The sequence below is a fragment of the Rousettus aegyptiacus genome, unplaced genomic scaffold (genome assembly GCF_014176215.1).
Source record: "Rousettus aegyptiacus isolate mRouAeg1 unplaced genomic scaffold, mRouAeg1.p scaffold_m13_p_1, whole genome shotgun sequence".
Taxonomy (NCBI): domain Eukaryota; kingdom Metazoa; phylum Chordata; class Mammalia; order Chiroptera; family Pteropodidae; genus Rousettus; species Rousettus aegyptiacus.
The window spans coordinates 173,956,445-174,100,623 of record NW_023416284.1 but is presented as its reverse complement, the minus strand read 5'-3'; the positions used below and the strand labels follow the sequence as shown (position 1 = coordinate 174,100,623).

Here is a 144,179-nt window from a genome sequence, read left to right as displayed (position 1 = left end):
ACCAGCTTTAAAGCACACTTCATTCCTAGCCTCAGCCACTCTAAAAGTTGCTACATATCATGGGCTTTTCAGATCACTTGCAAATAATTTAGACTCTAGAGATTACATTTGAGATAAAGGTATCTGAAAACAATCATCTGAGACCCCATCCAAGGGCTTCATTTCTACTAATCTCATCACAATAAACCAACCATCAGTCAGTAACTACCTACTGAGCCATTCCAACATCCCTGTTGCAAATTCCAAAACGAGGGTCCCTCCCAGAATGTGATTCCAAAGTTCCAGCACCTCCGTTCAAGGTGATACTTACAAAATTGTGCTCCTGTTGCCACCGATGTCTGTCAGCATTCTAGCAATGTTGCTTTCTTGTATTCTACCTTACATGAAAATTTTGAAAACGGTATAATTAAATGACAGTAAAATTAAAATGTATAGCATATGCCACAGATATAGAGGTTTTGATTTAGGAATGAGATGGAATGACTAGAAATGAGAATTCCCTACCATTTTCTAAGGACTCGGGGTAAATTCTGGCATAGAATAAGAAAACCCCGTCGTGATTGGAGTAGGACTCATACACGAGCCAATCAATCAATCCGCCAGCGCCCCCATCATCGCCTGGAATATAAACGCATTCACTTATCTAAAATTATTCAGGAACCCTCGCTTATCGAAAAAATTTTTTGAAATTTTACATAAACAGTCTAAATAATATTCCTTGTAAAAAAAATGTCTTACTGAAAGAATTTGAGACAGCTTACAGATCAAGATAAGTACAAAGATAAAACAAGATATTAAATATGGGGAGGAAAAAAAGGCCAGATCGTACCGAAAGTGATACACATTCAGCAAGTCCCCAGAGTAAGGCAGCCTGATGCCCCTTAGTGAAAATACTGGGCTGCAAGTTTTTTTTTTTTTTTATCTGCTCAAACAAATAGAACAATCTACAAAAAAAAAAAAAATGTACAAATTAATTTCTTTCTAGAGCTAGGGCTGTACACATTCATCACGTCCTATAAAAAGATACCTGTGACACAAGTTCAAAAGGACAGAGGGCCTCCGCCCCAAAGACAACCATAGCCAGCCAAGTTGCCGAGTGTTCCAGAGGTTTTCTGTGGTAATGTAAGCACAAAATGAGCAAGTTCCCCTCCCCCCACCCCCTTTCCTCTCTATTTTAGTTGGGCGGTATTTGCAGCCACTGAATCTCAGTTAATTTGCAGGTGTCAAACACCGGGTGCTGTCTTCCCTAGAACTGGGTCTAGAGTCCAAGGCCCTCCCACAGTGCATGCAGGGTGGGGTCCAGTCAGAGGCTGGATCATTGGTCCAGCATCTGGTCGCCCTAGGTCACCTCTGATCCTTCCCTCATTTTGCCCACATGGGACCAAATGGTTGGCTGGACCCAGCAGACTCCTTCTGCGGCTCCCCGGCCTTGCTGTGAAGCTGAGTGAGACCTGGCCTGCCCAGACGCCCCTAGGGGCTCACTTGCTCCCACCCCGGGGCTCTGCACAGAAATCAGGCACTTCTAGGCAGAACGCTCCACACATCATCCTGCCCTTTCCCTCATCGCCGGTCCTTCCTCGGCCCCAAGGAATCCTTTTCCAGTTGGAGGGAAGGAGACTCCATTTAAAACTGCAACCCCAAACGTTTTTAAACTTTTAAACCTCTTTCCCTGCTTGATTTTAGCACTCGTCGGTATCTGACATTGTTATCAGTCTCTCCCCCCTTTACAAATTCTGTGAGGGCAAGAAATGTTTCTCTGTTTTGTTGGCTGTTTTTTATTTGGGACCCCTGGAAGAGTTCCTGGTTCACCGAAGGTGCAGATGGGGAAAGGTGACTACATTATTGCATTAGAAAGGGTTAAAAACAAACAACAGCTCCATATCTGTCCTACCTCTGCTGTCTCAGGTGCCCCTCCCCTGCAGAAAGCAGGGGAGAGGAAGGAGAGAGGAGGCTGTATAGCTTTCTGCTCCTCTGGACACTTGAAACGGGAAAAGAAATCATTTGACCATGAGGGAGTCCTTAAAGCAGGCTGCGCCCAGCAGGGAGTTTCTGCTCTTTGCAATCTCAGAGAACAGCTGGAGAATGAAGCATCAGGTGGGTTCTTATAGGCAGGTCTGGGTTTGGCCATCGTCAGCTTATCCATGACAGGAACTGACCATTACGGGGCCATAAGGTTTAAAAGAAAATAAACATACACCTGTGTCCCAAGCAGCCTCTGGGCAGATCTGCCACACGCAGTGACCCGAACTGAGAAAAGAGGCAGCTGCAGACCCCCAGCAAAGTGGCTTCAAGAATGAGAGTTTTTTCTTCAATAGAATCAGACCGAGTAAGGACAGAGCATTAACGATGACAGGAAGGAAGTTGAACTCTTTTACCAATACCTTCCTTTCAGGGGAAAAAGGGAGATGTGAATAGGTATTATTTTCTTAATTTTTAAATGCAATCAAGAAAGCATTTATAAGGACAGAGACAAATCGGTCGTGTGAATATATCTTAATAAACCTGGGGATAACCCAGACATTGCAAGAGAAGCCTCGTCAGGTGGAACTCAATTAAGGGGAGAAAGTGGTGACCTTGAAACCTCTGCCAGGACCCCCTTCTCTGATGCAATGGGTAGTTCCACGGCCACTTGGAGCTTCCTGCCCTTGCAGCCACATCCCCTGGACTTTAATCAGGAAGCTGGCAAAATACAACAGAAAAACCCAGGAGATTTGGAAAAGGAATCATCCGTCAGCTGCTGGTCATGCCCGCTGCTATAGGGTCAGAAAAGGGGGAAAGTCAGCCCTCCAGGACAATGTAAGGACACCCCGCTTGTCCCAGAACTTGTGAGCAGGAGGTCTCAAATGCCAGCTTTGATTTTTGTTCAAAGTACAGCTCTTTCTTTTTATCCTTCTCAGCTGGCTTTATCGGGACCAAACTCTACGAGGCTTGTTACATAAGGCGCATAGCCAGCGACAGCCAACACGTATTGCTGGGCCCGCCTATCCATTTATTGGCAGGGGGAAGTGTCTGGGTGGCCAACATTAACACATCTTTTATCTGTGTGTCTCTGACACTGTGCCTGACCCACAGTAGTGCCAATTTGTGGGTGTTTAATGAATTAATTAATGGATTAACACTGAAGACTAGATTGCCTAAAGAAATGTGGCGGGAGTTAACAGAGCCAGGCTTCTGACAGCCGAGGCTGAGCAAGCAGGGCGAACGACCCTCCTGAGACAGAATCGGAGAAACACGCATGGAGAAATGGAACGTAAGTTTGTTCTCCTCCTCAGTCTTGTCCAGAGCGGTTCGTACACAGCAGTGTCCCATAGGAGACACAACCAACTAACCTGACAGAAGAGCCTGTGTTTCCAATGGCCTGGGTCACTTCAGCTGATTCCCTCAATTCAAAGTAAACAGAAGAAGACAGTTTTTCTGTCCTGACAACAGAGCCTTCTGTGGTGGCAGCCACATTTAAAAATTTTGCTTCCGTCTATGGCCATGCCACCCTGAACAAGCCGGATCCTGTCTGATCTCGGAAGCTAAGCAGGGTCGGGCCTGGTTAGTACTCCGATGGGAGACCACCTAGGAAGACCAGGTGCTGCAGGCGTAAAAAATAAAAAATAAGAGATTGTAAGCTGACAAGGTCCTGCAATCTGTGAGGTCAACCAAGGGTTGCCGCGCCTAAAATAGTAAAATAAAATAAATAATTTGCTTCCGTATTTTAAATAATGTGAATGCATCCGAAGGGCTCGTGATGAAGAGGAAAACTTTTGCAAATGATCCGGAAATACGAAGCCCTGCGTGTCCCGCTGCTGGCCAATTGGCACGACATTTTCAGTGTGTTTGCCTAACCCGAAAGTGCTCTGCGGCCATGTGTTCGGGACTACTCCTCAATTTTGTCACCAGTCACTGTGTGGAAGCGGCTGAGGACACTGAGGCAGATACCCTCCAAGCAGCGGAAATTGTATTATGCTGCAAAAGCACAGACTTTGCAATGCAAAATACTATTGTACTTTGTACTATAGTACATAGTATAATGCAACATTGGAGTATTCAGAATGTTTTACTCGTAGTAGACATAGAAAGATGGGTTTGATACTCTTCTTAAAGGTCTGAAATATAGTGCAGAAAAAGAAACAGAACTATCTTAAGCATTTACCCCCCAAAAAAGGATTTGATAAAGAATCGAAAGTACAACTTTCCGTTCGGTACCTCAAAAAGTATTAGAGACAGACGAAGAAAACATTGCAAAAGTTAATATCACTTTATTCTTAAAGCATTATTTATACTTTAATAATTGCACGAGGCAATCATTCTTTTTAAAACATGAGATTTTTCTCTACACATGTCACTTTGCAATCTTTCCCATCAAACAGATTCATCCCCAAAGATACGCTGGCCGATTCTGGGCATTATGGGGTAGATCACCCCAGACCATCATTTGACCATCATTTGACGTGTTTACCAGGTGCCAGGCCCAGCGGTCAGTTTTGAAGGGATAACCGTTGGCAAGGCAAGTTTATTCATCTCCGAGGAATAAAGAAGTGAGCAAGCGTCCGGGGCAGTGCAGTGAAAAGCGCTACGGGGCAAGGACCAGGGAGCTGCGTGCGACAGAGGGTCAGCGCTCAGAGGAGGCAGCCTGGGAGGTGAGACCGAGACCAGAATAAACAGGCCACGGAGACCAGAATAAACAGGCCACGGGAACAGCCGAGAGCAAAGCAAAGCAAACCTGCTAGAAGCAGCCGCAGCCTCAAAGGCTCGTGGAGGGTCAGCCTGCAGCAGGGAGAGAGTGCCCGGTCAGGGAGGAAGCTGGGAGGTTGCTCAGGAGGGAGTCTGAGTGCATTCTAGAAGGATGGGCTACTGCGGACAGATTGCAGCAAGGAGGTAACAGGACTGACCGGCAGTTTTTGAAGGCGATGTTCTTGAGCGTGGTGGCGGCTGCACAGAGCTACCCGTGACATGCGCGCGCACATGCACTCACGGGAGAGCTTGTAAAACTGATGAAATGGACTCAGCGCCTTGCTCGAAAGTCCACTTCCCATTTTGCTATGTCGCCATTGGGGAAAACCAGGTGATGGGTACATGGCATCTCCCTGTACATCATGCTTTGTAATTTCCCATGAATTATCATTTCAAAGTTAAAAAGTTAAAAAAAGAACAATCATTCCGGCTCCAGTGTGGGGCACGGATGGGAAGCTTTGTGGTAAATATGGCAAGAGCTGGTGGGCCTTGGGACAGAAGAGACAGTAGAAGGATTTGAAATGTATTTTAGAAGTAGAGCAAACAGGATCTTTCAGATTAGATGTTGCTGGGGCCAGAAATGGAGGTGAAGGTAGACCATGGATAACTCAGAAGTTTTCAGCTTCAGCAACTGGTGATGGTGATATTCCTTTTGGGGGGGGGGGGACTCCTTGGGGACAAAAGTTCCAACTGGCTGTCACTTCAAGATAATAAACCTAAATAAACATCTTGGAAACAATGTGTCAATCTTGGGGCAAAAAAATGAAAGTAGATTTTAGATAATCCAAAAGGTGAAGAAACTGGAGGCTCTAGTCAAGGTTTTGTTATGGATTGTATGACCCTGGACAAGTCCTTTCATTTCCTCAGAGTCTCAGGTTTCCATCTACAAAAATCGGGCTAAACAGAAGATCTCTGAAATTCTGGCTTTAAAATTCTGTGAAACATGAGTCATTAACATTAAAGTTGGGTGACTTTTTTTTTATGTCTTTACTAATTTTAGGCATGCAAAGTAGTGCAAGAGTGGGTGTTTTCTCTAGACACCAATTCTCAGGACACGGATTGCTTTTAATTTTGTGCCTGTGTCAATTTTGCATTCCAGAAACGGCCCCCAGTTGGCGCCTAGTCCTAGACAACTCAGCACCTTGGCAAGAGATCGCAACCAATGGGTGGGTGGTAATTAAACAACACACCATGCTCCCAGGAGCGTGCTCTCCTGTCTCACGTGAGCCGTCCAAGCTGTACGTGGTCTGCACCAGGATCCGCGGAGGGACGTGGAGGAGCTGCTGCCGACAGGGCCGAAACCACATCTGGGGTCGATGGATGTAACAAGTGTTCCTTCGCTGCACAGCCTGGCCCACGGCCGGGGCGCGCTGCTGCATTCAGCCCTCGGCTGCTGCAATCACGCCACGTTCCCTCCTTCCTGACGTAAACCATGGGCAGGGTCGTCACTGGAGGCTGCATTTTGAGTCTGATTTGATGGCTACCCTGCATTCGTCACACTGCAGGTGTTGCCTATCCCTGTGACTCTCTCGTAAAGCACAGGGAAAGTGGGGAGAGGTCACGACCTCCGGGAGGGCCCCAGCCTGGCCTCATCCGTACAAAAGCCTCACGGAAATCAAAACAGACATTAATTGAGGGCCTACTAGGTGGCAGGCATGTGCCAAGGGATCAGGGAGCAGCTGCTACTTCAGGGGTCCCTGTGGAGGCCACTTGTCCTAGACAGAGAGACAGCCAGAGAAACTTGGGCCTGGGGGCCCCTTTCCCACCGAGCAAACCACTTTCAGACACATAATTCGATTTTCCAGGTGAAGTCTCCAACAGATATCAACAGTCAACACGGGGTAGGCGGCGTCACTCTCTCGTCTAGTAGATAGAAAATCGGAGTATGGGGAAGAACAAAGCCAGGATTCTTACAGTCCAAACACATGGAAGTTCCCGCTCATTATCGCCAATGTTTGTTTAGATATTTTCCATAGTAAACACTTGCTTTATGTCTGGCACAAAAACCTTATTTCAGCTAGTCCTCACAGCAGTCCTATGACAGAGGTAACATTATTACCCCCAGAAGGAAATGAGAGTTGAAATAACCCGCCCACAGCTCAGAGGCAGCAGAGTGAATGGGCATCTGGCTCTAGGGCCCACGGCTAAACCACGACGCAGCATGGCCACTCTCCCACAGAGCCAATGAGCTGTGGAGAGTCAGCCCTCCACCTCCGACTGCAGCCCGGTGGTTTTCTCAAGCCTGGAGGTGGGTGGGACGCAATGCCGATGCCCATCAGAGCTTCAGTGTTGCCTGGACACGTGAAAACCTAAGCAGCTTATTGGGCTGCCCTGCGGAGCTAAGCTGCAGAAACAGTGTTCCACTGGGCGAGGGCCACTGGATGTGTCACACAAGCCACCAGATGCTGCGTGTTCAACTGTATAAGTGCTTTGTAGCCAGCAAGCTACGGAGGGCACCAGGCTTGCCTCTAACCCTCATTTCCGGCCTCAAATGACAAGGTTTTAGTTAAATCCAGAGATGGCCCAGCATAAGAGCTCAAAAACAGGGGGACACTCACATCGTCATTTGCAGTCCCCACTGTTTGCTGCTCACAGCATCATCTCCTACCAGATATGGCAGGGAAGCCAGTAAGGAGGAATTCGTCCCAAAAGTCCTCTCACATAATGCAGCTCTGATCAACGAAGCAATTGGCCCACATCAGGAAAGATTAAAGAAATTGTGGGTGAAGTTGTTTCCTTTAAACAAACATCTGTGACATTCAAATATTTAACTTAACCTAAAGTCTAGGGTCATTTACTTCTCAGAGGTTTTATTCCCCAAGCAACCTGGACATGGTGACGGTTTGTTTTCCCAGAACTGGTCGTGGGCACCCACCCTGAGTCTGTTTCACCTGCAGCATGAGCCAGGGGTCCAGAGGCACCAGGCTCCCCTCCTGGTGCAGGGGTCTCCGCCATGTGTCCTTTAAGTAAAGCCCCGGAGGCTGGGAGACACTGGCCAACAGTAGGCCTTGGCTACAGGTAACGGATTTGGCCAGTGTCCGTGAGGCCAGGGTGGGGGATGTGCCTCTGGTCAGTAGCTTATCACCTTGACAATGGCGAGCGCCCTCTTCCTCTGGATTTCACTCCCTGACTGGGTCCCTGAAAGGCTGGCACTCCCCTGGCCCGCGCCCTGATTTTTAAAGCAAGAAAGGAGAGAAAGAGACAATGTCTCCAGAGCAACTTCCTGCCATGATCCGATGAAACCATCAAAGTTTCTATTTACGACCAGACCATTGTTCAAAATACCGACTACCTAGAATTATGAACACGCACGCATTCTGCCTCGCCTCCACCAATGCTTTCTTCTAGGCATTAATGCCACCCCGCATTCCTTATTATTTATGTAATTAGTACATTATACAAATAATGTTATTTAGGAGTAGGACTTGGTACTCATGTCACGTTGCCTAGGTGCTCATATCACAGGCTTTCCCCAGTCCTTGTTGAACTAATGAATGGATTAGTTAATAGACAAACATCAAGTTGACCATAAAGTAGCTCAGAGTTCACCACCGGTTGGGCACCAAGGAGCTGTTTTGTTCTCTCTGGCCTCTCCTGTGGACTGAATTGTGTCCTCTGACCCCACAGCCAAATTCATACATTGAAACCCTAACCCCCAATGGGGCTATATTTGGAGATGGGTCTCTAAGCAGGTAATTAAGGTTAAATGAGGCCATAAGGGGGGATCCTGATCTAATACGATTAGTGCCCTTATAAGAAGATACCAGAAGCTCTCTCTCCCTCTCTCCCTCTACCTCCTTCCCTCTCCTGGCCTTCCAAGCCCCATGGAAGGACACAATGAAATGGCAGCTGCCTACAAGCCAGGAAGAGGGTCCTCGCCCAGAGCAAACCATGCTGGGACTCTGATCTCAGACTTCCAGCCTTCAGAATTGAGACAAATACATGTCAGCCGTTGAAGGCACTCAGCCTGCAGTACGAAGTCTGAGTAAGACGATCCCCTCCCCATCCGCCTCCTCCCTGGCCCCTTCCGTTTCCGCTTTTAGTACTGGGCCCTGCCCTGGGGTCCTGGCTCTCTGTCTCTTGGCATCAACCTAGAGAGGTCTAAGAAGCTGACTGCCACGGACAGAAGAGGCCTGAGTTCCTTACGTGAAACATCTGTCACGTTTCACCATGACTTTAATGTGTTATTCTTCCTACAGAGCCTGGTGTTTTCCTTCCCTAAAACCATGCAAATTCACAGTGAAGAAGAGGATTATCAGCGAGAAGATGAGAAGACACCAGGCTGCCACACAGGAATCGAACCCACTCCGGGTGCAAGAAAGGAGGACATCATCTGAAGGACACACGTGTGTGAGAGGAGGGAAAACAGGATCTTGTCCAGACCTCACGGGAATCCTGGAAAAGCTGACTCACCTACCACCTGGCCGCAGGGACAAACGGCACCACTGGGCAGCCAGCCTCGCAGAGAGTGGACCTCAGTCCGGGAGGTGGAGGAGGCTGTCCTGGTGGCTGGCAGACCCCACCTCGGAGTGAGCCGCCCTGTCTGTCCTCCTTGCCTTCTGCTCTCTCATCTCTGCAGCTCGACTGTGGCCCCTCCTGGTGCACGTCTGCACGTCTTATCAGCTGAACCTACCACTGACTCTGTGACTTTTACCCGTTTCACCAATGCCAATTCCAGAGAGAGAGAGAAACAGAGAGAGAGAGAGAGAGAGAGAGAGAGAGAGAGAGACTGATTTCAATCACTTTGCTCCTCTTGGGTAAGGCTTTAATGCCGAGCCCCTTCACAAACCGACAGCACAGACTATGTGCCCTTGAAGCAGGAGTCCTCGCCAAGTCCACTTATCTTAAAGGAGTGGCATTGGTGGGGGCTGGGGACAGGGGAGGTTCTCGTGGTGCCCAGGAGCACAGCTAAGGCGCACAGGGTGAGTGATCAGTTTCCCTAGAAAGAGGCTGAGTACGGCCAGCATGCTGGGACCCTGGCCTTTCCGGTGTCAAGGAAGCATCTGGGGGAAAGTAACTTGGAAGGTCACTGCTGCCGAGAGGGAGCTGCGGGCCCTGAAGACAAACCGCCTATCTCATAGTTTCACTTTGGTCCCGATCTACATGACATGGAAACTTACCCAAACGGCACCATCTTCCCCTCACCACTATTTACACCTTCACTACGTGGATGTGAAATATTCATAAGTAGTGAGTAAACAGAATTTTTTGACTTCTGGAGATATCCATTTTGAAAAACAGCCAAAGCCTGAAGGTCAGTGTGCAAAACGGATGTGGCCCAGAAATACCGACAGCCAGATCTCCATCCTCTTCCCTGAAAACACAACACGATGAGTGTCATTAAGAGAAACCTAGAGTGTACTCTCCCTTTTAAGAAAGTACTTTTGCTTCCAATAAACTTGAACTGTTACTTCATCTTCCTCTCCTCCCAAAAAAAAAGACAATAGGGTTGATCTGACCGGAAAGCACTTCAAGTTCTAAAAACTGTTTCAAAAAAGAACTTTATGAGAACCACCCAGGCTAGGCCTCACATGGGTCACCCTTTCCTCCCTCTCAGTCTGCAGGTGCTCTGAGATGTGAGGTGACGTCTCCCAATAGAACAAAGGGAGCTAATAGCATCACCCACGACAAGCACCAGGGACTGCCAGGGATTTAAAACTACAAGCATTCTCTCCCCAAGTCAGTAATCCCCCATTTGTCTGCAGTTTGCTGAGGTTGAGTCTGTCTCAGCTTTACTTATGTCCATTTGAAAGATTTTCAGATGTTGTATTTAACATAAGCAACTTGCCCTTCATCAACAAAAGGGAAGAGAGCTGGCTTGTCTCCAGTCATTTCTTAAAAAAAAAAAAAAAAAAAAATTAAACGGACACAAATATCTTTTAAGACCTCCCAGAAATGAGCTCTTACAGTCCCTGATGTTGAACAAAATTGCTAAAGATGCAGAAGTCAATAGGATGTGGGCAGAATCTACTCTCATATCAACACCCACCCATTCACTATGAACATGCCCTTGGCCATGGGTGGAGAGAGCTTGAGACATGGCCGCTGATCTCGGGGGGCATCATGATACCAGGGGTACGGGTACTATCAGTCCACTCTAGCTTAGCACCTGCTCTAGGTCAGTGCCCTGCATACGTTGCCCCTGCTTCTTGCAACAATCTTCTAAGGATTAGCAAAAACTACAGGGCGATCACTTTACGCTTTGATATCCTTAGGCAGGGAAACCCAGGAACCACCAGTTCACCCTCCCTCCCTGGCATCTTTCCTTCTCTGCTCTCCTCACACTCCAACCCTTGGTTTTAGATGAAAATCACCACCCACATCCATTGGCCCTGGATGAGCAGATTTTAATTCCTGAGAATGCATTACTCATTTGCCCAAAGAAGATCATTCTCCAGAAATCCTTTTAAATTAATGAGGAATTAAGGCTTCCAATCTCATAAACACTATTTACTTTACTCCAAACACTCTTGCAGGATTTAAAAATTAACACATTTTTTATGGAGCTATAATCAACGTGTTCATGCTATTTTGATTCTAGGGTGGTTTTTTTTTTTTTTTTAACTTACATTATTTCAAATACCGTATCCATATTAATCAACATTTTCACACAGCATCTTATTAACTATCTCACTTGCCATTATGTTCGAGTACCACAGTTTGCTAAGTTGACAAAATATCCTTGAAAGTATATTTTCAGCACCCTGCATGGCAGCAGATGCCATCTGCACTGACCTGATGCCCACCCAGCCGGGGAAGAAACCCTGACACTTCATTTCTCTACCACAGTAGCTGCCACAAATCTTTTTACAGTAGCCGCCTTCAGCCAAAGATTCCAGATTGCTCCTGGAGAACGGGGGAGGGATGTTAATTTCCACTCCCGTCTTTCAACCGTCTCTTTCTGTTAGAAGCTCCGTTTAAGCAATTTTATCACTGGAAAAAGGAAGTCAGGCTTCTTGTTGGTGTTTTATTTTTAAAGCCACCCACGTCTTTTTTTGTGGTAAATGTCATATCAAAACAGATGTGGGATCTATTTAGTTCCCATGATGCCATTCGTGTAGATGGATGGGATCCCAGCACTCTTAGCATGGCCCGGAGGAGACCACCACCAAGACCCAGGCACTTGTAACTGCATCTACTCACTCCAGACCTAGAATCCAAAGTCCTCGGGAGAAGCCAGGAGGCGCCGTATGAAAGTGAAGACGGCAGGCACATCGGAAAAAGGTGACCGCAAGAAACTTCCACTGACACTTGTAGTATGCCGGACCCTGGGCGTGCAAACGTACCCATGCAGAGTTCAGGTGTTCACTATCTGAGGCAGGGACAACTGCACCTAAAGCAAGCAGTGGAGAACGCTGTGACGGCGGCGTTCACTACGTGTGAAGGGAATTGCAGCCTCCGCCTCGCCCCTCTCCTGTCATCTTGATATCTGAGGGCGCGCTGCTTTCCAGTCCGCACACAGGCAGTGCGCGGAGGTGACCCCACCCTCCATCCCCCGGCTCCCAGGAGGCAGGGAAGCCGGAGTAGCTTATGCTAATCATTATTTCTCCTGATCGTGTTTGGCCTTAGTGATTGGTTCAGGGATTAGACACTTGACCCAAACAGCCAATAGGAAAGTTGCAGGGGCTTCTGGGAAGGAGAGCTCGCGTTCCGTTTGGAAATGACAGAGGGTGGATGTGACAGCAGGAGCTGCTCGCAGCCATGTCATGTCCACCTGTGAATGGAGCCAAAATCAGAGAGAAACTCGGGTGGTGTCACATCACAGGACCCCCAAATCCAGCAAGGTCTCGGGCCCGACTTACTACTGGACCTTTCGATTACATGAGTCAATAAATTATCTTTATCAGCTAAGCCTGCTCGATTCGAATTTTCTCTTGCTTACAACGCAATACTTGAACTCGATTGTTGTTCGGCAGGCAAACGGCTACTTATAATATGTCATGATAGGTGCCACCCCCACAAAAATAAACGCCCAGCAAAAGAAATAATTAGCTCTGACTCAGAGGGGAAGTTGTCTCCTATGCCAGAGGCAAGAAGAGTTTCCTAATACAATACTCCCCGCCAAGTGCCTTCACTAGAACAGGTTTAGCCATTTCATACACAAAAAAGCTCCCACCAGAAAAGACATTCCTTGCCTGAGGTCTCAGAGCTATATGTCAAAGTTGGAACCAGAATGCAGCCTTAATTTTTAAAATGATTTCCTTAATTTTAATCTAACAAGGCTTCTAAAAAAAAATTATTGTACATTCAAAAAGTGGCTTGTTATTTTCAAGTTATTATTGTGGCCATTATTATTATCACATTCATTTGTTAAGCCATAAATCAAGCTTTTCTCTTTATCTGGGCTCGTCTTTTTTGTTAATTCACAGATGGGGGTGCTTGGTGACATTTTGTGTAAAAGTATCATCTTGGGAGCAAAGCTCCAGGTTTCATAGAATCCCACCCCAGAGCAGGCAGCGCTACCATTAGGCTTTTATGTTTGAAGAAGTAGGCAATTTCAAGGCTCCATATCTCAGTGTGGTAAGGATAGATGTTCCTACAGAGTCGTGAGGCTGTAAATAGAAGGATAGTGCCGGTCCCAGAATTCACCTTTGAAAAAATAGCACACTTAGAGCAGGAAGGCGTGAGCTTGAGGCAGTGGAATATTCTCCCTTATCTCTGAGTAGGCGAGGTTACCTGAAAAACTGATCAATCACCAGTGCCCAGTAAACATTCATCATGTTTCTTTTGGATATAGTTTTACAAGAAGAAGGAGCAAGAGAGGAGGAGGAGGAAGCAATCCTAGGAACAGCATTTTCTATGTCACAGGAGATGGGATAAAAATGATGAGGGAAAACAATGGAGGGACCCAGGTTTTTAAAAAGACTTCAATAAAAAAGTGCAAGTTAGGATTAAGAAAAGTAAGTGAAGGGTAGCAGAATATGCTACCTTAAAATGTGATGGTAGAAAATAAATAAAATAAATAAAATAAAATATGATGAAGGAGTTCAGGACATGTCACCTCAAAATATACTACTTTGGCATACTGATTATGTTCAACAGAAGGCACTTGAAAAGCAGCAATGCAGGGAGGAGCTTTCACTGAACTCTCCTTATCTGCCTAAAGACAGGGCCTCCAAAAGGAGCTCAGTTCTCACCAGTCCCTTCCAGGAGTTTCACCACCCAGGAAAGACTGACTCATCTCAGGAAAGGAAACGAGAAGTGTACAACACAGCCAGACAGACTTAATCAAAAACTCTCATAACTCTCATTTATTTTCCTAAGGGCCCATTCATTCATTTTTCCTAAAAATCACTGTCCCCTAAGAAGCCTACTATCTCTATTTAGATCGTATTTAATTCTAAATTCTAAGCCACCTTGGCAGGATTACTCATTTTCCCTGGGTATCTCCCATGTGTATGTAAGGTGTATGTGTTAGTAAACTTCTGTTTGTGTTTTTCTTGTTATTCTGTCTTTTCTCACAGGGGTCTCAGGCAAGAACTCAGGAGGGTAGAGAGAAAATTATTTTTCTTCTGCTACATAAGAATGGGTGCAGATGGTGTATTAGAGTTCTCCAGAGAAACAGAATCAATAGGTTATATATAGGAATATATGAAGATATTTATCATAAATGGCCCACATGGTTATGAGGGCCAAGTAGTCAGAACCCCTACGATCTGCTGTCTGTGAGGTGGAGAACCAGGAAATCCGGTGCTATAGTTCAGTCTGGGTTCAAAGGCCCAAAAACCAGAAGCTCCCATATCCAAGAGCAGAAGAAGGTCATCATAGCTCAAGAAGAGAGAATTTGCTCTTTCTCTGCCTTTTTCCTTCATTGGGACCCCCAAAAATTGGATAATGCCCATCCACATTGGTGAGAGTGGAGCTCTTTACTCCTCTACTAAACCAAATGCAAATCTCTTCCAGAAACACCCAGAAATCATGTCTTATCAGTTATCTGAGCATGTATCTTAGCCACACTGACACATAAAATTTACATTACACACAGCCTGGAGACAGTCGATCTAGGCTGAGTGAAAAACACATACCTCTCCCTAATAATGAGTTCATACCCACTGGCTTCAAAATTTTCTTTAAGTAAGAAAGTTTTTCAATCAACAGATGAAGAGTAGAGAGTTTTTAGAAGAAATTTGATGGTCCAAAGGCCCCATGTGGTAATCAAATAAGAGTGCTCACGAAGGCTCAGCAGCCCAGCCCTGACTGCATCTCCCCTGAATGGACATCTGGAGATGGGAGGTAACCAAACCGTCTCCCACCTCTGTGATCTTGAAATTGAATGTCCAAGCCACAGACCACAGGAGAGCCACTCAGAGGCTAAGAATCCGAGCCACTGAATACCTCAGATGGCATCTTCGGGGTGAATCCCCAGTGATCTACAGTTTCCTAAAAAGAAAAAGAAGCTATGAATTCATTCATAAAGTCCATGCAAAAATAGCTGAGCCTTTAGAAGGAGAGTTATATTTTCTAAGGTTCCATGTCACTGACCATGTGAGGAGAATGCTAACGGTACATGCGACACAGAAGACAGAAGGCCTTTCCCAGAAGCCCTCAGCCTCACTGGGGCCAGTGCCGTCCCTTGAAGAGCCTTGTTTTCTGGTTCCATTTCTGTAGGTGCCAGCTTCTGTGATGAAGGAAGTTAACTCTGTCCATGTGCCTTTAGATGGAAACTGGCTACGTACCTTTAAACATCTTCTCTTTGGTTAGCCACAGAATTGGGAGTTTTATGCCACAGACTTCCATCAGGTTCTGAATAAGGAATTAACCCGCTTCTGTGCTAAGCTGTGTAAACAAGCAAATAGAAGGGAGACACGGTTATGATTTTTAAAACTCTTTTAAAAGTCATCATTCCCCCCTTATTCTTGGCATTCAGAATACAGATGAAATTGTCAAAAATGATAACTAGACGGCAACCCCTTGCATTAACGGTGGTCACAGCAGACTCTAATTCCATTGCTCTGATGTGGCTCCAAGAATGTGTGTCTTATGAGCGTTCCAGGAGACTCTATGCAGGCAGCAGAGGACCTATTCTTTGAGGAAAACTCACCCACAATGACCCCTGGGAGAGAATGTTAGCAAGTAAGAGAGACCCAAGTGGCTAAGGAAAAAAACAAGTCAGCAGCTGCCTGACCCCTTATCCTCTTAAAGGTGACAGTTTCTTAGTGACTAAAGATTGGTTAAAAACAAACAAAATGACTTCAGTTACATGAGATAATGTATTTTGTTTCCTTAGCCATTTTAGAGTAAGAGTCCCCCATCTTTTCACTACAAAGTATTACTTTTATTATCTTTTTAATGTAAGTAATAGTGATACAGAGTTTCTGATCAGTATGACATAACCAGTACTTTCAAGTAACCTGAGAGAATTCAGGCCCAAAGCAAAGAACCTTGATTTCGGTTCCGGCTCCGAGGTTGTAAACTCTTGCTAACTGGCAGGGGATAGATAAATAAGCCTCTGGGGCTGTGAACCCAACAGGACAAGAGTCATAACCAATTCCAGCTGATATGGTCTTAGTGTTGGGGAGACAATAGGAAGTGGTGAGGTCTGTGGCAAAGAAGGCTGTTGCTGCCTTGCTCTGGCCCACGATTATCACACAGGAACGGGGGCCTCTACTGAGGTGTCTGCTTGGACTTCTCCCAAATGTACTTTGATTAACAAATCACTCCTGCTTGCTACTTTCTGTTGTTGTGGTGCATTCAAATCTGAGACCCACGGAGCCAACTGAGATTCATTATGAGCCTTTAGTAGCCAGCGGCCGGCGACTGACTCTCTCCACCACACAGGGTCAGAGAATCGGCCGCGAGTTTCTGGTGGAGGTAGGTTATAAAGCCTAAACCTGCATCCTGGTAGGCTTTTGATCAAGCAAGCAAGCAGATTACAAAAAGCAGAAGATGGCTGTTAGCTTTTAGCACAAAGATATCTGCTTCTGGGGAACTTTTAAATCGCAGATCAGACAGGGCCTTATAGGCAGTTTCCTTATCTGCATCCTGGTGGCCGTCAGTTCTCTTCCTGGGGGGCTGGTGCCTGAAGATATCACTTCCTATCACGCCCCTGTAACTGGCTTACTGGAAAATTTTCCACTCTTACACTGTCTGCTCTGTCATTCTTCTCTGAAAGTCGATCTCCATGCAAACATTTTGTGGGTGAATCCAAGGACCAAGCCCCCGACTCGCACAACGTAGACACCTCATTGCTGGTAGGGTTTCCCGTGTGAAGCTGTGGCCGTTGAAGCATTGAGCTCTGCTTCTAAGCAGTGGAGGATTGACTGGCATAAACTGGGGGGGTTTGGCACCTCTGAGGACAAAGATCAAAAAAGATCAAAGGTCAAAAAGATCAAAGCCCGCCGCAATAGGTTTATTGCAAGTGAGAGTGTGAGTTTCACTCTGACATAGGAAAAGCCGTCAGGAATCAGGCTGTTAGGAAATGTAGCAGACCACATTTACTAGGTGACAGTTTCTGTCCCATTAGACAGCTAGGGCTCTGTGAAATTTAGCATGTTGCTTTGCTGTTGTTGACCAATAATATCCCAATGGTGCAAGATGCTCAGCACAGTTTCCGGCAGCATGGCCTGGTATCAAGGATGAGTGTGAGAGAGGAAACAACAGGGCATGTGAGGCTTGCTGGGCCCATGAAACGAGCAGAGCCGGGGCTTAATAAGCAGGTGTCTGAGCTGGTGCTGGTGGTGGCAGGTCATCTGGAGGCCTGTGGGGGCCACCTTTCCCCTTTGCTGTACCATCTGTGTGATACGTATCAACAACATGGCTCAGAGAGATCCAGGCTGTTTCTGGAAGATTCCTTTCACAGTGAATTTCGGCTTAAACAATTAAAAATAGATAACTCTTTCTAGCATAAGTTAAACCAGACTGATTAAATAAATGTCAAAGATTCCCAGAATAAGATACCCTACGGAAAGGGAGAGCAAACTTTGGTCCACAGGCTGGCAACCTGTTTTTGTAATTAAAGTTTTATTGGAACGTGCTACAGCCACTTACAAATTATCTACGGCTACTTTCAAATTATCTACGGCTACTTTCAAATTATCTACGGCTACTTACAAATTATCTATGGCTGCAAAGGAAGAACAATTTTGAAAGACAGAAAGGCCCACAAAGCCTGAGATACTTACTATCTGGCCTTTTTCGAAAATATTCTGGCCCCTGCCCCAGAAAAATGGTCCCTGGGCCAGCTTTTTTCAATATTTCCAAAATCTAATGGGACTTTGTGCATTTACTGCCGATAGGGCCACAGCAGTCTCTGTATCAAACTGGAGGTCCAGAATTCAAAACAGCCTGCAGATGTGCATTCTCAGGTCAGATGGTCGTGTTTTACACACATAACCAACATTTTCAAAACAGGATTTCACTAATAAGTGTCTGATTTTGGCTACACCTGAAAAACTGGTCCATCTGGCCACCCCGAGTCCCCATTCCTTGCTCTCTTTCTGTCCCTTCTACCTCAAACAGAGAAATTTTCTGCTCCTGCCCGACGATGGGAAGTCACGCGCCTGAGCCGGGGGAATTTGGAGGGTAAGCACATGCCCAGTTACCTAATTTTGCCCGTACCAGTCGAGGGCCCCTGGAGTAAGGTCATATAATGGTCATTTGCTGTTAACTGCCCAGGGGAAGCGTGGCGGGGGTATGGGAGCATAGGGGGAGGGGGATGGGGAAGGTGCCAGTCACTGCCACATTTTTTGGTCTGCCTATCTGGCGTCCGACCTTGGAGGAGTAAGGGAAGCTCCACTAGCTGCCAGACCCCTGGTTGTATATTTTCTTTTGCTGAGGTGGTCTTGAGGCCTTGTTAATCCCTCACTGTCCCTCTCCCTCGGGCTCATGTCCACCTATCTGCCTACCCTGTCGGAAAAGCGGAATAAATTATTTAGCCAAAGGGGCTATGGATGCTCACAGTCGTTTTCTCAGAGACAGCAGCTGGGTGGAAGACTAAATCAGAACCACACATTCAAAGAGTGTCTCCGTAACCATCTTGCAATGGATGTCAGCTTGAGGGCGAGAAGCAAAGTGCGGCCAGAATCTGGGGGCAAATGCCAGCATCTAAAGCCCCCGTCGCCCTGCAGACACACCCAAAGGGCCCATCGGCCTGGAGCTGCATAGATTGGCTTCTTTTTCTCTTTGTCAAACTACCCAAGGCCTCGACACATGAACAACAGAGGAAAGCAAGAGCTGCTGTGAGTGACTTCTTAAGTGCTTGGTTCTATACAGCCTCCGTTCTCCCAGCTCGGCCTGTAAAAAGCAAGCCGCTCATTCATATGATGCTCTCTCGAGACTGGTTTGGCACGAATACGTCTTAATGCATTTCTGAAAAGCTGACAGTAATACGTTGGTGACGCCTGTCAACTCAGCCTCACCGGGGAAGTAGCCTGGAGCCCCCGCACCCATGCGGGGCTTTGAAGACTTAAGGAAGTGAAAACGTGGGTTCTCCTGGCAGCAGCAGTGATCTGAGGTTGCCCACGGGGATGGAGGAACGTAATGGGTGCCCTGACCCTGCAGGTTGCAGGAATCGAGTGTCTAGAAATCTGGGACAGCTGCACAAAGTCACTGCATGCCCCGAGCCAAAGGCACAAACCATTTATTCCTTCAGAAGGATTTGTCAGTGTTAGTAGACTTCGACTGTGTTGCATGTCACAGTGTGAATAAGGCTGGGGGTGTCACGGGACAAGTGGAGGGAGAGCCATTACGAGCCTGAACAATCCTTTTCCATCTCCTTGCCCTCAGGTCTGCCGATAAAAGGGTGCTTCCAGCCACAGAGCAGCTCAGAGCTGCATTTTCCCAGGGTAATTGAAATAAGGCAGCCCATTGTCTTCTAAAACCTTGCAGGAATCTCTCTAGTAATATAATGAAAAGAGTCTCAGGCCTATGGGGCAGAAAATAGAAGGCCCAGTAGCAGATTTGCTACTCAGCTCAGTGGCCTCCAGATATCAGTTAACCTCCTCCTAGAACCTCAGTTTCTTTCTTACGTATAAGATGGTGTGTTGAATGAGAGTCCTCCTTCAATTAGTTCCCCACTAGGAATACGTCTGCTAACGTTTGGGGGCCGGTGCTAGTATGTTAATGTTACTTCAGAGAACACGGCTGCATGTCTTGTACATAAACGCTAGAATATGCTGCAGTTCATAGGAAATGAAATGCAGCCATTTAATCCTGCCCTTTTGCTCGTGAGTAGTTTTCACTCACCTCTCTTTCCGGCAGCGACTTACACCTGGTTCATCCCCTACTCCATCCCATAGTTTGCTGTGAGTGGTAGAGAAGGAGGTCATTGTCAAGCTCTTATCTCTGGTGCTGAACACATTTCATCCTACTCAACACCCTCTCCATCAAATTGCCAAACCTCTTGCCCAGGGTGTGTGCTCCTACTTTGAAATGAGACCTTTCTGTGCCCAGGAAGACAGCGGCTCCATAACAATGCTCTTTAGGACTCTCTAACCTTAATTTATCTTATCTTCCCTCTCGGTTGAACTGCCTGCATTGTTCCCTGCTCCTTCCCTGGACCAGTTCACCAGCGACTTTCCTCTTTGCTTAGATCCACCATGCTGAGCCCTCCACTGGCTCCTTGACAAGAACTTTGGCTTAGAAAGCTTTCTTTCAGTATCAAAGTCCTATTATTGCTGCCTCTTGCCAACAGTCACAGGAGGGAGCCATCTTGCAATCAGATGCTCAGCCCCAAGCAAACCCAGGCCAACGTCTTTCTGTAACCTCATGAGAGACTCTGAGCCAGAACTACCCAGTTAAATCAGTCTTAGATCCCTGACCCACCGGAACTATAGGAGATAAGAAAGGTTTGTTGCGTTAAGACATTTAGTATTAGGATAATTTGTTACTTAGCAATAAAAAACCTATATATTAGTGAAATTTTTAAGAGACTAGATCTTGGGGTGGCTCCATAGTGTAGTGGTTAGCACATCTGCTTTACATGCAGAAGGTCCTGGGTTCATGCCCCAGGTGGAGCCATGGACCATACACCCATGCGCCAGGCCCCGCCCCCTGGGGAAGCCCGGCTGGCGACCAGCCCTGGCTCAGCCCAGGGCTGGAATCTCTCCCAGGAATGTGTGGGAGGAGAGCCCCACCTTCAGGGATCCAGTTCTTAAAGGGGAAATAACAACATCCATAGATAAGGGGTGGAAGGGGGAGGAATTAAAGAGGGGGGCGGGAAAAAAGACAAGATCTTGGCTCTTGCCTGTTGCCTAAGAATATTATTGATAATACTAATTCTTTCAGCAGGGTATGAAACATTTCCATTAGGCAGATGGCCAGATACTCAGAGTGTGAGCCAGAAAGGATTTGGGGTGGGGTGGAATAGTAAAGTTGGTGCTCTTTTCTGTAAGGCTAAACGTCATAGCCATGGTCTAGTGAGTCTTTCCGAGAAGCTGGCAGACCACCAAAGGTGCTGATAGGCTCCTGCTCTCCCCCCCCACCTCGTACTTCCCCCTGTCCTTACCGCTCCTCACACCACCAGCTGAAGACCAATCATATTGCAACAGGTACCCTTTGCCTGCCCCCCTTTGTTCTTGCTGTATAAATATGCTTGTTATCCGAAAATAAAATTTGAGGCTTGATCAGAACACTGTCTTGCCTCCGCTCCTTTTTCTCCGCCCGTTTTTCTTTACAGGCTGGGTCTTCCTCGCCCCCACGAATAACAAGTCCCGCGGGTCGGGACAAGTGGCACCCAACGTGGGGCTCGAGGCACAGACCCTCGCCGAGACGGACCCCTGGATAGACCCCTGACGCCCGGGCCCCCCATTACTTTGAAGTTTGAGGACTGCTTTCACCGCTCATGAGAGTTTCTCGTCCTTGGTAAGTACCCCCTCGTCCGTCTCCGAGAAATGGGCCACAAATTGTCAAAGGAAGCGGTCTTTATAAGAGATCTTAAGGAATCCCTTAGAGAAAGAGGAGTTCGAGTTAAGAAAAAAGGATCTTGTAGAGTTTTTTATATTTGTTGATGAGGTTTGTCCATGGTTCATAGTCAACGGGCCAGAAATACACTGCAAAAAATGGCAGAAGGTAGGGAGAGATCTAAATGATAAATTACATCGAGAGGGACCTGATGCCGTCCCTGCTACTGTTTTTTCGTATTGGGGACTTATTAGAGACATAGTAGAGGCAGCGTCAGATGACCCAGATAAACAACAACTATTGTCGGTTGCTGAGTACTGCCTCCGGCCTTTACCTCGGGCGACTTCAGTCGCCTCCATCCCCGCTGAAAAACCCCCCTCTAAGTCTCCCTCGGTGATAATAAACATGACCGATCATTCACCGATCACCCCCACGGGTTGTTTGTACCCCCCTCTCCCCAAAGAACACCCCCCTTCGGAGGCCCAAATGACACTTCCTATGATTGCTAAAGATCCGGGGGATACTCCCCTGGACCCCGGAGATGCAGCCATCTTAGAGGATGAGGCTGCACGACATCATAACCCAGACTGGCCTTCAGCGCCCCTACAGAGGCCCCCTCCATATGTCTCCCAGTCCTGTACCCTCGCCCTCCTGCCCCCTATGCTTTCACCCTCTACGCTCTCTGAAGCTGAAAAGAGGCTCTCAACTCAGATAATAAAGGTAAAACAAATTTTAAAAATGTCCGCTGAGCTAACTTCCCTACAAGCTACCCTTCAAAATACAGTCTTTGACCCTCCCTCAAAACCTTCTAAAAAGATAACTAATAAAACACCCAAAAGTAAAAATTTAACCTTTCCCGTCCTTACTCGGTCCACTCGCGCTAGTCCTCCCCCTACTTCCACCTCAGAGGCCACCTCAGAAGCCCCCGCTACGGACTCAGAGGACGACAATGAAAATGCCCAAGAAAACGAAAGTGAGGATGAGGAACAGCCCGCCCCTACTACTAAACACAGGGAATTTCATAAGTTACAGTTTAAAAATTTAAAAGAACTAAACATGGCTGTTAAAACATATGGGCCTAATGCTCCTTACACCCTGTCCGTTTTAGAAACCCTGTCTCGTGGTGGTCAACTTCTCCCTAGTGAATGGTTCCGCATTGTTCAGGCCGTGCTTACCCGTGGACAGTTTCTAACATGGAGGGCAGACTTTTTAGAATGCTGCCAGTCCACGGCGGTCATTAATTTAAGAGACCCCTGTTCCCCCTCTGCAACTTGGACCTTTGAAAAACTTGCCGGACAGGGAAAATATACAGCTGAAGCTAAACAAAGGCGCTTCCCATCTGCCCTCTTGTCACAAACTACAAGTGCTGCCCTTGGCGCTTGGCGAGCACTTCCCATCACAGGAGCAGCCACCACCCCATTAACAAAAATTATTCAAGGACCCCAAGAAGATTATAGTGAGTTTGTCAGCAGACTTTTAGAGGCAGCTGAGAGAACGCTGGGAGGTGAGGCATCCAATGATAGATTAGTCAAACAATTGGCCTATGAAAATGCTAACGCCTCTTGTCCAGCAGTTCTCCGCGGTAAAACTAGAGATAAAACCCTTGATGAGATGCTCCGTATGTGTCGCAATGTAGATCCATTTACATCTAAAATGTCTCAGGCTATGCACCTTGCCTTGGACCCGCTTACATCCAAAGTGTCCCAGGCTGTACATCTTGCCGTAGGGGCTGCCATTCAGACTACCCCCCAACCCAAAATTCTTAAGACAGACAACGGCCCTGGCTATAGTAGCACTGGCTTTAAACAGTTTTGTGCCCAGTTAGGCATCAAACATATCACAGGTACCCCCTATAATCCCCAGGGACAAGGTATTGTTGAAAGAGCACATCAAACTCTTAAAAATATGCTCTTTAAATTACAGTCTGGGGGAGAAGTCATATACAATAAAACAGGTAACTCTAAAACACTGTTAAATCATGCATTGTTTGTCCTAAATTTTTTAACGTTAGATGCCACAGGCAAGTCTGCTGCCGACCGCCTTTGGCATCCGTCTACAGCTACTGATTATGCACAGGCCATGTGGAGAGACCCCCTCTCCAACAAATGGCAAGGCCCTGACCCCATCCTCATCTGGGGAAAAGGACATGCTTGCGTCTATGACACCCAAGCACAAAATGCTAGATGGCTTCCGGACCGATTAATCAAACTTTATAACCTACCCAGGGATCCAAAACCCTGAGAATCCTGTTCACCATGTGTTCTTTTGCAGAAAGTTACCGGAGGATCACAAGAAAAAATATGAACTGCCGCGATTGGTCCCCCGCCACTCTTGTCCTTGCCGTAGCTTCCTCCTCATCCTGAATCTGACCCTGCTTTGTGTCGACCCAGCAATCCCCCTCAAATGCAGGTTGGCCCTGCTACTAGGTAATTTAACCTTTTTAGGGGTCTGCACACTCTGCACCTGCATTTAACCAGGTCAATCACACCCAACAGAAAGAGGTACTTCCTAGTCCCAAAAGCCTACAAGCCTTTCACAGTCTTAACGATATGTTCCTACTTTTACTTTGTATACTGCTGCCCTCGAATTTAGCCCATCAAATATTTAATTACACCTGGCAGATTATTAATGAAGCAGGCGATGTCGCCTTTTCTGCCTCCTCACTGGCGGCTACCACACCTTGGAATTCACTCACCCCAGACCTCTGTCGCCTAGCCGCAGGGGCGTCCCCAGGTTGGGGACTGCCAGATACATACCTTCCCCTCTCTGAGGCGCCCCAAGCTCCTAGTGCTAATGACCAATTTTATGCCCCTGCGGGATGTAATTCAGCCCTAAGGAGAACTCGCCTTAGGGAGTCCGACTTTTATGTCTGTCCAGGTGGACACAGAGATAGGGCCCTTAATTACAGGTGTGGCTATAAAGAATCCTTTTTCTGTGCCTCTTGGGGCTGTGAGACTACAGGTGACGCCTACTGGCATCCTAGCTCCACTTGGGATTATATTTTTATAAAAAAAGGATGGCATAACTCTAAACGTAATGACACCTCCACAGTTACAACAGAATGCCAAAAAAGTCATCAGACAAAAGGATGGTGCACCCCTCTTATTATTACATTTACTGAGGCCGGAAAAAAGGCCCCCCTTGAAGGATGGTTGAGAGGGCACGAATGGGGTCTACGGATTCACGTGAGTGGGACGGACTCGGGCCTCACGTTTAAGGTTAGGCTAACCAAAAAAAATACCCAATACGGAAAATAAAATTATCCTAGGGCAGAATAAAGCCCTGTATCCTGCTCCCCCTCGTCCCCGAAGTTCTCCCATACCCACTTATAATAGTTACAGCTCTCCTTTTACCCAACACACTCCATTCCAAGCCTTCCTACCCCCTGCCGGGCCTTCCACGGATAGCACCCTAATGTCTTTAGCAAATGCCACAGCCTTATCTCTTACAAATTCATCTTATGAAACCTGTTGGATTTGTTTTTCACCTGTCCCCCCTTTTTATGAGGGCATCGCAATTATAACTCAAGAAATCATTTATACTAATGACTCGGGCCTCACGCGCTGGATAGGCCTTCCCCAGGCACAGGTCTCTCCTGGGCAAACGCTATCTCAGTTGTCTGGAATTGGCGTTTGTGTTCATGGCTCCGACTTGCTCCTCCCCCCTGAACTAAGTCCTATTTGTAATTCCTCTCTTGCACCTAATACTTCCTATCAATTCATGGTAGCCCCTAATGGAACCTATTTTGCTTGCTCATTTGGAATAACACCCTTATCGTCCCTCTGTTATTAACGCAAAATCATGAATATTGTGTGGTAGTTATGCTAGTACTCCGAATCTCTATTCGTCCCCCCACAGACTTAATTCCTTTTTATTCTATTCCCCGCGCTCAAAAAGAGAACCTGTAACAGCAATCACCCTTGCTGTCCTTCTTGGCCTGGGAGCCACCGGTGCAGGGACAAGTATAGCCTCTATTGTATCCACAAGACAACAATTATTTACTCTTAGTCTGGCAATAGATAAAGATATCCAGGCCTTACAAGAAGGTCTCAACAACCTGAAAGAGTCTCTGGTGTCCCTCTCAGAAGTAGTATTACAAAATCGCAGAGGCCTTGACCTTTTATTCCTTAAGGATGGGGGACTGTGTGCCGCCCTTAAAGAGGAGTGCTGTTTTTATAAAGACAGGACAGGATTAGTCCAAGACAGCATAGACAAAGTCAAAAAAAGCTTAGAAGCCAGACAGAAACAGAGAGAAAAGGATGAATCTTGGTACAAAAACTGGTTCTCTACCTCTCCTTTGTTTTCCACCTTACTACCCAGTTTGTTAGGGCCCCTGGTTGGCTTGCTGCTTCTTTTAACCTTTGGGCCCTGGGCTTTCAGACGCATAACAGATCTTGTTGAAAAACAAGTAGACGCTTTGCTGCAAAAATCTCTCACAGTTTACTATCACCGCCTTAACGTCGAAGAGCCCCCTGAAGACCCCAGCACCGCCCTCCACTTTTCCACCCTCATTGAAGATATTCACAAACCTTGGTATTCCAGACTCGGGTGGCGATAAAACGCTCCCTCCCTACGGGGAACGACATAAGAGACAGAGGAATGTCTACCTTCACCTTTTGATAGACCAAGGGAAGGTATGGGCATCGAGATGGGTGCAGATGCAAAGCTACTGCAAGGGAAGACCCCCATCAGAGGGTCCCCTCTGTTTTTCCCTGAGAACATACCTGGTTTGCATAGAGGTTGGTATCTAAACCACCATTTAAAACCGGCTCTGCCTCTCCTCCCCAAAAGATACCAAGAGCCAACAATAGATGGGCGTATATAGCCCACGGGAGGAACCAGGTCAATGTTCCCCCATTCGGTTAAGGCCCACCTTTCTAAAATAGAAAGGGAGGAGATGTTGGGAGCTGCGCCCTTGGTCTCTCAAGCCCTCAGACTGAGAACCAAACCCATGATAAACAAGTCTTTCCGAGAAGCTGGCTGACCACCAAAGGTGCTGATAGGCTCCTGCTCTCCCCCCTACCTCGTACTTCCCCCTGTCCTTACCGCTCCTCACACCACCAGCTGAAGACCAATCATATTGCAACAGGTACCCTTTGCCTGCCCCCCTTTGTTCTTGCTGTATAAATATGCTTGTTATCCGAAAATAAAATTTGAGGCTTGATCAGAACACTGTCTTGCCTCCGCTCCTTTTTCTCCGCCCGTTTTTCTTTACAGGCTGGGTCTTCCTCGCCCCCACGAATAACAAGTCCCGCGGGTCGGGACAGTCTAGCACCCCAGCCAAGGCCCCGACAAATGCATTCTTGCTCTTAAGGTGCCAATTTCTGATAACACCTATTGACAATTTCTGGCCCAGACATTTGCAATTCATATGAAAACTTCGTCTAAGACAGCAGCCCCAGCCCTACACCATCCCTTCAAGGATCACAGAGATGCTTCTTGGCCTCCCTGCCTTCTGTCCAGTAAGCAGATCAAAATGTGGATTAAACAGAGAAAAGAAAACCACGGTCATATCAAAATGTGCTTTCTCACAGCATGTCGGGGGAACACTCAGCAATTACTCTCCTTCAGGATGTCCGTGAAAAAAAAGAAACAAAAAATGTTCACACTACACTAAAGTGTGAATTGTTATGCATTATGACAGAAGGGGTCAAGAAAGGCGACAGCAAAAGCAATATTCAGCGTGAGTGAAGAGATTTTTTCCGAGCATGGGGTGTGACATTCTGGATATGACAGCTGAAGGTCCTGTTTGATCACCGTTATCCCGTCCCCGTTGGCTGCTGGGCCCAGGGCTCTATTCCAAAAAGCACGGAGCATGCCATGTTGCCACTGGCATCCAGAGGGACTGGGGGAAGAGACATTCCGCCGCAAACCCGCAAACCGTGTTTTCCAGTGCTTCCGAGGAACTGCAAAACTAAGGGAGGAAGAGAGAGACAGAGACAGAGACAGGGAGAGACAGGGAGAAACAGAGAGAGACAGAGAGAGACAGAGAGACAGAGGAGAGAGAAGAGAGAAGAGAGAAAGAGAGAGACAGACAGAGGGAGAGAGAGACAGAGAGACAGACTCAGAGAGACAGAGAGAGAAAGAGAGGAGAGAGAGAAGAGAGGGAGAGAAACAGCTTAATAACTGGCAACATAAAGTTAACGCTTTCAAATTATTTTAAATCTCCTGCAGGGCCCGGGAGACCGGAGGGCTACCAGTACAAATTGTCTAACTTGGGGATCGGAAGGGGGTCTGGGTGATCTATATTATACAAATATGTTCTTTCTGGCCCTGAGGAAGACATTTTTTAAAAGAGCCTCAGGCTTGCTCGCAAAACTGATTCGGTAAACAGATCTGCCCTCACGCCAAAAGGGGGAGAGCAAGCAAAAGTAGAGAAATGGTGAAGTCATAAGAACCTGAAAAGTAAAAAATATATCAATTGATTTAAAAAATAGAATTTTGAGAAGTCGATCAGCTGGCGAATCATTACCCTGTGTTTTCCGCATCCATGTATGTATGTTCCTGTCTGTACTCGCTTGGCTGTACAAAGTACAAGGGCTAAGACGGGCTGGTTTCAGGGAACGCCTGGCTATGCACATGCCCTCTGGCAGCAGGACAGTCCCCATAGCGCCCTCCGACTCCACGCTCTGCCCACCTCTGCCCTGCGCCCAAGCTGCTCCTCGACCCTGGGCCACCCTCCGCCTCCTGCTTATCCACTGTGCCAGGGGCCACCCCTTCTCCAAGTCCCGGCGCCGCCCCCAGCACCTGCCCCTCACAGAGTCACAGCCGCGCTCTGTGTCATTGCTGGTGCGCACATCTGTGTCCTCTCCAGACCCAAGAACTAGCACGGCGCAGGCAGTTTTTCTGGTTGAGGCCAGCTTGGCTGGCTGGCCAAATGGGGTCTGGTGGCCTCTCCTTCACGTCTGGGGCCTCGGCCAAGATGGCTGAGATAATCGAGATACCTGGAATGAATGAGACCTCTCATCCTTCAGATCAGTTCGGCTTTGTTCATGGGTGATGGAAGTTTCCAGCAAAGAGACAGGGCAAGATCCAATATGCAAGCACTTTTCCACCCTCTTCTCGTGTCGCGTTTGTTATTGTCCCATTGGCCAAACAAGTCACATGATTACACCTAGACTCACTAATAAGGAACCATCCAGGGGTATTAAAAGCTGGGGCCACTCAGTGACAGGCTACCCCAGAAGGAATTATGTCTCTTGTTTCCATATCTCAGTTGGCCCTCAAAAATCTCCATAATGAATGAATACAGCTGTTTCTCAACTTACAATGGGGTTATGTCTGGATAAATCCATCATAAGTTGAAAATACCGTAAGTCAAAAATGCGCCTCACCTACCTTAAAGATGCTCAGAACACTTATATTAGTTACAGTTAGGCAATTACTCTGAATTTGATTTTAGGGTAACTGCCTGCTTCTTCTCGCCAGAAGCAGGACACAGATGGACGCTGTGTAGACATGATGGGATGTGCAAACAGAAAACACAATGTCCACAAATGCTGGCAGCGCAGTCCCCTGTAGAGCATCAGTCGAGAGTGTCAGTCGGCGGCTTACTCTCATGACCGCGTGGCTGGCTGGGAGCTGCAGCTTGCTGCCCCTGCCCAGTGTCACCAGATGGCACCGTCCCGCATATCACTAGCCCAAGAAAAGATCAAAATTCAAAGTATAGTTCCTACAAAATGCGTGTCTCTTTCACATTATCCTAAAGTAGAAAAACCATTAAATAGAACCGCTGTAAGTCAGGGACAGTCTGTAAAACTAATTATGCTGTAACGGGGATAAACATGGCTAATTATTGTGATAAAATAATCGTGTTTAATTTATGATTAATGAAATCTTTGAGATCAGATCAGATATGTTATAGATGCACTTAGGAGGAGGTGAATAAAATTAATGAGAAAAATAGAACTCAGGTTGGACCCGAAGGGCGGATACAGTGTAGAGGTAAAGGGAGAGGTGGAGGTAGAGGTAGAGGTAGAGGGAAGTGAACCTGGACAGGTGAGGCACCGTGCAGGCCCTGAGGAAGGCATGTCGATGATAATCGATAACACTGCGTTGTATAATTGAAATGTGCAAAGCGAGTAGAACTTAAGTGTTCTCATCTCCCAGAAAAGGTGAATGTGTGAGGTGATGAGTGTGTTAATTAACTTGATGGGGGGAAATCCCTTCATAATATTTGTATATCGAATCATTACATTGTACATTTTAAATATATAACAGTTTGATTTGTCAACCACAATGAACCTTTAAAAATAAAATACAGAAATATCAAGATAGGTATTTTAGTCTTTATTTGAGACCCAGATATATTCTAGTAATATCGCCTCTAAGTGCGTAATCACTTGCTTGATCACATTTGTACCTGCTATATCTCCCTGCACATTTAGAAACGATGCTGCTAGTTCGGTAGTAGGTGAATAAGACTAGACAGCGGCCTTCCATGTAGTTAATACTTTCTCTTTTTCTCTGGAGAAGCAGATGAGTGCTCTGAGGTAATGTTAAAGGATCGACTTTTAGTTTTTATAAAGAAATGAGTTAGTTCTTTATAAACTTCAGCTTTCATCAACTTAGACTTGATACTGTCAGCCAGTTGAAGAAAATACCAGAGAAGCAGGCTTGCAGGCTTTACAGAAGTCACCGTCACAAAAGTGTTCTTGAAGATTGAGACTCGGAATGACCAGAGAGAACTTTAGAAAAGCCATTTATTTTCAAATCTGGCAAAATGCCCAACTACCAGCACCACCACCATGCCAGAAGAAAACAACCCACCAGTGGAGCACACTTTCGGTTTTTATCAGAGGGTGTGTTTTCCTGTTTTGCAAGCTGTTTACTGAATAACGTTTCTCCTTTACCCCCCCCCCCACACACACACACCCCAAAAGAAAGAAAGAAAAGAAAGGAAAGAGAGAAAGAGAACAGAAGAAAAAAAGAAAATGAAAAAAAGGGAAAGAAAAGGAAAGGAAAGAAAAAAAAGAAAAAAGACAAGACAAGACAAGACAAGAAAAGAAAGAAAAGTAAAGAAAGGGACAGGGAGAGGAGCGGAGAGGAAAGAAAAAGATAAGAAAAGAAGAAAAAAAAGGAAAAGATAAAAGAAAAGCAAAGAAAAGAAAGGAAAAAGAAAACCATGTATCAGATCCTCATCAGAATGAACCAAGATCAGGATCTGGATCAGTTGCCTGTGGCTAGCCTCCGGCTCTGCCTGGGCATTCCAGGATGCAGGGTCCTGGTATGAAGCTGGTCCATTCTGGGGAGAAAGTAAATGGCATCTTTGCTTCTACTCTAGGTTCATTTAGGACAGACATTTCACAAACTCAGAAAGCAGAGGCACAAGTAAAAGATAAATGCTCCCTTTTGTGAGGAGAGGGGGGTCAGGTCTGTTAAGAAAAATAAATTATCATTCAAGAAAAGGAATAAAAATAAATAAATAAATAAATAAATAAATAAATAAATATCTTTTTCAAAATTGCTAGGTCCAACCACTAGGAATACAAACTAGAAGGTTTAATGTGAGGGTCCCCCACCAATAGCGTGGGGTCTCCCATCCAGTCCTACAGACTCCCCCGCACAATTCCGAATGGCTCCCTTTCTGTTAGAAAACGCCCAGCAGTCAGCCACATTGCTTCTTCTCTCCCCAGTGAGGTTCTGCTCTTCTCCCCCGGACTATGAAATCCCATCTGACCCCCTCAGTACGTCACCCGGCAGAACGCACTGGGCGAGCGCCTCTCTGGACCCCTCAGTCTACACAAATGTTATATCTCGACCCTTTCATGTCACTGAAAATGCTTTATAATGTAATCCAAGCGTTTGCTGTTAAGATATGACATTCCGAGCCTTTCTCTTGGGGGACACGCTTGTCTTTACTACCCGAGCAAAACCGTGCACTGTAACTGGAAAGGCCGAGGACCACGCAGCCCCACAGAATACATGTGCTTCTTATTACGCAACACAATGAACACTTTTGGAGAACCTAATAATATATTTAAAACTCAAAAGCTAAGCAGGGTCGGGCCTGGTTAGTACTTGGATGGGAGACCACCTAGGAAGACCAGGTGCTGTAGGCGCAAAAAATAAAAAAAATAAGGGATTGTAAGCTGACAAGGTCCTTGCAATCTGTGAGATTAACCAAGGGTTGCCTTGCCTAAAACAAATAAACAAACAAAAACAGAACAAACAAACAAAAAAACAACTCAATGCTCAGTGCCTATAAAGTACATAGGGATAAAAAATTAAATAAAGTGATGGTGCCATTCTCGAAGGCTTTTACAATCCAGGCGGTTTTCTTTCACCCCTACGCAGAACTTCAAACAGCGCCACGGGGCGTGGTGGGGGGGCAGGTGGAAACTCATCTCCTGTGAAGGCCGGGGGTGTGAGGCCTGGAGAGGCAAAGTGCCTTCAGACAGGCAGGGGTGAATCTGGGGCTGGGAGCCAATGCCTGGCCCTCTAAAACATCAGGATGGCCTACAGTAGGAATAATCATACCGGTATTGGAGACCTTGTCACCTCCTTGCTCCTAGCTGTGAGATTTTGTCATCACATTTTGCTCACAGCAGGAGTTGGCAAACTCATCGATGCAACCAAACTCTCCAGAGACATGGAATCTAGCTCCTCGGGGCTCAGTTTCCCCATGAGGAATGATCCCTATGAGGCCTCAAACAAATTACAGTGAGTTCCCGATAATTTCAGATGAAATCAAGTGAAAAATGAAAATTCAGGGGAGGAAAAAAAATGTCATCTTATCATGCTTTTGATGGGGGTACTGGAAAGACAGGAGTATTCTGCTGCTGCCAGGAACTCTCCCCCGCCACACCCCCTTCCTCTGCCCCCATCTCTGAGCTTCAGGTCACAGCCCTATTGTGAAAATGACTTCCTTTATCCCCACATGTGCCTTCCTGGCTGCCAAAATGTCCTCTGGCAACTGAGATCACCTTGTGCGTGAGACCAGAATCTCTCTTCTGATTTGTGCCACCCTAGAAACATCTATTTCTGAACTTCTTTCTTTTCCAGGAACCCAAAGTCCTTCTTTGCACGTCATGAATGTTATATAATCTATATGCAGACAGCATATAGGAACACATTACACATGCAAATTGATCCAATTCCTTGGAAGTTCTGTTTCTTCTTTGCCAGCTGCCAGATTTGCAAGCCAGCTGACACCCAGCCCGGCCATTTTCTACATCGCTGCACAATACTAGACTTCGGCTCCTCTCTTCCTGAGAAGCACAGAATACAAAGGCTGGGAAGAGCAGAGGCAACTCTAGCCCTTTTCTGGGGGTTTAATTAAGCATTTGGCCCGGCTATTGTAAACCTGTCTTCCCTGTGATGGAGTACTTGTGGCTTTATTCTTCGGGGAGCATCTAAACAGTATCAAAAGAACAGCTGGATGGATATGAGAAGAACAGTCTCAGCCTCTGGGGAGAATGTCCATCAGGACCCAAGGTTTCCATGTGACAGGAATGTGCATGGCATGACAAAAATTTCCATTTCATAGAAAACTTATGATGCAATCCAAGTGTCTGCTTGGAATGTAAGTTCCTAAGTCTTTATTGTGGTGGGAGGAGGGGGGCACTCTTTCCTTTAACAGCCCAACCTCATTCTTTATGAAGCCCCATGTTCATGTTCCCTGGGAGTTTCAGAGGGATTACATAACTCTTGGTGCCTCTCTCTCTACACTTAAAAAACAAAACAAACACCTCCACAGCAACACAATTTAGAAATCACCAGATTTTTTTTTATTGACGTATGATTATTATACAATTTCTAATTTGTTTCAGGTGTACATCATAGTGATTCAAGATTTATATACATTACAGAATGATCACAAGTCTAGTTACCATCTGTCATCATACAAAGTTATCACAATATTATTCCTTGCGCTGTATTTTTCCTGTGCTGTATATTACATCCCTGTGACTTATTTATTTTGTAACTGGAGCGTGTTTTTTTTAATCTCCTTTACCTATTTCACCCATCTCCCAACCTCTCCCCCAATCTGGTAACCACTAATTCGTATCCTGTATCTGTCTTTGTTTTTCTTGTTTATTTATTTGTTTTGTTTTTTTTTTTTTTTTAGATCCCACTCATAAGTGAAATCATATGGTATTTGTCTTTCTCTGTCTGACTTATTTCATTTAGCATAATATCCTCTAGGTCCATCCATGTTGTCACAAATGGCAAGATTTCTCTTTTTTACTAACAAATGCCTGAGTAACATTCAATTCTTTATACATTCATCTATTGATAGACATTTAAGTTGCTTTCATATCTCAACTATTGTAAAGCACTTAATTTTTGTGACAATCAACAATAATAACCAAAATGCAGGTTAAAATAATCAATTTGAATATCAAGGTAGAAAAATAATATTAATCTATTTCAATAGATTGTAGATGTCTAGGGCACAAGACAACACAAGCTGGTTTTTTTTAAGGATGACATAAAAAAAACCAAGAGACTCTCCAAAGGGTTTATTAAATATTCATTAAAATGCAAGTGTGAGCAAGCCCAAAGGGTAGAGTCTCAGTACCCCAAATGCGTCACTTAGACTAGCAACCAGGAGGCATTAGCAAGGTCTCTTTAAATTTTTGAGTGACCTAACGTAGCTTTTTAGCTAGTGCCCCAAACTAAGGTATTTTAGGCAATAAAAGACTTCTTTGCTAGTATAGTATTCCTTCTGAATTAAAAATAATCCCACGAATACTTTCCTATTCCAGGAAAAAAAAAAGTGATACATGTTTTATTGCTCCTTATATCATTCTCAGAAAAACGTCTTCAATGAAACTACAACATTTGAAGCATAAAACTTGAAGTATAAAGCATGAAATCACTTGCCAGTCCTTACCTTTCCACTAAACATGGCAGATATTCATAGTTGCCCTGAAAATAATAGAAATTTTCTTATTAACATGGAAAAAGGCTTATTAAAAAACAAGAAACTGAAAACTGATTTTGAAAAGACAAAAATTTTTGTTTCAAAATATATATTTCTAGGTTTCGTATTAGTTGTCACTGTTAGATAGTAAATTATGCCAAAATTTGCTGACTTAAAACAATACATGTTTGCAATCTCATAGCGTCTGTGAATCACAGATCCGGGAATGGCTTAGCGGGGTGGTTCTGCCTTGCTGCTTCTTGGAAGGCCGAGACTGCAGTCATCTGAAGCCTCGACTGGGGCCACAGGATCTGCTTTCAAGTTGGTGCATTCATAGGCCTGACAAGTTAGTGCTGGCTGCCGGCAGAAGGTCTTAATCTCTTACGTGGACCTCTCCGTGGGACCGTTTGAGTATCCTCGCAACATGGCAGCTAGCTTCTTCCAAAAGGAGTGATCTAAATGAGAACAGGACAGAAGCATCAAGGTCTTTTATGACCCAGCATTGGAAGTCACACTCTGTCATTTCCATCATGTCCTCTTAGCTGTGTAGGTAAGCCTTGTTCAGTAAGGAGGGGACTCGCAAGGGTATCAATATCAGGAGGCAAGAATCATGGGGGGTAGGAAGGTGTCATGGAGACTCACTACCTCACTGCTTGAAACTAACATCAGACCTCAATAAACACTGTATTTCTGGGATCTGAAATATCATCGACTATAGGACACATCTATTTTATGTAACAATGAGAAAGAAAAAATTAGCCAATATTGGGAGACTCTCCAAATAAAGTTGGTCCACCAAAGGCTATGCATTCAGTGTAGGGCTAAATGAGAATAAATCCACTCCATTAAAAGTAATAGCAGAAGACTTGCAAGACTCAGCTTGTACTGGGTGGAGGTTGGGGGAAATATTCCCTGAAGAATTTGAACCCAAGCAAGTAGAACCCCAAACTGAGACAACTTTAAATAGAATTTAAGGTCCCCTCATAAGAAACTTGGTTTCAATTTAGGTTGAATGCAATTGAAGAGACATTTGAATTTTAGAAGATATTAAAATGTGGGAAATTTTGCATCTTAAAATTAAGAAAACAAAGTTAGTCGTGTCAATGAAGATTCAGGTAAAAGGTACAGGAACAGTTTATTGTCAGCATTCTTTCAGGCAAGATTACAAAAATAAAGTCTTAGTTTTGAAAAAAAAAAAGAACAGAACCTCAGGCCATCTGTTATGCTTTGTTGGCCAATACTGTCTCCTTTCTCACATCAGTTTCTCAGCTAATTAAAGAAGCATAAAATGTAGAAAAGCAGAAAGTTTATGAAGAGATTCAGTGTAAAATCAGTAGGATTAAACCCACTTGGATTAGGTCCAAGTTTTTATAGTTGTGTCATCTTGGAACAAGTTGCTTTCCCTCTCTGGGACTCTAGCCCTATGACCTTCAGGTTAAGGTCCAGGGAGTGATATACTTTGCAGGTTATAAGACTTAAATATCACATGTATAATAAAACATCTGGCACGGTGCTTATCATATTTTCTTAACAATGATGATTATCATTTATCAATTTCTAAGATTACACCTTTTTTCAATATTTTTTTTTAAATGGCTCAAACAAGAGGAAGCTTAATATCCAGGGAAGATGACTTTCCTCCTGCTGCTCATTCAATAACGACTATAAATATTGATGGAGCCCTAAGTCCTCATTGAACATGGGTCCCAGACTCTAGTATTACTCCAGCTGCACTGGCTAGGCGACCCTGTCTCCTTCCCAAGGAGCTGTAAAGAGAATGGACTGTTGTAAATCACTGGATTTTTATGACAAGCAACAATAATAACCAAAATGCAAGTTAAAACAATCAGTGTGAATATCAAAGTAGAAAAATAATATTAGTCTATTTCAGTAGATTTATTAGATGTCTAAGGCATGAGACAACACAAGCTGGCTTTTTTAATGACAACAAAATCCAAAGGCTCTCCAAAGGGTTCATTAAATATTCATTAAAATGTGTCATCCTTCCTCAAAGCATCCCCAAGAGGAGTCCCACTAAGTCTTCATCCTGAAGGAGCAAGGTGACCCTCACTGATAGGAGATTTGGAGTGAACAGTTCTTTATTCTTCAAACATTTACTAAGGGAATTCTAAATTCCAGATTCTGTATCAGGTTGCAGGGACACAGAAATGATTAGAACATGGCCGGTGTCCTTGAGAGGCTAGTGGTCCAGAAGAGAAGAGGGAGCATGAATTATGACAGCCAAGAAAAAAGTCCTAGAGCTACAGGCCAAGGTTGTAAGAACACCTAGGAAGATACATCGACTCTGCCCGGAAAGATCAGAGAAGGCTTTAAAGCAGATATGATGCCTGGGTGAGCATTAACAGATGAACGGTATTTTGTCAGATACATAGTATTGAGTTCCTGGGGGTTCAATATATGATATTCATTTATTTTTTCCCTTGTTGAGTATAGAATCAATTGAGAAATAAGACACAAGGGATAGACAAACGGAGGTCAAAATGTCAGCTTTATTGCTGAGAACGCCAACTGGAGAACATGGCTCTTTTGTGGTCAAAAGAACATGCCACAAAGAAAAAAAAAAAGTAACTTTGCAATGGAGAAACCTGACAGACACTACGTCAGCCAGGTGACTGAGGTTAGCATCAAAGGTTGTGGATCATGTCGATAGCGCGTACCCTTGATGCAATCTGAGGAAAATAACACTTCCTCTGTGGTCTTCTTCTCCCAAAATCTGTAACCCCAGGTTAATCATGAGAAGAACTTCAGACGAATTCCTGTTGAGGGACTTTCTATAAAATACGTGAGCAGCACTCCTCAAAATTGTCAAGGTCATCAAAGACAAGAGAAATCCGAGAAACCGCCACAGCCAAGAAAAGCCTAGAGAGGTGATGGAAAAAACGCAATGTGGTATCCTGGATAGGATCTCTGAACAGAAAAACAACACTAGGTAAAAGCTAAGGAAATCCAAGTAAACTATAGAATTTAGTGAATAAAATGTACCACTTTGGGCCCATTAATTGTAACAAATGTATCATTCTCGTGTAAAATGTTAATAATAGGGAAAGCAGTATGGAGTATGTAGATCTCCGTATATCATCTTCTCAAATTTTCTGCAAATTCTAAAAAATAAAGCGTCAAAAATAAAATGAGGGAAGAGGGCATGACAATACTCCCCAGCCCTCCATCCAAGTGCAGACAGTGGACAGCTGTTTGCGAAGCGCAGGGCAGAACCCCGTCCCAGCCTAGCTACACAGGGTAGCAGGAGCGGAAACCGAACCCCCTGGGCAAGAAGGTATTTAATTGATTGGCCCAAGTCAGTCCTGGGCCTCTGGCTGTGACTCTCCCCAATTGGGTCATTAAAATAGCCTCCATGAAGGGAAAGGGAGGGTTGCAAGAGGCCAGACTTGTTTCCGGAGCAGCCCTGTGGAAAAGCAATCAGTGCGTGGATGCTGGAGCTCGGGGGTCTGAACTCAAAGTCCCGGTCTGCCGCCTTCTGCTTGTGTGGCCTTGGCAGGTTGCTTAACCTCTCTGCATCTCAGTTTTGTGATCTCTAAGATGGAGATGGTCATAATGGCTGCCTTCATGGGCTGGGAGAGGATTAAATTAGATATTACCAGACGAGTGGCTGGAACAGTCTCTGTTTGGTGAGTGCTCAATGGGCACAAGCTGTTAATATTACTCCTTTAGAAACATAAAACCAGGGGGAAGAGACGTGCTCCCCAAGCGAGTAGCCAGAGCAGAGCGGACACTGGGGGCCCCAGAAGCAGCCCCTGCAGGGGCAGGGAGGGGAAAGGAGTGGGGCTCATCCGTGCTGTGGCTGAGGACCAGGGCCCACGTGGGAACGCGGGCAAGATCAGACCGGAGCGGAAGAGGGGCTCAGCCGTGACGCCAAGGACCGCTGGGGCTCTGAACTTCCGTAGGGAGAGATGGGAACTCTAACTCTGTGGCAGGCAGACTCTTTCTGTAAAGGAGCAGGGAATAAACGTTTCAGGCTTCGTGGGCCAAGAAGCAAAATCAAGGATATTCTGTATCTGTTATATAACTATATGTATATATGATCTATGTATATATTATATGTATAGTATATATGTATTCTTTATACATGTATTTTTATATCTGTGTATGTTATATATGTATATGTTTAATAGTTATGTAGTGAAAGCAAATTTTCTATTAAAAGAAGCGCATTTCCTGTAAAAATTTTTGAACACCGATATTAGAAAAACAGCTATGAGGCGAATCTAGTGTATTCGTATAGCTTAAATACACTCTACATCGATCACCACGACCCCCGCCCCCACTTGAGTGGAAGCCCGGGTTTAAAGATTTGAACCAACGGAGTAAATTAGGGAATTCTTGGGTCTACAGTCGTTAGGAAAATCACCCTCAGCAGCTACTGAGTTGGAGCCCGGACTCATTCTCTTGCTCTCTGTAGTTTGAAGTCTCTGCGGTAGCTGGTAATAAAAATTAAAGTGAGACGTCCTGGGCAGGCCGTGGGGGTGGCACGCCACACGCCGCGGGGGGTGGGGTGGGGTGCAGCCGCACCCGGGGACCTGGCGCCCGCGGGCGCAGCGGCAGACGCGGGCAGCGTCTCTGTCCCCAGAACCGGCAGCGGCCGCTGACGCAGGCGCCGCTGTGTTGCCGTCAACTTAATTTATGGACACCGAGAGGTACAATTTCACACAGTATTAACATGCCATGAAATATCGGTCTGCTTTTGATTTTTTTTTTTTTTTTTCCTCGACCATTTAAAAAACTGTTCTTAAGCTCCAGGATCCATGAAAACAGACGGACAGCAGGCCGGGTTCTGCTCAGCGGCCACAGCTTGGGCAACCCTGTTATAAATAAATACTGAATCCTCTCAAGTCCCTACCAAACGACCTGCCTGAAGCCTCTTCTCTCCTTTTCCTGGGGCTGCTGAGAGCGTCCCCTCTGCCAAGAAGGCTCCGTCACTCTGATTCATCCTTTCCCCGTGCAGTTTGCGGCCTCTCCCCTCCCACGTGTGGCGGCTGCGGTCTCAGACTGGATGGAACCCAGAGAGCTCTCGCCACTCTAGCCCAGGTGATTCTGGGCTCCTGCTACCTACCGTGAAGGAAAAGCTGCTTTTAGCTGCACGATCGATCGATCGATCGTTGCCAGACTTAACGAGCGCCTCAGTTCAGCTGCTAGACTTCTTCGCGGCGGCCCCTCCCAGCTCTGGAAGGTGTTACGCTAGAGGAAAGTTCTAGGTTTCCAGCTTCTCCACGAGGCGTTGAGGATGCTCTGAAGAAAGCAACACGGAAAGAACTAAGGATGTAACACAACAGAGTAGCGACATGTCCGCGACTGACACAGTCTTTGTCTTTTAAATCCAGTGGTTTGCATATTGAAAGGGGAGTTTTGAAACGAGTAACAGTAACCGAAGGAGTAACAGTAACCGAAGGAGCTGCCATTTCCCGAGTTGACTGGGGATGAGGAAGAATAGAGAGAGACAGAAAAGGGGAAAGAAAAGCAAAGGAGAAAGGAGCCGAGAGCACAGACTCCCTAATCAGCCCTGAGCCTCAGAACTGGCCGGTGGCTGAGGGCTCAGCTCATCTTACGGAGGAGAGGAGGCCACACCCGCCTGTCCTTCCTGCAAGGCACACAGGTAGGTAGTGGCACACTGCAGACTGGACCTCAGCATCCCAGGTGGAAAGTACACCTGGACATACACATCTGTGATCAAGCTGGCTGAAACCATAGACATCTGTGATCAAGCTGGCTGAAACCACAAGGTTTATGTCCATTTACAATGACAGTCTCATGTTCCTCTGCTTAAGGAAGTGGGCTTGGGGCCAGGTGCCTGGACAGCCCGGTGTCTGTTTTGGTCCATTGTAAATAACAGCATCCTTTTCACGTCAACCATGTCTGGCTGAACAATAAATGACATGGTCACCCTAGCATTTGGCCTATTAAAGGAGGTGAGGAAGTTAAGGTGGTTGGCCTGACCGCAGTGTCTGTCAGGCCTCGGGGACAAATCAGAGGGGCTGTCTTCCTGGACTCTGCTTTAAAACAGCAGGCCCACGTGGGATGGCCTGGAGCACGTGTTCACCAGGCACTCGTTTTCTTCCCCCAGATCTTAGTGTAGGTGTCGATCAAGGTCAGAGTCTTCTGTGCTTTACCCTTCACCTTGTCCGTGTGCTCCAGGGTGCCATCAAATATCTTTTCTATGCATGCCATGATGCGAAAAAGATGCAGAAGCACTGAGATTATTTCGCCTAACGTATTTGTTAGCCTTCTGATGATTCTGCACCAAATTCTAACATGTATGGGTGTGTGTGTGTGGGGGGGGGGGGAATTCAACAACAACAAGCAATTTCCCCACCCCGGTTAGGTGTCCTATGATTCAACAACCTGCTGACACTTTCAGCTCAGAGATGGCATCAGATTTCAGATTTCACAGCTCAGTCCTGCAAGACTTCAGATGCTAACCACAACCCCACTTGTCACCTGTGCTTCTGGCCTGCCCTCCCCCTTGGGCTTGATTCATTTGCTAGAGTGGCTCGCAGAACTCCAGAGAAATGTTGTACTTACGAGGTCACCGGTTTATTATGAAAGGATAGAATGCAGGAACAGCCAGATGGAAGAGACGCACGGTGCGAGTTATGTGGCCAGGGGCACAGAGCTTGTTTCCACGCCCTCCCCAGGCGTGCCGCCCTCCCGGCACTGACCCGAACTCGCCAACCCAAAAGTTCTCTGAACCTCATCCTCTTGAGTTCTTATGGAGGCTTCATTTCATAGCCATGAGCCATTAAATCATGGCATTGAACACTGATGCAGCCATCAGCCATTCTCTCCTCCCTAAAAGTCAGGAGGTGAGACTGACAGTTCGAATCAATCATTTACAAGCTTGGTTCCCCCTCAGAACCAACTTTTGTCAAAGTACGACAGTTGATCCCGGACGGGTTATCGCCAAGAACAGAAGGGAGCCTGTGCTGCCCTGAGTCTTCCCTTCAGAGAAGACAAGCTTCACAGCACTAAATCAGACCCGAAAACCTCCAGACTCAGCCCCAACCCCTTCCCTTTCACCCAAGTTCACTGGCCTCAGCTCTGGCCCACTGTTTCCTCGACACGTCAGCAGCGAAAATAAAAACACTGGGGTGAAATCAGAGTCGCGGAGGAGAGCGGAGGAGAATGGAAAGGGCTGAGGTGACTGTTAAGCCCGCTGCAAAAGGTCCGAGAAGGCGGTTCACGTCAGCTCTTTTGAGTTCCTGCAAACCGCATAGCTCGAGGAGAGAGAATGGACCCGATTTTTCCCCCAGAGAGAATCATTTGAAGACCACTTTGCCCTTTTGAGTCAAGTACCTCAAAAAATGTGTGAGGTTTTTGGTTCGACCTTAACCTCAAACCCAAACTTTAGCTGCTGTCCCAGTTGGTTGTTTTAGAAATGTGCTACATTGGCCCCCTGCTCTCACCCACATGAGTCAGACCAGGCCAGACCTGCTGGAAACCCTCCAAAGGATATTTATTGACAGCGAAGCCATAGAGATGCCTCTCACAGCAGGCTAGACAGACATGTGTCCGACCCGTTGTTTTCCTCTGAGGATGGAGAAGGAAAAGCCATATGTAAACATTTTATGGGCTTAAGTAGCAGAGTCAGAACATATGTCAAGGGAGTCACACAGAGATGCTGCTCGTCTAGCACAGCCTTGGTCACACCCTTTCTCGGAAACGAAAATCTCTTATTATTTCAGTGCATGCCCCCACTGCAACCCCAGATGCCAGTGAGGCCCGTGGTGATTCTACCAGGCAGCTTTTTTGTTGCCTAAATAAGGTTATGGGCCTTTCTTCACATCTTCCAGATAGTGAGGACCAAATATGATTTATCACCATGGGCAATAGCCAAAGAAAATGGTCTATAACCATACCAGTTTTTTGTTGTTGTTATTGTTGTTTATGTGATGCAGAAAGCAACACCTGATGGAGGAATTTGGACGCTCAGACAACTTCGTTAGAGGAAGGAGAGTCTATTAGGCCAGGGAGCACGTGAAGCTCTAGACAGCACAAAAGGCACACGCTCTGAACTCCTTCCTTACAGCTTCTGAACCCCGGCAGCCATCCAGGCAAGGGGCACATGATTCCTTTGTCTGAGTTCCTATGTGCACTTCCTGACTCCGGATGGGAGGGGGAGTTTCAGGTGCCAGCTGCAAGGAGGAAGGAATTTCTGCACCACCAGTCCTATCTATTTATAGATTGTGTAGCTGTGAGTTTCCAGAACATCATTCAGAGATCTATAAGGTGTGGTCATTTCTTCAAGCCCTTCCCTTTGCATTTCTCAGATGCTTGCTCTCTTAGAGTAACTATCAAAAAAGTTTTTCTTTTTCTTTTTCTTTTTTTTTTCTGACAGAGTGATGGATATTGCAGTGGAAATTGGTGACGTCTCCTTGGTTATGTCTCCACTAGACTAGAGATCCACATCTGTGTGGTGAAGACCTTGCTCAGATGTTTGTAGATGTGAAGAGACTAACTTCTCTTGGATTGCTTTTAAATTCCTATGACTTTGAGAAAGAAAAGGAAAAGAAGGAAAAGTTCCAAAATGTAAATGTGTGATATAATTATAGATTAGTTTTTTTTTTTTATTTTTCCAACATTCTATGGCAAGTGTTTATTACCTGTATAACATGGTCCTAGCAGTGAGTCAGCTACAGGCTGCAAATGAATGAACTCAGTGACAATTCTTTGTCAGGGGTGGGGCACAGCAAGCATGTTGGCATCCTTTCCATGAATCATGCAGTTTAATGCAGCATCAGAAGTCTTCCCCTGCGCCAAGCTACCCTCCCTCGAGAACAGACCTCAACCCACCTGTCCCTGGAGCTGGATTCGGAAACAGAGACTTTGGACGTATCGCCCAGCCACACTTCTAAAATCAGTTAAGAAAGACTTCTAGAAACCACCTTAGGAGCTTGGGAACCCCAACTTTCATGAGAACTGCTATCGACCATCCAGTCTTGGCAAAAAGGTTCAAGAGAAAGATTGGAAGACAAATATAAAGGGAGATTGAATGGGCTCCTTCTGAACCACCTGATTCTCTGTCTCCGTCCCATAAAAATGGCTGTCGTTAGCAGTACTCTTGGGGCTTGCCCCAGCTGGTTCAGCAAGTCATTCCTCCAAACTGTGCTTGCCTTGAGTGCAAACTAGGGACAGGGGACAAAGTAATAGATGTTTAAAAGCTAATGAGCATTTTAGCTCTTTCCAATTCCCAGCAATGATGTTTAATGGCGTACACTGGACAAAGAAATATTTAGATACATAGTGCATTAGAAATAGTAGCTTGGTAGCTGTTCATCTATACCAACCTTCTTCTAAGAGCTTTCATAGACTGCGGTCATTTTGAAAATATTAAAAACAGAATTGCCCAGACCCTTCATAATTAGGGTCTCCTATGGGATTGAGATGTACCACTCAAATGCACTCATGCAGCCTCGAATTAGGAACTGAGTTAAGTGAGGAGGGAGACAGGGCTATCAGTCGTGGTTTGTTTTTGTGGTCAGTGGGTTAGGTCTTGGCTATTGATCCCAGGATCACAGCTGTGACAGTGTGTCCCTGGAACCATTATTCGCAGTAGTTACTTCCAGATCCTTGAAGTATGACGGGGAAGTGGGGGTGGGGGGTGACGGGGAAGAGGGGGTGGGAATCCAGGAGCTGTCCAGTTGCTACAGCAGTTCACTGAATCCCCCAGGATTCTGAAGTCCCCTTAGCGGGTCTGTCCTGCAATCCTGCTCTCCTGAGCGTCCTTCCTGGGGGCCCAACCTGGAATCCCACTCCTTCAGCCTTTCCAACAAGGTCATAAGCAGCCAATACTCTGTCTTAAACCCCTTTCTGCTTAAAATAGTTACAGCAGACTGTGTTAACTGCAACCGAATGCTGACTCTCAGCAAAGATGTGCTGAATGCCCACTGGGTGCCGGCCCTGTGCTGCCGGATGAACAGACGTTACGCCATCAGTACTGAGCACCTCCCACATGCCACAGGTCACTCTGATATTCTTTCTCTTTGCAACCTTATTGATGATAAGTACATTGGGGTAAAAATAATAATAATAATTACAATCAGTGCTATAGCAGATACAAACAAAGTTATGGAGGAGCCAAGATGACAAAGACCGAGAGTTGGACAAGCCTTCAAAAGTTGGGTTCCATGCCCCCTAAATGTAACACTGCTATCAATGGCTCCTGGACTGCTATCAACTTCTCCTAAAGCTTGCTTCCTTTTCTGGTTGATGACCTGTCGGGGGCTCGCCGACATAGCAGCCAGGTGTTCTTCTCGTGATTTTTTACCTCACTGTTTTTGCTCATGTTAATCCACATCTCTTCAGGGTTTGTCTTTGCCCTCCTTCATGTCTGCTTTCTCCGAAGGTCTGCAGCATTTGGACTGAGGCCCATGTGGTTGGTAATTGTCCCGCTTCTGCTCATCCTGCTTCACCAGCCCTTGGAAACAAGGGCTGCGCACTACGCATGTGACAGTCGCCGGATACGTCACTGGATACATTTGATTTGTGAAGAGCCTCTGCTGTGTGATTCATCTGCTTATTCACGTGGCCCTTACCCTTGCTGTCCTGAAGTGAGGTCAGCAGACATAGGAGTTCAAGGAAGAGGGAGGATCAGTTTAAGAGTGAAGAGAAGAAAAGGCAGGAAAAGGGAAGGTAATACATAAGAAATTGAAGGAAAAAGGAAAAGAGAAAACATTTTGCCTTCAAGCTAGACAAGACTTTTCCACCATCTTCATCCAGTAGCATTTCCATCCTAGACGGTACCAGTTTGACTTCCTAAGTGCCCGTTCAGATTATATGAATCATGTTGAATTACTTTGATGCTCATTTGAGTGTGACAACAGAGTCCAAGTCCCCAATAATGCCCCCAAATTAAAGACCTTAGCCTGCCATTCACAATCCCCGACAGCTGAGGTTGTGCAAACCATTGGCATTTTGTAAGTGCCACATTTCTGTCACCCCAGTACCAAAAACAAAATCCTATCCTATTCTGTCTATCCAATTCTGTCCACCATACCACTGGGAAACCAATCTACCTCTCTTCCTCTACCAAACTCAGAAAAAAAAAAGACAATTCTTCTCCCAGGAGCAAACTTGGCTTTGGAAGGCTTTGCACTATTTATTTAATCTACTGACCCTCCACATTCTCCACGTGGAGTACAGCAAGTCTTTCAATGCCATCGTTTTCTTACAATGTTGGTGAGATGCCGTAGGAACCTAACTCTTGTTGATATCAATCAGCCTGGGGTCAAGTTGGTTTTGTTACACATCATTTTGCTTAGTCGCAGAACCTATGGACAGCGTTAAGTAAGGACTTACTGTAGAATATTTGACCAATGAAGGGGTCCTGTCAGCGGCTGTCCCGAATATACAATGTGCTTGGATAAACACCAAAGTAGCACATGGAGAGAGATGGCTCTGAAATGAATCCAAGATTTTCTTTAACTTGGAACTCAATGGCCCTGTTTTTAACTCAGAGTCTCTGATTCATGCTGCTATGATTCTTCCCCAGAGACTCTTCCCAGACATTATTTGTTCATCTGGCTGCTCCCAAGATGGAAATTACTCTCTTCGTATCAAGACCTCAGGGAAGGCATTGTGACTCTCTGATGCCACTGGAAACTCGTTCATCACATGCTGCTGATCGTCACATCTTTAGAGGGGGAGGATGACGTGGATCGTGAGGTAGGACCAGCCCCATAGGCACACTGAGCCCTGCCCCATCTCCATTCAGACCCCCAGCCCTCCTCCCCCACCACAGCACTGACACCTCCCTTGGAGTCCTCACGACCACCCTAGGCAGGCATTTTCTCTCATTTCTCTAATGGCAAACAAACGAACAAACAAACAAAACAAACAATGACAAAAACCAGACGGAGTTAATACCGTGACCAAGGCCGCACTGCAAGAGCCTCTTCACTGGCTCCCCATTTGGATAAAGTCCAAATTGCTTAACAAGAGGGTGAAACCCTTCATGACCAAATATCCACCGCTCACTGCAGCCTCCAACCCCGCTGAACTCTGATGTCTGAGACTCACCCTCACCCCGCTGAACTCTGATGTCTGAGACTCACCCTCACCACGCCCATTCTCGGCCAGACACTTGGGTCATGCTCTTACCTCTGCCACAACATCCTTCTCCAACTGCCAACCCCACCACCTCCTATATCTCCTCCTGGCTCATTTCCACTCATCCTTAGAGTCCCAAGACCTCATTTATTGCATCAGTCAGTCAGTCAGTCAGTCAGCCAGTCAGCCTATAGGCATTCTGCTAGTATTTACTGTTAGTGCACCAGGCACTGAGGGCACTGCTCCTTGCCCACCCAGAGCTTATGGTCCAGTGAAGGGATACAATTAAACAAGCAGTAATAAGATGCTTTGCTAGGCGATATGACAGAATAAGAACAGGGTGTGTGTGTTAAGGGTTCTCCAGAGAAACAGAACCGATAGATAATAGAATGTGTGTGTGTATGTGTGAAGGGGGCGGGTGTAGAGAGAGAGAAAAAAAAGAGAGGGAAGGAGGAGGAGGAGGAGAAAGAAGAAAAAGAAAAAGGTGGAGATTTAAAAGAGATTTATTATAAGTAATTGGTTCATGTGATTATGGTGGTTGACAATCTTAAGATCTGTAGGGTGAGTTGGTAAACCAGAAACCCATGTGAGCCAAAAGGCCCAAGATCCGGAGAGAACCAAAGTTTTAGTTCTAGTTTAAAGGCAGAAAAAGAGCTGATGTCCTGGTCAAGGTGAAGGAATTCTCCCTCACTCAGGGGAAAAATCAACCTTTTTATTCTAGTCATGCCTTCAACTGATTGGATGAGGCCCACCCACACAAGGAAGAACAATCTGCTCTACTTAGTCTAGTAACTTAAATGTTAATTTTATCCAAAATCACTTTCACAGAAACACCCAGAATAATGGTTGACCTACTATCTGGGCACCCCATGGCCGAGGCAAGTCGACACATAACATTAACCATCACAGATTGCCATGGGGACAGATAGCTAGAATCCCAACTCCAGAAGTGATTGCATGATTCCCACCCAAGACTCCATCCAGTGTTCTTTTTCTCTGTTCCCATCACAGTTCTTATGATGTCACAGTTCTTGTTGGCTTGCTGGTCTCTCCCACTGGCCTGTAAAGTATGCAATGTTTATATGGGACTGTTAGGACCTTCTTCTGAAGTTGCACCAGCCGGGTTAACTTTCTGGCTCTCCTACCTTTGGTTTTATACCTGGGCAAGTTTTTTAATCCTGAGCCTCAGTCTTCTTATCTGTATAAAGAAATAGTAGTAGTACCTGCCAGCCTCTCAGGGATGTTGCGAGGATCAGGTGAAATAATACATGGGAAGTGCTTAGTCTTGTGCTGGTGCATGCTAGGCCCTCAGGACACGGTGGCTATTACTCTCACTCACCGTTGAACTCCAGCACCCAAGCACGCTTTCCAGTACATGACAGGCTCTTGATTAGACTAGGATGGCACTGCCCTGAGTCTCTTTTCCTATCCTGCCAGCAACTGTTATCTGCACCAAAGATATCTTAGGACTTGGTTCTTCCAGAACCCTGCCAGCATTGCACAGTTCTCTCCAGACAAGTACAGTAGAAAGGAACAGTGTCTGATCACGTCCACGGGGAAGTGATGACAAGACAGATATTTGTGGAAGGCTGTGGAGTGCCTGGAACAGCTGGACGAAGAACTATTCCCAATAAGTGATTGAAGGTGTTTTCTTTAGGGACTGCCACTGTCTGGCTCGATCTTCAGTTAACAAGAAGACTGACTTCAATCAGGCGATTGATTTTTAGCCAATCACTTTCAAAAGGAGAAAGCCTCAGGACAACTCATTATCAAGCGCTCGATCTCAACTTCAAGGATAAAGGGTTCCCAGTGGAATGAATTGACATTGGACAATTTCTTCTTTTCCCATCCTTAAGGATTCTCCTGTTTTCTGAGAGCTATGGAACCAGTCCCTCTGTTTTCTGAACTCAGAGGCGTGGAGTCGTGACAGTCTGATTGTTCTCTTAAAACGTTTGCCCTCACTACTGGCTGTGTATCTCATTACCACACCTGTAAAGGAGGGCGGTTTCCTTCTATATATACTTCGGGGTGACAGCTTGGAGTATGATATCTAGATCAACTAGGTGATATTTACGACAATGCTTGGGAGAGAATGCTACATGACACACATACTGGGCAATAGCAATGCATGAGAGGAATTTAGCCTGAAGGTCTTTAAACTAATTTTTAAACCGAAAGAAATGTAAAGTGGGAGAAATACCTTCTCATAGCACATACATCAACAACCATGTAGTTATGCTTTTTAACAATGGTCTAATATTCTAATATTTCAGTAATTAATATTTCTGTAGTTAATAGCATGGCGCATCTAGGTGTTTGGCCTTTGTTGGAGCTTTCTATTTTTAATTTTCATTCCATCCCACCTTTCATCACTAGCACCACCAACTAAATGAGTGCTTATTGCGAGATACACAAAAGGTGTTAAAATATAACACCGGTGAATGTTATAATGACAGCACAATGGCCCTCAGCGCCCCTCTGGCTGGGTTCTTCTGTATATATCAGTGTCGCTTGGAATTGGGTATTTAGTCTTCGGCTGAAGGGCATGGCCTCAGGGCCAGAATGTAAGCACAGCTTACAGCTCGCTGGGCCCAGTATGAAAGCTGGATGTTATGGATGGAATTGTGTCCCCCATATTGAAATATTGAAATCTTAACCCCCCAGTACCTATGACTATGACCTTGTTTTGTAATAGGATCTTCCCAGATGATCAAATTAAGATAAAGTTGTTAGGGTGGACCCTAATCCAATATGATGGGTGTCCTTACAAGAAGGGGAAATTTAGACACAGAGACAGGTACACACAGAAGGAAAGCAATGACAATGTGAAGACACAGGGAGAAGAGGGTCATCTGCAAGCCAAGGAACACCTGAGGTTAACCTACCAGAGGCTAGGACAGAGGCATGGAACAGGTTCTCCCCTACAGCCCTCAGAAGCAATCGACCCTGTCAACACTTTGATTTTGGACTTCTGGCCTACTGAACAATGAGAGAATGCATTTCTGTTTAAACCACCCCGTTTGTGGCATTTTGCTATGACATCCTATAAGGTAATAGTTTATCAGTAATTTAAACATCATTCCGCTTCTGATGTGCACACTTAGCATTGATAACATGGAAATCTAAGAAACGTTCGGGAAAGAATTTGTAAAACTCTGGACTTCCCACAAGTGAAGAATGTGGGGCTCGAAGCAAAAGAATCTATGACAGATGTGTAACTAATAATAGAAAAAACAGCTAATATTTTTAGGGAATTCCTATGTGTCAGGCACTGAGTTGAACCATTCACATCCATTAACTCATTTAATTTGTACAACTGCCGTATGTAAGAGATACAATTATCACTCCCATTTTTCAAATAAGGAAAATGAGTCAGAGTGAGGTTTAGTTCCCTGCCTAAGGCAACGCACCTAGTGCGTGGAAAGGCTCTGATTCAATCCTTAGCACACAGGCTCCACGCCACACCTCAGACGACTGAAAAGACCTAAAAGCCATTACTTTTATGAGATATGATTAATTCAATGATCAACATCTCTGAGATAATAAGAAAGCTTTACACATATTCCTCCAACACTTACTCACCAATGGCCTGTCAGGGTTAGGAATTATTCTGGTACCTGAGATCCAAACCTCATACAAACTCTGCCTGCAGAGGACACCATTTATGGAACAAAAGCCATCGCATAGATCTTTGTTTTTTTGTTTGTTTGTTTACTTATATATTTTAATGGTGACACTGGTTAATGAAATCCAATAGGTTTCAGCTGTACACTTTAACAGAAGGGCACATATCTGTTTACACTATGCATTTATCTCTGTCACCACATATTTGATCCCTTTTACCCCACCTACCTCCCTCTTCCCCTCCCCCCTCCCTTCTGGTAACCACTGGTCTATTGTCCATGACCATGAGTCTCTGTTGGTTCGTCCTGTTCATTGGTTGCTTTTAGGTTTATATCCCACATATAAATGATACCATGTGGTTTTCAACTTTTCTGTCTAGCTTGTTTCACTTACCATGATTAACTCGAGGTCCATCCATGTTGTCACAAATGACAGTATTTCATCTCTTCCTATGGCTGAGTAATATTCTATTATATATATGTACCACAGTTTCTTTAGCCAGTCATTTTTTTGTAGGACACTTCGGTTGCTTCCATGTCTTGGCCACCGTAAATAAAGCTGCTACGAACCTTGGTGTGCGAATATCTTTATGGATATAATTTTTTAAGTCTTTGGAGTAAATACCCAGTAGAGGATTGCTGGATCCTATGGTAGATCAATTCTTAGTGTTTTGAGAAACCTCCATACTGTTTTCCATAGTGGCTGTACCAATTTGCAGTCCCACCAGCAGTGTATGAGGTTCGTTTTTCTCCACATCCTCTCCTACATTTGTTATTACTTGTCCTGTGGATTATATATGGCTATTCTAACAGGTATGAGATGGTATCTCATTGTGGTTTTGATTTGCATTTCCCTAATAGCTAGTGATGTTGAACATCTTTTTATATATTTGTTGGCCATTTGTATGTCCTCCAGGGAGAAGTGTCTGTTCAGGTCCTCTGCCCATTTTTTGATAGGATCATTTGTGTTTTTGTTGTTGTTGTTGTTATTGAGTTGTATATGAGTCCTTTTTATATTTTGGATATTAGGCCCTTATCAGAGGTATAACTTGCAAATATATTTTCCCATTCAAATGGTTGTCTCTTTACCCTGTTGACAGTTTCTTTTGCCGAGCAGAAGCTTTCTAGTTTCAAGTAGTCCCATTCATTTATTTTTGCTTTTACTTTCCTAGGCTTTGAAGTCAAATTTATAAAATCCTCTTTAAGTCCAAGGTCCTTGAGTTTAGTTCCTATGTTTTCTTCTATGCATTTAATTTTCAAGTTTTATATTCAGGCCCTTAATCCATTTTGAGTTAATTTTGGTGTGTGATGATAGACAACAGTCTAGTTTCATTCTTTTGCAGGTGGCCTTCCAGTTTTCCTAGCACCACTTATTGAAGAGACTTTCCCTTCTCTACTACATGCTTTTGGCTTTTTATCAAAAATTACTTGCCCATGTAAATATGGGTTTACTTCTGGACTCTCAATTCTGTTCCACTAGTTCGTGTGTCTGTTTTTCTGCCACTACCATGCTGTTTTGATTACTGTTGCTTTGTAGTATAATTTGAAGTAGGGAAGAGTGATGCCTCCAGCCTCATTTTTCCTTCTCAGGACGGCTTTGGTAATTCGAGGTCTTTTGTGCTTCCATACAAATGTGATGATTTTTTGTTCTATTTCTTTAAAAAATGCCGATGGGATTTTGATGGGGATTGCATTAAATCTGTATAATGCTTTAAGTAATATGGTCATTTTACTATGTAGATTCTTCCAATCCAAGAACACAGAATATCTTTCCATTTCTTTATCTCTTCTTTGATTTCTTTTAATAGGGTCTTATAATTTTCATTATATAGATCCTTCACATGTTTCATTAGATTTATTCTTAGGTATTTTATTCTTTTTGTTGCAATTGCAAAAGGAATGGTTTCTTCCACTTCTTTTGCTAACACTTCATTATTAGAGTATAGGAACTTGAATAATGGATTTTTGAATTTTTGGATTCAAAAATGGATTTTTGAACATTGAAATCTTTGGGTTCTTTTTCATCCCTCTGTCCTAATGCTTAGTTCTGCCCACCACACAAAAAAAGTGAGACTTATCCTAGGGAGATTTCTCTATTAGACTTGTGATGGTTAGTTTTCTATGTCATCATGGTTAGGTACCCAGTTACTTAATCAAACAGTAATCTAGCTGTTGCCAAGGAGGTATTTGTGGTTATGGCACACGTACAAAAGATGGTTAACTGTAGATGTGGTTAACTTCTACAATCAGTTGACAGTATATAAAGGAGATTAACCTCAGTGATGTGGGTTAGCCTCATTCAATCCATTCAAGGTCTTAAGAGCAAAAACTCTGAAAGTTTCCCAGAGAAGAGAGATTCTGCCTCAAAACTGCAGCGTTAACCCCTACCTGAGTCACCAGCCTACGGGCTGATCTACCCAGCATATTTTGAACTTGTCAACCCCTACAATCACATAGCCAATTCCTTAAAATAACACTAATTCCTTATATATATAATATATGTATACATAATATGTATTTTCACAATTATTTAAATAATACACTTTATATAATACACACACATATATATATACATACATGCACATAGATATACATGTACAGTTGTATAGACATGTGCATACATGTATATGTGTGTGTATATCCTATTGGTTCTGTTTCTCTGGAGAACCCTGACTGAAACAAAAGTCTAGTTAAAAATCATAGGATTAAAGGCTGAAGATTTGGGACTGAACGCCATATCCATCACATACCAGCCCTAGGAACTTCAGAAAGTTCTGGAAGGCCCAAAATTCTCTTCAAGCTTTAAATTTCTCATCTATAAAGTGACAATAATTTTTTTTTACATAATAATACTTGCCTTACTTCATAGAGTTGATCTGAATATCAAATGATTCGAATGAAAATATTTCTTAAACAACAAAATCCCACACTAATATCAGTTATTAAATGCTAAGGACATATCTCTTATAATAATGGTAGGGAACTATTTCTTTTTATTTCGGAGTTTGCAGAACAGGCCTCAAAGCAGGACAATGAAAAGAGGGTGCTCAGGCTGACGGAATGTATAAAGACAAAGAGCCCTGGCTGAAGGTCACACACAGTGAGCTAGTGCAAGGAGGTAATCGATACACTGTCACTAGGGCTGTCCTTGTTGGGGGCAGGGAGGACAGAGGAAGACGGACAGGACCTGTGAGCTCGCTGTCGGCATGGAGACCGAAGGAAGGAAGGTGTTTTCCTTCACTCCTTCGATCTGCTTAAGGGATGTGTGACCAGGACAACAAACGCCCAGTGTGGCTGCTCCCCAGCCCTGTGGTGGGCGCGACTGCTGTCCCAGGCTACACAGAGCTTGTGTCGGGGTGTCCCTGATCACCAGGTGAGCAGGCCACCCTGTGAGCCAGGGGGGCAGCACCAGACCTGCCGCAGAGCAGAAATAACCTTCAGAGATGCGCGTGCTGTTTGCTGTGTTAGGCAGTGTCCCCGGGAGGAGTGCCATCTTGCTGGGACCTTCCGGTAGGTTAGCAGACATGGGAGAAGGCAAGAGATCCAGAGCTTGGAATGTCTGTGGGGCCGTGAGGAATACGTGTTTGTGAGCATGGCGCCCCATGCATGTATGCAGGGGTGCGGGACGGCAGGGTGTAGACAAGCCAGCTGCAAAACGATGCAATGGCACCCCTCCTCGTCATGTCTGGGACGCACTGCAGTGATCTCCCTGTCTACACAATGCGAGGCCTAACCACTGGTTTTGCTAAATTTCTCTAGGAACCTCCTAGAGACGTTCCATTCGCTCCTACCCCGTGCGTTACAGAGAGCTCAACAGCCATCATCTCTCTATACAGCCTAATGACACCATACTTGTAAGACCACAGGGCTGGCTATTCAGTATTTCCCTGGTCTTCCACGATGCCAGGTTTTCTCCAGGCCAGAAATTAATTCTGAACACAGAACGTTCTTTTCTCAGATCCGACAGAGCTAACACTTTCCTCTTATATTATAATTCTAACTTCAAAAGTGTCCAGTGTCACTGGCACGAGCTTGTTCCAAGTACCGCTGCCCGCAGTCTGGGGGTTTCCCAATTTCTCAAAGCTCCTTATGATACGTTTCTCATTACATATATTGATTTCATACTCACCCCCTCAATACTTTTGTATTTTCAAGACTGTTCTGTGTTGATATTTTCTTTGTCTTCCATTGCCCATATGTTTTTTCCCCCTAGATAGTCATAAAAATCAAAAGCCTTAATTAGCATACGCCTTTAAGTGTGCCAAGCAATTCGAGCATGTTTATGGTTCGTGTTTAATGAGCACCGTTTACCCCATTTGTCCCCTCTTTGTGCATCTGTTCTGAAACTCTAGTTTCTAGAGGCAGGAAACAGTTCCCACACCACACTGCCTGCCCAGGCCACGCATGGGTTTCCAGAAATAGGATAAGCCTCGTCCTATAGGAGTTTTTAAAGACAAGGTGTGACACTGGCACCCTGCTCCTCAAAAGTAACCAATAAACGTCCGAGTTCAGGCAAGAAGTTCCCATCGTGTAAAGAAATGATAAAACATTTGTGCGAGCAGCGTGTCAAAAGCAAGGAAGGCGGCATTGTATTATATGCCTGAAACTAATATGCTATTGTACACTAACTATACTTAAATCTAAATAAATAAATAAATAAATAAATAAATAAATAAATAAATAAATTCTAACAAAGGAAGAAGAGAAAAAAGGAAAGAAGAAAGGGAACCGCCAGTCCATTATGGACTATCAGGGGAAAAAGGGTGACCTTTCATGGCTCTTCAAAATCATGTGGGACTATTTGACAATATCTCGCTGGTTTAGAGACACCGATAACCGGATGCCCAGCGGTACCTGGATCAGGTGGACACACTGCTAATACACCGTATGGCCCTTGAGTTAAAAATGGTTGTTACCTTTTTATAGGGTTGTGAAGAAGTTGAAGAAGGGTCGGGGTGGGGCGTGGGCGGGGGAGGCTGTGACAGGGCCTGTCAAAGCTCTGTGGCCTGCAAAGGTTATAAAATATTTATAACCTGGCCCTCTATAGGAAAAGTTTGCCCTGGAGTTTCCCAAGCTTACCTGCTCACTTGTGGAGACTGTCGCCAAGTACAGATCCCTGCCTGTGCCCAGCGCATTGTAGCGCTGTTTGTAATCACCAAAAGTTGGGGCTGACGGAAATGTCCGTCCCCGAGAGAATGGACACTTCCTTTAGAATAAATGCGGTGGCCACACTTATTAACACAGAAAATGCTCACGTGTGAAAACCACATTTCAGGTAGGTACACGGAGTATGATGATACTATTTATATGAAGTTGTTAATGTAGTGCTGTTTATAGATCCTACGACAGTTGTAAAAATATAAACATGCATGGGATGGATAAATATCAGATTCAGGTTCATAGTGATCTCTACAGAGGGAGAGGGGCACGAAGAGGGTTTCAATTTCATCTACAATGTTTCACTTCTTAAACTTCATGACAAGTAGATAAATAGATAATAGGTAGATAGAGAAATTTACACAGATATAGAGAAATGTAGCTATTTCAATATCATTCCTTATTTTTTTATACACCAGAAATATTTTATTGCTATGATTTTTTTTTAAACTACCGATGAGTAATTTATAGCTCTAAATAGATATTGCAGGAAGCCAAAGTGTTTTAGGGTTAATACAAGAGAAACTCCACATTTTCTGGTTCCATTTAAATGATTGATTTATCAAGTGACGATAATCGAAAACAATCAACCGACTCTTTCTAATCATTTTAGGGGCAAGTGTCAGCAGACTCTCTATTCGATTAAGAAGGCTCCTCCCCCTCTTCTCGTAGATGTCACCTGGGTTTTTCTGTCTGAAGGGGCACATCCCTTTCAAAGGCTTCTTTCCGGAAGCAGCAGGAAATGCCGCTCAACATCTTTATTCACATACTATGGACAGGTGGAGGCAGGCGTGGCAGCCAGTGGGGCGGTGACAGTGACGGTCAGGGGCTGAAGCAGTGATGCTGGCCGCGGCCTCAGCTGGGCTCACAGCAAAGAACATCCTGAGAGTGAAAACACACGCAGCCTAAGGCAACGTACAAAGACATCCTACAGATGAGGCTTCCGGAGAGAAACAAACAGATTATCGCTGCCAGGGAATCACGGCGAGACCTGCGAATAAAACCTGGAGGCCAGGAGGAAGGGCTCCGCTAATTGGAGTGTGTACAGTTTTAGAGGTGAACACAGCACAAAGCCCTGGAGGGACTGCAGGTTTAATTAAAGATGATCTCCCATAACCTTGTCTTTGATTTAAAAGAAAACATCAGCCCTGAGAAATGCTAGGGGGGGAAAAAAAACCTATGTGCTTCATTAGATGGATTTCTCCTTCTTTGAACCTTAGTTACGGAGGGTCATTTCCCACCTAGGACTTGGCCCTCTTTGGATGGCTCTTAGATTTGGGATTCTTGCTCAACTGCCTCCTCCATCCCCAGCCAAGTATGACACTAAGAGGGAGATATGATACAAACCTGTTTCAGTATTAAAAAATAGGAAGTGTAATACACAGACAACAAAGAGCAAAACAACATTTTTTCCAGGTCCCGCGAGCACCTAACCACAGAATTCAAGAGCTTGAGAATTCTGGGTTACAGACACCTGACCCTCACAGGCAGGTGCTCCCGGTCTCGTTTCTAAAGACATGTCCTAATTGTGTCCTCTCAGCCTTGAGGTGTGCCATCGCCTCCACTCAACTTCCCTGGTTTCACATTTGTGGTCGAGCAGAATCAGATGAATGATGGGAACAGACCAAGAAGGAAAAAACAGGCAGGGTGGGGTGAGGGTGGGGGGTGGGCTGCCTTAAGGGTCATGATCATCATTTTTGAAACTGAAAGTGAGCAGGAAAAGCATTGTAAGTAACTACATGCAGTATCGTCTCATTATGGAATAGTAATAAGCCGCCATATGTATGCAGGTGCTTCTGTACATATAAACTCTAATCCTGTTACTTTCCCACTTTACAGACAAAGAAAGAAAAGGCAGAGACACCGAAGGCATCACTGGAAATCGCACAGACAGGAAGCGGCAGAGCTGGGCTGGCGTGCAGGACCAGTTCTGAGCTCAGTGCTATTGCTCAACTGATACAGTGATTGATAGCTTGTCGCCACATCGTTACAGCTACTCAAGCTTCCAATCTGTTGAACATAATACCTTGCTCCTGTAGATGTTTATTCTGTGCCAGATCTTTCACAGTAATTGCTCCTTCCTACCTCATAAGATAATCAAGGTAAATGTTCTTAATTTTACAGGTAAGGAGATGAAAACCTAGACTGAATCACTTACCCAAGGACGCCAGGCTGGGTTGTGGCAGATTCCAATGTTCTTTTCACTCTCTCCACCCCCCGGAGTCCACTGGAGGCCCACAGTGCCTTTATCACAATGAACCTCATACTGGTCCCCACCGACCCTGAAAGCTTCAGTGCTTCTACGGCGGTGCTTATCTGTACTGTTGCAGTTGACATGGGCTGATTGGTTGATTTGTCCTCAAGTGGTTACGCACCATGGGGAGTTGCTATGGCCTACGGGCGGTTCCAGAGCATGAGGTTTTCAGACAGGAACTTAGGCAAATATATCTGTTACCTAGACTGAACAAGCAAAGGGGAAGGCGAATCTTCAGTTGATCTCGAGATCACTCTCTCCTTCCACCTATGCAGCAGAGCAAAGAGCTGATTACACGTTAGCCATCTGAGTGGAAAATTCCTCTTCGATCTCAGGATCTCTGCTTCTCCTACTGCTGGTCAGCAGCCTCTCTACAGAGGTGTTCTGGAGGCCTTTAACTCCAACTTAAAGTGTAGGTGCATCCGAACGACCTCCTCGTTCATATCAGGCAGCTCAGAAACATTGTACAGGTTCATATTGTGCCCCCTGGGAACAGCTCCCCAACTGAGGAAGCCATAGTCAGGTTGGAGTATACGTCAGCTGTATGCTTAAACCCAAAAGCCAAAGGCACACGATCATTTCTGAGAACATTATGGGGAAAAAAAAAAAATTGAACATTTTCTTTCACCAAGTTTAACTAAGACACAGATGGCCTGATACCAATATTCCCCACCAAGGACATCTCAGTTTCCCGTCATTCCTGCTCTGGGTTTAGTTTTGTGTTCTGTTGAATCCTTCCCTAGAAAGTACAAGCAAGCGTGAGAATGCATATAAAAATCCCCCTGAGGCTGGGGATTTTTACATCTATTCTCATGCTTGCTTGTATTGGGAAGCCCTTTTTCTTGAACTTGAAGTTTTTTGAATACAGTACCCTACATACTTGTAGTTTGTGTTCCTATTCATTAGAGAGAAAAATTTCTTTGAGCATAGTTACTTGGTTATAAATTGTATAAGCTTCTTCTGATAATACACCTATTGTTGAACGCTAACTTTTCCTAAAAGAAATAAGAAAATGAGAATTTAAACCTCAAATCTGAACACTTGGCTTGAAGCAAAAAGGAAATGATGGAACACACACCCTAAAAAAAGCAGGCTTCCATTGGGGACTCAGAAAACAGCCTGGGGAACCTGTGGAAATTCCACCTGACAGGAGGGGTCCGCATAGTAGACATCTTCCATTCAAAAGCTCCCTATTAAGAGGAATGGGGTCCTTTTTCTACTTTCACAGAGTTTCTCTATGAGATTTATTGTCACAGATAAAAACTAATACCATTCAAAGATCCCTAGACTTAAATTCATAGACTATTCAGTAAAAGCATTTAAAGAATGATATAGGCACATGTATTCTTTTATACATCTGACAAACTTTTTTACTCACATCTCTTGCACAAATTTGTTGTTGTTGGTCTCTGGTATCCAATTCTACAATGCATTTTATTAATCTAATGCTATTCGATAAACTTTTTGCTTAAAAATAAATCAGTGCTACTGTCGCTTGGCCTTGGGGCCACAATTTAAAATGGGAGAAGGAGAGGTCAGAGGCAGCAGCAGCATTATTTTAGAAACCTGAAATGTACGTACTAGCATAGCTAGCTTTGTCCGCCTTTTGAGAAGACAATTACGTCTGACAACTACAGGTAATTTAAAAGCTTTGATGAAGCCTTGGGTGGAAAACCCAATGGAACTTCCAAACATCTGAAAGTTAATCATAACTTTCCAAGTTCCCAATGAAACTTACAAGCATCTGAACAGTTAATCATAACTTTCCAAATTACCCATGCATGAATAACCCTCAAGGAGTCTCCGCTAAAACAAGGACAACACAAAAATAATGGTACCTTAGTAATGAACGAGGTGTCTGAGGAAGATTGTTGGATTAACGATTTGTCGTGATTTTAAAACTCCTTGATTTCTGCTTGCTTTTCCCTGGGCAATCAGTGCTTAATGAACATTAAGTTTGAGATTTGTTGTTGGCAACGCAATGGGAACTTGACTCAAAAAGGGTTTCTGCCTTCGGGCTCTGGGATTAATTAGACGTATGGTCCTGTCTGGTTCACTGTGTAGGTGGCTGAGTCATTCTTAATCTCTGGTGGTGAGGAGGTGAGCAAGGGCTCAGCCTGGAGTTCCTTCTTCTCCTGACAGCGTGCAACGTGTTAATACAGTGGCGTTAAATGGTATCTTCCTTGCTTCCTCCACCTAAAGATCATGAATTACAGAGCAGGACGCTGGATCAAATGAGACTCGTGATAAAATGCGAGCAAAAAGAGCAATTAAGGGCTTAATTCCTCCTAGGGGTTATAAAATGTTTTAGGCAATTTAAATTCCCAGCCCAGATGTAACACAACAGACTTCTTTCTTGGCGCACCTACGAAACAGAAAAAGAACGCACAAAAAGGGGTTCGTCACAGGGCAAGAAGTTATTCTCAGCTTTCCCCGCATTTCCCCCCCCCCCCCCGCTCCCCGCCCCAGGGATGGGATGACAAAGTATGACATTTCCTTCCACCTATTGCTCTGTATGGCACACTGTATTCACACGGTGTGCCATACAGAGCAATTTGTTTGCTAACCTGATAGAAGAGGGGGGATGGGAAGGTAAAGGAAAGACATTGCTCTAGGTGTCCTTCCAGCACTCCATATGCACGGTCAGGCAAAGGGCGTTGGCAACAGAAGCAGATCTGTGAAGCCGGCCATGTTGGAGGTAAATCTCCAACGACAGCTTGTGATCCTGAGAACCCAATAGGTAGAGCCAGGAGTGACACCCGCCTCCTAAACAAGCAGCAGAGGAAAGAGACGTGAAGCCCTCCTCCTGAACAGGCCAGTGTGTGTATGTGTGTGTGTGTGTGTGTGTGTGTGTGTGTGAGGGGCTGTGGGACCAGCCTTATTTCCGGCTCCTGTGCTGGGCAGGCTATTACTTACCCCTGGGGCAGCACCAAAGGGAGAAGTTGCCTGCCACCCATGAAAGGAATTCAGCAGAGTGGAACATCTGGATGTGAGGGGGGAGGGCAGAGGAGATCAGAAATCTGATTGGAGAGTTCTGAGGCCAGGGAGGGGAGGTTGGGGTTGCCCTCAGCTATTCTGGGACACAGACAAACCTGACTTCCTGCTTGGCCACGGTCTCCAACTTTCTGAGCCTGACTCTTCACATTTCGAGAACCTGGTGATAGCGTAAGCCCTCTCCCACTCGAAACGTTCATGCGTCTCTGCTCATTTCTCTCTGCCACGCTGCATCTACTCCCTTTCCGGGGCTTGCTCTTTGGCAAACGATCTCTCTTTTGCTCTGTGTCTCTGTCTCAATCTGTTCTCTCTCTCTTTTTTATAACTGTATTTATTTATTTATTTATGTATTGCATCTCTTTTTAAATTTTTTTTTAAACTTAGTTTCAAGTATACAGTACATTGGTTAGACATCTATACAGTTCATAAAATGACACCTCCAATTGCACCTTTCCTCCCCTGGCCCTCCACCTAGCCATCATATTAATGCTAACTGCATTCCCTACGCCCCGCTCCCCATCCTGTGACCATCCGTCAGCTACCAATTTGTACTTTACCCCTTCACCCCATTCTCCCCGCCCCCTAACACCCCTGCCCCTCTGTGCAACACCAAACCGTCCACTATATTTGAGTCTGTTTTTGATTAGTTTGTTTTTATTCCTTAGATTCTGCATATAAGTGAAATCATATAGTGTTTCTCTTTCTCTGACTTAAATACCTTCTAGGTCTATCAAAGCAATATCTTTTTCCATCCCCTTCCTTTTCATATGTAGGGGTCTTGTTTTCTTATCCATTCAGCCAGCCACTCTATCTTTTGGCTGGAGCACTTAATTCTTTATTCCATTTCAGGTACTTATTGATAGGAATGTTGTTGTTACCATTCTTTATTCCTGTTTTTGATACATATTTTTTCTCCTTAAAGAAGTCCCTCCAACATTTCCTGTAATACTGGCTTGGCGGTGATAAATTCCTTTAGATTATTTTTGTCTGGGAAGCTCTTTATCTGTCCTTCAACTCTAAATGATAGCTTTGCTGGATAAATAATTCTTGGTTGTATATCCTGGGTCTTCGTCTTGTTGAATAGTTTTTGCCAAACCCTTCTGATCTGCAGAGTAGTTTCTTTTGAGAAATCAGCTGGCACTCTTATGAGTGTTCCCTTATAAGTAATTATTTTTTTCTCTTGCTACTTTTAATATTCTTTTTTTTTGTATTTAACCTTGGGCATTTTAATTATGCTGTGTCTTGGTGTGGGCCTCTTTGGATCCTTGATTTTTGGAATTCTCTGAGCTTCCTGGGTTTTCACGTCTGTTTCCGTCACCAGGTTAGGGAAGTTTTCCATCATTATTTCTTCAAACAGGTGATTTTCTTCAGTTACACCAATCAGATGAATATTTGGAGCCTTAACAGTGTCCCGTATCCTCCTTAAGTTATTTTTATAGTCTCGGCATCTTTTTTCTTGCCAATCTGATTGTGTCCTCATTGGCTTTCCTATCCTTTAGATAGGGCATTTGATTCTCTTCTTTATTCACTTTGTTTATTCCTTCGTTTGTTGCATTTAATATACTTCTCATCTCAGATAATGTGTTCATTTCAGACTGGTTCCCTTTTATAATTTCTATGGCCATTTTTATGTTTTTTTTTTCTCTTTGTGGAAGTTCTCTACCCTGCCCAAAAGTTCATTGAGCATCTTTATAACCAGTGTGTTGAACCTGTTAGATTGCTTGACTCCATTATTCCTGGATCTCTGTTCTGTGTTCTCATATGGTTTCTGCTTCTTTGTCTTCCCATTCTCACTGCCTTTCTGTGTCTGTTTCTATGTACTAACCAAAGCTCCTAAGTCTCCTGGTCTTATTAGTGTGGATTTGTGAAGCAGGTGTCTAGTGGCACAGTCCTGAGAGGGGTTCCGCTGCAGGCCAACCTTAGCCCAAGCCTCTACCAATCCGGGGCCATCTGTTAAGATTCAGCAAGCAATCCACACATGCTGTGCTTAGAGTTTGCCTCAAAAGGCCACACCAGAAACCAAGGCCAGCTGGCACCAGTGTGAGTCTAGGCGCTGCTCAACAAGGAGCACCTGACTCACTGAGGATACACCTGGATGTGGCTTGGGTGGGGCTGCAAGTTGGGGAATCCTCTGGGCTGAGCGACCTCTGTTATCTAATTTGATGATATCACGGCTATGGTGGCGCTGTGTCCATGCACTGGGAGTGGGGAGGGCTCAACAGGGAACAATGGATACCACCAGCACTTCTGTACAGAGCGAGTTTCGCCTCGGCCCTCACTCTGACAACATCTCCCTATAAGTCCCTGGTGCCCCCTGCATGCAGCCAAATTGGCACTGGTGCTCAGAGCGAGCAGGTGCATCACTGCGAAAATCTGCTCGTGGCTGCGGCCCCTATAAGAGCTATAAGAGGCGTCTGCCGCGCCGCTGCCGCAGCCTCCATCCCACTCAGCTGATCGAGACTGGGCAACCCTGCGCCCTCACCCCGTCCTACCTTCTGCCGTTGCAGAGTGTTTTCTTGGATTTCTCCCTAGTTATGTGGCTTGCTTGTTCCTCTAGATCCCAGGCGATTTTTCCTTGCTGCTGCTCCTTGTTTCCATCACAATTTTGATTTGGTCACCAGAGGGATGAACAGAACCTCTATCATCTATGCCATTTTTTTTTCTCTCTCTCTCTCTCTCTCTCTCTCTCTCTCTCTCTCTCTCTCTCTCTCTCAATCTGTTCTCTCTTCTGCACTTTCAGAGGCCATGAGGACCCTCTTAAACCTACATGAGCTGCAGCTTTAAGAACTCCTAGCTTAAAGATATAGACAGGGAGTTCTCGGCTCTAACAGGAGCACAGATGCTTGAAACAGAAATAAGATTTGAAAGAAAATAAACCATGCTATTTTTTTTCAGACGGTTTGAGAAGTTTTGTTCAACTCCTCATCCATCATCAGTTTCAGAAAAGGCTGTTTCTCTAAGCCTTTGGGGGTATTCTGTTAAAGTGATACTGGCTTCCATGTGGCATTGGTCCCTTGTGTTGGGATTACAACCAAAAAGAGTCAAGTGCTCTGCTGTGCTATGAAATACATTTTAAGATAAATTATTGTATTTAAGCTTTTATTTATGAGCTATCAGAAAGAGGGATTGAGTAAATAATCTCCCTTTTAGGAATCTAATCAGCACCAAGGGAGCAATTTCCTGTTACTGATAATACCCTCAAGCAACATGTAACCCAGAAGGGTGTGTTGAGTCACACTTTATACAGATCACTGTACGACCTGACAAGAACCAGTCTGGTAGCACCAGATAGACCATGAGCTCACTTTCTATGTTTGGTTTTGGTAACCACTGGGTGGACTGAGATACTGCAAATAAATTACAGTCACGAAACTGCTTTTGAAATTTAATTTGGAAATTTCAAAATAGCAAGGATAAAGTGCTACTCATACTATTTACGCACATATGTTAAAAAGACACATGGCGAGGATTGCTGTTTGCTTGTCTCCTCTGCCTCACTCTAGGGTGTCATTTTTCTCTAAATTAGGTCTCTCTTCCATCACCCATTTCCCCTGATCGTCACCAGGCAACACTTCCCCTTTGTTGCTAACAAGGAAGAAGAGAGAAAGTGGCTTTCGTGAATGTAAATTCTGTCCACAGAACAACCATTTCCAGGCATAAAAATCTCACTAAAGACACTTCTGACCCTGTATAGTTGAAAATGTTTCATTGAGTCGGGGTCTAAATATGAGAAAGCATCTACCAGCTACAAGAATGACACAAGTCATACTGACCATTGTCAGGACTTCTGCAGGGTACAAGAGCTGATCCTGCTATAACCTGACAAGTCAGCCTATGACAGTGTCATGAATGCCACAGAAGACCCAACACTCCTGAGTCGGAGAAAAAGAACAGTTTATTACTCACAAATCGCAGCAGCCAGACTAGCAGCGTATTCTGGTGCTGATTTCTCAAGTCCCAGTTCCCACAGGGGGCTGCAAAGGAGGTTAGGTGACAGCTGCACTAGCAGCAGGTTACATTATAGGAGAGAGAACTCTAACTTTTGGGAGCCCTCATTTTTTACAATGGGCAGTAAGCCTGACTCCTCCGAAGAGAGAGACTATATCTTCCAAGGCTTTTTGCAAACAAATGTAAAAACAATCATTCAGAACTAAGACAGAGTCTCTTCTCACAAACATGCAGAAACATGACTCACACAGAATTATCTTCCAACAACCATAACACTGAATTAAAAATACGTATATAATGTGATTAACTGTATACAGTCATGTGTCACTTAACCACAGGGATAGGTTCTGAGAAATGTGTCATTAGGTGATTTCGTCACTGTGCAGACATCATCGAGAGCACAACACAAATCTAGACAGTACAGCCTACTACACCTCCAGGCTACATGGGCTAGAGACCTGTACGACGTGCTGTTCTACTGAATATTGTAGGTAATTGTAACACAACGGTAAATGTTTGTATATCTAAACATAGAAAAGGTACAGTAAAAAAATACGGTATAAGAGATAAACAGTATACCTGTAGAGGGCACTTACCACGAATGGTGCTTGCAGGACGAGAAGCTGCTCCAGGCGAGTCAGTGAGTGAGTGGTGGGTGAATGTCAAGGCCATACTGTCTACTCCTGTAGACTTCATAAACACCACTCGTTGTATAACTTCTTCTTTCTCCAGTAATGAATTAACCTTAGCTTACTCTAGCTTTTTTATTTTATAAACATTTTATTTTGTTTACTTTTTTGATTCTTTGGTAAAAACACTTAGCTTAAAACACAAACGCATTGTACAGCTGTCCAAACGTATTTTCTTTCTTTATACCCTTATCCTATAAGCTTTTTTCTATTTAATTATTATTATTATTATTATTTTTACTTTTAAAACTAAGATGCAAAAAGAACGATGAACTCAACCCTGGCAGGCTGAGTGTGGAGCAGCGCCCAGCACAGACCTGAGCCACAGGTCTGGCTTCCGCTTGCAGCCTCTCCAGCATCGTGAAAGGGAAAGGGTTCATCTCCCGCACGCTTCTCCGGGCGGTGGGCCTGGTGCCTAGGCAGATGCCTATCTCAGTATCCCTCGGTAAAACAGTGGTCATGGCTCAAACAGAGCTCGTATTCCCAAGCACTGCGTCTTCCCGAAAAGAGCCAGGTATAATCACATACTCATCTACGGTTGATAAACTGATTATGCACAGCACACAATCTTCCATGGGGACTCTCTGCGATAAATAAAAATCAGATATTTGTGTGTTACAGGAATTGCAAACCACCTTACCCTGAGCTGCTCTTTCTCCCAATGTCGCCTTCTCAGAAAACTGACGAAAGGATAGATACTCCATGCTCAGTGGCTGAGGCCACATCCAGGAGTCCAAAGGTCAGGGGAGAAGGCAAGAGCCTGGCTTCACTGCAGCTCAGGCACAGGGAGCCCCTTGGTCTCAGGCTTGAGGAAGAAGCGGCAGGTGGCTAAGGACCCCTCCAACCACAGAGCCTGCCGCCACCACCCGCCACTAGCTCAGGAGCTTGACTCACATTAGATGCGGCTCCTGGCTTTCACTCTTGTGGATGCGACTGAAAGTAACCCTCTAGTAGAGGCGGGAAAACTTCGCAGTCAAGGTGACTGGGTTTGAACCTCAGCTCAGTAACTGTGTGAGCAGCTGCGTGTAAGCTGCTCGACCTTTTTGAGGTTATTTTCTTATCTGTAAATTGAGGGTAATGCCACCTACCCTGTACCATTAATGTCAGGATTAAATGAGATAGGCGCGTAAGCCCATAGCGCAGTGATAAATAAGTGGGAACCGTTATTGTGATTGTTGTAAATGGATGCCACTCCATAACATTTAAACTTAGACACCCCGGTGTTCGAGTGAGCACTTTCGTGCCTCTCCAGTAGAGAAAAAAATGAGGAATAGTCAACATGCTAATGTCATTGCTGCCACCTGCTATACGGGCAGAAACGTGATGAGCTGAGGTCAAATTCACGCATCCGACTACACGGAAATGCCACGGTGGCCCTGTGACGTTCCATCTGGGACCCTGTGAAGAATGCCTACGTTCTGCTCCCACAGCTTCTGATTAGGTTAGTCAGGATGAGGATCCAGGCTTCGGTTGCTGTCAAAGCTTCTCACTTGATACAAATGTACATTCGGATCTAAGAACCACTTATCCCAGCTAGTCAGGAGACAGTATTTTCTTGAAGAATCTTTCTTCTTACTTATTCAATGGGGAAACATATATTGATCCCTTTGATGGCAAACATAGGACCAGGTGTTTGATTTATAAGACTCAGTCCCGAAAGGTCCTGGAGTCTAACAGAAGAGACAAACAGGGACCGGACAGTAGTAACGCTGGGGGTACGTGCCATGATGGGGTTGACCTGGACGCTCCAGACACACGGAGGAAAGGGGTCTAATCCAGGTCTGCGGATAGAGCCTGTCGGTGGACAGGGTGTTCCAGATCAAGGCAACAGTTTTTACAAAGCCCCAGAGGAGGAAATACACAGAACGTTCCAGATACCCCCAAGGAATTCAGGGGGAGCAGACATTAGTGCAAGGCCAAGACATGAGGAACGGAGAGACAGAGACCAACGCCTTGTAAGGAATGCAGAGGGGTCTGGGTTTGAAGTATGGAAGTGGAATGATCAGAGCTGCATTTCAGACAAATTATTCAGGCTACTGAGTGGAAAATAGAGCAGAGAGGAAGGCAAGACTGGACCCAGGGAGGCCAATTTTAAGATGATTGCAGCAATCAAGGCAAGATTTAATTAAAGGACAGATCTGCAAGATACTACCAGGATACGAGCTTGGTGACAGAGGATATGTGTTGGGGGCAGAGGTGGTAAGTCAAACAGGAGGCCCACGCCTGTGGCTCAAGCACTCGGGGGGAGTCAGTGGTGCCAGGCCCCCAGCAAGGAACGGAAGGGAAGGCTGTTACAAGGCAGGATCAGAGGCCTTTGGAGGGATAGTTCATCCTTGCTTCATCTGAAGACCATAACTGGGGCTGGTTAAGCCTAAGGCAAATCCTACAAATACTGCATTTTTCTGTATTCATACGGCGCATGGCATTCTAACAGTAACTGGAATATCTGATGGGTTTGAAATCTTCTTGAGGACTGATATCAGGGGGTAGAGGAAAGTTTTAATTAGGTGAAAGGGGCATGGCTTGGAGAGGGTTAGAATAGAAGGCAGGCAGGGCTGAGTGCACAGGGCTTGCCTTCTGTTTGCTTTTCAACTCAGGAATGTGTTCCGACTCCTTCAATTTCACCAGGAGAGTCCCAGGATCGAATGCCTGAAAATGAAGAGCTAGACAGAGCTGCTCGGCACCCTTATCCACGGAGCGCCTGACTAAGGAAAATCATCACATGAACGCACTTCGTAAGGCAAACGTGGAAGCAGAGTTGTAAGCAGCTCCATTTATTTGAGTAAATAGCTCGTAAATAAATCATTGGTAAACATTACAAAATTAAATAAATTTCAAAAGCTTGCCAGTATACATACAATTCACAAACATAGTTTTTTTAAAAATAAAATATGTTCAGAGCACCCATGATGTAAAATGCTTGGCCCCGTCCTCTGACAGGGCCTGCTGGAGACAGACATCTTACTGGCGGTGGAGTTCCCATGGGGAGGGAGCAGGAGCCTCCTGCAGGAACCGAAGAGTTTCTTCTTTCTGACCTTCTACCGCACCCAGAGCCATCTGAACTTAAAGCCTCCCCCCAAGGAGCTGGTAATTCACTGAGAGGGGCAGGGCAGGCACCTCAAGTCTAGTTCCAAGCAAGGGGGTCAGGGTGCAAAATTGGGGCTATGAGCCAGAGTCCTCACCATGTGCCACTGAGAGAAACCAGAAATGCAATCTCACCACGCTTCCCACCCAGCAAATGCTCCTCTGTCAGCTTTCCTGAGAGAAGGTGAGGTCTTCTCACCTCTCCACCTGTTCAGCAGTCAGTTCACCCGCTCTGGTCTGACGCTGCCCAGGTACAGAAGCGACCAGAATCTACTTCTAAGAAGGAAGATACATAATCTGCTAACTTCCTTATGACCTGCTTTCATGGAGAGAGAACGACACACAGTACTTGGTTGAAGGCAGAGAATTAATTGCGACACGTTGCTTCCACTTTTCCATCGCAAAAGATTGCTTAGAAAGCGTGAACCTTTCTCTAGAAATCCCAATAGTGCCTTAAATTAAGATGTCATAAAACTTTAAAATACCACGAATGAGGTGATAAGTAAATGACCTGGCAAAGCATTTCAATTAATGAAATAACATACAGTCCATAAATTAAGCCCTTGACTAACAACATTTTTGTAGTGTAGCTCATGAAAATAACGGATACACTGAATTCTTTCACTTTGGTGTATAAAGTGGATATTGGAGGTCCGCAGCGCTCCTGTGAAGAATATCTGGTGGCCTCCCGAAAACACATGTGCTGTGACCTCCAGTAAAAGGACGACCACAAGTTTATTTCATCAACGTGAAATAAAACTCACATCTACATTGTAACTCAGATGCATGTAGATATATACAAGTATGAGAAATTCGACATCTCAGTCAAATGCACAACTTAAGAAAAAAGTATTACCAAACTAGTTGTTTAAAAAAACCATCATCCCTGTATAGTTAGGTCCTAAACACCAGATTTCTCGAAGAAAATACTGCCTGGCCCAGCTCATCCTTGGACGTCTGCCTGGTTTGATAATAATCCCTGTTTGGGCCGAAACCAGAGTCATGATATTTTTGCTGTTAAAATAGTACACTAACAAAAGCTTTAAAAACAAACAAAAAAAATGAACACTCTTGAATAAATGTCTAATAGATCCCCCCGCCCCTCCCAAAAAAGTTGCTCATAAGGGCAACTATTCTTTAATAAGAGTCCTCGTCAAGTCCAAACCCCAGGACCCTTTCTTGGCCTCTGCACCAGAATTACACCGCCTTCTTCTGCGGGGGGCTCAGTTTCCTCATGCCTCTTATCCGAGAGAGCAGCTCCTTGATAAATTCCTAAAAGAGATCAGAAAATGTCAATACGAGGGGGTCGCTCTTAAAATTTGGGTTTAAAATCTGCTTGAAGCCATTGATGTCAATTGCAGTCAACCTTAGTTGATGAGTTTGGTGGGATGTATTAACCCCAACTGGTACAAGACAAGAAATTTTTAAACAAATGAAGAGTGTTTAAATTTCACATCACAATGCCTTCTTCCTTCTATACGGATGCTCCTCGACTTACGATGGGTTTATGTTGAAAATATTATAAGTCAAAGATGCACTGAATACATCTAACCTGCTGAGCATCATAGCTTGGCCCGGCCTGCCTTAAACATGCTCAGGATACCTCACTGACACTCTCTGCTTGGCCCCTGAAAGCAGACATGGTTCAGATTGGTGCTTCTCAACCTTTAATAAGCATTTAATACAAGCCTACATACAGATCACAGTGAAGCCTGTGGATTCTGATTTAGTAGGTCCGGGATGGGGTCCGAGGTTCTGCATCTCCAGCTAGCTGTGGGGTGAAGCCAGCATCAGTCTCTGGACCACACCTGGAATAGCAAGGCTAGACCAGTGGTTCTTGAATTTGAGTGTGCATCAGAATCACAGGCCTTATTAAACCACTGAGTGCTGCCCACCCCACCCCCAGCATGATTCAGTAGGTCTGGGGGATCTGGGAATCTGCATTTCTAACAAGGTCCCAGGTGATGCTTATGCTTCTGGCCCCAGGATCTTACTGGGAACTACTGGTCTAAAACGATAAGAGGTTTGTTTTCTTTGTTTTTTTTAAACTTTTTTTTTGACTGCAAATCATAGTTTGAAAAAACAAATACATTTTACATTTATAATCTAGTATATAGAAAACCTGAAATAAAAATGTAAAGAACAGATACTTACTATACACAATGCACTCTGTATTTTCTATTCTAATTTCATTTAAAAGGCAATGCGGGGAGAGACCCATGGTTCCATGACGTATGCATGGATGAGAACCCAGAGACTGAAGAACGACCTAGAACGGTTCCCCGTTTAAACCATCAGGAATCTTTCCTTGTTGCCTCATGTTTTAAAATATTTGGCTACCGAATAAGTCACTTTTAGTAGATAATAATTACCTTGTCTTCCTATTCTGTATTTATCAAAGACAAAGTTGACAGCCAGTCAGACTTCTTAATCAGCAACTGACAACTAGTGAATGACAGGACTCAACAAAAACATGGAGACACATTCCTCCCCATCACGGCCTTCTGCAAAACAGCTCTCAGTCACCCTACCAATTACAAGCCTCAGTCATGAGCTTTTCAGATTGATGATTCCTGCAACTAATCTCCAGCTCTAAACACAATAAGCTTAAGTATTAATATTTTATTAGCCACCACAATTTTTAAAATAATCTTTTTGCTAAAAGTAATATGTGCTTTTTTGAGAAAACTCAGAGAATATAAACCAGCAACAATTACTCCTCAGAATGAACCACTATTTCCTATTTTCTTCTTTGGAAATTATTGTTACCTAATTAAGGTCATACTGTATATATGTCTTTCTTTTTCCCACCCCTTAGCATTACATCAAAGCTTTCCCCCACAATATTAAATTGTCTTTCTAAAAATTAATTTTAATGATTATACAATCCTTTATTGTACGGATTTTCTACAATCTGTTTAATTTCCCCATCGCTGGATGTTTGGTTGTTTCCTGGCTTTTCAAAATTATAAACAATGCCACAGTTAACACTTTTGGGCATAAATCTTGCCTGCAATTTGGATTATTCCCTTTGGGGAGCAATCCAGAAGTGGATCAAAAGCAAAAACACTTTAATCATCACCGTTTCTGAACTTGGACAGAATAAAAATCCATGTGAAGTGAGGCCCTATTTTAATTTTCTGAATATTACTTTATCTAATTTAAATGACTTCCTAGGATGAAATAATGCCAAAATTTCTCACTGACATTCAATGTTCATTTTGAAAGGCTAAATGTATTTCCTATTGCCCCTTTCACTATGTGGTTTAAACAATACATAGTATGCTGCACGTCACATTTCAATTTCATGGTTTTTGGAATATGTTACACAACTGCTTTGAAAGGTTCTGACATTTGAGTGTAGATTTTCTTTTTTTTTTTTAAGCAAAAGTTGAAATTATAAACCCTATCATTTACCTTATTGATAACATCTTTCCTTCCATGCTGCTCATGAACCCTCCCAACTCACCCACTCTCTTTGCTCATGGGTTTTTGATGTCTCCGCACTGGCCCCTTCTCCCTGCTCAGCTCTCCTCACAATTCCATTCCTACCCCGAGAGAACCCTCGCCCTGCAGACTTCACAAGCTCACGTTCTGCCCACTGCCATCTTCCCATGTTTGCATATTTGCACCTTCTGTCGTGTATCAGGACAGGCAGAGAGGCATCCGTCCATCAGGCTCAACCCCGGGGCTGAGTTTCGGAGACTCTGGGTCTCCTCCCCAACCTTCCTTTCTGGGCATGTGCCCCATGGCCCTGCTCCTGTCCCCTGCAAGTCTTTTTTCTTTCTGATTTTTATTTGGTATTGTCAAAATATTTGCCATTCCTTAAAAATATACCAACTTTTAAAAACGGAAAGAAAAAAATTCTATTTAGAAAGCATTCACTAAATACCAACATAATGGATTAATAAATCATATTGAACATAAAGTTTCTCCTAGTTAGAAAGCCTTCACTAAATACCAACATAATGGATTAAATAAACCATATTGAACACAAAAAGTTTCTTTGAAAACTTCCATACAAAGTAAAGGCAGAATGGCACAAAGTTAGAAAAGCAGCATTTAAGGCAAACTTAGTAAGAACTAACCCTAATTAAAGTAAGAGGCATACGATCCTTAAAAATAGATCAACTTTTCTGGTATATTTATCTGCACTATTTAATAATATTTTTTCATAAAGATTGTTATAAAAATAAGGACATATAAGCAGAAATAAGTGGGTAGATTTGGGATCCATTGCAAATGCAGAGCCAATAGGCCTTGCGGCGGGGGCGGGGGCGGGGGCAGGGGCAGGGGGGGTTGCCGTGGGGAACGGGCAGGGAGGGGAGGGAAGTGAGAGCCCTCACAGGAAGAACACTAGGAGACAGGTGGTGACCTGTGCTAAGACAGGGGATGATTGGGGGGCGGGGGGGAAACAGGTTTACAGACCTGAGATGCCTATTAGACGTCTGGGGGTGGGGGAGATATCAAAAAGACAGGTAAATATGACCTTGGATTTCAGCTCGTGGCTGAAAACATAAATATGGGCACCACCAGCACCTAGATCAGTGGTTTCCAAGTGAAAAGGAAAATACTATGTGTGACCCACACGTAGTCATAGCAACCTTGTAGACAGAGGTACAAGACCGAAACAAAAGTTGTGTGAAAACCCGTAACTCTTATTATCTGCAACATCTCTTGATATTTTCTACTTTATTTTATTTTGAAAAAAAAAAAAAAAAGAAAAGATAAAGAAACACACTGCTCATGACCAGTTAATGGGTTATCACCCATAGTTTCCAAACACGGTGATCTAGACTGGGGCTGTTTAACACAGCAGCCCTTCATCACATGCGTGTATTTAAATTTAGATTAATTAAAATAACTAACAGTTTTAATTTAGTTCCTTAGTCACATCAGCCAAATTTCAAGTACTCCATAGACACACATGACTAGTGACTGCCAAACTGGACAACACAGATATAGAACGTTACCATCAGCTCAGAAGATTCTATTGCACAGAGCGGATAACAATGCTTTGAATCGCAGGCCTTAAATGAGATAGCCTGGGAGGAAAAGAAGGCCGAAGACCTAGGCCACAGGCTCTCTAATAGGTGAGGTCTGGTAGAGAAGTGAGAGGAAGCAAAGGAGACTGAAAAAAAGGAACCAAAGAGATAGGGGGAAAGCCAAGAGGCTGTGCTGCTGTTAAAAAGCCAAGAAAAGTCCTGGCTAGAAGGTTTTCTAGCATTTCTAGAAGGAAGGAGTGCTCGATGAAGTCAAGAGCTGATAAGAGGTCAAGTCAAAGACAGATACGAAGCCATTAGATTGGCAAAAAAGGGTCAACTGTGTGTCAGCTGGCGGGAGGTGGAATTATACAAAGTTATCAACTGGCCCCAGCTTCTGTGGAAGAAGGTTCTAGAGGTTCTCCTTTAAACAGTGGAACACTAGCTGACCTGGGAAAAGTTAGGAAAGATGAGAAGCACTTGAGACAGGGTAGAGCCTAGGATGCGCGCGCGCGCGCACACACACACACACACACAGATCAAAGGAACAATAGAAAGAAAAGAAACATTTCCAGTGACCTTGGAAACCTGACTTTTTATAATATGCAGCCACCTTATTTACGACAGACTTCTAAGAAAGAAAGAAGCCAAAGCAGATTTCTGAGGGGAACTGGCAACGGCCGTGAACACAGAAGGTCCTTTCTCGCTCTGGAGTGTCGGCCATGTGGCACTGTCAGAGGGCATGACATCACCATGGCCACGCTCCACTCTGAGCTCTTGTCCCTGATCCCTCCTGGGCCCTGTAGCTTTCAGCCTCCGCCCTTTCCCACCCGCTCCCACTCCGGCCTGTGCCAGGAGCAGCAGATGGACACACACTTTGTAATTATCAGCAGAGCCCGGCCATCCCCAGTCACTCAGAGTGATTCATCTGCTATGCTTGCTCATTGAGGATTTTGCAACGCTTAAATGAAGCCGGGTCCACTGGAAAGTAGGAAAAACAGAAACCACAGCACCATTGTAAATCCCCGCTTCGTGCGTAAACTGCACTTATGTCATTCTTTCAAGAATCTGGGTTATTTAGAAAGATAAATAAGATAAGTGCGTATTACACAATACCCCTTTGATTAGAAGGATTTTCTGACAAATGGACTTCTGAAAGAAATGCTTAAAACTGCTGCTCCAACAAAAGTAATTGTGTAGCTCGCACCAGCTCCAATAAATTCCCAGCACGACTATGGATGCTTAACTTGCTTTTCCATAACTAATCATCTGCCCCTTACACAGAGTGCAGAGTGGGGTGAGGAAGAAAGCAGGTGAGGACTCCGAAGGCTGGAATCTTCATGCGTCAGCGACTTCCCTGTGTGCCGAGGCCTCTTTGTCACCCCCCAGTCAATGCACCAATCATTTCTTTAAAAATGCATGTTCACAGGGACCATCCACTCCCGGGTTGAGTCTCACCACCAGATGACAGCAAAGCAAATCGGCTGGCTCAGGTTTTATGTAGCTACCTGACACTTCTTCCAAAAAAAAAAAACAAAAAAAACCCTGCTATTCACAAATTGGTAGTTATGAAATAGTCAAGGCGATGTGAAGCACGGCATAGGAAATATAGTCAATAATACTGTCATAACTATGTATGGTGCCAGGTGGGTACTAGACTAATCAGGTGGGATCACTTCATAAATTATATAAATGTCCGACCACTCTGTTGTACACCTGAAACTAATGTAACATAATATTGAATATCAACTGCAATTGAAAAACAAATTTTAATAGTATTCAGCAGACGGCGAGGAAGTGAGGTGAGTTGTGATCAGGTGGAGGGAGAGAAGAATTTCTTTTTTTTTTAATTTGAGACATAATTGACATAGAACATATTAGTTCCAGCTGGACAACATAACAATTTGATATCTGTATAGACTGCGAAATAATCATCACAATAAGTCTAGTTAATATTCATCGCCACATAGTCATAATACTTTTTCTGCGATGAGAACTTTTAAGATCTACTCTCCTAGCAACTTTCGCATAGACAATACAGTATGGTTAACTATAGTCACCTTGCTCCATGAGAAGAATTTCTAGATCCAACTAAGTTTAGGTAAGTGAGGACAATGGAAGGGTAGTACGTGCCTCTTTTAAAACATCATGGCAACCCCGAAAACTATTTCGAAGGACAAAAAGTCCTTGCCCAAAGAACCAGCTTCACATTTAAAAATCACACTGTAAACGTACATCGGCTTGAATATTCCAGTGACACAGGAGGCCAAGGGACAGTCAGCGAACCAGCACTGAAGGACACAGCCTCGGGGTGTCCCCAGCCCTGTGCGATGCTGGGATGTGCTCCCTACAGTCGCAGGCGTTATTCAGCACAAGCGCCATCATCACTCCCCACGGAAATATTTAATTTTCCCCCTTTTATTGGGGTGGGGGTGGTGGAGAGTGTTGTTTATTGTTTAAGAAGCTTAGCTGCTGACGGGGTAAACCAGAACTGATCCCATTTTTCACTGTCTGAAGAGGCTTAGGAATCTGTCACGGGTAAGAGTTTGTGCCTGCTGTTGTTATAATTATTCCTGCCAACAGAAATTCCCAAAGGCCTCATTCCTGCATCCTAGATGGTTGTTTCTCACCGCCTTTAACTTAAAACCACTGGCACGATTTTGTCCATCTATTTTTTTGACTACCTGCCTTTAAAGATTAATTTGTTCTGCTGGTGAGACCAGGCCCATTAAGCTATTTTGGAGAATCAGACAACCGCTCTTAGGCTAATTGATTTTATACCCAAATTCTAGCTTTTATTTACATGCAAAAGAAGAGTTTGTTTGCTCTCTCAATATTCGACCTTACTGGCATCTAATTCTTCTTTCACTTACTATAGGTTTCTCAGAATCCACATTCTTGTAACTCAGGCAACATAAAATAGAAGCCACATAAATAATCCAACCAATGTAAATAATCAATGGAGTTAATGCATCAAAATTATAATCTCCCACTTTATAATCATCATGAAGTAATTTCATTATAATGAGGGAGAATATTATTTGCTACAAATACCTCAGTCTCAACTAAACGAAAGAAACCCATTTCCAAACCATTTGAAATCTGGGTTTGAGTTTGACTCACTTTGCGAAAAATGATAGAAATCCAAAAGTCATGTGTTAAATTGCCTTTAACTCATATACTTTCTTCTGTCCAGATAAGTCTAAACATAAGAAGAGAACAGGGAGCTGTTTTTAGTATAAGGTTGATCAGTGTTTAAAACACGATCATTTGTTCTGAATTTAATGAAAAAAAGAAAAGGCTATAAAATCGCAATCGATCATTCAAAAATGCCCACCACTTAAAGGTCCATTGCACTCTAGAGTCTGTACCTCATCTACCACATCTTTTAAAAAAACGACGATCATTAATTACAAGCAAGGTGCACGTGGCTCTTCCTCAAAAGCATCTCTTTCTTCTTTCTCTATCTTACATCACAGTTACTGTCGTCATCATCATTATCACCATTCTCACGATCCTCCTGCTTCTGAGAGTGTGTCGTAAAGAATTTGACCTTGCCCCAAAAGAAGGTCTGGTCTTTGCCCTCAGCTCCTGGGAGGCAAACTCTAAGCCTTGAGGACGTCCTGCCTGAAGAAGGCGTCTTTGCTTACCTGGGGGGCACCTTGGGCCATGCAGGACAGTCTAACAAAGTGATTTAGGGTAGGGGCTTTGGGTCACATGGCACCACCTTGCTATCCTGAGGACTAAAGACTGAGGGTTACCATTTGGACAGTTAACCATTATTTATATGACTAAGTCCCAATAAAAAGTGTTGACATCTAGGCTCAGATGAGCTGCTCTGGTTGGCATTACTCTGTACACACTGCCACACATCATAGCTGAGTCAACACTGTCCGTGACGCCGCCGGGAGAGGACAACTGGAGGTTCGGCATCAGGAACTTCTCCAGACTCTGTCCTATGAGTCTCTTCCCTTGGCTGATTTTAATCGGTAGCCTTTCACTGTAATAAACCAGAACTGTGAGTATGACAACTTTCAGCGAGTTCTTGGGTCTTTCCAGCAACTTATCATACACGAGTATGGTCTTGCAATTGGTGTCGTAAGTGAGAATGGTCTTGCAAACAGTTCCCTAACTTTGCAAAGACTGCTGAATAGTGACCAGGAAACAAATGCAGAGTTTTGCTCCCTGACTGCCTGTCTTTGGCTAGCTCACCTAACATCTCTGGGTTGCTTTTCCTCAATGAAGATGATCTTATTCTGATTTATAAATATTCCAAAGTGGAGCTTGCACTTACCCAGGAGAAAGGCAAGGAGGAGTACACAGAGCACAGGATGTTGACTCAAACGTGGGCCCAGATACCAGTTCCAGTGCATTCTGGACGTCCTTGGGCAGACACTTGGTGTATAATGAGCCCTATTGAAAGTGTACGAGCAGTTGACATACTGGGACCAAAATCTTTCTGGCTACTATGTAAGGTTATTCATGTTTCTGGTTAATAAATCCTATCCTTTATTATTACTTGCCTAATTACACTAAAATATAATAAGGCTCTCACAGCCAATGGCTACAACCACTAGAATCTTGTTTTCATCTGATTACAGTCTTTCTTGGAAGCTCCCAATTCTCTTCACTACTCAGAAACTTTTATGAAGGCGACGGCTTTCAAAGATTGCCTTTCAGCCCATTAATCCAGCATTTAAGCTCAAGTCCTCACTCCAGCACAAAACTGTGGTCTTTTTTGAGAAAACTCCATGAGAGGCCAGATGGAAAATTTCTGTTGCATGCAGAAGCTCAGACCCATGAAACTGGGGTGAAATGGCTACTTCCTCATCTTTCTCTGGCAAGTACGGATCCCCTAAAGTCACTTTCCATTAAGCAGTTTGGTTCTTAACTTAGAGAACCATGGAGAAACCTGACACCCTGGCATTTCTGTCATTTTATTCCTACTTTAATAGTCTTAAATTCTCTCCATAGTTAACTGTGGTCTCACAAGAGATTATTATAAAAATGTACATTCAGGTTCTTTGCTTCACTTAAGTCCCTAGATTAGTTATAAGCACACAGATGTTCAATAAACATTTGTTGAGTAAATGAATAAAGAGAACATAGCAAAATGCCAAGCCACATCTCTGATCCCCCACATAGCCTCTCTGTGTTGTAAATATCCAGTTTATATTCTCTCTCCACTGCAATCAGCTCAATGAACAGGGACTGTGAGTACTTCCATGTGCGGTATACATAAACTGAACAATATTTTAAATGATAGGTTAAAATGCTAAATGGGTAGAAAACTGATGTGAGCAGGAGGAGTCAACAATTGTCGCCACCAAAGCTGGTCAGAAAAGTAAGCTGGAGTCACCATGATGTCACAGCAAAAGGAGAAAATTCTGCCTCCCTGCCTTTCCAAAAACTGGTCAGTTTCTATATGCAAGCCTTTAAATAGAACTTCACTAAACCATGACCCAAGAACCGGCTGATTATTGTTTCTTGAGGCCTGGACATGCTTCTCACTACCTATTCTCAGACTTAGTCACCCTGCATGAACCCCTGATGCACATCAACTTACAGCCTTATATTATGAAAGTACCCACAACCTCTGTTTCACAGAAATGAAATAAACATGCAGAAAGAAATATCTTAAATGCACAAAAAGAAATAGCTTATCAGAAAGCAATAGCACTGCCGCCTTCAACTGTAAAAAGAGATTTCTAAAAATTCATTGACTGGAGAGAGGTAGGAAAAAATGGCATAGATGATAGAGGCTCTGTTCGTCCTTCTGGTTACCAAAGTTGTGACAGAAACACAAAGCAAACAGCAAGCAAAGTCTCCTGGGATCTAGATGAACAGAAGCACTACAACTAGGGAGAGAAATAATTAATCAACCTGAAGCGGTAGAAGGTAGGAGGGGACAAGTCATGAAGCTGCCTGGTCCCAAGCGGCTGAGCGGACAGAGGCTGCAGCAGGGGCAGCAGCAGAAGCCTCTTAAAGGGGCCGTGTTGGCGGACGAGCTTTCCTGGTGATGGACCTGCTCGCTTTGAGCACCCGCACTGGGTTGGCTGCTGAGAGAACGGGGGGGCACCAGGGACTTGCAGGGAAACACTGAGTTGTCAGAGAGAGGGCAGGAGGTGAGGATCTCTCCTGGGAAGAGTGCCAGCAGTATCCATTGTTCCCTGTTGAGCCCTCCCTTCTCCCAGAATGCAGACACAGCGCCACCATAGCCGAGACATCATCATACTGGATAACAGAGATTGCTCTGCCCAGGATTCCCTGGAACTCCACCTCCCCCAACTCACAGCCCCAACCAAGCCACATCCAGGTGTGTCCTCGGCGAGTCAGGTACTCCTTGCTGAGCAGCACCTAGACTCACACTGGTGGCAGCTGGCCTCAGTTCCTGGTGTGGCCTTTTGAGGCAACTCTAAGCACAGCATCTGTGGATTGCTTGCTGAATCTTAAAAGATGGCCCTGGAGGGGTACAGGCTTGGGCTAAGGTTGGCCTGCAGCTGAACCCCTCTCAGGACTGTGCCACTGGACACCTGCTTCACAAATCCACACTAAAAAGACTGGGAGACTTAGGAGCTTTGCTTAGTACAGAGAAACAGACATAGAAAGGCAGCCAAAACGTGAAGACAAAGAAGCAGAAACCATATGAGAGCACAGAACAGAGATCCAGGAATAATGGAGTCAAACAATCTAACAGATGCAGAGTTCAACACACTGGTTATAAAGATGCTCAATGAACTTTTGGGCAGGGTAGAGAACTTCCACAAAGAGAAAAAAAAAAACATAAAAATGGCCATGGAAATTATAAAAGGGAACCAGTCTGAAATGAACATATTATCTGAGATGAGAAGCATGTTAAATGCAACAAACAAAGGAATAAATAAACAAAGTGAATAAAGAAGTGAATCAAATACCCTACCTAAAGGATAGGAAAGTGTCAGGAGCCATTTTGGGACATGATGGAAGCCATTATGAGGCACTGAAGAAGTCCCGTAGCTAGAAGCCATAACATAGATACTGAGTTTGCTTAAACAATGGTTCTAGGAAACAAGAAGTTGAGTTACCTTGGTGAGCCTTGTAAACTCACCTTTTAAGGTAAAAGAATGTTTTACAACCTTGGAAACAGGGCTATGTATGATCATATGTAATTGACAAGCATTGTTATAGATATGTATGGTGTGCTTTGCTATGGTAACGTAGTGATTGATTATGGTATTCAATAATCACATAAATAGGCTGCAGCTCTGACTGTATGCCCTCCCGGAAAGATCTTTTCTGTCTTCTCTTTTTTCCCTTAGGCTTCGCCCCCTCTTTCAGGTACTGATCGACTTTAGCTGGCTGGCTCTGGCAGGAAAGCCAATGAGGACACTCAGATTGGGAAGAAAAAAGATGCCAAGACTAAAAAAAATAATTTAAGGAGGATACGGTACACTGTTAAGGCTCCAAATATTCATCTGATTGGTATAACTGAAGAAAAGCACCTGTTTGAAGAAATAATGATGGAAAAATTCCCTAACCTGGTGAAGGAAATGGATGTAAAAACCCAAGAAGCTCAGAGAATTCCAAAAAAGATGAACCCAAAGAGGCCCACACCAAGATTCATTATAATTAAAATGCCAAAGGTTAAATACAAAGAGAGAATCTTAAAAGCAGCAAGAGAAAATCAGTTAAGTACAAGGGAGCACTTATAAGACTGGCAGCTGATTTCCCAAAAAAAAAAAAAAAAAAAAAAAAAAAAACTATGCAGAACAGAAGAGCTTGGCCCAAAATGTTTAATGTGATAAAAACCCAGGATCTACAACCAAGAATACTTTATCTAGCAAAGCTATCATTTAGAGTCCTAGGACCGATAAAGAGCTTCCCAGACAAAAATAAGCTAGCTAAAGGAATTCATCACTACCATCACTACAGGAAATGTTGGAGGAACTTCTTTAAGAAGAAAAAACATGTATCAAAAACATAAATAAAGAATGGTAATAACTACATTCCTATCAACAAGTACCTCAAATGGAAAAGAATTAAGTGCTCCAACCAAAAGATAGGGTTGCTAAATGGGTAAGAAAACAAGATCCTTACATATGCTGCCTACAAGAGACTCATTTCAGATTAAAGCACACACACAGACTAAAAGGAAGGGGATGGAAAAAGATATTGCCTTGATGGACGTGGAGGGTGTTGCGCTGAATGAAATACGTCAGACAGAGAAAGACAAATATCACACGAGTTCATGTGCATGTGGAAACTAAAGAACAAAGTAAATAACAACAACAACAAAAAAAATGGAAATAAACTCATAGATACAGAGACTCTTTTGAGGGCTACTAGATGGGAGGGGAGTTTGGGGGAACATTGAAAAGGGCAAAGAGATTAAGAAGTACAAATGGATAATTACAAAATAGACATGGAGATAAATAAAGTATAGCATAAGGAAAATACTTAATAGTGTTATAATAAATATGTAAGGGGAAGAGGGGTTCTAGATTTAGTGGGTGATCACTTTGTGATTTATATAGATCTCTAATCACTACGCTGTGCAACTGAAGCTAATATATTATTGTATGCCAACTATAATTGGAAAAAAAAACCTCATTGAATGTACAATGCAAATACAAGAAATTAATTGCTTATTCTATTTTGATAAAGCCAGAAAAAGGAATCTTAAAAGTATTTTGTATTACTTGGTATTGTGATCTTAACAGTCTGAAACATAAAAATTCATTGACTGGACTGACAACTTCCTTAACAGATGCTCAGATAGATGCCCTCAAGCTCACATTAAATGTATTTTCCAATATAATGGAGGTGCTCCTCTGTGATCCTAAGATTTGAAAACCATTCAACATTAGAGTGACAAATAGAAAAAGAAGCTCCTCCCTAGCCTGGCTAGCTGGCCCCAATACTCCCAACCCCTGATTTCTATAATGTCCGCTAGGCTGTTACTATCGATCTTCCAAATCCGAGTAATAAGCCAAATAAAATTACTCCTTTTCTTCTTGCATGACATAGAAACATCTTTTTTCTAATCCTAAACCAGCTCTATGTTAATATTAACTACATCAGAAATGGCATTTACTCAAGGGGAAAATATTGAGACACCATTCTTACTAATCAGTCACTAATACATTAGTGTAGTGACCACAGTTATACTGCTGTGCATTTTGAAAGGTCCAGGTCAGGAAAGATTTACATGTCAAGGGTCGACACGGTTTGAAATACAAATCAAAATGGGAAAACATGAGTCCTTTTCTTATTAGTTGGGGATCCACACAGGACAAAACCATGGACCCAAAAATTTGACAGAAAGTGACACTCCAAAATCAATATCATTTCTGTGAAAGTGGCAGATTCCTCAAAGTCTACTCTTTGATTTGAATAATTCAAGAACATTGTTTTTTGGTGAATTTTGTATTTTGCATACTTAATATGTAGTGGAGAAGCATTATATGGAACCAGATTCAACCAGCACGTGCCAAACTTTATGTTATGTGCTTTCATACTTACGTTGCATTCTCCTCTTATTAACTATATAACTTGAGGCAAATTGCCTTTCTATGTCTCAGATTACCTGGCTTAAAACAACGGTGTCATCCTCACAGCTTTGTTGTGAAGATGAAATGAGTTAGTACATGTGATGTGATTAGATTGGTCCCTAGCACGTGCTTAGTAAATATTTAGCCATTATCACTGTTGTTATAATTATCACTAAAATTATTCTTATTGCAAATAATCCTTACTAAAGCCCAGGGAGGAGGTTATTACTTCCATGTTATAGAGGAGGAATTGGTGGCTCAGAAAGGCTGAGAAAATTTTTTAAAGACTAAGTGACTTTAAGTGCCGCCCCTGGCATAAGACTCTTGATGGAAAAGTCCAGTCTTCTTTCCATGACCCACCCTGCCTGTGCAACAAGACTGTAAATAAATGTGTCTGAATCAGCAATGACATCTTCCTTATATTTCTAACTTCAAAGTGGCATGATAATTGTATGTAAAATTCTTTTGATCGAAAAGAAAAGGGTACTTAAAAAAGAACATCATTAACTGTTAGGCATTTAGTTGAGATAGGACAAAATCCTTTCACGCTGTGCAAGTCAAAATGAGTCAAGACTTGGCAGGAAGGAAAGAAAGAGCACAAGATCAAGTGTCAGAAACTCAGGCTGAGTCCCGGCCTCTTTGCTCGCTCCTGTGAGGTCTTCGATAAGTGACTCAAACTCTCTACTTCATGTGATGATTGTGAGGATTAAATAAGATAGAGCTCTGGGAAAATATAAGCTATTAGTTTTATCATTACAATCCAGGTGCCAGTGAAATCGGTTTCTTAGGAACATAAGCTCAAAGGCAAAACTATCCAACCTTTTCTGAAATGATCCTTTAATAGGCAGATGAGCTTGAATGAAACTCTTCAGCATTGCACACCATTTCATTCCTAGAAACCATGAACTAAACAAAGAACACAAGTTGGTCCCTTGTAAGTGCCAATGTCTCTTCCTTCTTTCCTCCTTTGGACCTCTGAAGAACATCCAAATGTTACTGTAAGGTTTGGCCGCTCAACAGACAGGGTCTGACTCAGGAATAACAGGTGCCCTTTATTGAAAGGCAAGCGGTCTGGGGGAGGTTCTCAGGTCAAGCACGTTGGCCAGAGAAGTCGTGCCGGGGTGGGGTCGGGACAGGGATTTAAGGGTCCCATCCAGGAAGGGGAAGCAGGTGATTCAGAAGGGTGTCCAAAAAGGCAAAAACATAGCGTGGGGCTCTTTCATTGATGCAGCGGTTAGGCGCCACGAGTGTAGTCCTGGCACCCGCGGATTGGTCCATGGGCTTCAGGTGGCTAGCAGGTGGGAGCTAGGGGCGGGGACCTGCCCCTGGGCAAGCCCCCAGTGACGCCCCCCGGGGCCTCTTCCAGGAGCGCTGGCCTTACAGTTACATCCTTTCATCTCTTAGGCCTCCTTACATAAACCAAAGGGGCAACGCTTCTGTTTCAGGCAGACAAGACCCATTGTTTTCGTTTGGCTGCATGGCTGTTAACGAGTGTAAATATTTTGCTCCCGAGCTACTACAAAATTGGGGAGAACAGGGCTTATTTCAGTGAGAAGATGAAACTGACTTCCTACTGCTGCCTGCATGCAGAGTGGATGAGAAGAGAAAGCAGCAAGTCTAAACTTTCCCACCTAAATAACCAAAACATGAACGTCTCTATCCAAGAGAAGGACTGAAGAAAAAGGGGAATTAAAAGTAAGCAAAGAAGAGTGCTGTACTTACCAAGCCAGATTTACTCGCCATGGCAACCCTCCCTCCCCACATCACATGTTAATTCATCACTTTTCTTATATCACTCTCCAAATAAATAATTGTTTTACCTCTTACATTGATTCCCCAACTAACTATAAGTAAGAAGCTTTCTTCCTCAAAATAACTAAATGGTATAGTCTCCTGCCTCCTCCCTATCCTTGCTTTCAGAAAGCCTGAAAACAGAATATCAACCCTTGGGCAGGAGTTTAGAGGGTCAAACTCTTTTAAAAAATAGCAACATTTTGAGTAGTTCCCTTGCTCCATTCACATATACCATGAAAAAAAAATCTGGTGTGCAAGCTGGTCATTCCATAGTGAGACCCACCAATGACAAGCTGTGCTCACATACACAGATTTCAATCAGCTTACTGGCTCCTAACACTCAGACATGGGTGCACTGCCAAAAATCAATGAATACAGATAAAAATAGGGGAAAAAAATGAGATTCAGAAAAACCAGAGAAATCTAGACAACAGAATAATCTTAAAGGCAAAAACAAAGAAAAGACGGCATCTGATTAATATCTTCAAAGAGGAAAAAAATGCATTAATGAAATAAGAAATACTAAAACAAAACAGTGAACAGAGATCAAGAAAGGACAGAGATCAAGAAAGGGCTCTTAGATATTAAAAATAAGGTGGTTGAAATCTTTAAATATCAGTAAAAAGGCTAGAAGATAAAGTCAGAGAAATCTTTCAGAAATGAGAACAAAAGATCAAGGAGAATGAAAACCAAAAAGAAAAGATAGAAAGCAGAGACTCCATCCAGAAGAAGTAACATCTAAATGACAGGAGAGACAGAAATATAGAATATGGAGGCAGAAGCTAATAAAAATAATAGATAATAAAAGACAATTTTTGATGAACTGAAAAAAACCTTAACTCCTCAGATGAAAGGAGCTTGCAAGTACCCAGCAAATGAGCAGAAAAGGACCTACACTACAGCATGTCATTGTAAAATTCAAAACATGGAGATAATCCTAAAAGTTAACTGAAGGGGGAAAAAATAGGTCTGAGGATAGAAATGGCTCCAGACCTCTTAACAATTGAAATAATACAACAGTAGAGTAATACCTTTAAAACTGAGTTTTAATAATGAGTTTTATCCTAGAATCTTACATCATCCCAACTATATTGATCAAGATATATTTCCATAGATGCAAGGATTCAAAACTTTATCTCCTATGCATCCTTTCCCAAAAAGCTACTGGATGACATATTCCAACTAAAATGTGGAAGGCTAGGATTTCAGAAACAAAGCATCTAACATAGGACAGGAGCCTCAGGACAGTAGCTTCTCACCAGATCCAGGGAATAACTTCTGCAGGCTGCTGCATGCAGGAGATCCAGGAGCAAAGTCTGAGGCGGGGGCGTAGCGATGATGCGTTTGAGCATACAGAAAATATATCATTACATGCTTGGCAGAGATATTGGAGAGTTCGACAAAAAAAAAAAAAAAAAAAATAGCAATGGGTAGTAGACGCAACAAACATAAGCGGATATCAACTCCAGGAAAAATGAAGGGCTATTCAGGAAAGGAGCCATGGTCTTGTTTTACTGTTCGGTTTAGCAGTGGAAAACCTTTGTTTAAGTCACAATATTATTCTACTTGACGACTGATTTTTTTTTTAAGTGTTAAATAACTTCATTAAGGAGATGAAGGGAAATGAATTATATGGAGAGTGACAGAATTATCATATTTCCCCTAAAGTCAATGAAGGAAAAAAAAAAAAAAAAAAGCAAGTAAATACATATTTAGGAATACAAGAATAAACAGCAGGGAAACAGCCCAAACCGTTATTGTACAAAAATGCATAAATATAATATATAAATATAAAAATACATAACCCTAGGGAAGGGGTTTAGGGGTGGGAAAGGCTATTTTTAGCAAGCTTAATGGTCGGGGGCTGTTTTGACTAAGATGGCTGCGAGACTGGCCGCTCAGCAGGGTTTCCCCGCCAAGGCCACGTAAGCCTCCCGGATGTATCTGCCTCGTTTCCCGCCAAAGGGACTTTCCGCGGGTCTTTCCGCCCCGCCCCTTTGTGTTACACAATCTCTCCTGAATGCCTCTGGCCAATCAGCAACATCACCCGATCACGCCCTATATAAGCCTGCAGCGAGCCTTAATAAACGAGACTTGATCAGAAAGCCTGTCTTGTCTCCCTCCCTTCCCCGTTCTGTCTTAGGGTCCCTGTTGACTGTCCCGCGGGCTGGGACACTTAATCATGTTTTTGGCTTTCAAAACTATGAATATGCATCATATTGATTAAAATATATTTTTAATAACTAAAAATTTAAAATCTCTATGACTGCAAGAGGTAATCAATATAAAGACAAACTGGAGATTGTAAGAATAAAGCTCAATTAAGCAGAATAAAGCTCAATTAAGCAGCCTCAAGCCAACTGATCATAAAACACCCTAGTCATTTAACTCTTACACACTTTCGAAGAAGCATTCTTCCCTCTCACTTTCAAATTATACCACTTCAAAAAACAAGTCCTACCACTACCACTTTGAGGTTTCGAACAGACTCCAAAACATATGATGAATCTTCTAATTCCTCTGATTTATCACAGGAACAAAGTGAAAGTACTTCTTTTACCAATATTTTCATAATTGCTCAAACCTTAATTTCTACATTGCTTGTAGTTCTGGTCACTAGATTATATATTAAATGCATTGGTCTAATCAAAATATCACCCACTGATTTTTACATTAATATTTATACATTTGATAAATATCAAAAAAAGCATAAAATTTCTTCTTCCAAGAAAGGCAACTGTTCAATTCTGAATGACAGAATTGGCTTTAAGCTTTTCAAAAATACATACCTATACAGTGATAGAATGTACTTCCTGTTATAAATCTAAACTTTTACTAAAATGATTCCAAAACCTCTCACAATGACCTTTGAAGTTTGGCTTTTATGTGAAAGCAAGCAACACACGAGATCCCGTAAGTTTTAAGTCTTCCTAAACTAGATATATTTAAGCTTACAAATAAGGAAGTTAGTAGTATTCAAACATATGCACTTCACTTAGAGATAATAATTGCTACTGAGTATATATATAAAATCAAACCCACTTACTGTGGTTTAGCTTTAAAAATAGACAAATTGATTTAATAAAATCTAATTCAAACATGGCATTTAGGAAACATGATTTGTTTACCTCTGTTGGTTTGTAGCAGTCTACAAGAGCTTCCTAGAATGAAATACACAGAAGGTAAGTTTTATTATTTAAAAAATTCATATCATTTTAAAAGTGAAATTAAAATTCATTTCATCTTTATAGTATTATTCTAAACATAGTAAATCAACATTTCGCATTGACTGTCTAGAATCACACTTTAACATCTGTTGGCCATCTGAAGAGTTGTGCCCCCTATATGCAGGAATGCCTTATACTCTCCAGAACACACACACACACACACACACACACACACACACACACACACAGCTCTTTCCTTTGGGCTGCCAATTTAGTTAATAATAAATTAGATACACTTAAATTGAGACAGCCTGTGAGACTGGAGATGGAGGGGTCTGGTTGTGATTCAACCACAAACCAGCTGGTCACACCCCTTGCAGTCTTCAGGGTCCTCACCTGAGAACCAAAGGGGATGAGCTGATGGTAGCTAAAGACCTTTTAAGTTCTCAATTTTAAGAAAACTTTTTTGTCATTATGTTCTCTGTAGAACTGATGCTTGCCATATTTTGGTTAACTTTCTCAATTAAATTTACCAGCAAGAATGAATAATCATTAAACTGAGACTGTTCACCACTCAAGGGATGCTAGTAATTATTGATACATTAAAATGTGCCCTTTAATTGCCTTTAGTGATCATTTACCACCAGTGACAACCAATAGCCATTAACAGTAATTATCAGTGAACATTGAGAACGCAGGTCAAAGGTTAATTGGTTTTAGAAACTCCCATTACGGATATTAAAATGATAGATTTGGCCTCCTATGGGAAGAGAAGTAAATATTCCATGACTCTGGACTATGGAAACATGAAACATCTCAATATCCATAGTTGTATTAGAATAACATCAAATGGGCATACTCTAATAAAAGGTATCTTACATCGAAGAGAATTATGTTGTAGATATACCAATCTCAAAATTAATTTCATGAATGACATAACCCACAACTGCAAGACCAGAGTCCTGGGTTTAGACTTCCAGTTCTGGCTCAGCCCCTCTCCTCATACAACCGTAGAACATCACTTCCTTTCCTGGCAAAGGGGTCTCAGGGGGCAGAACCAGCTCTTCCTCCCAAGAAGATGAGGCTGGAGAAGCTCACCTCCATAAGGTGCCTGGAGAACTCACTGTACTCAAGACCGCTTTATCATCGGAGATGTACTTCAGGAGGGCGAATATTTCACATACCATTGCTTTCCCCTCTGCAAACTGCTATCGCCCTAGTGCTTGGTGCCAACACCTCCACGGGGCAGAACCGGTGCATGCCAAAGTCTAAGGCAGGTGGATTCCTGCATCTATGACCAGAAGGTTCTAGATTTTGAAAGTTGCTTACCCGTAATTTTAAAGCTCTCTCTTCTTCACTGTCTGTGTCGAGAAGGTCATCAATGTCGATTTCTACATCTGGCATTTCTTCTTCCTACAGGAGAAATGTGAAGGCATTGTTTTTTAGTGAGAAACTCCAATGTACCAAACCAACTTAGTTGAGTTAAATAAATGACTAGATCATCAATTAAGGGGTTGACAATTAAGGGAGAAAGACTAGGAGGAAGGGAAGGGAAAGGAGGAGAAGGAAAGGGAAATATGAGAACAGAAAGAAGGATAAAGGAAAACAAGAGAAAAAGGATGAGAAGGGAGGGGGAGGAGGAAGAAGGAGAAAGGAAAAGGAATAGAGGAATGGATAAAGGAAAGAGGAAGGGACAAGGGGAAAGAGGAAGGAGGGAGAGCAAAGGAGATTTAAAGGTCAAGAAGCAGTAAAAAGTAACATTTCAAAATGACAACTTTCTACTTTCCAACAGAAAACTGCAATTATGACTACATAATGCAATTATGAGTACACAATTGATAGGAAACTAGCAAGTCATAGTAAGAGTACTGAGAGTTTTATTTTCCTACTCAGTGTCTACACTTCTCTTAGTGGCTACCAGCTCTTTGATTTTTTTCAGGGGTTAAGTAATTCCTTTTACAGGTTGGGGTCTGGGGAAGACCTGGTTCTACTACCGGTTCTGAGGAAGGGGCACTTGGCTGAGCCTCGCCCGAGCTCCAGCCCCAGTTACTGGCTCAAGAGAGGACTCGTGACCTAACTGAGACCAGTGGGGGCTTTGGGAAAGAGCTCTTCCAACAGAAGCATCCTCTTCTCTCTTGAACTGACAGTGGGCTCAGGAAAATCTTTACCATGAAGGAAACGAGTCTAACTGCACAATGGGCAGAGCAAGAGAAATAAGAAAACAGGGTTCTGGATAACATCACTGAGTCAGTCACCGGATCAAACCACTTCTAAAGCCGGCCTACCCTCAAGGAAATTCCCATTTCAATCCAGCCAGCATGACTGGAGTTTAATATTCCCAAAACTAAAGATATCCCATCCAGAACAGAGGGCAACGGAGTCCAGGTGGAATGTGGTGAAAGATCTCACTCAGCTGGAATCCGTACCTCCAACCTGAAGTAGATCTTTGCTACTTTCACTTCTTCTATCTGATCTTCCTCGTACCTCTGAGAACACCGAAATCAAGTCATGTTTAAGAGAGGCGTAATTCCCATTAGGAGTCACCTACACTCCATCTCCTCCTAGCCACATCAGTAGGTGAGGAGCATTCGAAGAAGCAAGAGAGAGACACCTGTGGGGACACCTGTGCGTTCACCTGGGCCTAGCTCTTCTGCCAGCTGCGTCATCTGGTCTTTTGGGGCAAGGCTGACTTTCTGAGTCTTTCCTTTCCAGTAAAATGTATTTACTAAGTAATAGTGTTCAACTCTTTTTTTTCCCTGTTTCAACACAAGAGAGGATCCAAGTGTTTGGAGGAAACCAAGGAATATGATACACTACTGTGAAATAATAAGAAACATATGTATTGCTGTCTGCACTTGATTTCCTGACACAGAGCTATTAAAACCCTTGTAAATAGGGATTCTAGGAGAATTTTTTGTTCTAACACTTAGTCTTTAACCCCAGCTCTTGACTCCGAGCTGCTCCTAAATCTCTTGGAATTTCCTGGGTGACAGGAGTGTTCTTTTGTCCTAATGAGGAGACTCTTGGTCTCAGGGGGCTGGTCATAAGACAAACCAAGCCATGATTAGAAGCCTGGAACTTTCCACCCCATCCTCCATCCTCCATCCCTCTGGAAAGGGAGGGGGGTTAGAAATGGAGTTACTAATCAATCATGCCTATGTGATGAAACCTCCATAAAAATCCCAGTAGAATGAGGTTTGGGGAGCATCCAGGTTGGTGAAGAAATCCATGTGCCTGGAGAGTGATACAGCTGGCTTCACAGGGACACAAGCTCCAGGGACACAACCAGGAGGAGGGGCCCAGTGTACCTTCATCCGACCGTTCATCTCTATAGTCCTTCTAAGTATTTCCCCTCAGTTCTGTGAGCAAATTACTGAACCCATGGATGGGGTCATAGGAAACCCGTTTATAGCCAGTAGGTCAGAAGTACAGGTGACAATCTGGGACTTGAGACTGGTGTCTGAGGTGGAGGCAGTTTCATGGGACCGAGCCCTTAACTTGTGGGCTCTGACACTATCTCCAGGGAGAATTCGATAGAATTATTGGACACCCAGGCGGTGTCTAGGAGAATTGCTCGATGCGTGAAAGACCCACACACCTGGTATCAGAAGTGTTGTGAGTGCACTAATAGTAAGAGTAAAAGAGAAATATAGGAGTGTGTTTTCTGCCCAACTACCCTCAGTAACACTAGCTCCTGAAGGCAGGTCCTCACTGGGCATGAGGGCTTCCAGAAACGACCCTCTGGTGAACCCCAAGTGATTTATTCCTGTTTCCGTGGAGAATTTCTGTTTAGATCCTTTGATTGGGTGTTCAGTAGGATAATTCATTTCAAAACCAGTATTTATCAAAGTGTCTTTGGTCTCACCTGTAAAGTTCTACTTGATAGAAGAGAGGCTGTATATTCATCAACATAATTTTTATATTTATACCTAATTGTCATTTACCTGTTAAAAAAAAAAGCCAATGATATAGAAACAGGAAGTCTAAATGTTTGATGAGAAAAAGGCTGAAGATTGACCTTTCCACTGCTAGGGTCACGGCTGAGCAGCCTGAGTCAAAGGCCAGCTTTGCCACTAACCTGCTGTGTGACTCTGGGCAAATGCCTTCACCTCTCTGGCCTCAGTTTCCCCACATATAAAAACAACAACTACCTCATAATATTTACATGTGGATTAAATTAGCTAATTGATATCAAGTTCTTGGAACAGTACCAGGCACACAGCTAAGACTTCTTGATTACCGATTATTGTTTCTTTACTACTTTAAGAGATGTAATCCATATGGAAAAGCTCAGATAAAACAGAAGGGAAATTGAACCTGAAGCAGAGGGGCAATTCTAACATCTTTAGTCTTATTAAGGTTCAAATCTCCTCTCGAGAAATGAATAGTATTACTAACAAAGGATTCAAGAAAGCATATCTCCTTAGAAAACTCTATTGACCTTGGAACTGGGAATGACGTATCTTGCTGGAGAGTAGTGACAGGGATTAAATTAAAGCACAGTCACCTGGCTTCCCAGGATGTCAGAAGAACAGTACAGGGTGTGAGTGTGTCCCTGGCTATGACAGTATTTGACAGTATCTACCAGGCCTTGGAGGCCCAATCCACATGCGTCGGCGAACACGGGCATCGTTGCTCTCTGTGTAGAGGTGGCTGGGCTGCCGTCCTGCATTAGAATCTATCAATCCCACACCTTCCTCCAGCCAGCCTGAGTCCCGGACTGGTACAGAACCTCTATGTCAAATGAGATGCCATTATTTAGCCCCATGGGGGGGGGGCGCAGAACGGGACACGGATGTGGCCTCCGTGGGGGCGGAACATGCCGGGAGGACCCCAAGGCTCCACTCCAGCTGTCAGACCACGGGAAAGACCACACTGGATGTACACACGGCTCCCCTCTCTCGCACGCCTTCCTCCCCAGCCCCCACCACACCGCCTATGTGCAACTTCATCTTTTCGTGGGAAACCCTTGCAGAAAGGAGTGGGAGAGCCGTGTAGGAAACCACAAGCAGCCAGTGAGAGGTAGAGCTGTCAGTGGTTTGTCAGACTTCTCATAGTGAAAGGACCGGTGGGGACTGAAACACCATCCAAGTAAGTTTCTTGAACTACGAGACAACAAGGCCGCTGACGCCCGGGAACACGGAGCGCAGCTGGGAAGATGCAGAGCGGAGAAATCACGGGTGGACCCTCCCCAGCCACGAATGCTGAAGCCGCGGTGATCGGGCCTCCAGGGCAGAGCTGCAGGCACTGCCTGCGTGTTCTAGCAAATGCGGTTCCAGATTAAGTCAGCTCCTCTGTTCACCCACGCTGTGGCTTCAATCACCACTACATCGGGCCAACGCTAGTAAAAGCGAAGGAGACGAATCCACAAGTTTCAATCTTGGTAACAGTTTATTTCCCCCACCCACTCCAAATCAGTCATTTGGGTTCAGCTTTGAGCTCAAGGTATATGTTTATGTGGCGGCTTAATGAAACCAAGCAGAAGAAGCAGGATATACAACCTATTCGAGGAATCACAGCCAAGGGGAACTCACTGTTGCTCTTCTTAAAAGAAATAAAAGAACGAGTAAGTAATGCCCTCCTCAGCACAGCACAGGGGTGAGTTTCCTGCAGCCATTATTCACCTTTGACACCCTGCGAACTTTGGTCAAACAGGCTTTTACTTGTGCAGCGAGGTCAAGTCCCACGCACCCGGGAGGCACGGGCAACCGGGTGTCCTCTCGTTAGGGTCACACACAGCTCTCCCTCAGGCCCTGCATTGGACCCATTTTCCCCCAGCCCTTGAGACATGGGCTGTCCAATACAGCAGCCACATGTGGCATTTAAATTTAAAAATTCACTGAAATTAAATACAATTAAGAATTCAGTTTCCCAGGCACTTCGGTCACATTTCAGTGCTCTATTGGCACACGTGGCCAGAGGCTACTGCCCTGGACCACACGATCTAGAACCTTCCATTCTACTGGCCAGGACTGCCCTAGAGTCCACTCAGCCTCTGAACCAGAGGCCAGGAAGCAAAGCTCTCTCCCCTGTCAGAAGAGCTGAAAGAGTAAAGAAAACGCCATCACAAGGTGACCGCCATTTCCCAGGGTGGGTGGCTGGGAATCCCTGGGCTGGCTCTCCTGTTGGGAAAGCTGGCACAAACTATTCCCTGACTGAGTAGCTACAATCACCATTAGGTATCGGGGTGTGTTCTGAAGGTCTGTGATGCCAAAACCAAAGTCTGGATGAGAAGGACATAGAGGCCCGGGGCGTGGGGCCATGTGGGGGCATCCTGGGAAGCAAAGACTGATCTTGTATCGAGTACAGAATCCTATGAAGATTTGGTGTTTAATATCTGTAATGTGGAAATGGTCTATATTTGAAGTTCTCTTTAGCTCTATCTTCTGTATAAAGTAGTATCGCTGACTACCTTTAGTGACAGATCAAATCACTTACAAGGCAGTGACTATATACCCGTTGTGGTGCGATCAAATCTAAGACCTACGGAGCCAATTGAGATGAATTAAGAGCCTTTATTAGCTCGCCGAGGACTGACTCTACCACACAGGGTTAGAGGAGATCAGTCCCCAGCTTCCAGAGGAGGCAGCTTATAAAGCCTAAAACCACATCAAACAAGCAAGCAGGTTTACAGGAGCAGAAGTTGGCCCTTAGCATATCTTTGCATAAGACATCTCCTAGAGAATCACACCCTGGTTAACATTGGCCATTAGCATATCTTTGCACAGATTACCTCATCTTGGTTAACAACAAACAAGTACACAGATTATAGGAGCAGAAGTTGGCCCTTTGAAAATTTTCCACCCTTAACATACCCACAGCCCACTCTGTGTTTGAGGATTTCCCCCCATTAAAAATAGACCCCTAGGTAGTAGCTCTGGTGACAGGAAGTGAAATGATCTCTTCTAGGTCGCTGGGCTAAGTCACTAGCTAACACCATGACACATTTAGTCTGAGGCCCTCCTGCAGACTAAATGTAACCATCGTGGCTCTTTATGCAACTTTATGGTGCTCCATCTGTTGAGAATCCACTGTGTGTGCAAGGCTCTGTGTGCCAGATTCTGTGAGGACCTGTCCTGGAGGGACTGTCAGTCCGTCTGTTAAGGGTGGAAAATTTTCAAAGGGCCAACTTATGCTAATGTTAAGGGTGCAGTTATCCCGTGCAAAGATATGCTAAGGGCCAGCTTCTGCTTCTGTAAACCTGCTTGCTTATTTGATGTAGTTTTAGGCTTTATAAGCTGTCTCCTCTGGAAGCTCGGGGCTGATTCTCTAGTGGGGAGAGTCAGTTGCCAGCTGGCTAATAAAGGCTCATAATTCATCTCAGTTGGCTCCGTGAGACTCAGATTTGAACGCGCCACAACAAGCCTAAGCTCGGAACGAAAGGGCACGTGACGGCACCAAAAGAGAGAGACAGACCCAAGTGCCTTAGTAATTAAGGAGAGGAAAACGTCTACCTGGGGCTGGCTGGGGGCGGGGTTCACAGAGGAGGAGGAAGCGCACCCACAACAGGGAAAGTGGTACACGGGAGGCAAAGGTACAAGGTGCGTTTTAAATACGGGTGGAGCGAGGTCCTTGGCCTCGAGGCAGACAGCTCTGTGCCGCAAATGTGAATGCTATTTTGAATGCTATGGAAGCCACACAGGTAACAGAACGGAGAGCCGAGGCCGGTTGGGGCACTATAAGGAGTAGCGGGGAGTGTGGCAAACTGGAGAAAACATGCCCCAAGGGGAGGCAGCAAAGAACACTCCATTCCCACCTCCTGTAACCTTTCTGAAACATGTGCTCAGTGCTGCCAGATTTTTCAAGTTTTAGGGAGTTTAAAATACAGATTTTTAATGGAAAAATATCCCAATTTTTAAAGGTTGGTTAACAGTTCTTTAAAATATTGTGAAGGACACACGAAATCCATCATCCTGCAGGATGACAGTTTCTCCTCATCCTGCAGAAGATTCTGAGGAATCCAGAGCAAGGGTAGAAAGTGCCAAAAGGGTGAGCTGGCCCAGCTGCAGGGCCCCGGGCAAAAGGGAGGAGGAAGGAGGGATGGGAGAGAAGGAGCCGGGTTTGAATGCCAGTTATGGCGAGAACAGAAAAAAAAAAAAATTTAAACAGCGACAAATAGGAAGGGGAAAGCAGATGGAACTCGGGGAGGAACTGGACGTTGGATGGAGATGATCCAGGTTTGGAGACTGGGAGGTTTTGGAGAAAGATCCCGTAGTCGGAGCACACCTGGGATCTGGGGACGCTTCACAAACCAACAAGCAGTTCGGAGCTAAGCCATCACCAGCACCCACAACTTGTCAGCAGGAGGAGCAGGATCCCCGCGCGGCCTCAGCTCAAGGACACACCGCAGTGCTGAGGGACAGAGGCACGGCCCCCACAGGCAGAAGCTGCAGCCTGCAACGGGGCCTGGGACAGCAAGGGGTTCACAGCAGGCTCAGGCACCAGGCGGCAGTAACGCGACTGAGGCAGGTTTCTGAAGGATGGGCAGCCCGTGGTGAAAACACTCACCACACACACACACACACTCAACGTACACCACACGTGCACACGCTTCTAACCAGCCAGAAGATTTACACCGTGAACCCTGCCAAGTGTGGTGTCAGCTTTTAAAAACTACGCACACTCACTCACCTCCCTCTGCAACACTGAAGGGAAAGGGAACGTTGAAGCTAAAGCAGCTTGAAAAATGGATTACGGTGTTCAAGCTCTAGGACACACAGCTCAACAGCTTCCTGAAAGTGACAAGGGCTCTCGGTGCAGTTTCCATCCCAAAATAGCAATGTGAAGTCCCCTGGGATTAGAGTACTGTGAACATGGTGGCAGCCAAAGGAGACCCACGGTGCAGCGGGGGAGTCGGGGGTGGCCTGTGACCACAGCCAACACTTCGGAGAGCTCGCCCTTCTGTAAGCCTCCAGGGGAAACGGGCACAGGAAGCAACTGAAAACAGTCGAGGCAAACAACCCTGGGGATTATGTGAGTTCCCTATGAAAATATTTACGTCTTGTTTTCATTTTAATGAAAATTCTGTGAGCCAGTCTATTTATTCTAAGACTAGGCTGGATGACCATCCTATAATCAAGTTGGCTCTGTATTTACACACTGGCATCGAGCGGAATTACATTGTCATGGGCTAATGAGAAAAAGGCCAAAGGGAAGATTTACTACATAAATGACTTATTCAACCCACGGGAAGCCAGATGACATCACTCAAAAGACAGTGAGCTGTAGCACGCTGTCCTTAAGTCCTAACACAAAAAGAGTGACCTCAGCCATCACAGTAGATTCATGTGCAGTTGAGTCCCGGTGGCTGGGTATTTATCCTTAATTTATACTTTTCATTTGATTTTATAACTGGAAGAATCATAAACAGAAGGAATTTGTGCTTGGCTTTAAGTGGCCCAAATTTAAATAGTATAATATTTAACATTTAAATCCGCCCTGGAATCCACAAGACAGTTTTCCAGTTAGAGAGGAGCCCAGCGGACCCCCCGGCACAGCGCTGTGGGACACATCGGGGTAAAGGGGAGACAGGGAAGCATTCAGAAGGAAAAAAGGCCACACACAGGACAGAGAATCAGCGTCATCAGGCTTCCAGACAGTCACGGTGCCAGCTGGAAGCCGAGAGAGGGAGCCATGATTCCAAAACCCCAGGGGGCCGTGCTTCCCAACTCGGACGCCTACACTCCCTCCAACTGTCAACCTAGAGGAAAACCATACACATTTAAGACACATTAGCTCTTATGTCTGAATATATTTATCACCCATGCAGGGAAGAGGTGCTCCAGAAAAAACTAAGAAGTAAACTGCGGAAGTTGTGTCTAGCCGTGGATCGCCGAGGCCAGAGGGCATGTACTGAAATCAGGACCGAGGAGCATTGCGAGGAGGCCAGGGAGCGAAGGACAAAGCAACGGGAAGCTGGAAGAGCCGGCATGCTGAGTGAAGATGAGCCCTACTTTGTGTCAGGCTCGGAGTCACGTTCCCACTGGGCAAACATCTGCACGGACGGCTGGGCCATTCAGAGGAAGGAGGAGAGAACCAGCCTCCACTTTGGTAAGTAAACAAATATAGGTCATTCCAGTGCCAACACCTTTGGAAAATGGTGTAACCCCATGTTACCAGTATTTCCCCGACATACACGTGTTAAAGAATACCCTCCCGTGGCTGAAGTTTGCTCAGAGTCAAACCGCACTGTCCCCCAAATTCCTCCTTTAAAAAAAATCAGGATCTCCTGACCCATCCTGATCCTATGATAAAGCAAAGGGATGTTTTCAACAGTATCCCTGGAGGCTGCTGTTCTTGCCCATCCCCCTCCAGGAGAGCAGGTCTGGACCTCTCTTTAAACCACACACCCCGCGGCTCAGGTTTGTTTCTGGAGCACTCGGAGCATAACCACAAACGAGAGCTGCAGTGGAGAGAAAAGCCACAGGACAGGCACTGTGCCCGCGCCCGCGGGGAAACAGCACCCCTTTCCTCCTGCTCAAGGAAACACACTCACAAGACAGTGCTGAAGCCTGACATCGCTTCACAAACACCCTAGACGATGTTTTAAACTTTGATAGCTCTCTCGCTTTCCTTGGCATTTTCACTGTTACCATTGAACAAGTCACTCGTGACACACCCCCGTGTCCCATAGGCCCGGCATGACACTGTTGTCCTAACACTCGACAGGACAAAACAAATGCCAGCTCATGGCTATAAAGATCCACGTATCCGATCATCGTACGAGAGCATTCTAGAGCTAGGCAGGCACCTCTGCATCAGGCTCCAAGAGCACTGGGCAAATCCAGGCCCCATCTATACCCTAAATACCCACTACTGTCCAGGTACTTCCTGGTTGCCAAGGATAAACGGACACAAACACTTACTCTCACGGAGAGTAAACCCTGATGCGGAAGGCAGACGATAAACACGTTAGTACAATATATTGCGTAGCAAACAGTGATAAATATTCTGGAGGGAAAAAAAAAAACAGGCAGAGGAGAGAGACAGTGACTAACAGGATGGCTGGAATTTGAAATAGGGTGGTCAGAAGAGTGAGAGAAATATCTGACTAGAAGACTTGAAGAAGGTGAGCACGGAAGCTGTGTTAGTATCTATGGGTGGGCGGAGGCGGTGGGGGGGGGAGGCGGGAATCAAGGAGGGGAAAGAAAGTGCCCAGGTGTGCCTGAGATGCCACCAGGAGCCAGGGCTGAAGGCATGAGCAGGACCCCTTAAGAAACCGCAGAAATAACCCGGTTATTTCTTAGGCTGTCGATGCAGCATAAATACAGTCTTCTTATTTGAATCACTGCTAACCCCAACCTCAAAGAGCAAATGAGTGGGCCAGAGCATCTTGTGGGTGCCGGCTGAGCGCACACCTCTGAAGCGAGGGGAGCAGGTGAGTGCAACGGTGTGTGTGAGATGATTTGATGCTGAGGAAGGCACTTGGCGAGGGGGTGCCCAGGCTGAGGGGCTCGAGGAGGTGACCTCAAGGCTAACGGAAAGAGCAGCAGTGTGGGAAAGTGGGGGTAACACGGAGCCAAGCTGAGGAGGGGCTTTCCCGAGTCTGAACCCCATTTCCCTTCCCCTGCTCTGTGCAGGTTGCTCCCCTTCTATAAAGCACCAGGATTCTTCTACCCGGAAAGCTCTGCCCTTCGTCACACTCAATTCTCAGGAGTCCATTTTAACAAATGAATATCGCCGGAGAGATCATCATAGCTCGGACAGCATTGCTGGGGTCAACCAAATGCTTCTCAGTGCCTGCTGGGGCCTCTAGTTTGAAAATGAGTCAAAAAACAAAACAAAACAAAACATCTTCCACAGCTTTTGTAATCTTGTACAGGTCTTAAACACGGGATGAGGTAAGATTAGTGAAAATGAGAAAAGTACTTGCAGGGGCGCTGAGTCATTCACGTACCTCTTACCAAGAGCCAGCCAGGCTCCTCCTGCGGAGCAGAAGCACACAAAGCCACTCACCCAGGCCCCCTCCTCATCAGCCTGGCAATCATGGGGCGCAGATGGCATTGCCAGATCGCCTCCACCACACTGAAAAGCAATGCTTTAACCACCCGGACACCCACCGCTACACACCCCATCACAGCCTGGAAATCAGCCATTTGCCAACCCACAAAGCAACCCTTTCACTTTTGGGCCACCTGTCTCCTTCTCCCTGATCTCATAGATCCCAGAGGCCCCAGGAGATGAACATTCGATTCAGTTCAAACACATAGTGCCTTCTACACACATGCCAAGTGCCCTCTGGAGCCACAAACCCACTGGTGTGTCTCCCGGGAGTGACTGCTGGTGGTGAGAGTCCCACAGGGGCAACTTCCTAGATAAATAGCAGGAACCAGAAAGCCAGTCTTCGCATGAAGCAGACCTGCAGCTGGTCCAGCTTAAATTCTCCGAGCCGGAGCTGGGCCTCATTCACTGGGCTCCTCTCCTAGTTTTCTCCTCCCCCACAAAAATGCCCCCATCCTGTACCTCTCCGAAGCCTAAGGAAGACAAGTTTGGCTGATAATCCTTGTAACTTTTCTGCAGTCCTTTGCCGACTGAGATTGTAGTCATTCCGCAAGGTCACGTGTTTGGAAACTACAGGGATGAAGCAGAAGTTCAAGTCTTGGGGGAGAGGGGGGAGGGCAAGTTTACGGGAAGGTGTGGGAGAGAGGAAGAAAGAACAAACCGCATACCATCCTCAGCCCTAGAAATTTTCATCTGTCTTCTACAAAAGCCATCATCAGCCCGATTATGATAAGAGTTTCTTTCACCTTTACAATTACAGCTTTGTAGCTTAGAATCTAGGCAAGAAAGTAGCATATAATATAACTCCAATAATTCCCAAAACTCCAATTTTGTTAGTCTGATTCGGTCACAAAGTAACCTTCAACTTGTAAGGCAGCAAGTCGGTATCTCACCTATATCTGTGATTTCTGCTCCTGGAACAGACATTGGTTTTAGATCACGAGTAAGAGCATATGGAAAGTAAGAAAGAGATGCCGGCCTTTACTTTTAATTTGAACAAATGAACTGATTGAACTACAGATTTATTTTTCAAAGGTAAAAAACTGGTGTCTAATAATAAGGGGGAAAATTCTTTACACCGATCTACATTTTTATTTTTAGAAAGAGGTGTTGAATGGTTAAATTTTCCCCCAAAGCTTTACTTTTTCCTAACCAGAAAACAATGTGTATTCAAAATGACATACTCGAAAGTCTTGCATTAAAAAAAAAAAGACAAAAGGAACAGAGTTTAGATTCAAGAATCTGATGCTTTACTCCTCCTACTTTACTAAATATTGGCATAAATGAAAGGGGAAACAGAATGTTTCACACCTAGTGGGCGCTCCATAATTATTCATCGAGTGACTGACTGAATGATTTATTTGGAGTCCCAGGGGCGCTCTGCACTAGCAAGCTAACCCAGCTGCTACAAAGGCAGGCAGGGTTAAAGATTTATGACTGCCCATTTGCCCCCGATGACAATAAATCCTTGCCGGCCTCCAGCCGTTCCAAGCATTGGGCAGGCACAAGGACAGTATATTGCGATGGCTCCCCCTGAAGGCCCTGGTGGTGTTCCTTTTAGAAAGAGAGGGTCTACTGGAACCACAGTTCTCAGTCTCCATGACACAGGACCGGAGAATCCCTTTTCTCCACTCACTAAGACAGCTCCCTCAGCCCAGATGATGACCAGGCTGAAGGGTGTCAGGCTTTTATCCTCAGCGAAGGCATTCGGGCCCACCCCGGCCCACGACCTGACACTGCATTAGCACCTGGAGTTCCTGTCCTCTGGCCTCCACAGCTCTGTGGTCATTAGCACATCAAATCTCATCACAGTCACGAGCACATTAAAAGCCATCAAGATGTGTATCTGTTGTCTCCACCAACACGCTAAGAGCTCCTTGAGGGCACAGACTATGTTTCATTCGTTGATTTTTATAACCCTCATACACCGCATGGCATCCGACCCACAAACACACAGTGAACTATTTTTCTAGTGAGTGAATAAATTGAAGCTCTCTCCCAAATAAAATATTTAGGCCTAAAACTACTGTAACTCAACATATTTTTTCTAGAATTCAAGTTAAGAATAAAAGGAGCCCATATAATTGCATGGGTACTTAATTTCCTCTTGAAATTGACCCAAAACTGTAGACGAGACAGTCAGGCAGGTGATATAAGAAAGGCTATAAATAGCAACTGCCCTAGGAATGCAAAGAAAGCCCAAGGGGAAAAGTCGAAATGTATTCTTTTTATAACTCTCGCCTTCATTGATCGATTCATCCTAGACAGAGAGCCTCTTGGATCAATTGTTATATTTATGAACTGGCTCAATCTCGCCTTTAAATTTCATGTCAATAATTGTATTCAACACACTTAACTACTTAAGCGGACTTCCCCTTTATTCATTTAGCTGCTGAAGAATAACAGACATCTATCACCAAGCAATTTAAATAAAAACAGGGTCTTAAATTATGGAACAAATTGTAAGAGCAACTTTTATACTTTCCAGCCACCCAGGCCAGGCATTTTATCAAGTTAGGAAATGGCAGGACTGTTTGTGCTAACGGTGGCATGGAACAGGAGCAGGCAGGCTCCTTCTGAGTGAAACGGTCAGTGATTTCAGAGGGAGGAGGAGTCATTGTCATTTAGTGAAATGTAAAATACCTTAAATAGAAAGTTATTTCATCATTTTAAAGTAACATTCAGAAACCATCCTAGGATAACGAACTGTTACTTGGTAGACAATTGGAGACTTCTTTTAATTCATGAAAAAAAAGAATCGTTTGTAGTTGACATACAAATTACATCGATCTGTATGGTGGTGGAACATTATTGGGTTCTCTTCACTAAGTCACACGCATCGCTTAAAATCCTGTTGACGGTATCCTTAGATACACATTCTTTGAACAGAAAACAAACAGAGGTGTGCGATACAAAGATAAATCCTGGCTCAAGCTGTGTTCAAGTCCTCAGAAAGATTATGAATTGGTTGAGTAGACATTTCTTGGGATAAGGGCAAGGTAATCAAAATAGAAGAGGGATTTTTGGAGAAGAAAGGAGGTAGGAAAACCATGCCCACATCAGCATTCAATAAATGTCTGCTGAAGAACTGGGAGGAGAGCCAGGATGAGGAGACACAGGACGTGAGTCAGGAGCCCCATTAAAGAAATGGCAGTCCAAGGAAATGGGGGCCGAGCTACTATCACGAGCTACTATCACGAACACCTGTTCAAAATCAGAATGGGCTGCCTCGGAGGACATTCCAGAGGCTGAAGGCATGTGTCTGCTTCCTTTAAAAAGATACTTGGGTAAACAGACAGATAATTGGGCCCATTCTCTGGAGATGCTGATTAAGGAGGCCTAGAGCAGCTTTTAAAAGGTCCCCAGATGACTCTGCTGCCAGGTGATTCTGATAAGGAGCAAGTTTGGAAAACACAGGAAGGACTTGGTAACCTCTAAGTTTCCTTTCCTCCATGAATTGAAGCCTGGCCCCTATCCACCAGTGGCAGTCTACATAACTGATTTTCACTTTGCAGTTCAACAAGAGATTAAGAAAAGAGACTTGTAGCAAAAGACTTGTATATTCCGGGGTCTATCTCCTTCCCACTAAAAAGCTGACTGAGTGTACAACTGAGCCCAATGTCATTCCGGAGCATACTCAAGTACAATTCAAATAGTCTGGGCCAAGTCTTAGAGATGATTAAATAACTATATCCACATCACTCTAGTTCCTGTGTTGAGAATAGAGTGGTAGAGGATGAAGGAAAAAGACGGGAGAGCAGATAGAAGCTCTTAAAATAATCCAGGCAGGAGAAGTTGGTGTCCTAAACCCAGGTAGGGGAGCTCGGCCTCTACATAATATTTCGAAGGTAAAGCCAATGCGATTGGCTGACCAACTGAATGTAGGATTCAAAGATAGGACGACAGCAAGGTTTCTGACTTGAGTAACTGTTAAGATGCGGTTGCCATGACTAAGATGAGCAAAAAGGCAAGAATTGTGATTGGTACCAAGATGCAGCTGAAGATGAGAGCTTGGTTTTAGACATGTTAAGGCGGGACTGCCTACTAGGCATCAAGTGGAGATGCCAGGAGACAGCTGAATATATGAGAATGAAGTCTGGCGGAGGGGTTCGGGCTAGAGATATACATGTAGGATTCATCAGTAGATAGATGGCAATGTAAACCATGAAATGAAATTAAGAGGTGAAATGTAGAAAATTCAGAGAAGTCCGAGGGCTAATCCTTGAGGCCTTCAATGTGTAGAAATTAGAAAGATGTGGGAGAACCAGCAAAGGGAATGGGGAAGAGTTTGGAGCCTGGGAAGCGAGATGAAGAAGAATGTGTTTTAGGGTGTGGGGTTGAGCATGCTGATCAAAGGTGTCAACCCTGCGAGTGAGATAAAGACTAAGAATCGGCCGTTGGATTGAGCAGAAGCCGCAGTACAGTGTTGGTGGGGGAATCCCAGAGTCAGTTCACAGGGCAAAGGGCAGTTGGAACGGGGTTTGGTGTTCAAGAATATAGAAGAATTGAACAGAGTTTTGTTTTGAAGTAGAGGAAAGAGTTACTACTTTTACATTTTCTTTTTTTTTTTTTAATGAAGTCACAAGACACACACAATAGAATATACAAGATGTCAAATGATAATGTACACCTGAAAATTATATAATTGTATTAACCAATGTCATCCCAATAAACTTAATAAAAAAAATTTTTTTCAATGGAAAAAATAAATAAAATAATAAAATAAATAGAATAAAATGAAGTAACAAGAGCATGTTTATACTTATGATGGGAAGGATCTACCAAAGAAGGAAATAATTATGATGCAGGAGAGTGAAGAGAAATTACTAAAACAATTATCCTGAGTGGGCGAGAAGGATGGAGTCCATTGCATAAGTGACAGTCCCAAGCTTGAGACCTGGACAGCTCATCCGCCCTGAAAGGAGAGGCACAGTGTGTGTGGGCGCAGATGCTGGTAGGGGCATGCGGGAGTTTATGGAAGTTCCCTCTGATTATCTCGATTTTTTCAAAGAAACAGGAAGCAAGGTCGATGGCTGAGATGAGGCTAGCAGAGGATGTGTTAGAGAATAGAGGAAGGAAAGAGAGATGGTACGAATTTGTCGCCTCAGAAAATGGGAGAATGAATGGACTAGACAAATGTAGTATAAATGTTAGGGACTTCTTGTAGTTAGAGATCATGAATTCCTAGTGAGTCCAGGCAGAGAACAAACAAGTGAATTAATAAACTTTTCAGAAGAGATCAACAAACCAGAATCTAGACAAAAGAAAGTTTGGCTAGCTCTTTTTTTTTTTTTTCCTCCAGAAGTAACGGTAAAACTGGGGACAATATGTAAATTGGGCACTTAAAGCAGTTTCCTCTTTTGTGGGCTTCACCATGCATACTGTTGACACTCCATTAAATATTTGTCCTTTGAGGAACATTTCTCAAACCTGACATCAACCTGACCTTCAAGATGTAATAGTATTTCAGAACACAGACTTTAAGGCAAGCAGATCAGGTCTGGTGTCAGCTCTGCCAATTACTATTCATGTAACCTTTCTGCACCTCAATTTTCTCCTCCATAAAATGGGAATAAACAATAATAGAACCTACCTCACTGAGCTGCCTCAAGGATTAAGTAGTATGTCCTTTGCCTAACACAGTGCCTGTCTTACAGTGTTTCACCAATGAGAGCTACTCTAAGTCTGAGGAAGTCAGCAGCGGACCCAGGCCAGAGAAAAAATTAGTCTTGATTCAAATTCTTTACCTTATTTTAGTGATGCCTTTGTTTACAGAGCTCAAAATTTAAGTTTTATTATGCAGTTTCTAAGGATTCACTCTAGCAGGCACTGTGCCAGTAGCTTTTACAAATAAGAGTTTAATGACTTCTCATTTCAACCCTCGTAGGGTATGCTATTATTACAAGTGAGAAAATGAAGACTTTTGAGAGCTCATGTGATTTGTCCTGGGTCAGAGAGTTTAACCTAAAAGTGGTTTGAACAAAACCATCCTTCTCACCTCTTTAACTTACAAGTGACATGAGGAACCAAGCCAGCCTAAGAGTCAGGAATAACTTGCTGAACAGAGATGGTCTGTCTTTTGCCTTGCTATAGGTTCCTGGAGGTGTTCTGTGTTAGAGGGTAGGAGAGTTACAACCCAAACATATCTGCATGACTCGATACACAAGACCTAGGAGGAAGAGGGCTGGTAATGGCTAGATTCAGTATAGAACCAGCCCAGGTTAAGATTCAAACTGTGGTTGGTGGCGTCGAGGTGCCTATGGCTTTCAAACTCTGTCCAGAGGCGCCCTTGATAATAAAACATTCCATATTGGTCTGAAGACAGCTTTTAAAGGTTCCACACAGAAGCAGCTCTAGAATGTGAGGTCAGAAAATGTTCCCACTGACAGAAAACCTAAAACAATCAACATCGATATGGTGAGCTTAGCTGTCACCAGAACTCTCCAATGTAAAGGATGGTTTAGCGACATAATGCGGATGAGAGTTGGGTATTTCCCCAGTACTCCAGGGGGAGGCCAGAACACTGGTCAAATTCAATCGGGGACACCCATGTGTCTTCCTTATGCAACCAAGAGATCAGGGCTTCCTCAAATCCAATAACAGTCACCATGAAAAATGGGAAGAGGATGTCAACCGAGCCATCGAAGAGCCCTGCAATCTGCTCTATTATATTATGATCTCTGCCTGAGCTGACAGTGTGTCAACCGAAAGAAAGATATTGAGAAGTATGTGCCATGGGGAATGCAGAGCGGACTCAAACATTTCACATGTGCCACTCTTCATCTGGCACTCTGGAGAAAGAGGACTGCCCCGGCCCCCAAGGATTGATTTCAGTTATATCCCCAAAAATAACTCCGAGGAGGAGGAATTCAGTGAGTGAACGCAGGGTGATTAAAATACCTTGCGCGAAGGTGGCGCTCTTTGTTCTCTTTGCCACCAATCAAGCTTCCGATTTCCTTGCCCATTTCCCAGGGGCACCTGTCCACCAGGACGGCATGCCCTGAGCAAATGACCACTGTCACCTTACTGCTAGACAAGCTATGTTAGCTCTACTCCAGGGAGCACCCGCCCACCCTTCTCCATTCCCACCGCCGACACCTCGGTCTGGGCCTCACCGACCTCCAGCCTCCTGGCCTCCCCTCGTCACCCACTCGGCCGTTGTCCACAAGCAGCCACGCTGTCTTTTCAAAATTCTCAGCTGCCTTCGATGGGTTCAAATGCATTGTATAAAGATTTTCTTGACCATCTAAGCTATTACCCAAAGAAGATTCAAGTTAAATAGATTATCATAAAATCCAGCAAAACCAGAAGTAGATGAAACTGTTCTAAATTAGACACCCTTGTGCTGTCAGTACGTACACATATCGTTAAATTTTGATAAGACGACAAATTGTAGTAATCACCCAATGAAATAAATAAATCCTGATGATAACTAGGTCTCTCTCCACTGAATCTATGTTGTGTATAATATTCTATTTCGATTTTTTCACATTGTTGAATTTTCTGTGTGAGCGAAAAATGTTGGAAGGGATCTGATTTAAATGTGGTTATTCAGTGTAAAATACGACTTTAATTCTAAAGCATAAATATCATGGAAATTAGTTGTGGAAATATAAATCAGATCAAGAAGGAAAGCATGTGGAAAATAATGAATAAATCAAGTATAACTTTAAAAATTCAAGGAATTTCGTATTGAGCAAGGCGTCTTTGAGCTCACCAGGTAGACACCATGAGCAAAGCAAAATTCTCCCAAGGTGGGGAAAAAAAAAAAAGGATGGACAAGAAGTTATCATTGAAATTAAATGGTGATAGGCACATCTAAAGAGTGTTGTAGAGATTTGATCCCTTTATGAATCTTGTGATAGATGGATTTGTGTGGAGATGGCAATTAGTGGGCAATAGAACAATATTGGCGTGGCGATAATACAGGGAAATGGCATCATCATGTTAGAAGCCTTGGAACCAGGATAAACAATAGCTGTGTTCGCCAGGGTGAGCAATTGCTTCCGCGTGTTCCCTCTCCACAGCATCTGTCCTACTACGATATAAAAATTGGGTCATGTACATTTTCATATTGAACTTTTTCGTTAAATGAACTTTTATAACAATAAAAATTATAATAATTCAAATCTGACCACCTCATCCCTCTGCTTCAGTGAACTCTAACTAAACTTGAAAGTCCGACTCTCTGACTTGGCCCATAAGGTCCCCATGATCTGACTGGGCCCCTCCTTTTCACCTCCGTCTGGCTTCCCGCTCAGCCCACCCATCTTCACCTGAGACAGGCCCTCCCCTACCTGCTATCTCAGGTGGCCTAACCCTCCCCTATTCTCTAGCGCGCTTGCCTTTCCTGCTCCTTCTCTCAAGTCGCCATCGTTTTATTAACCACGTCATTTTATTAACCATTCTCTACCACAGAGAAGTTACATACCGAAGGTTAACTTACACATGGATCGTCAAAACGGGCTTACTCAAAATGTTGCTTACACTTGAAATGATGCAGTGACAAGTCACATATGAGTCAGGACGAAAGGCCATATAAACCACGAACCCATGAAAAGCTTCTGCAAAAGCCTGATAAAATATCTGAGTAAACTGACTGAACTCCTCTGCAAGGCCTGGCTCTAGATTACATAGGACATTTGCCCTTTAGGCAGACAGTAGAGTTATTTCCTTCAGTGTTGATGGGAAATTGTTCTTGAAGGCTTTGGAAGACCATTGCAAAGGAAAATGCCATTTGCTAAACTTCCTGGCACTAATGTCCTTTCTCCCTGACTAAATAAAATAACATTTAAAAGGAAAGTAGAGATGTGACAAGCAATAATCCTGTTGAGGAGTGACAGGACCAATTAGGCAGCACTACACTTGTCAGCAAAATCCTTTCCTGGCCACAAATAATCTGGTGGCTCCTTCCTGGTACATGGGTAAGTCTGTGCCTCCCCTGAAGTTAGGCATGGCTGTGTGACTTGCTTTGGCCAATAAACTGGGAAGTAGAAGTGACGGACGTCCTTCCTGTTGGAAGCTTTAAGAGCCAATGGCTGCCTCACATGGTCCTTGACTTGCTTTGCTAATCATGGGAACAAGTGTCTTGATGGAGCCTCACCGGCCTGAATCCCTGGGTGACAATAAGGAGCAGAACCAAGAATGGATGCACAGTATGAATGAGAAATACAATTTTGTTGTTTTAAGCCGCTGAAACATTGGGTCACTCTTAACTGTGGCATAACCTAGTCTATCTTGACGGATACACTGAGCTGATTATTGTCGCGGATTATTGGAATTATAAGTGATCATCAGGTTCCTAGTACAGACAAGGAGGAGGCTGCTTGCCTATCACGTAGTGGTAGCCTTCGGACCGGAGACCCGAGCCCCACACCCAGCAGCAGGACCAGGCCAGGAACCCCAGCATCTTCCAGTCAGCAGTTACTATGCATTGACCGTCAGACACTGAGCAACAACAGTGGACTCTTGCTGGAAAATTCCTATAGCTGCTGTGAGGAGGGTCCCTGTGGCAAGCTGAACAGTAGGGTTGCCAAGGGAAGGTCCTGGCTGCCTAGCCACAGGAATCAAGAGTGTGAAGGGAAAAGCAGTCATTCCCACCCTCAATGGATGAGTCACAACCATATCCTCTTGATCTTACATTTCTCAGCCAGCCCTTGTGTGCCCAGCTGTGGTTTCCTCAAAGACATAAATTTACACATTCATTCATTCATTCATTCATTCATCTACTCATAGGTCTTTTGGGGTGCCAGCCACGTGCAGGGTACTATTCTATGCTCTGAGATATGACGGGGAAGTGGTTGGGGTACAACGGATCAGGGGCTGCTCTCGAGGAGAGTGCCACTTGAGTGGAAAGATCACACAGATGTAAACTGGGAGTGAAGCTCCCCTAGTGGTGAGATAGGAATCACTTATCGACATCTCTGGCAGAAAAAAGCTCCAAATACGCTTTAAAAGTGCTGTCTGTAAAATGTAAGCAACAGCACACGGTCATAAAGGGGGTGCAGTGGGGGAGGGGACAAAAGAACTGGCACCCATATTTACCAGGAAGGGATCAGATGCACCCATCCAGGAGAAGTCCGGCCTACCTGTGAGAAACAGGAGGTGGCAGCGAGTGAGACAGCCCCTCTCCACACCATGTCAGGCCCACGTCAGCTTCAAGATGTGACAGGCCAAACGCTAAGCCCCTCCTCCTACGAGACCCCTGTTCACCAGGTGTAATGCTAACCGTACTCAGATATGTGACTGAACCTATAAATTAGTCGCCAGAGAGCCCATGCATTAACTTCTGAGCCCATCTATGTCAAAGAAAAAAATGATATTCGACCTGCCCGATTGAGCTCACCGAGTCATGACAATAAATCATTCCTCAAAAGCCAGAAGAATTACTGATCTGATATCAAAAGAAACCACTTGAAACGAGAAATATCTGACAGTCAGAAAGAGAACATTTTCTGTTTTTCTCGGATGTTTAAAATCAATAGGTTTCTAAATGTTTTCATCTAACTAGTGAAACTTTTCTATGTTTACTTATTCATCTCAGGAGATTTCCATTTGTCATTCTGGTACAAACCAACAGTCAGATGTAGACAGTGCATTTGTAATAACTCACACGCTGTGATATTCCGGAACACCAAACTTTTCTGAAGTCATGAGACAAAATATTTTTCATTTTTAATCCTGTTTCCTTTCTATCAAAGTACAGGAATAAAGTTGAATTTATAAACTCATTTTCACTTACTCATTTTCCTTTTTTTTAATATATAATTTTAGGGCTTACTGTACTACAGGAAATTCGAGTGAAATATAGGACTGACATTAGACAGAGATGCTTGTTAATACAGTCAAAGAAAACTCATAAAAAAAAATCACTGTCTTTCAAATGTGAAAAGTCTAAATTGCTATGGTAATCATGAATGATATTAGCAAACCACCAGAATATTTGTGCTTTAAATGGGCATGTATGGATTTCTACAATTACATTGTTCTTGCTTGGGGGCAGTGCTATACTCTGTAGCTTACACGTGTCCATCTCGTTTAACCTTCACGATGACCCTGTAACGTAGGTCTCCCCCTTTATTTATCCCCATTCTACAGTTGGGCAGATGGAGAGGTTGAATAACTTGTAGCCAGATTCAAACCCGGCAGGTCTGGATGTGGGTGGGTGCCCTTGGCCACTATGCTAACCTAAGTTTCACAAACCAATCTGGTGAAAATGGCTGAACCTAGTCAAATGACAAGGGTAAGATTTAGTTTTCTTTAACATCATTTATACCCAAGCTAGTTAGCTATACAGCCCATGTCAAACTCAGCATTTCCAAAAAAAAAAAACTAACTAACTGAATTCTTCTTCGGGTTCTGCATCTAATTTCTCACTTCATCTAGCAATTGCTGTGGAAAAAGAGAGAAACGTACTGCAAACCATGCAAACCACTGATCGCACAAAGTAATTTTATTACAAGTCTCAAATTAGAGAAGCAATGAAAAAGAAAACCTATTGTAGCCCCAAACCAAAAACAAATCCAGGCGCATTAATGAAAGATCTTAACAAAGATACACACCCAGTGAGCCAAGCCGCCAAGCCCGCTAACCAGAAAGATGGCTCACAAAGACCTTCAGGGAGCCTCATCAAACCACAACTGGGGTGAAGGACAGAGCATGTGATTAAAAACAGGAAAGCCAGGCTCGTGTGTGACATTTTTACCTAATTAACATATAAGCGAAATGGAACACACACACACACAAAACAAAATATGTGCAAGAAACTATTCTTCCAATTTGAGAAGTGGATACTAGAGAAACTGCAAATAGAGGAAATTGAAGAGCTGGGGTAACAGAAAAGGTCAGCGCTGATTAACGGTTAAATAGTCCAGAGAAGATTTTAAAATGTTCTACCATACTATTAACATTTCCGCTCTCAGGACAACCTGAAACTCAAAACGGGGGAAAAAAAGAAAAAAAAAGTAAGTTCTACCACAGACCATTGATGTCCCTGCAAAGCTCACTTGGAAACCCCCTTCCAGAGAGAAATTTGATTCTGCTCAAGGCTAGCCAATACTTTCAAGAGTCTCTCTGAAAATACCAGCTTCACCAGAAGCAGTCAGCCACTTACTGATGAACAGACAAAAGCAGAGGGGATAAGAATTGTACTTCTGAAGACAGGTCTACTTGATTTCATTTTTTTAAAAAAAAAATATATATCACTTACTACTAACTTTAAATCTGAGCGTGAGTTCCTAAGGGAGAAGCTAGAATGTCTCCACCTTCTCTCACCCAACTAAACCTGAATTGTGACATCCTGTCCTCATTTCAGATGCACTGTGAGGAGAACGTGGACACTGACCGATTTCTCCAGCGGCGATGCAAACAGGCACCAAGTCATCGCTCAGCCGTAAAAACACACGGGCGCGAGCAGACGGCTGCGCGTGCACGCCGCCCTCCAGCTCCGATCCGATCAGAGGATTTCGCCCCCCCCCCCCGCCCCCCCGCCCGCGGCCGCCCTGTTCGGCAGCGGTCCTGCGCCTCTGTGACATCATCCCGGTGTCCCCCGTCACGTGTTCTCACCAAGCTGGCTCCGACCTCTTTCCCTGTGCCAACCGCCGAAGTGACCCCAGGGTGGTCTTCGAGACACGCGCTTAAAACAGCTCTTCCAAGAAGGGCTTACAGGGCTGTGACAATATCCATATCAGAGAAAACTACCAACGGCAAATTGGGGCGCCTATGGGGTTGATCTCACGCAAGGCTGGGTAAATGCTACAACGACCACGTCGAACAGTCTGAAGTGCTTTTATTTCATTAAAGCATTTCCCCCCAAACACTGTTAATGTGTAGCTCTCATGACGACCCTTCTGTATAGGTGGGACTAATATCCCCATTTTACAGATGAAGAAGCTGAGGCTCAGAGAGCGAGATGCAGTTATCCGGTATGGGGGAGGGGGGAAGCCAAGACGTAACAGCCTACACTACCCTGTCTCAAATACAATAACAGCTAACATTTACTGAGCGCTTACTATCTACCAGACTCCATGACAAACACTTTATAAGAGGGGTCGCCTCAGTTAATTCCCATATCTCCTATGTTACCCCCAATTTTATGGGTAAAATTTCGCAGAAACCAAAGAACAGAAAGGCTCAGTAATTTCCCCAAGGGCACACAGCCATTACGTGACAAAGTGGGGACTTAAACCCCTGTCTTTCTCACTCATCCCATGCATGGGGTCACTCTTCGGTATCGTCACAAGTGTACTAAATAATAATAATAATTTGTTGCATCTCACATATATAAAAGGATCACCACGAATGTTACCCAAATTCTTTTAATGGTCCATGAACCCATGTCAAAGATTTAACAGGAGGTGCATATCTGGGGGCAATAAAAGGCAAATCAGCAGAGTTAGTCTTCATTTAAAAAGACCGGGCTGTGTGTTCAGGCTCCCAGGTCTACACATTCACTGGGACTGTCCTCACCTGGGCAGTCCATGCCCCGCTCTGTGACGATGAAGGCCTCCTCAGCCAGCAGTCCTCCTCCCTGTGTCCCCTCCACGCCTCCCCATGACGGCTCTACTCTTGGGACAGGCAAGGCGCCCCCTTCCTCCCAGGAGGAAGTGTGTTGGAGCAGCGGTCCCCAACCCCCAGGCCAGTGATGGTACCGATCAGTGGCCTGTGAGGAACCAGGCAGCACAGCAAGAAGTGGCTGTACTTGCAGCCGCTCCCTGGCACTAGCATTACTGCCTCAGCTCCGCCTCAGATCATCAGGCGTTAGATTCTCGTAAGAGGGCCGCTGTGTTGGAGGGTATTTCAGGAAGAATGACAAACTTTCGAACGGGACTTCTGCACTCATAGCAACAGAGGGCATCGGAAAGCTGACATGTGCAGCTGGCTGACCTTCCCGAGAGAGCTGGCTTTGCCTGCAGCACGCCCGTTTGGAGCCAGTCATCCAGGAGGTCCATGGTTCTCATTTTCACTCCTTCTCTGCGAAGAAAGTAGCCACCTGTAAGATGTGGAAACCCACCTATCAGAGAATGGGCCCTGGATGCCTCTGTATCTCCTTAAGCCAGGTGGGGATATTTGAGACAAACCGAAACTAGCTATCTCTTCATCTTAGGTGATCACTTTTACTCATAGTAATTACAATAACCAACAGCAAAATCCTCTTTGATATTTCTGATACGTTCTTTTATATCATGACGACTAATCCGAAAGCCAGGAGTAATTTAGCTTTAATGACTCTGCAACAAGGATGACAAAAAGAGGAAACGGCAGTCAAGATAATGCATCTCTGACCATGCTGAGGTTAGATATGCAGGCAGCTCTCTGCCTGGAAAGTCCCAGTAGGTCTATAAATCAATTACGCTAACTTTACTTAAATTGAAGAACTGAACTTCAAAGGCTGGCCGTGCATATTAGGAAAATAACAGTCTCCACCGGCTGTATTCTCCCTCCTCTCCACTTACAGCCCAGAGTCTCCTGAGATGCTTCAGCTGGTCTTGTCCTCTCCATCATCCCACATAGGACTTCCATCATCTCCGCGGCCCCCCAATGTGCTCCTCTGCCCGCACGTGGGGTTTCCTCCAGCCTCCTACATGGTCTGGGTTATCAGACAGACAAGCTGGACTCTTGGTCCAGACTTTCCACCATAGGTCCCAGGTGAACCAGAGACAGGTCACTGCAAACCTTTTTATTGTGGTTCCAGCCCCTGATCACAAGAAGCAGGTAGACTGGGGGGCACAAAGCCTCTGCACGAAAGCCCCAGAGCGTCTGCAGGTGGGGGCGAGGGTCCAGCCAGGGTTCCAGGAGACACACACACAAAGCCCTCCAGGAGGTTATGGTCACGTCGCTCAGCCATGTGGGGAAAGCAGACTCACGAGTGAGGTAAAAGATTAAGCTGGTGAGTAACTAGACAATATTTATACCACAGCCCGGGCTACCGCACAGCAAAGAGAAGCCCGTCTTCCTTGCCCAGGGATGAGGTCCGTGCCCGTCTATTTACTGGGAGACTCCCTGGGCAGACCCAGCCCCTGGGGTTCCGACACAGGTCCAACTGGCCCAATTCAAATAACTCTCCCCACCCGCCCTCTGCCTCTCTCTATTAGGGAGGGAAAGACAGGAAACCAGTATATAAAGGAGAAGGGAAGGCACGGCTAAGAGTAAAACCACTGCGTCTTCATGGGACGCCCCCCACGTGACCCTGCGTGTACCCTCTCTGCTGTCAACAGACAGGGCCCAGGCCTTGGTCACAAGGGCACGAATTTTCGCTTCTTATCTACCAAGATAGCTCCCTTCCCAATATAAACTTGGCCCCAAAACACCACTAAGTGAGACCCATATATGGGCCCGAACTATCACTTCGTTTTCCCTCTCTTCTCTGCAGATCTCTTCGCAGAAACAGCAGGTAGAGAAGCGGTCTATCTCAGCTCTTCCGGCACTGTGGAGGTGCCGTACGGGGGAAGGGCCTGCACCCTTCTTGGTGAGTGTTCAGACTGGCTTGATTCTGCTCCGAGAGCGACACGGCATCAAAAACATCTAAAGCCAAGCCGCACACAGCAAGACGTCTGTCAGAAAATAGGGTCGAGTGTGCAGGCTGGGAAACATGGATATTAGAATTTCTGGTGAAAGGAAGACAGAAAACAGGGCATGAAATCAGGAACACGGGGAGCCAGAAGGTAGAAAGAGATAGCTAGCCGACACATGGGGTAAGGCCAGACGACTTGCGTGGTGGGACCCACCTTAAATAATTGGCTGTTCCTAGAAGACTTGCCTCCCACTTCCCCGAGTGACCTCATTCATCGATATTAAACCCACCATCTCACCCACCGGGTCCCTCAGACAGGAGTCTCCTGACTCAGCCACTCCTTCAAGTCCTCTGCCAAACCCAGATATCTGTGGCAATGGCGGGGGCCAGATGCTACACGGGCTTCACTCCCAATAACGGCTTAAAAGAAAAATCTCACTTCTGCGACCTGAAAGGGATTTGGTAGAATGTGGACTAGTTGAAGATGAATACAAATCTCTACTGGCCACCGAGACAGCAATCTACCGACCCACCAGGATATCAGTAGAAAGAAGCAGATTTGTTTGAACCAGACAAACAAATCTTTCAAATGAACTGAGGCGGTTCTCACACTTAGTGAGCCTAAACTTAGTTGGTATTTTAAATAAGCCAGCGTGGACGGAAAGAAGACGTCAGTCCTCTTGTAGTCAGACAGACAATCCAGGGGACAGTTCAGTTTAAAGCGAAAGACATTGCCTTGGCACAATAAAACAAGACAAGAGGCAGTTGCCAAAGGAGCCAGACACAAATCGTGCCACGGGCAGCCTGCCTCGAGCTCAATTCTTAGGGGTGATTCCTGGCTCAATAACTCACGTGGGCCACGGGCACCCTTGTAGGGACAGAGATGGCCTCCAGGGCTGGCCCTTCCCTCAGAATAGTCAGCAGGGAAAGCTGCAAGCACCCCATGGCATTTTCTCTCAACCCTACACTCCCCAACCTGATGCTGCCGACAGGACCCCTCCTGCTCACCCATCATGAGAACCCCTTCCCCCACTTCCCGCCCCCCCCAAAAAACAAAACAAACAAACAAACAAACAAAACAGGTCCACAGAAAGGAAAAGGATCAGAGGCCGTGGCGGGCCAGTGTTCTAAATACCTGCAGTGTAGTCTGGAATGTTTTCGTAGAGTAACTTGTGACAGGCGTGGCAGGTGTAGTGATTTGTTACCAGAGGCAGACCTTCATCCAGTGCAGGACCCATGGTTACAACTAAGACCAGCAAACCTAAGATGGTTAAAAAGACAGCATTTCCCAAAACAAACCTCTATGACATCCAGGTTTTAACTAATTCTTTTGAGAAAAATACCAGCCTTAAACCTGGAAGAGTCAAAAGCCAAGTGGCATGGTCACCCTGTACCAGGCAGTTGGTGAGCTGCTGCAAAATGATTAAGTGGTGCAACAAGAAATGCACACGGTCAGAGTTGCAGGTGTCCCCTCCAAACTGGGAGCACCAAACCACCACCCAGGGCGTGTCAGAGCCACTTCCTTTCAGTTACAGCCACTCTCAACGTGAGTCATGCTCAGAGCCGGCTTTATTTGTGGGGTCTATTGGTGAAGCAATATTTTAGAGAGGAACTCACCAAGCAGTCATAAAGAAGCAAGGACTTAAACAATTATAAAGGCTCACGACATGGACAAACTCACTTGTCCCCTGATGCACTCAACATATCAACATTCTGTATCCTTAGTAAAAAAAAGACACTCTGATTTCGCAAAAAGAGGAAGTGGGTTCTGTGTCTCTCTGTGAGCTCTGCTGGCAAAGACCCCACCCCCATCACATACAGCACCCCACATACCCATTGCTTCCTGTTACAGCAACTTTGCCCACTGGGAGAGGTGTCAGACAGCATTCCCAAAGAACTTTATCTCCAGTCTATGGAACTTCTACTATTTCAAGGCCCATAATAAATCAAGGCTTCTTAAGGAAAGAAGAACTAGCCATTACATCAGCTCTCAAGGATCCAAATGCAGAACTATCATCAACTAGTGAGCAGCAGAGCAGGCTTTAGACTGAGGTCTGCCTTGCTCTTCAGGCTGAGTTCTTCCCATCATGCCATGGGCTTCGTACCACAGGCTGGCTATGGTCTGCTGCATTATCGAACACACACAGAATTACAGCTTTACAAAAGAGCTTCACCTTGTCATAAGTGAGAGAAATCTTCTAGAAAGCTGTTTAGTCTCACCGGCCTAAAGGAATCAACTATTTCCTATCTATAGTAACTTGAACCATTAGTTCTAAATTTTAAAAATATCATATAATGAATGCATGTGTGTGTTATTTATACCTATGGATTCATAGACCATGTAATAAACATAAATAGGTTATATAAAACCTACGAAATGAACATCCTTTATAGATGGGTGATGGATCAGTAAAATAAATTATTTTGCAAAAAATAGGAGAGGTTCTGAACACCTACTACATAACAAGTGCTAATAAACATTTGTTGATTTTACTTAGTGGTATGGTTTGGTGCTCTTTCTAATAATCCCTTCAAATAAAATATGTCTGGTGCTAAACTATGAAATCAGGAATTGGGTCGTTTTCATGAAAATGAAATTAGAGAGCTACAGGAGAGAGAAATTAAACCTCAGTTCTGATTTGGACCCTAAAGAACATCCCTTAATTTTCAAATGTGTGTGTCAATCATTGATTCTGTATCAGGACCTGAGAAATCAGGGCAGAAGCCCAGGGGTATCCTCTCTCCAGGCTGTATGTAGATGTAATTAACGCGTCAGGCAGAGAGGTCAGAATAGATGATCACCGGGATCTCTTGACTGTGATCTTTGGGACTCACAGAATGTAGGTTGTCGTTATGCCCAAATACGATTATGGGGCGTCCCTTGCCTACAAGGTGTTGGAATGTACAGTGGTGTGCCACAGCTGGCTCACGTGACAGACACTATTACGTTTTCGGGAATTTTACAAACCAGCTGTTAAACAGTCATTGTTAAGAAGTAAACTATCTAAACATACAAGTAAATTAATTATCATTAAAACGGAGTTAAGAAATACTCAAAAGTCATCGTTTCCTAACAACCGTATGACATTTCCCTCTTTTCTGTGTTCTCGGGGTTACCTGCATCTCTTATATCTATATGGAGGAAGCACTGGTCCTGCTCTAGGTTCGGCGACTTCACAGTCGTAGCCGGAAATCGACCATGGTGGCAATATTTACACCAAGGAAATGGGCAAACGCTAGAAATCGGGGTGGGGGGGGTGTTTCTCCTGTTTCTGCCGGTTGTTAAACATTTATCGGCAACCCACAGGACAGTCACGTTCTTCAAAGGAAAAGAAAGATGGGGAAGTGTATTGTGTTGGGAAGAGGAAATAAAGGTGGGGAGAAGGGGAAAGTGAAAGAGGGAAGAGAAAGCAGTCAGGGGAGACAGGGAGGTGGGAAAGGGGAGGGGGAGGGGCCAGAGAAAGGGAGGGGAGAGAGCAAGAGGGGGGGAGACAGAGGAAACGAGAAAAAGAGGAAGAAAGGAGGCAAGACAGAGGGGGGGGCGAATTCTCTGATTTATTTAGCATCCTGAAGAAAACGATGGTTCTCTATAGAAGCAATTATTTCAGACAACCAATATTTAAACTCTTTTTCTAAAATCTCTCCAAATATATTACTCCTGTGCCTTCCTTCTGAGGCAGAGACTACCAATATGATTCAATATTTTCTCAATGACTCAGGTCGGCCTGGCGACGAGAGACGTTCCATTGCACTGCATTAGCCCCCAGGCCACTGACACACACAGCACTTTTTGTGCCGTATAAAATGTCTCCAATCTTCTGAGCTTTTTATAGATTCTCTGTCAACCCCCTTACTGTCAAGCTGTCAGCTCTCACTTCTAGATGGTCTCCCAGTACTTACATCTAGCAGCCTAGTTCGTTGCTTCTAAATTAGAGTGAACCGAGAAGTCAGAAAACCAAGCTTGTGAGAATTGTGGCTAAGCCGAGAATCAACGAGCCTTTGCAAAAGCCTATGGCTCTAGGGAATATAGTCAATAATATTGTCATAAGGGTGGTGAGTGCCAGGTGGGGACTAGACTAATCAGGGGATCACTTTGTAAATGATATAAATGTCTAACCACCATGCTGTACACCTGAAACTAATACAAAATAATGCCGAATGTCAAGTCTAGTTGAAAATAATTCTTTAAAAAAATAAATGGAAGAAAAAAAATAAAGCCCATGCACTCTCTTATAAATAAAGAACATAACCTCCAGGAATGGTTCCTTAGGTTCTCAAAGTTAGTCGTCCTGCTTTCTTGCTGGGTCTTCACTGTGTTCCAAATGACTGAAGTTAGTGAGCTTGATAGGTAAGATGTCACTAACTATTTAAAACATTCCATTGAGACAAACTGAAAAATAACGACAAACCAACATTAACTACAACAGTAAGTTGTATGAGATTTGAGGCTCAGACACCCTGCTCTCTTGCCAGCCTGTTTCCTTTTCCTGAGGCAGGGGCAGAGCTGGCCTTGGCCCAGCTCCGTGGCTGCTTCTCCCAGGACCCACGAAACACTCTGAGCAGCTGGAACTGGCAACCACCAGAAACAGGCAGCAGTGGACAAGGAAGAGCTGGCAGGGGCAGCCCCACTTGCCGGCAGCTAATGCTGGGGGCTGGCCTCAGCTTAGGGTGTCTGCCCATCATGTCACTCCTTTTTCACGTCTCTGAGGGAGGCAAGGAGCAGAGCAGCCCTGTGACAAGAAGCAGGACCCTGGTACAACTCGGCAAGACGGCAGCCAGGGAGATGCCATCAATGGACAGATCCCCTGATGGACACATGCCAGGAGCAACCACAGTACTCAGCATGCAACCCACTTACACTGCATCTGATGTGACACTGGCCCCTCCCGAGCACAATGCCAGCCTCCTGAAAACTCATGTCTCTTTCTCTGAATGTGGTCTTTGTGCTGGCGCTTAATTCTGAAAACGAGGAGAGAATTTAACCACAAGCTCAATTCACTGGATGAAACAATGTGCTTTTAAAAAATAAAAAATAATAATCCTTTTATGGATTTCATTTTAAAATGTCCTGTTAGCAACATGAAAGTTCTAATTGTTAGGTCTGTTGCCTGTTTACCCAGACTGTCACACACGCACACAAAAAATTTTAACGACTATACTAGAACAACAAAGCCACTTGAAGAAACAAGTGTTCTAATATTAAAAACAGAAACTCTGAAAAGAATTCCATTATTTCACAGTTCTGTATTATGCCTGGCACATAGTAGGCCCATAGCGAACATTTATTGGGTGGCTGGCAGAACAGTTGAATAGATGTACTACTAATGATTGGTAGCAGGAAGTTAACTGGCCTTTCTTAGGACTTTGGCCAGTAAGACTTATCCAAAACCATATTTGCAACTGTTGAGAAAACTAGTCAAGGAAAGTCTTCTCTGAAATGAAATCTGAGTATCTTTTCTTTGAGCCTGAACCTGGGTGTTATAAATACTCTTGCCTAAAGGCAAGTCCAGACAAGTCCATTGACTAGCTAATATTTACTTACCATATATAGCTCGTGAGCCACTGTGCCAGGAAATGGATAGTACAGTGAGCGAGTCGGGAAAGTCCCACCAGACACAAAAATGCACTCACCAGAATCTATAACAGACTCACATGTACAAGGTTTATGACTATAATGCAGTGGGGAGAGGATGATCTTTTCAATGAATGGTGCTGGATCAACTGGATGTCCCAGTGGGGGGGGGGGGGATGTATCTTGATCCTGACATTATATATACATAAAAATTAATTTCAGCTAGATTTCAGATCTAAATATTAATGGTAAAACAAAGATAGTATTCAAAAGATAACACAGGAGAGTATCATGACCTTAGAGCAAACAAAGATTTCTTGAACAGGATGCAAAATACACCAACTACAAAGGAAAAAACTAATAAATTGGACAAAATTAAGATTAGGAACACCTGTTCATCAAAAGAGGAAACATTAAAAGAGTGAAAAAGACAACTCACAAGTGGGAGAAAATATTTACGGCATGTCCAATAATGTTCACAGCAGCTCACCTCAGAGTGATCCCAAAACTGGAAACCTCTCAAATGCCCATTAAAAGCAAAATAAATTAAAAATACAATTGTGATAGTATCCCACATGGAATACTATGTAGCAACTAAAATGAACAAAACTTAATGGCATGCAATTATATGGGTGTATCTCACACACTTCATGTTGGACAAAAGCAACAGCCATAGAGATTCTTTTAAAAAAAAAAAAAAAAGGCAAAGTTCTCAGGTTCCCCTGCAGTGAGCGGGGCAGGAGGCTCACGAGGGACAGAGGCATGACAGGGACTCCCACAGTGCTGGCAGCATTCTAGTTCTCGATCTGGACGGTGGTTATCTGGCGAGCTCAAGGGGAGAAAATTCATCCACCGGTACACTTCAGATTTGTGTGCTACGTTCTCAGAAAAAGGTGTTTGCTTTCAATGCTCTAATGCACTATCTCATCTCACACTTCTGTCCCAATCCTTCGTCCAAGTCAAAGTCCATTCTTCTTCAGGGTGCCAGCATTAACTGAGCCCACCACAAGAAAGCTCATCCTCCCAGGCCTTCTGCACGGAGGGTGCCATCTCTCACTGTTTAGGTCCAAGTTCAAATGTGATGAACATTCTTCAAGGAGGCCCCTTGTGGGCCCGCCAACCTGTCCAGTCATTCATCCTTTACCCCATTAGCCTGTTCTGTTTCTTTCACAGTACTTCTTACCAACTGAAACTGTTCCGATTCACTCATGCACAGTATTTGTTTTGAGAGCCCTGGAATTTTGCCTCTGACCCATTGCTATAGCCCTTGCACCTGAAAGTGCATGTGGAAAACGTACCCGACTGATCTGAAACTTATCTCCACACGAGAGCCTGCCTGCAAATATTTATACCAAGTTTATTCATAATCGCCCCAAACTGATAGCAACCAAGATGCCCTTCACTAGCTGAATGGACAAACTGCGGTACATGCATACAATGGAATGCTATTCAGCTACGAAAAGAAATAAGCTATCAATTAACTAAAAGACGTAGATGAACCTTAAACGCATACTGCTAAGTGAAAGAAGCCACTTTGAAAAGGCTACATACGCCATTGCTCCAATTACATGATATTCTAGAAAAGATAAACCGTGGCAATAGTAAAATCATCAGTGGTTATCAGGGGCTCGGAGAGGAGTGGAAAGGGCTCAATGGATGGAGTCCTGGATAATTTTTAGGGTGATGAAACTTTTCTATATGATACTGTAAGGAAGAAACGTGACCTATTCATGTGTCAAAACCCATTGAACTTTACACCACAAAGAATAAATCTTATATATGCAAAACTTTAAAAATCATTTAGGAGGCCGGGGGAATCCCAGGATGGAATGAATGCGGAAAGTGACAAAACAATCTAACTATACTACAAACCTCCCTGAAGGAGGTATGGGGAAGAGGTGCTGACCTAAGTCACTGGGAACGAGCGGAGTCTGTGAGACGAAAGGCGAAAGGAACTGCACATGAGCACGAGTCGATAAGGGTGTTTCCCACAGGGCCCTGCGTACACAGTTCTCACACCGCTACCCTTGTCCCCTACGACTGAGCAACTTAGTGGATGAGTGGAGGGTGGTGGGACCCACAGGTTTCTCACTGTTGGAGTGAGAGTCTACAGATGTGCCAGGGGAGGTAGGCTAGACGGTCCACGTGGTACTGGATGAGAACTGAAGACATCAGCTTGAATCATGGTTAGCTTAATACAGATACTGATGGCTACATACACAGTGTAATATACACACACGTATTTCCTTGCTCTGTCAGCCGAGAGACCCTGGAAACAATGATACCCCAGGAGCAGCAAACGCTTAGCATCCATGTCTTGGTTTCTAATCCCGTTCTCCAATCAAAGGAACCAGGGCTCCATGGAGGAATGGATGACCCTAGGCCTGGAGCAAGGAATGTACAAGATGAACCTGGAACATTTCGTAGTGCCAGAAAGTAAGGAAGTATTACACACACGTACGCGCGCGCATGCGCACACACAATGATGGGAGTATGTCAAACAGACAAAGAAACCAGCTGAAACAGCTCTCGGTGGCCAAAACTGGAACACTGAGCAACGAAATAAACATAGAAGCGCTGAAGTGCACCCCAAACACATGATAAATGCCCAAAAGTCCATGATAATATAAATGAATTGTTGACTAAGTAAACGAATGCGGAAGGAGAGGCATAGTTCCCATGCAGAAGAATTCCATAAAATCACGTAGAAACACAAGGAGGTGGAGCGCAACGCCCCATTCCTTAGATGTGGACGGCACGCAGTGACTTCCTTCCAAAGAATACGGTATGGAAAGAGTAATTTTACAGTGGAGAAGCCTGGCAGACACTACCTCAGCCAGGTGGTCAAGGTCAACATCAGCAGTGCTAAATCGTGCTGACAGCATGCCCCTTGACAGGATGTGATGAGAACGGCCTTTTACCCATGTGGTCTTCCTCCTAAAACCCACAACCGCAGTCTAACCATGAGAAAATCGCGAGGAAAACATCAGACAAATCCCATCTGGGGACATTCTACAAAATACCTCAACAGTACACAATACGACTGTCAAGGACATTAAAAACAAGGAGAGTCTGAGAAACTGTCACAGCCAAGATGAGTCTAAAGAAACATGACAACTAAATGTAATATAGTATCTGAGATGAAATCCTGAAAAGGAAAAAGGAATCCGATTAAAGTGTGGGCTTTGGTTAATAATAATATATCAATAATGGCTCATTAATCATAACAAATGTACCATACTAATTTTAGACGTAACTAATAGCTAAAAATGGCCGCAGTACATGGGAACTCTTGTACTATAGTTGAATTCTTTCTGTAACTCTAAAGCCATCTAAAACATAATTTTTTTTTTTTTTTTAAATGAGCCTGGCAGAAGGTGCATGGAGAGACCGACATGGGTGGATATGGGAAGGAGGTACAGATGGACAGCGCAGCGGCTGACGGGGGTGTGGACAGAGGCTGGGCGGCTGGCGGATGTGGTTCTGGAAAGCAGGGCGGTCAAACAGTGCTGAGGGGGCCAAGCGCAGACCTGGGATGGGCACCCGGGACGGAGCACGGGGGGGCGGGAAGGGGGGGCATGCGCCCCTCGGTGGTGGAGGGGACGGACGAGCAGCGAGCGGCGCGTCGGTGGGCTGGGAGGGGAGCAGAAGGTGACGGAATGGGGTACAGCCACGCTGTCTGTCAAGCCGGGCCAAAGAGGGGAAGAGAAAGGAAGGAGAGTTGTGTGTGCGTGTGTGTAAAGAATCGAATATGAACGAAATCGTCGGCTTATTTTTCCCTTATTTATTTTCAATTAAAAATTTAAAAAAAAAAAAAAAAAGCCTGGCTGCCTTAAAAAGAGAAGGCAAAAAAAAAAAAAACAACAACAACAACAACAACAAAAAAAAACCCTACCACAAAAGTGCTCTTAACCTCACAAAGACCTGTGACAGGAGACGGCTCCTATCGTTAAAGGCCAGGGAGCCCTTTCTTACTGGTGACTACAAACAGAGGCATACCCACACACACCTCTTTTTAAGAATAACTTTACATTTCTTCTCTTATAAAAGTAATACACGCTCATTGTTAAAAAATAGATAAATAAAATAAAGATTACTCTTAATGGCACTAAAAAAAAGCATTATTAATATCTATTATGTATCTTTGCAGTCTTTTTTATAGGCTTATATAAAAGATCCTATGAAAAAGATTTTTATTCAGAATGCATGTCATCTATTGTTACTTAACTCAAATGTGATACAGCTCATGTTTCAGGAGGGCAATTCTCTTGAGGAACCCAACAAGATGTTTTCTTTCTGAGGTATTGACTAGATTATTCTACATTCAAAAAACGTGGTGTGTGACCAAAATTTCCAATCAGACTCTAACCCTCACCAAAAAGAATAATATTAATAACAAACTCCAAAAGCCTCTGCTCTCTTTTTGGACAAAGAACATACCTTTAATTTGAATATGTGTATTAACAAGGCAGAATTAATTACAGCAAAAGATCATAGATGTGGCTAACGGTAACTTCATGAACATCCTAGGCTTTTCTTGGGGTGATTTTTAACATTAAAAATCCTCCAAAGATCCTGGAGAGAACTATATCATTTAAAAAGAGAAATTAAAGGAAGCCAAGGATGATGATTCATCATCAATCACTCTGTGAATAAAGGCAGGTGGGAAGAGCCTGCCCACCCTCCTGGGTAGACCAAGCCCACTTACCCCAGGAGAGGGGAAGGTCCATCTTACAAATCAGTGCCCTGAGCTCAGGAATAAAAGATGTAAAAAGAAACCCTGATAACAACCAATACGGACCTCTGAAATGAAGCAAACTAGACTCTACCGCCAGTAAAAAGCCTGATTTAGGAATGTCTCAGTTGGTTTTGATTTTGTAAAGTGGGGCCAGAGGGAAAAACAAAGGAGCCTGAATTCCCTGAGAAGGCATGTCCACATCCTCCCCACCTTGCCTGCTTGAAGCCTTGCACTTGAGGAGAGGGGCTGGGAGCTAGGTCAGTGTCTTGGTCACAATGTCGGCTTAAGAATTTAAATTTCGCTTTACTCTATGTTTTATATGGTCCCTCTATATCTCACTCTTTCCCCCTCCCCATCACCACGCCCACCCCTTTCACTGCTTTAAATTGCTTTATATAAGCAATTTACAAGTAAGGTGTTAATGATCAACAAACGAGTTCCTCACGTTCTCCTTTGGAGTAATAAGTTAACTTAAGCTCGGGATCTCTGTTTATTAAATGCAGACTACTGTCCCTCTCCAAAGTATAACGTGGGAACATCCCAGAGGTTTGAGGCATGACTAGTGGTAGCTAAATGCTTTTAGAGTCTCAAGCTAGTTTAGGTGAGAGTCTGTTCACCTAGATACACAGATGTTTTCATTATCTAAACATATATCCATTAAAACTGTTCTGGCATAAGATTACTAAATACTGAACCATCTGGGGTTTGACGAAGAAATGGAGTATTTTAGCTTAACAAAAGGCACTTGTCTACCACAGACAGTACATGTTATTTTTTAGTTGTAATATTTGTAGGGTGTTTTCATTATGGCAAGCATAATCATGTGTTGGCACCAAATCAATGACTCATTGTCTTGTGACTTGTCAGAGAACTTCCACATCCTATCACAAACAGAAGAAAAGCCAGGTGACTAATTGGATTTGTTATGTAGCATATCAGCTCCCAAGAGGTAAGCAGAAAAGCTGCTTCTGCCCATCTGAAAACTCAACACTTCAACACGTGGCTTAAAACAGACTTGGTTTAATTAAATTAGCAGAAATGAATGAAGCAGCCACGTCAGCTGCACTGACAGATAACATATAAGAGAAAAGATATTAACAGATGATTGACCACAATGCTCAGAACAAAAGCATCCTTTAGCAGAAGCAAAACAAGTCATTTTGGGTTTTTCATATTTTATTTCTCTATTTCTGTCATGTCAAAGGTAGTAGCTGATACTTTCAAACATGTAGAACAAAATACTCACTCTGTATCCTCTGGCTTATTTCAAGTGAGTTTCTATCTTTTAACCTCAAAATTCCATCTAAGTGGATAGATGGAGCGCGTAAGGGCTTTAATACTAACTGCTTGTGCAAACCTAGCAATCCAAGAAATAAGTAACAAGCTCGCAAAGACACACACACACACACACACACACACACACACACACACACACACCTGAGAACTCATGGACTTGAATTTTTCTAAAGAAATAGCCGAATCCTGTAAATAGCTTATTGAAGAAATAATGGGATCCTGTAAATTGTTAAAGATGAAGCATATTTGAAAACGTACCAAATAAATTAAACAGAAAAGGATTACCCGGTGTACAGGTTAAACATACTGGAATTCACAGAAATGATCAGGCGGTGAAGGTAGAGCTGATGTCTCCTGTTGCCAAGAGCTGTCTTCCTCCTCTTACTGGCAATTTAAACTTGAGCGTGGTACTAAGTCCCTCTGAGCCTCGGTTTCCTCATCTTAAAAATAAGATAACTGCTTAGATTGAAGAGCCTTTGTGTGGATTGAATGGGATTATCTGATGGTGCTTTAGGAATTCTATCATCACACAAAATAAACAAATAGTACACAGAATAATAAATTCTGCTTTTCACTTCCTAATGAAACTGTCCATGAAAGGGCTTCATTTCTTTTTGTCTATCTTGTCATGTTAATTCTAAAACTAACTATAAAGTGACATTCCAGGAATAAACTCCCCAGCGAAAACTAATTTGTCGAGTGCAGATTTATTCAGCCTCTTATTTAGGCTAATTTGTACCCTTCGTGTTTTTTAAATTCTATTTCCTGAGGCTGCCACGATTTTTCCTCTCAGATGCTCATTTTATATTTCAACGCAAACGTTCCTCAAGTTAAAATAAATTCCACCATTAGTTAATAATGAGCAGCCAAGATAAGGGACAAATAATAAGGACAGGAACCCCCCACCCCACCCCACCCAACAGCCAATATTGTAAATTATATGCTGACAGTTTTTAAGTCAAATATGCCAGCTCTTCTTAAAGGTTAACCCAATTAAAGTGAGAAAGAAAAAAAAAAGCAGATAAAGAAGCTAGGAGTATCTTTACTTGTCAGATTTCAGATTTAACTTGGAAGTCAACAGTGGGAAGGAAGTGCTAGAGGAGGGAAGGCAGAGTGGAAAAAAAGTCTTCTCGATCTGATCCTTCCCATCTACGTCTCATCACACCGTAGATCATGCCAAGGAAAGACTGGATAGATACGCTCGCTTTAGCTACTGAAATTAACTATGTGAATTAGATGATCCTTTGGCGAACTAGTCTAATTCTTGCTTCAGGTTTGCACCAAGAGGTACAGATCCTTCTATGACGGCTTTAAATATCACCCTCTCTTTAATAAGTCTCATTTTTTGCAATGCGGGGCCAGCTTTATTACAGAATCTCTGAAGGCGAGAGCCTGAAAGCCCTGGACTGCTCTCATTTTTTTCAGATGATGAAAGAAAACCTGGAAACAAAAGTCAATCAGAAATGTGCCTTGCCAAGGTTACTGACCTACCTGGTAAGCAGCAGCCCAGCCAGCATTCCACAGGCCAAACATCATATGTACTGGGAACCACTGATGTGTTTTGATTTCACAGATGCCAAGGAGGCGCCTCAGCCCACAAATAACACAGCCCGCCCGGTTTACTAATTCCTGAAGTTCGGCTGTTAAAAGATAACCTTCTCTTACTTAAGACCTTCATCCCTATTCAAATAAAAGAGAGTGTTTTTCAGTCATTTCCATTATAATGCCAATGAATTAATCATATCCTTTCCTGAAAACAGGCTTTGAGGAAAGGAAATACACAACAGCTTTGCAGTAAATAATGTCCTGGACACACTAACACAACTGGACTGGGGAGAGTCTCTGTCCTCAAAGGACTTGCCCTCGTATGCACGCCTCCATTCTCCTCCTATAACGAGACGCGTTCCTTTACTTTTTCTCTTACATGGTTTAAATGAATAAAATCTTCTCATTCCCCTTTCCTCATCTATGTATGTATGTGTCTGCTGAATGAATGAATGAATGAACTGCCCTCCACAGTTCCTTCCGCAGTTTGCCCTAAGGATTTTTTCGAAAAGCAAAAGCCCTTCTTTGGTCATTTTTTCCCTCATCCATGAAGTGATGCTTTAGATCCTAATCCACTCTCTGGTCTTTCCTTTTTCCTATGCTTTATGCAGCGGAGCAGATTTCCAAAATGCCAGTGCTGACTAAGAAAACGCCGTTGAGAATTTATTGGCCCAGACTTTTAAGCAAAGACAGAAATCCTGGCTTTCATTTCTGTTCTATCAAGACTTGGGTGAGCCTGTCGCTCTGAGTCTTATCTGCTGATGGACAAGCAATCACCACTTCCTACCACAGCAAGCATTTCCACCCCCAAAGAGATGAATGATTACTGTGCAAATAAAACACTCTTCTTGTTTATACTGAGAACTCAAAATTACGGAAAAGAATGGCGGTAACCTGTGATTACTTCCGTTGAAGACATTTATCACCCATGCATCTGTGCTTTATTCCATGACAACTTCCTCTTAGTTCCAGGGTTCAAAGAACTATAGAGATATAATTCATAACCATAAAAAAGAACCAAAACATCAAGTCAGCGATGAAAGAGCCGCTTTTTAATACAGGCGGAGCCAAATTACACGAATGCAGTTAATCTGGGGTATGCATTTCTGAAAAGCTCAGCACTGGAAGATGCTGCCACTTGCTTGCCCTTGACAGCCAGGTAAGGGCGCCTGAGTACAGCCAGATATGCAAGAGGCGCTGGGGCTACAAAGATCCCAAGGTCTGCCCTTCTGAAGATGCAGCTGCGGAAGAGGGCGGGAGGAGGCAGGATCACAGACGGGGCGCCGAGGAAGCCGTAAGGACGAGCCAGCAAGGCCAGTCAGCCAGCCTGCTGGTGAGGAACCACAAGGTGAGCCTGAAGAACAGGTAACAAGTAGACAGGTAAGGTGTGAGTGGGAGTGAGAGAGGGAGATGATTCTGGCGGAGGGAGAAGCAAGCGCGGAGGGGTTGCTGCCCGCCCCTCATAAGATCTCATTTTATAACTGAAGAAGCAGGTGTGTGGGGATGAGACCAGAGGTGGACAAGGGCAACCCCTGAGGTGGACAAGGGCAACCCCTGAGCCCTTGTCACCAGCCAACGTGCTCACACTTAATCCTGAAGTCTGGCAGGAATAACAAGCCCCAGTCTGGGTTTTAAACACTCAGGCAGCATGGACGGAGCCCCACAGCGCCCTGGCAGGGGAGGGCTGGAGATGAGGCCCCAGAACCAGACACAGGACACAGGGCCACTCCTGAATCTGCCACTTGAGACTTAAGTGGCCTTCTGATGAGGGTCTGTCACTCAAGCTCTCCAGACCCCAGTTTCTTTACCTGCTTACAAGGATTAAATGAGAGCCCGTGAATGACGGGGTATGCAGTAGGAACTTAATAATAAGCGTAGCTGCCAGACGCAATGGTAGCATCACGGCTCTGAGACTCTGGAATCAGCATAACCTTGAACAAAGACAAGTAACACCGTCTCTCATCTCAGTTTCTTCCTCTATAACATGGAGACATTAAGATGACACCAGCCACCTCATAAAAGTAGTGAGGTCTGATTGTAGGAGATAAGATGTGTAAGTCGCCTGGCCCTCACCAAGAACTGTATCAGAGGCAGAAGTAGTAGTAATAATAGCAGCAAGAACAGAGAGAGCTGGTAGTAGCAGTAGTAATACTCATACTAGTCCTAGCAGTAATTCAGGGAAAGGAGACTGACGTGTCTAGTACTGTAATACATGGGAGAAATTATAAGGTGCCAGACTAAAGCAGGGGCAGAAAGAAGTCAAGGAATTAGATTCCAGAGCCATAAGGAACAAGCGTCAACTAGACTTCATGACGACTGGGTGTGACTGGCAAGGAAGGGTCGAGGGAAAAGGGTGCCAGCATAATCTTTGGCGGGCGCCTCTGTGGAGGGTGGCACGGGCCATTCACTGAGGGAGGTGAGGACAGGGCAGAGGAAGATGACAAACTCATTTCCAAACAAGCTGAATATGAGGTTCCCGTGCGGTGTCCACAGGGAGTTGTCCATTTCAAAATTCTCTGAATATGTCTGGCACTCAGAAAGCAGATCTGGGCTAAGCAGGTAGATGGGAGAGTTGTCAGCAGAAGACAGGAACTAAAGCCACGGGAATATTCGTATCACCCAGAAAGAATGTGCAGGGGCGAGAAACAACAGGGAAGACAGAAGAGAGCAGGGGCCCGAAGGCAGACCCTGTGCGACATCAGCACTGAAGAGAAAGGAAACTCAGGAAGGAGCCCGGAAGAGGAATACAGAGAACAGGATGAGAACCAGGAAGGCGCAGCCTCGGAAGCCAAAAGCAACGGTGACAGGCACCCAATGTCACAGAAGCCCAAGTAAAGACCCAAACAAACCCACTAGATCGAGAAACCACGGGTCCTCAGGGAAGCTGTGGTCGCGGCCGACATCAGACTGTGGTAGATAAACTGTGTGTCACAGACACAGGACTGAGGAAGGGAGGTGCTTTTTTGTGATAGGGGATTCGTTGTTAACAGAGAGAAAGACTTTCGACTTGTATTACGAAGACTTCGACTTGCTGGGGTGCAAGGGGGTTGAAAATGCAGCCAAGAGAAAGGGTAAGTTCGGGAAGGAAGTGCTGAGAAGGTGGTTGGACCGGCTTGAACAGGAGGCAGCGAGCAAATAAGTCAATGAAAGTAGGTCCGTCTTTCAGCAATGCTGAGCTAAAACAGTAATAACGCAAGACTATGAGATGGATTACTGTAACCAAACCATGGATCAGTTTTTTTTCCTAGCCATGACTACGGTAAAGAAACGCCACCAACTAATTCCATACTAAAACATCGGTGACTTTTCCTAGGTTTTCTGAAGTTGGACCCTTTTTCATTCATCCAAATAAATGCTTAATGGTTGAAGAATTGTGCTCCGCTAGAGCACAAAGAAAATGAAGACAGATCCTGCCTTCAAATCGTTGAAGTCTAATTTCTCTACACTTAAAGGAAACCCACAGGGACTTCCAGAATAAGGAACGCTCTAGAAAAAAGAAGGATATGGAGCATGTCCGCCCACATTCGAGTTCAAACACACCAACATCTCTGACTCCAAAGTGCCCACACATCCCTCTCCAAATTGTACCCCCCGAGTAGATGCAAATGCCTTGTTTTCTTCCCCCTGCCGCCCTCTCCCACATCGCAGAGGATAACCAGCTGTTAGTGGCTGGTCACGGGTCCATCGCAAGACTGACCGCGCACTTACTATGTTCCAGCTACCACATTCCACATCATACCCATGCAGTCCTCACGACGGCACTGCAAATGGGCCAGAGCGATTCCCTTAAACACAGGGAGAAAGTGTGGCTCAGAGAGGTTAAGGAAATCGCCTAATCTCTAACCACTACTAAATTCTAGGGCCCCGATGTACCTTCAAGTTTGTCTAGCTTCGAAGCATTTACTCTTTCAACCACTGCCTCCACACTAAATTTCCCTACTAACCGTGCTCCAAAGAGAAACGTGTGAAATGCAGAGTGTTCTTTTCTTCCTTTGGCAATTTCAAATTCTTTTATTCATAGACTTTTCACATGTTTAATTTATTCCTTGGTATTTTACAGACTGAGTAAACGGAGATTTCTTTTACAGCAGTTTCGTTTCAAATTCCTCTTCTCAAATACCTACACAAATAGGGAGAAACCAAATAATCCACAAGCCGAGTTCTAAGCAGCAGTTTCTTCCTCTGGCCAAGGATCTCACAGAGCAGCATAGCAGGCTAATTCGATGTCGTTGAGGGGGGAATTTAGATACAAAGCAAGGGCCTAAACTTAAAGTGAGGCCTGATCCAGGTATAACGACAAACCTGCTGACATTCGTATCCCCTGTACGTGCTATCAGTCAGCCCAGAAGTTACGACAGCCGTGTCTGGGGAGTATGCAACACCCCGGATTCACAGAAGCCTCTCCCACCTTGGGAAGCAGAACAGTGTGGTGGTTAAGGCACCACATCCCCGCTCTGCCCCGTCCCAGCCGAGGGCCCTGGGGCAACTTCTGTGCCTCCGTTTCCACATCCATAAAATGGGAATGTCAGAAGTTGTTACCAGGATTACATAGAAAGCACTCAATGAATGTTGGCTAATTTTAATACATAGGTTCGGGCTTTTCCTCTTTCTGGAGCAGTATTTTTAAAACTGCAGGCCACAATCCCAAAACAAATGGGTTACGAAATCAACCCAGAGGATCGCAACCAGCAACTACGGGAAATGAAGTGGAAGAGATTTATCATACTTAAACATTAATAAAGTCACATTTTATATTATTTTTGTAATTTTTTTCTTTAGCATACATAGTAACAATAAGCGGTGCTTTGTAAATCTGTTTTCATACATCCATGTGTCTGTGTATGTATCAGGCAGCAATCTAAAAGATATTTATTTCTATGAGTTACCTTCGGGGGGGGGGGACTTTAAAAAACACTGATTTACAGATGATAGGGAGTCAGGGAAGATAAAAAAGGTGTAATATGCCAGAAAACACTTTTTAAAATGCAGACAGCTTCAGCAAAGGGAAAGCCCTCTTAAAGGGACAGTCAGGGTGACTGTCCTGAAGGTGAAAGTCTACTTACAATGAGGCTGCTCCAGGTGGTTCAATAATCTGAGATTAACAACAGGCTTTCATTTCCAAAGCAAATCAAATTGCAAAACAGGAAGTTCAGATGTTATCTCAATGCTGGGCAAGATGGGGAAAACTGATATGATTTACCCAGTAAGACATTTTGCAATACCTGTCCAAGCAGACACTACGCCAGTTTTCAAATGTTGCAAAACTGTCAGGGTTTGGAAGAGATATGAAAGTGTCTCAAAACAGAAAGCCTTAAACGTGGATGTAGATTTAACCCGATAGTTCCATTATAACCAAATTCCTAGCTGAAAATTTAACTATCTGTACAAGAAGATGAAATGGAAAATAACTACAAACACATAAGTAAAAGCATTTTAGACTCTACAAAAGTTTATCTATGTATCCAAAAGGCTGTAAGATGTGGCGTTTAACCACACCGCCCTCAGATGCTACACTCCTTTTCCTGAAGAGTTCCTAGGACCAAGTGGACCTACCTACCCAGAACCGGTGTACCTCCATCTGGTTTTGGGCTATGCTCCAGGTCCCCAGAACTTCAATCCCAAGCTACTTCTAGGTTATGAACAGACACCTCTCAGATCTGTCTTCCCAAGGCAGGACTTTGCCACAGGCCTGAGCCAGAGCTATGGTTACTGGATGGCACAGGGTGTGGACGGAGACTGGACAGGCAAGTGGACGCAATGCCCTCCACCAGGCAGGACTGTACCAGGGGTGGGAAGCAAAGGGAAACAGACCCCAGGCCCAGGACAGATTCTCCCAACTGCACTCCAGCTCTGAGCTCTGGGAAGTCTGAGAATTCCAAATTTGAACCTAACCTTCCAGGTCATTATGAAGATACTATTGTCAAGGTAGGCGGAAAGGATAAATTTCATATAAATTCTCATTAGCTCAATTCACAACTTTTGAATTTTAGACACATATTATGACATGTAGTTAGACAGATATTGCGAGGGCCTCCATCTGTTTGTTCTCTTGCACTGGACCCTGCAAAGGTAAAAGGCAGGCCAGCGTCCGTACCCCTACTCCCACCCACTGCCATCCACCAGCTAAGTGAGCTGGGAAAGCCTCTTACTCATTCTCTGTCTCAGTTTCCTCATCTGTAAAACAGACAATAACAGCACCCTCCTCACAGGGGTTTTATAAAGACTAAATGAATGAGTGTATACAAAATGCCTCAAACAGTACCTGATACCGAATAAGCTCTCCAAAAATAAGACCACAGCCAGGAAAGGCGTTTCTCGTTTCCCGCTCCTTTCTAATTTAAATATCATACTTCATCCCACTCTGAAAGATAAGTATTTTCTATTCTGTAAAGGACAAGTCATCTAACTGCTGACCTGCCTGATAAAAGTCCTTCTGAAATTAAATGTGTTCGTCTTCCGCCCACCTCCCCAACCTGGCTGATAGCTGGGGCCTCTGACCAGTTTGAAGTCTGGCAAATTGGCTTTCTATGTCAATTTCACGTGCTACACATTTGAAAACTTTACCACCGTTAAATGTTAAAAAGGATATCTCCTAACCTTCATATTCATGAGACTCAGAGCTATAAGCCAGAGTAGGTCCTTCTCAATTCACATAGCAGACATTCAACTACTTGACCGCTATCAGCAAGGACAGGCTAGCAGACCAGAGGACCTAAGCTAAAAATAGAGCCCTACCAGTGGAGAAATGGATGGAACACAATCCTTTATGTGGCTACTTATTACTCCACATGCTTTTGATTACCAAATAAAGGTGTTCCGTCAGCATAGTGATTATAAATTGTCAACAACCTCAATGATTTATAGTCCTTCGGTCTAAGATGACAGAACAAACAAGTTGAAGAGAAATGCTTGCCGTATTTTAATGACATGAGGACAACGTAAAGCATCTTGCATTATTTCACCACGAAACCTGTCTTTCAAATCTCTAGCTGTTTGCTATATGTTGAAGGCCTAAACTGGGAGAAGTACAAGGAAAAGCTTCAAGGTCATATTCACCTTTTAAAAATATATACCTAACCTACATGTTCCATACAGTGCACAATAAATCCTCCACCATTTCCCAATTATTCTGAAGAATTTGTAAAACACAAAAATTGCCAACCTATCAAAGCGTTGGAACTCTTTCTAGTCTCCCAGGCTACTTCTAATTAATCTCCTATGAAAGAAGCATTGCTAAAGCATTGTTAATTTCAACAACAGTCTTTCTATTAACTCAAATCCCCATATCCAAAATGGAGTGTAAAGACCATTATGAAATAAACGAAAACTAATCGAATTCTACAGAGGCAAGACTGAGCAGATCCATCCATCCAACAGTAATCCCACCTAAATCAAATATAGTGTTTCTTTAGAGAGTTTTTGCCAACTTCCTATTGAAAAAAAACCATGAACATTTCCGATGTTGGCCAGTTTTTATTTATGCAATTAAAATGGCTTTTTATGAGAGCTGGGCTGGAGAAACAATATATTTTACAAGCCCATTAGTCATGTAGTCAAGCTTCATTATATCATAATTATTCATCAGTAGTCTATAATGAGAATGCTGTTACCTTGTGTGATTAGAATGTTAAGGGAAATATGTATCCATAATAGGCCATAAAATGTGTGAAATACAGAACACTCCAAACCGGTGGGAAAGCCAGAGAGTTCACCTGGCTTGCATTTTTGCTGGAGAATATTTACAGTTGCATGGGCACAAGCCTAGCTTTGACTTGGAAGCCATATCCTAAATTATCAATCATCTTCACTCCTCCACCCTTTCCAAACTCCGCTCCCTTCTGAGAAGTAGAATACATCATCATTTAGAATTACTGTCATTAAGGACTCGCATGGGAGATCGTGTTGGCTTCGGTCATTTTTCTAGCCTACGTGTGTTACAGCTTATTCTAAATATTTCTCCTGTCATCGAATGCATACACGTCGGTCGGACTGATGTACACATAACCTGAGCCCCTGAAGTGTGAGAAGTCACGACGTGGGGGTGGATTCGGGATCCCACACACCACCGCTCCTGAGCTACCTTTCTTCTACCTAGGCATCCTTCTAGGTTGCCCACGGGTCTCACTCTGCGCCCATCAACGGGAGTAACTGAGCTTGGGCAGGAAACAAGAAAGCAACCTCAACAAAGCGCAGCGTGTGCAGCGAATTAGGGGGACACGCGTTAGGGCTGGCTGGAAAAGGGAAAGCCTTCATCTCAAGAATTTTCACATAGAATTTCAGAAACCGAAAGGGACCTCTGAGATCCCCCAGAACCTCTCCTCTCCGCTAAGCAGCTTTCGGGTCCCTTTCCTGCTCCCTATCCACAAAAATTGAGGCTGCCAGGATTCTAGCTGCGAGCGCTGTCCTCGTTGGGTTAGGCGCAGCTGGGGTGAATCCCGCTTCGTGGAGCTGCAGCTGGAGCCGAGAAGCGCCCCGGGCTCTGAGGAAAACAATGCGCTTAGCAAGACCCAGCCCCACACTCCCAAACACAGCGATTAAGGGGGCCCACAGCTCTCCCGGGAACCCGGCAACTGAATCCAGGCAGGGGCATCCCATCGCTGCACCCCAGGACCAGACAGCACCCTGGAAAGAGAACGCGTCGCGCCTCGCTCCCAGCGCTGGGTCCGCGGGAGTCAGGCTGGTGCGCGCCCCGGAGCTGGATCCCTGGAGAATTGCAGTGTGGGCACCGCGGGCGAGGGAGGCCCCCCACCCTCCCGAACCCGTGCCCAGGTACCTCGCAGCCGTACAGCTGTCCCAGCTGCTCCACGATCCACTCCTCCAGCACCAGCCGCTTCCGGAGCTCCTTGCGATCGTATTTCACTGTCACTTTTCCCTGCTGATGGCGCCGCTGCTGCTGCTGCTGCTGCTGCTGCTGCTGCTGCTGCTGCTGCTGCTGCTGCTGCTGCTGCTGCTGCTGCACCGGCCCGGCGGCAGCAGCCGTGGCCACGGGCGCCGAGTCCTCCCGGGAGGAGCCCGAGCCTCTGCTCGAGCCCGGGCTGCCGCCCGCGCCGCCCCGGGGGCTCTGGAAGAACACCCGCGCGCCGCCGCTGCCGGCCCCACCGGCCGCCTCGCTGCTGCCCGTCGCCACCGACATGTCCCCGCGCGCGGCAGCCCGAGTGCTGCCCGGAGGAGGGGCGGCGGAGCGCGCGCGGCGCCTCTAGCACCTCGGCCCGCGCAGCGGCATGCGAGGGACTCGCCCGCACCTGCTCCGCGCGCCGCGCGCGCCCGGCCGCCGGGCTCCTGCGGAGACCCGAGGAGCCGCGGCGACAGGGAGGAGGCGGGGCGGGGACCACCGCCTTAAAGACACCGCGGAGGGCCCCCTCTGTCCAGCCCGGGGGCGGATCAGGCGCCTGGCAGGCCCGGGGCCGGAGCGTGGGAACTGGGCGCGGAGGCGCGAACGTGTGCGCGCAGACACGCGCGGCGCCCGCGTGGGGACCCGGGAGGGGACCCGCGGGGGTCTGGTGCCGGGGTCTGGTGCCGCGGCTGGTCCTCTGCGCCGGCGATCGCGTCCGCTCCTCCTGGAGACGGGGAAGCGCTGCCCGCGGCAGCCCCGAGCGCACGAACCCCGCCGCCTCTGCCCGGCGCCGCGGCGGCGAGGGGACCCCCGGGAAGGGGACCCCCGGGAAGGGGACGCGGGGACCGCCGGGAAGCCTTCTAACGAGGGTGTTCGTCTCTCTACCTTCTCCTCTGAGCTCGGGGAGGTGTCTCCTTCCCTCCTGGCCCCGCCCCAGGCTCCACACGCATTCCTAGTCCTGCCGCCTCCTTCCTCGGATCGTGGCAAAAACAGATGAGGCGATGTTTGTGCAAACAGTCGCCGCCCCTGACAAATTCTCTTCAGACCAGTTTTTCTTTCCTTACAAAGTGTCTGTTTATTCACAGACAGACCATTAGGGAGGGTATCTTTCTAGCTAAAGGGCAGAGGCTCGATGTCTCTTGGGCTAAGGGGCTGGTGATTTGCAGACAGCAAACATTTCTCTACAACAGTCAGGGACAGTTTCCTGGTCTTAAATTAACATTTACTGTGTTGCGTTCCCTGTGTAGCCAGCTTGCCTCTCTTTCAGTGGCATTTCTAAACAACCTCTTTTACCCTGAAAAGCAACTGCACCGACTACTTTAAAAACATCATGCAGCCAAGTGGAGTGAGCGATGAATGAGCTTATTATGAGGTTTAGGGCAAAGAGATGGGGAGGGTGGTTATAAACAGAAAACTGCATATGTGTATGTGTAAAATTATAGGGAGACAGTACCATATTTCTGTTGTACATAACATTACATTTCTGTTCAGGCAACTGAAAAAAAAAAAAACCCCACAAAGATGCTCAAACACAGTAAGGAGCTTTTATGATTTTTTTTAAGCCGGTATAGGTTACTGGCAGCTCTCAAAAGAAGTTTCTCAGAGATAAAATAGATAATCAAGTCAATTTCTTCTGAACACTTCCATTGTGAGGACACCGTGTGAGACTCTAGACCAACAGTTGTAAAGGCACCGAAAACAAAAGAAGAACCCAGCAACTTTCTCCTGGCTCTTCTGGCTCAGCAATCAAGGGTGCCCGTGTCTGCTCTTCCCAGGTTTATGACAGGCTTTGTTCCTCCCCTTTGGGGTTTTCCAGAAAGAGCCTGAGCAGGGATTTCCCCAAAGCGTTCCACCCTGGAAAATCATCATCAGAACAGGTCAGGTCTTGAAGAGTAAAGGGGAAGGATCCACTGGGGACTGATTATGTGAAATAAGGTAGCTGGTGTGGGTGTTGGATCCCTGTCATAAGCAGAGGGGGATCAAGGCTAAAAAATCTCTGCCCCTTGGAAGAGGCTAGCTGTCCAGAAGAAGGTCACTTCCCCCACCCCCAACTTTTCACGGATAAGGGACAGGAACTATTATTATAACTGGGCCCTAAAGATTGATGACCATTCTCCAAGTCCCGTCCGCCCACACCTGCCGTGGGTCATCATAGATTATTTCAGACCCTGAACACATAGCTAAGAAGGTGGGCACCTCAAGAAAATAGGACTCTGTGGGCCTGGAGGGAGAGAGGGAAGGCTGCCGCCATCAAGTCTCCACACACAGAATAAGCCTGTCCCGCTCCAGACATCTGGCACCCATCCAAGTTAGCTAGCACCAGCTTGAACCAACTTAGCTAACCAGGAGAATGTCAGTCAAGACGTAGCTGAGATTTTAGTTAACTAAGGAGAAACTATCTAAAATCTCCTCCTTCGGCACTGGGACCTGGCTATACTGATTATTTTGAAAACAGTGTCTGTGATCCAGGAGTATGGCAAAGAGTGGAAAATTCCAAACTCCTTTCTTTGAGTCCATAGACAATGAATTCAGTCATTCAAGAATAACTTCAAAGGACTTATAAAAATTCACTAAGTCCTTTTTGAGAAATTCTTGTGTCAATTTTTTCTCACCACATAGCACACTTTTTCCTTTGTGCTTAAAACTCAGCTTTCACTTATGACTTCAAAAATAACAGGTACTAAGAGAAATTTAAGAAGAAATTTGGGGTTTTAGGCATCTTAACTTGTAGAAAAATAGCCAGTGAAGAGTCAGTCTCCTTCCACAGGTACTTTGTGAGCTTCAGATGCCTAAATGAGTCACCTTGACTTGCACCTAGGAGTTGAACTAACACAAGAGTTCTTCCTATAAATCCGCCTGCTCCAACCGGACATAATTTACATTTGAAGTGAATTCCATTGCCCCACCCCCTAACCCTCTACCCACCCCACACACACACACTTAATTCTATGTTTCAAAATATTTGGGAATAAAGGAATTATTCTCAGGCCAGAGACCCTTTACATAGATGAACGTTTAAATTCAGCAAAACCAACACTATTTCTCATCTATAAGACAGATGTATGTAAATACAGCTATAGATATATAGATATTTGTTCAAGGCAAAGTTTTTTATTTCTAACCAATTTAGACAAGTTTTTTAAAATGCTGGTTAATCAAAAACAATGATTACTTTTCAGTAAATTGAATTGCCTGAAGGATGAGCTTTTACCTTAAAGCAATTGCCCCTTGCTGTGAGACCAGCAGCCTAAAAAAGGTTCATCTGTCAATATCTTTTTGCATAGCTTCGTATTTTCTTAACCGAATATTTTTATTTGTTCTTCATTTGGGGAACGTTTCCTTTAGGAATTAGGTCTTTCACCTCTGAAAACCATCTTTATGCCCAAAGCGTGTTAGATAAAGAGACTTAATTAGGGGTCCCAGGGCTTTCTTCGCTCTCCCAAGAAAACAAGGATTAAATACAAATGTTTACAATCAGATTCAAATGTCCTTACTCTTAAAGCCTAGATGGTGCAATAATTATGCAACACCTGGTAATCTGCCCTGAGGCTGGGATAATTACAGCCCTAAGGCCCACATCCATCACGTAGAATCCTTACCTTGGGTAATAGTATAGATGATAAGGTGCCTACATCCAAGGTATCTCAAAGCGAAAGGACAAATCGAAAGTATTTTTAAGTCTGGTTTTCCTCCTAAAAGTAGAAGAAATTTCATGTGTCCTTTGGGATTCTATCAGTTACCCGCAGCATTTTCAGTTTTCGAGATAGTCCGTTATTTCAACATTCTTTATGGAGTGATCGCAGTTAAGTCGTTAACAGTATATCGATGTAGTTTTTCTTTTGGCTACTGCTTCATCCTTGCTCTTCCCCCCGCCCCCCCCCCCCCAATTCTGGACCTCTGATTGTATTGTGCGGTACAATTCGCAATCATACTTCCAAAATCAATTTAACCATCACTTTTATAAATAACCAGAGCAATAGCAGTCTTCATCACAATTGCAAAATTTTGTCTCAGCAATTGACAGAAATTCTTTCCTGGCTACTCACAGGTGATGAAACGTAGGAAGGGAAACATAGCTTCATCTCGTTCCTTGTAACAGAGATTGAATATCCCTGGGCCTTCCTGCAAACCCTGCTTGTGAAATATCCACTTTTTGTAAAACGAGGGTCAAATTTGTTTTCAGAGGATCCAGTTATCCCAGTCGAGCCAACAGCCTCTTGCTCTCTCTGCTTTCCCCGCCAAACGTCTTCAAGAGTTGTCTGTTTGCTTCATGTCTTCATCTTCTCCTGTAACCACTCGGCCCTCTGCATCCGACTGCCGTTGCTGGACTTAAGACCATCAAACTCCCTATTACTCAACTCAGTGTAGGCTTTTCATCTCTTACCTAACTTGACCCCCTGCCACCATTGGCCATCTTGAGCCTCTCCCTGCTCTTGAGACTCTCTCTCTCCTCTCAGCTGCCATGCCGACACCCTCTCGGTTTGCCTCCCGCCCTCCTTGCTGTTTCTTGGCAGCTGGTTGTGTGAGCTCCTTTTTCGGCATCCCTGCCTAAAGGTAGATGGTTCCCTCAGCAATTTTTTTTTTTTTTTGCTCCTTCACAGACTCTCTCCAGGTGACTTTGCCTCCTGCTAAAGCTTGTGCTTTGACAACCCACCGTCATCTACCTGCCATGAACTCCCCCAAATCATGGCAGATTTCTGTTCTGAGCTTCGGATCTACGACTATGCTGCATTTAGTGCCAGTGCACTATGCAAATACATTTATAGTTAAAGTTCACAAATACACACCTATATCAATTCATTAGAGAACAGAATAGTAAACTGAATGTATTTTTGGCTATGGACTATCAGCAAAGTAAAGTGCTCTAGCTCAGTATTTTTTAAACTTTTTTTTTTACCACCTACCACAATAAGAAATACATTTTATGTCATGACTCAAATATATACCCACACACATAACTTACCCGTATGACATGTGATACATCTGACATATCTTATTCTATTCCGTTCTGTTTCATTATTTTAAGGAATGCTGCTCGCAAACCACCAAATTGATTTCCCAACTCACTAAAGGGTTGCAACCTAGAGTTTGAAAACTGCTGCCGTCAGCCAGAACAGTGCCCTGTGAGTGTCTGTCCGGGCTCTCCTCAGTCTTAATGGCGCACTCCAGGCTGGTTATTTATTTCCCTGGCACTCTCTTTCTGTCGCTCTTAAGTTAAGTGTTCTGGTAAACAATGTTGACCCAAAATGGCTGACACAGGGCAAGCATGTGATTCTCCTAGAAGTACCTCCAAAAGAACTAAAGACGAAGAATATTCTGGACATTAAAATCCACCTTTCCTGGACCTCCACGCTTTCTCCGGAAATGGAGGCGTGCCTTAGGGATAAAGACCAGAAGGCCCTTAGAAATTGGTAGATACCTCCCCCCACCCGCCACCTCCAGCTTGAGGATAAGTATATTGTGGTGGGTTCCAGCACACACCCCAGATCCCGAGTACCTGGGCTGAGTCTGGTCTCTGCCAGTTAGGCACTGCGTGATCTTTGCAAGTTCCTTAACCTCTCTGAGCCTCCATTTCTCTCTCTGTAAGCTGATCAATAGTGCTTGTCTCACAGGTCGTTCTGTGGGAAAATAGGTTATTGGGAATAAGGCACCCAAAACAGTGCCTGCTGTTGAATGCGAAGGGATCGTACACATAGCAGAGAGGACTGAGTCACCGTTGTTCCAACAATGTCTCGATGAAAGCACGGCCACACCGCGTCCTCGCTTCAGGGGTGATAACAACAGCGAGAAAGCAGTTCTGCAGGGATCCCGTGCAAACACTACACAGCTCCTTTCAGTTTTCGTCCTCACCGACGAGTCCCAGAGAATGGAGGTGAACGCCTACCGCCAGCCGCTTGCTCAGTGGACGCCTGCACCTGGACGTCTTACGGTCACCTCAGATGAGTGAGTTCAAACTGACATCATCATCTTCCCAGGCCGAATCTGCTTCTCTTCCTACCTCCCTCTGGATGGGACTATTTCACACCATCTACTCTTTGTCCAATCTGGAAGCTTTACTCGCTGTGTCCAATCGATAAGCAAATGCTAAGGATCCCACGTTTGTCTGGGCCTCAAATCCGTCGCTTCCTCTCCCTCCCCACACTCCCTCCTGGATGTCTGCTGGGCTCTCCTAGCCTGCCTCCACGCCCTGCCTCCTACCCACTCTCTGCATGGCTCCCACAGAGCGAGTTCTAAAAGCAAATGCGATCGTATCATGCCTCTGCTTGAAATTATGCTTAAAATTCCCTCCACATTCCCCCATTCCCTTCAGGGGACAATCCAAACAATTTAGCATCGCATGAGAGGCTTTTCTTTTTGCTTCCGGCCCTTGCTTTCTGCTCCAACATCTGTTCAAACACTCCCCCCCACCACCCGACACACACGCGTACCTCATGCTGCCCAACACCTCGCTGAACTTGGACTTCCCAGGTACAGAACTGCCCTGTCTCCATCGACTTCTGCCCGTGCCCATGACTTCCCCTCCCACTTCCCCGTGGTGCCAGGCTAACCCCTCACACCCCTCCAAGATCAGCTCGCGGTCCCACCTCCCCGACTAAGCTCTTCCCGGTTTCCTAGATACTTGTGACTTTCACGTTTGCCTGTTGGCCACCATCTCTCTCTCTCTATCACATTGCCCATCAAGCCTTTTTGTGATCAGATCTCTGCTCACATGTCACCTCCTCAGACAGGCCTTCTGTCTGCACCCTCTCTCCCCTCCCCTTCCTCATTCTCATGACTACTTGAAAATTATAGATCTATGGGTTAACTGCCTCACTCTCCCGCCAGAGTGTAAACTCCGTGAGGGCAGACTCTGCTGTTCACCTTGGCATCTCCACTTCCTAAAACCCTGGGAGGCCCATGGTGGCAGGAGGCATCTCACTGTGGACACAAGGAATCTCTTAGGCCATCTGCCCTT

At 44.6% G+C, this 144,179-nt stretch overlaps 1 protein-coding gene, 1 long non-coding RNA gene, 1 other non-coding gene and 2 pseudogenes across 6 annotated transcripts; 4 read left to right on the top strand and 1 right to left on the bottom strand.

Annotated features, from left to right (window-relative positions):
- Positions 1 to 3,470: 3,470 nt before the first annotated feature.
- Positions 3,471 to 3,589, top strand: LOC118606382 (annotated as a pseudogene).
- A 17,016-nt stretch (positions 3,590 to 20,605) lies between these two features.
- TRNAV-UAC lies at positions 20,606 to 20,679 on the top strand. The gene has a single exon. It is a non-coding gene; the product is annotated as a tRNA-Val (tRNA).
- Positions 20,680 to 21,291: 612 nt separating this feature from the next.
- Positions 21,292 to 25,960, top strand: LOC118603852. Its single transcript, XR_004951363.1, has 2 exons — positions 21,292 to 21,522; positions 23,833 to 25,960. It is a non-coding gene; the product is annotated as an uncharacterized LOC118603852 (long non-coding RNA).
- A 37,272-nt stretch (positions 25,961 to 63,232) lies between these two features.
- PPP1R14C (protein phosphatase 1 regulatory inhibitor subunit 14C) lies at positions 63,233 to 143,675 on the bottom strand. 4 transcript variants are annotated; one of them, XR_004951362.1, is made up of 7 exons: positions 116,376 to 117,067; positions 114,403 to 115,688; positions 114,183 to 114,316; positions 113,614 to 113,719; positions 91,595 to 91,673; positions 89,059 to 89,142; positions 87,691 to 87,723 (listed from the first exon to the last, which is right to left on the bottom strand). XR_004951362.1 is itself a non-coding variant. In XM_036222636.1 (6 exons), exons 3-6 carry the CDS (start codon positions 137,522 to 137,524, stop codon positions 69,454 to 69,456), a joined length of 552 nt encoding a protein of 183 aa, XP_036078529.1. In that variant the 5' UTR covers positions 137,525 to 139,078; positions 140,824 to 140,916; positions 141,271 to 143,675; the 3' UTR covers positions 63,233 to 69,453. The 4 variants fall into 4 exon arrangements, 2 of the variants coding, with proteins under 2 accessions (XP_036078529.1, XP_016004614.1); XR_001597456.2 differs by having other exon boundaries at positions 113,614 to 113,700; XM_036222636.1 differs by lacking the exons at positions 91,595 to 91,673; positions 113,614 to 113,719; positions 114,183 to 114,316; positions 114,403 to 115,688; positions 116,376 to 117,067 and adding exons at positions 63,233 to 69,528; positions 137,165 to 139,078; positions 140,824 to 140,916; positions 141,271 to 143,675.
- LOC107513018 lies at positions 107,504 to 107,700 on the top strand (annotated as a pseudogene).
- Positions 143,676 to 144,179: the final 504 nt, after the last annotated feature.

Excerpts from the sequence above, each read along its gene's own strand:
- PPP1R14C (XM_036222636.1), bottom strand. The coding sequence starts at position 137,524 with ATGTCGGTGGCGACGGGCAGCAGCGAGGCGGCCGGTGGGGCCGGCAGC. Across the intron at positions 89,143-137,164 it reads GACAGCTGTACGGCTGCGAG|GAAGAAGAAATGCCAGATGT; the intron begins GTACCTGGGCAC and ends TTTCTCCTGTAG. Across the intron at positions 87,724-89,058 it reads AGAGAGCTTTAAAATTACGG|GAAGCTCTTGTAGACTGCTA; the intron begins GTAAGCAACTTT and ends ATTTCATTCTAG.